Source organism: Diadema setosum, chromosome 18 (assembly GCF_964275005.1).
Source record: "Diadema setosum chromosome 18, eeDiaSeto1, whole genome shotgun sequence".
Classification (NCBI taxonomy): domain Eukaryota; kingdom Metazoa; phylum Echinodermata; class Echinoidea; order Diadematoida; family Diadematidae; genus Diadema; species Diadema setosum.
The window spans coordinates 6,795,027-6,925,329 of NC_092702.1; the positions used below are offsets into that span (position 1 = coordinate 6,795,027).

The 130,303-nt window shown below is 39.1% G+C and overlaps 1 protein-coding gene across 1 annotated transcript; it reads left to right on the plus strand.

Moving 5' to 3' along the window:
• The first annotated feature begins 36,955 nt into the window (after positions 1-36,955).
• On the plus strand, positions 36,956-121,094 carry LOC140241954 (D(2) dopamine receptor B-like). The gene is made up of 3 exons (XM_072321700.1): positions 36,956-37,082; positions 105,611-105,768; positions 120,090-121,094. The coding sequence occupies exons 1-3, from the start codon at positions 36,956-36,958 to the stop codon at positions 121,092-121,094; spliced, it is 1,290 nt and encodes a 429-aa protein (XP_072177801.1).
• The last annotated feature ends 9,209 nt before the right edge of the window (positions 121,095-130,303 follow it).

Below are 130,303 nucleotides of genomic sequence, written 5' to 3' on the forward strand. Positions count from 1 at the left end.
CGTCAAAATTGTCTGTGGAACTCTGAGAGTTCGTAAAAAAGAACGATTTTTCAAGGAATGGAACACTTTGGTTGAGTGGACAAAGCTCTGAACTCACTGGAGGAAATCCCAAAATAGGATCCGGTCCAGTGCGTAATTTCCGTGGTAAGGATTTTGGTACTTACGGTGGTTTTTAAAAATAATTATTTACCTTTCAATCATATGAGTTTATGATTTTCTTTATTTTTTAATCTCAGAACGGAGTTCATGTCCTCCGGTTATATGATACAAGGGATCAAGTTTCCAACCATTAAAGTCAGTGTTGCTATTTTGAGCAAGCTCGTTATGAAGGCATGCATAATATTCATCGTGTTAGTGCATCGACCTGTCGAGACTTCATTATCTCCAAAGTTGGTTTTATCCTCTGTAGTTATCGAGCAGTCAGATGGACTGATGAAGTAACACGTTCAAAATTTAGGCCAATATTTCAAACAAAAGCTGTTCCTGACAACCAGAGACCCTACCTGTGGACAACTGTAATGCTTTAAAAAGCGTTTTTTACTTTATGTGTTGTATAGTATAACGATATACGTAGGAGCAGCAGAAGAAGAAGAAGATGCAGTTGTAGAAGTAGAAGTAGTAATAGTAATGGTATAGTAGTAGTAGTAGTAGTAGTAGTAGTAGTAGTAGTAGTAGTAGTAGTAGTAGTAGTAGTATAATAAATAGTAGCAGGTGAACTGATATACATACCAACCTACATACGTACATGTTTGTGATATTGATATCTGTACGTAGGTATATATTGGCTGCTATACTTCCCGTGTATCACTGCATTCAGCCTACGGCGTATTTTAATGATGTATAGATAGCAAATAATGTTACTTCTATAATGATACCTTTAATGGTATATTGTGAAAGAAATTATTCAGTCCTTGATATACACTAGTTGTTGAAACGTTGTGCAAGCTCAGAGAGGCTTTTAACTTTCAGTAAACACTTTTGTAATCAAGATTTGCGTATAGACCTGTTCGGTTTGGGATAGTTTTTTTTTTTTTTTTTTTGTTAACATTATATTTCAGCCATATATGGAAGCTTCAGTATGCCTACAATAGTTTATTTATGCAATGACATACCAATGCACTTGAATCATTGCATAACTCGTTGAATCATTTTTTACTTCTAATTTTTGGAAACCTTCCAGTGCATAAGTTACAGTGTTTTAAAACCGAAAAGGCCTATGTTATAATCTGACTTTCTAAATAAAACGATTTATTGATCTGCAGCTGAGCACTGGATATCTGCTAGTACAACATAAATCGATTGTCAGTTGTTGTTACGTCAGGTAAGCCTTTATAGAAGCAATATAACTCTTCGATGAAATGCACTTGAACATCTTTGATCCGAGCTAGAGAAGTATAAATGAAAACAAATACTTGATACGAAGTAGAGAAGCATTAATGAAAAAGAACACTTAATATATTGGTGGAGGTAATCATTAAGTATCTGAGTATAGATCCATCCCCCCCCCCCCCCTCTCTTTCTCTCTCACTCTCGCAACATCTGCTTTTATCATCATGCTCAAACGAATTTTGATCCGCCGTCCTGTGTGTATGCTCGCGGTTTCATTACTTGGGTTTTGAGACCATGTATATACTACGTATGTATGCCTATCACAAGTTAGTATAACTGTCGTTTCGTCCAATCATATAGCTGTAAGCCCACTTCACGCTACGACAAAACCAGCTGCCACACACAAACTCGACGCACACGCTACACTGTAATGAAAAAAAAAATGCACTTTCGGCATGGGCATGTTAATTCATGTTATGCGGCGTATGAACTTAAATTATGTGCGAAAGTAAGAATAGCAAATTTGTCAGCCCCCACCTGCACACACACGCACACATCTTACAGTATAATTTGCGTCTCCCTTCTCTCATTTTTCCCTGTTTTCATCTAGAAAAACCGTCTGTATAATTATGATTTTCTTTTTAAGCCATGCGAGATGAACGTATCTTAATTTTGTCCCTGAACTAGAGTGGATGTGGAGAATATTTTGATGAACGTGCTAGAAATAACTGTTGTGCAACAAATTAAGAAGTCGTCAATTCAGTTTGTTTTGACCGCAATGTTCACTGGAAAATCCGACAATTTACGGGTGGCGTTCAACCAACAAATCATTGTCATGCTCATATCGAGATGAATGGAAGTTTCCTCCACATATACCCCTTAACAAGCTTGCTTTTAAGTAGGTTTCATCGAATTTCTCTAATCTTTTTACGTAGACTCAAACTGTGATAGATGTCTTAGTTAGTAATATTTTATTGTACATCCAAAGTAGATATCATGAATTATCTTCTTTTGTTACATTTCGTGCATTTTTCATTGAGGAATACAAAAATATACTGAAATTGAAATTGGATTTGAATTGAATTGTATTGAATTGAATTGTATTGAATCGAATTGAATAGAATTGAATGGAATCAGAATGAATTGAATTAAATCAAATTGAATTGAACTGATTTGAATTATGTTGAATTAAATTGAATTGAATTGAATTGAATTGAATTGAATTGAACTAACTTGAAATGAATTGAACTGAGCTGAACTGAACTTAATTGAACTGAGATGACCTTATCGACTTGCCTCTTTGTTTCTGGTTAATATATCTTTTGTCCCTTTGGCTTTATTAATATTTCTACAAATGAACTTTGTATGCACTTTGTGTTGCTGTAAGGGTTAGCATTTCGTATTGGAAAAGCATTGGAGCTGTTTGTTGCTCTTGGAAGGAAGCATCCGTTTAAGTTTTACGGGTCCTGGAATAATTATGTTTTATTGAGTGTGTGCAATTTCCTTTGACCGTGGGAGGAATGTGGCTAGATAAATCACCGTCGCCATTCATCATCTTCATCCGTGAATGATTTAACGAGTGGAGGGAGCAGAATGATTTAAGAGCAAGAAACCAACTCCTTGTACACATTCCGATATGTGAAATTTTGTAGGAAAATCAAAGTGACTTCGAATATTTAACGGTCATTCTAAAGGCATTGTTTTCCGAGTAAACACCAACTGATCAACGCTCTGTGCAATGAATGACAAATTAGCATCCCGATATTCCAATAGTCTGCAGTTACACAGCTAGTCTACAGTCTATGCAGAATTACAGCATCTGACTCGTCTTTGCTTAGTGGCATATACTTAATAATGCATTAATCATTTTTTAATGTAATGCCGGGGGAAGATTCAATAGATGATCACTCACATAGCCAGACTTCGTGTCTCCTCAGAATTCATCTAGGATACATTCCATCTGCAAAAAAGAAAAAAAAAAGAAAAATAGAAACACTCAGGGAAAGGAGAAAGTGTGAATAAAGAAAGCAAAATTGATTCAGATAAACCAGTACGCATTTTTCAGTTTAATACTGGAAGACTCAGTTGATAGTCATGCACCATTCTGTTATCTTCAATTGATTCCATTGTTCCTGTTTTTATTTAGGAAACTTTTATTTGTTTGGCTGCTTTGATTTCTTTCTTTTTTTGTGTGTGTGAGTGTGCGCGCAAAAAAAAAAATGCTACTTTGTTGCGGTCATATCTTACTGAATCGAAACTTAAACTCAACGTAGAACTTTCCAAATAGACCTCGCGCAGTGGAGCGAATGGTGTGCTCGCTTAAGGACACTTTAGACTTTCGACGTTTCATGTTTTTATGTAGGCCTGTGTACGATGCATGACAAGTGGTTGGATCAGGATGATGATATAAGTTTCTGTACTGAGAGTAAACTGTAAGAGTATGGGAGAAAAAAAATCTCCCCCCCCCCCTCCCCCATACTACTCCATCCCCTCTCCCGTCTCCTTAACATGGCTCACATCTTACGATCATCTCCAGATGTTCAAATAAAGCCGAGACGACTTCTGCCTTAAAGTCACAATATGCTTGGGTGCCAAGAAAGTAGAAACACAAGACAAAATAAAACGACAATTGAAAGCAGCTAGATTTTTGTTATAGAATGTGGAAACAACCATGAAAGACACTCGTGACCAAATGGCCGAGTGAAGAGTCACAAATATAAACACACTTCCCAAAAAACGCTTACGCTAGTAAGTAAGAGCGCGTTGCGATGTTACCAGTATTATTCGGCAACGTTTCAATAATCCTCAATGTGACTACATGTTGTATTGGGTTCCAAAAACGCCTTTTCTTTCTTTTTTTTTTGTACACTTCACTCATAACGATTGGAGAGTATATATATATATATATATATATATGAAGAGTTTGTTCGCAAAAACCGATAAGTCCATTTTTGAAGGTTTTGAAGTACGGTCTTTGTCATAAAGTACAAAATAATACCTTTTAAATGATATATTGGTCACTACGTATAAAGATACATTTTTGAAGTTATGGTCGAAAGAAGCAAAAACTTTCTTATTATTCTCATTATTTTTCTTGACCTTTAATCGCAAATATATCCATTTGGCACATATGGACTTATCGGTTTTTGCAAACAAACTCTTCATATATATATATATATATATATATATATGATTATTACTATAATATGAATGTATCTACTGTATATGATACATTATGTATGAAATATGAATTTTAAACATGTTAAATTGTGATTATGTGTCATTCTCGTCATTTTGCATAAACTATATGCGTTGATGAAGGGGGCGGAGGGGCGGGTGAGATACTCTTCTACCTCCATGCTCGAACCTTAAGCTGCATACAACAACACGCATTCATCTTCCTGTGCCCCATCCCTGTATCCGCAATCAAAACTTGATGTCGACCCGTGGCAACGCTTTACACGATGTCATCTTTGCTTCGCATAGGCGGTAACTACCCATCTCGTTAACATAACCATGTCCCCAGGCCTGGAGGGAGGGAGGGAAGGGAACGACCGAGTCGTGTCTCCGACACCGCTTGCCACTGAGTGTGACCTTTAACCGTGAAAAGGTGTTCAGCGGTAATCGATGGGAAGTTAAATATACATTGCTTAAAAGTGTCAAGAGAGTCGTTCGAAAGAGAGTAAATTTGCGCTCGAATGCGCGGGGGCGCCCTTCGGGAGGGCGGAAAGTGGTGCGCGCAAATATGATTTACACCTTCTAAATAACCCAGAATGGTCCCCCGTGTTGATGTAACTTTTTCCTTTCTTTTCATTGAAAGGGCAGCAGGGGGGCCTCATGTAGAGGAAGACGATGAAAGTAAACTTAGCTCGCTGGATAGACCGAACAAGGAATTCTTTGCTCGTCATCCTCAATCAAATCATTTGTCGCTTAAAGGTCATGCAGTTCCGAAGAAAATCGCCCCTCTTCCCTGCCTTCCCACCTGAAGCTGAAGCAGGTTCGATCTTGGTACTATTTGTCATACATTGTATGAAAGAAGACAATCTTTCATGCCTGAGATTGCTAACATACGTTTAAGATTATTGTTGCTTTGGTACCTGAACTACCGGATATACAAAGAAATCAAAAATACCGCAATAACAACAAGATCTACACAAATAAAACAAATAGCAATGTATTTAGAACTTAGTTAATCGTGTTCAAGATACCTTTCATTGCTTACTAGTAGTGTACATGATTTTGATAAGATTACATTTTTATCAGGGAACCCGGCTGAAGTATTCCTGTAAAGTGACCTAAATGGACGTGACATCAACTGAACGCTATTTACGTTCAATACTTCTAACTCACATGTTGTCTGTGTTCGTTGAAATATTTTGATGGAATGGGATATACAAATGGCGCCGTTAAATTAATGTCAACATGGAATAATGACCATATGCCAAGAATAGCTCATCACTGTATAATGAATCCCATTTATAAAAGTACTCCTTCAACGAGCGCGTAGCTAGAAGATGGAAACATATCGAGCTAGGAAGACATCAATCAAAACCAGGAGCGCATCTTATGAGGGGGGAAAAAAACAAACAAACTGCCATTCGCAGGCAAAACATTTCATATCCAAGCATGCGAGAGCGTCTGTACAACGCGGCGCACAGTCAAAGCGCGAGCTACCCAGCAAAGAAGCCTTTATCACATTTTTTATTATTAAGATCTATTTTCTCCCTCTATCTCACTGCCTCTCTCCCTATCTCTCCCTCTCTCTCTCTCTTCTCTTCTCTCCCCCTCTCTTTCCATCTTTCGTTAAGTTAGCAAACATTGTGAAGAGATCCTCACATGCCGACTCTGTTTCATCTCGCAAGGACTAACTATAAAGTGTAATTGTGCTGATGAATTGATGAAGCCGCCAATACGGTCAGAAGAAAGCGTCGCCATGGCAACCGCTTTTGCAGTGCCTCCTGATATTAAACGTACACCAATAATTAATGATACCACGTGCATGAATCGCTTGCGATAATAACCCGTCTTCACTTTATGATGCTCTTTATTTCCTGTTGTCTCTATCGAATGCAAAAAGAGGTGCTTGGCATGGGCTTCAATTCTTCATTTGTGAATTTTAGAGATATATCAAATTGCAAAGTAGAGCGTGTATAGTCAGTACAATGTGCAACACATATTCGTAAAACCTGATGCAAGACCTGATAATAAATAGCAATTACAAATCAAGGTTTTTTTTTTCTTTCAAAGACATATCAAATGTGCTTTGAGATTCGAATTCAACAGCTTCACTGATGCAGTGTAGGTTTATTTTCTGCAGAAATCATGTTGTTTCCTTTATTGTATCCGTGATAAAAAAAAGAACACTTTCAACACCATACTTTTTGACGTCACGCTATCGTGGTTACAATACATGCTCTCAACAGAGTCCTGAATTTGATCCAAATCATAACACAGCCCCACCTGCCACCCACGAGGAGGAAAAAAAAACATACATCATGATCTATCTTTATTCGAGGAACCATGTATTACATTCGTGCCTCGTATGTTTACAGAGAGTATTCAAGCAGCGTTCGAGACGAAGACTTGGAAGGAAACGTGGCACACGCTGAGTGTATCCATTAAACATCGGGCGCTTGAAACGGAGCTGTTATCCTCTCTCCACGATTTTTGTTTCTAAATGTTATCTGAAAGCAAGTGGCATGTATGTCATCGGAAAGAGAGGATCTGAAGCCTTCAAATCCACCGCATTTCTCTATATTATATAATATTATCAACTCAGCTTTGATGGTGTGATTATGTTTAAGTTTTTATGTTTGGAGGGAAAGGGAACACAAAGGCATTAAAGTTATATCTTATTTCAGGACTAGTTTTTAACAGCAAATATTGTAAATCCCTCCTACATTCTGCAGTATATTTTACATCTCTATTTCTTCTACCTTCTTATTTCCTTCTTTTGATCGAGTCTATCAGAGTCGAAGTCTATATTGTATTTTCTCCCTATAGTGTGTGTGTATATATTTTCTTTCCATAACATGATATCCTCGTTGCAGTAATTAAGGAACCACATTATACGGGACATGCACCTTTTTCTTTCAGAACAACGTTGTATTGTGTAAACCAATAAAGCAATTTTGCCAAAATTTGATGTGTTTATTGTCTTGACAAAATCCTTAACAACTAATTAATGAAAGAAAATGGTCAGGAGCATTTTCGAACGTAAAAATATTTGTCTAAAAGCCTGGGTGTAATTGACAGCAATGTCGGATGTACACACTTGAAAGATTCGTTAGTAACAGGTTGTATGTGTCAAAACAAATTAATAATTTACAGGGAATCTGGATGGTGTCATCATACGAGCGGTGCATAATGTAACAATAACTGACATCTCTCAGAGAATGGCTTTCCCCTCAAAACCCACTGGGGCCGCGTTGTCCATTGTTAGGCCATTTTGTTGTGTGACGGCGACGGTTTAGCGTACCACAGCTTGACAATGTAGATGTATTTCTGTCGCGGACAGCTAGAACAAGAAAGGAGAAAAACAGGAAAAGCGTTGGTTTGATGTTTGATATTGCAGTCATATATCATGGTCGAAAGGACAGATAATGAAAGTGAAATAGATAGATAGCTAGATAGATAGAAAGATAGATGGATAGATGGATTAGTATATAGACGAACAGAAAAAAGAAGAGAAAGGGAATGATATGAATTTATATGTATATGATTTATAAAGACTCAGAGAGAGAAAAATAAAAGGTCTAAACACATCCCGAAAAGAAGAAGAAAGGAGGCTGCTTTGAGCATTATCGCAATCATAATGATCATCGTCGAATGGACAGATAATAAAAACAAAATATAAAAAGACAGATTGATAGACGGATAGGTATATAGACGGACAGAAAAAAAAAGAAGAGAAAGAGAAAGATATAGATATATAATCATAAAGACTGAGGGAGAAAAAAAGTCTGAACACACCACGAAACATCGATCAGCTCAACAAAAGCACAATATTGTAGCGCTGGTGGTAGCTCCGTTATAATCGTGAACACTCAACGGTAGTCAATAATCGGTAGTCGCAATCAAAGGTTCCATTCGCCTTTACTAGGTCAGGCATTCACCAGCTATGACGCAAGTCTATTAATTTAGCTCTCTCTCTGTCTGTCCCCATCCCCCTCTCTGCTTTCTAACTTGATGGCGGAAGAACAGAAGGAGGAATGAGGATAAGGGAGAAGCAGAAGCGAGGACCTTGATGTAATGGCGCGTGTGCAAATAATTGTAAATGTCTATTTGCCATTACCGGCAATTCAATGTTGACTTTGCATTATGGATCAACACCGGATGAAACTGTTTATTTTGACATCTTTTTTTTATATCTTTCTTTCTTACCTTCAGACGAAGAAAACGAACCTGTGAATACACTTTGCGAATCAAAGAATACGTCAAACTTCGATTTGTGAGAACATTTAGAATTTGCATTAGACTAACTGACAAGATTCAACCTTGGCGCGACACCGCTCTGTCTCTGCAAGAAAGATCGATATTTCTTGAAGATTCAGGTTCCCATATAGTCTCTTTGTATTCTCATCACCCATTCGACTCAATCTGTTCGTACATTAATGATCCAATGTTTGATGTTCTCCATTTATGGAACAAAAAAAAAAAATATTTGGAAATGAATCAGTAAGATCATAGAGGTAAAATGTGGCGTGTGATTTTGATCGATTTTTTCAGTGCACTCGACTGTTTTTATGTAAAAGGTAATAAACATAATATATTCGTGTATTGTGAATAGATATTATATTAGATCATAATATATGCATCTATATAAGGTAATACATTTTATGTATTTTTGTTATATTTTAATATTAGATGAATATAAAGTATGTATCAATTATGTGTATATAAATTCATGCATATCGGTAGGTATTTTATACTATGCTTATGTATATATATATATATATATATGACATAATTTTATGTGTGAACATTATTATCTCGTTTGTACCACTGACAAAAGATGATCCCTAAAAGTTTATTTTTATCTATAATTGCATAGCTTCAGAACAAATTGAATGAGGTGATATATATGTATAATTATTGTTCAGGGCACTTCACCTGTCTCATTTCCGGAAATTAATTTCACAGAATGTATAATTTCAGTTAGTTACAAAAGTAAAGCAACAAAAATCATATCTTTCAATGGAAGTTTGATCATGATTTGGCGCATCGGCCGGCAGGAGCCCACTTTTCATGGTGATGGTCTTGCACGCATCCGCAGTAGATTCTGAAGTATTTTCGGTGCGCGCGCCGTTGAAGCTCTTCACACTGTATTGATAACGATCTGATGACACAGGTATTAATAACGCGAAGCGCGGACCGAAAACTGCTATTATCATCATGTCAATATTGGTCCAAGGGCGAAGCCACGGGGTGGAATTAATGTGCCAAAATCAAATCTCACCAAGGTCAGCCCTTAATCACACAGTGCTCCCTTCCAATCTATCTCTCGATATCTCAAACAATTTTCGGGTTTTTTTTTTCTATCTTCCTACCTTCCGTCTTTCTTCTCTCCCTCCCTCTTTGTGAGTCGGACTTAATTCCCAATCACTGAAACGGCTTTTACTTCCTTAGGAAAAACAGAACCCAAACCTGTCCGTTCGAGTCAATTTCAAATTTGCATCGATGAAGACGGATACAGAAAACAACAACAAGTCATGCCCACCATGCCACGTAAGATATATCACCTAGATTTTCCGCGCTCGATTTTGACTCTGGAATACTATGATCGATCGACTATTTGATGCGACTTTCTCATGACGCGCATCGGTAATGTGGAAAGGTAATCGATTCTGCCAAGGTGGCTTAACAATTTGATATATGTGTCTGTTTGAGTCGGACAGGAAATGATGCATTAGTAATTTGAACCCGAGAGAGAATGAAAGCCAAGGTTGTGCAAAATGATATACATTTTTTTTTTTTTTTGGGGGGGGGGGGAGGGCGGAATATCAATCTAGTGCAAATGAGTGACATACACAAAAAAATGACACAAAAAGAAAAGAAAAAAGGTTTCTCTCTCTCCCTTTATTTTCCCTCTTTTCTCTCGCTTTGTCTTCTTTTGTTGCGAACACACTGATCGTACTACGTGTCGGAAATAGGGTTAGAGACAGTTTTATTAGTACAGAACACAGTTATTTCTTGCAACTGATTGACAAATTGTATTACACTGACGTTGATGATGTAGCACTGAATTGAATAGTGTTCATGGTGTTATTAATTAGCATGACAAAAGTAATCATCGGCATGTACATACTCGCGTAGGATTCGAACCGACGACCTCCTGATCAGCGGACAGGCGTCTTATCCACTATAGACCATCGCGCTTCCAATCCCGTATAGCATATGTACAGCGGGTGCTGCATTTTTCAATTTGATGAAATAAAACAATTTCATCAAATTGAGTAGTTGTTTCTATTATAATAATCATTAAATCACATAAAGGTTAAAGTGATGAAAATGACAAAAATTGTAAAGTAGATGAAGTCCTTTGCATGAAGCTTCAAAGTTATCATGGTTATAGGGGTGTTTACACCGTCCTAATGAAAGCTCATAGACAATGAAATGCATAACGATAGAGATGAAACACTACGTCACAATTCCCTATTCTATGCTCGTGATGGATCTTGTAATAACCGTGCTTGTTTTCTTGCTCGGCTATTTCTTATGGATAGTCATTGCCTAAATCAATTTCGAAACCGCCAGGTGACCGGGCTGTTGACCTCGCGATAACTTTTCAAATGTGATTAACCCCCTGCCGCCATCTCGTTACCGTTCTCCACTCGTGAGTAATCGTATTACTCCATCCGTGTTTTCCGCCGTCCGCGATGTTGGATGTATCACATTCAAAATGTTAACTGCAATTTCTTGACATTCTCGAGGCCACATGACACCAAGGTTGGACTATTAACTGCCCATGAAAGGTGTTGTTTTCACATTGGAGCCGTTCCACACCCACTCCCCCCTTTTCAACTTACGTGGCTAATGCACATCGTTCGATATCTTTGGAACATTTAGTCTGTTCTATGGGAAATTGTATGGTACCGAACACTATTTTACATGCGCAAATCCCATATTCAAGTGGTTTAGCTGATAGAAAGGGTGTTAGATAAGTTAAAAAGGAAGACAATTCTTCGGCACTCTGTGCCCTCTTGGTATAGAAGAAAAAAAAAAATCCCTCGACGCGCTTCCATATTGTCCTGATAACTTTGGGTTTTCTGCCATCTCATCGAAAAGAAAAAAATCCTTTTCACAGTCGTTTATCGTATCGGTACCAGCTTCAATCGGGCGTACGTGACATGGATGAATAAAGTGTAACCAAACCTATAGATCTGTCTCTTCAAGAGATTTGATATCAGGTGTAATCACTTCAACCCATATCTCTCTCTCTTAGATATCTTGTTGGGGAATTTCCCTCTTTTGCCTCCTTCTCACTATTATATCTTTATATATTTTACCCTTTTTCTCTCACTATATTTGTGTGCAGGAATATATATGTTTCAAGTTGCCTTACCAACCCAAACATCCATATTTTAAGATTATCGCGTTGTATTTATCTGATATAAATTGCCATTGTCTACTATACTCCTCTGTTCCTTTTTCCTCCTTCCCTTTTCTTGTTCTTGTTCTTGTTCTTGTTCTTGTTCTTGTTCTTGTTCTTCTTTTACTTATCGTTCTTTCGTATTACTAATGTTATCATCATTGCAACTTATCATTTATCAGTATTTTCGTTCTCAAATAGTGCGCGCCTACAAAATACACACATTTAGGCCCATATTCACTCAATTCGTTTCTTTTTATTTAATTTTGTCATATTTTTACATCTGATCACAACAGTGGTGTTCTTTTTTTTCTGCTCTAGAAAGGATATAGGCATATACAACTTTCTAAGTAATTGGAATAAGCTGTCACCAATATGCAGGCATCGAGATGCACTATGCGTACCTAAGCTTTTTTTTTTTTTTTTCATTTGAAGATTGCGATGAGGCTGTTGTAGTTTGTCAAAAGAGGCGATTCGGTCTGATGACAAAAACTGCCTCTACGTGTCGTTTCTGTAAACGAATCGGGTGATTTGTAAGCTAAATTGGGAAACAGATTGCCAGTTTGTTGTGCGCCGTCCCACTGGAATATAGGCCAATCGCCGTCCCTAAACGGGATATTTTGGCCAATGATGTTTGCGTGTGTTTCCCCCCTCCCCCTACATCACTCTGTTAGTTTACACGGCGTGTTCCCCAACCGACTTCCTCGTCAGCGTGCATCTTCGGCGACTTGAAAGAAGACCATTCGACACGAGGGAATGTTCAAATGTTTGTTTGGTAGTCCCAAATACTTGAGAGGGGAAAAAAGAGAATATTCCTGTATCCAGTCTCTCCTGCCGAATATTAAGAGAAATATCTCTTCTTTTTTTTTTGGGGGGGGGGGGGGTTCCTAAGCAAAATCCACTTAGTCTTCTCGGCGATTGGATTACATACATGTAATTTTAACTCCCGTCATTTAGATGTTCTATTTCTCAAGAGCATGTTGCAAAACCACCGTCCCAACGATCGAATTTGGCCATATATTTTTCTTGTTTCAGTATAAATCCTCTCTTTGTCTGACATATTGGGTGAATCCGAATCGGGGGACAGCACAGTTTGATAACTTGACATCCAAAATCTGTCGAAAACTTCAGTCTGCCATCACGTCAGGCCAAGAATTCTTTCACTTTCTGTGCTGGGTGCAAAGTAATTGAACTTTCGTTTTCACTCTCTTATTTTTTTTTTTTCTCGGTCTTCAGTTCTGAGTGATTGTTTTATTGTTCTGTCCTGCCAACACTTCCTGCTGTAATTTTAGCTTTTGCACGTCGCACGTGACGATACTGAAGACATCAACTAGCTGAGTTCTTCTTCTTTTTTTTTTTTTACCGCGAAAAACATCTCTTAACATTCATGTGGTGTCTTGAATTTTCTATCGAGTGCGGTACGTGGGTGTGAAATGATATTGCCTTACACCGTTTAGCCGCCTCTAAAGTAGCAAGGTATCGATCACCCGAAACAATGGATGTAGTGTGTATGAGTGTGTGTGTTATGTCGGTTTTACGAAAATATGTGTGTACGATCTCATTCTTGATAATTATTGGTTCGTTCTATCTTCATCCGATGAAGCAACGAGATTGCTGTGGGTTTCTCCATCCTCGTAATGGCTTTGCTAAAAAGAAAAGGTCGTTCACTCTCCAGAGTTTACTTCAGCGAAGGAAAAAGTATTGATTACGACAGGTGGTAGAATGACATTCAAGAAAAGAGTGACATTCGGTGTATGCAAGCTACACATCACTTTGTGATCTCGTGTTTCACAAACATCATTGATTTACAACTACCCTGATGCAACTTTTCACTTCGGCAAATTAACAAATCTCCAGTGAAAACGTCATTATTAGCGAAAGCAAAATGTCAGTAGTAATTCAATGATTACAGCTCTGCTGTGCTATTAGGTATACGAGAAGATTTAAGATTCGTGTTGGTGTCAGCCCAGGCTTACCGCCAAAAATATCATCGGTTTCCTATTCTAACGGCAGGATTACGAAGAGGGAGGACACCCCTCCTTCCCCCCCCCCAAAAAAAAAAACAACAAAAAACACGATCAGATATAAAGATGGTGAAAATCTCCTTTTGAAATGGCCGCACGCGGCGTGGAGGAATCTTAAGCCATGCTGCGTGACCAGAGACCGATCAACGCAAAGTCCTACGTCACGCACCTCAGCTAGAGATTGGAGTCGTTTTCTTTCACCTAACCTGAAAAGGAAGAAGAAGAAAAAAAAACAACAACATCATACACACATACACATTTACTAAAGGCATCAGCCTTTTATAGTCATCTTCCTTTCGTTGCAGCCGTCCTTCTTATTTTCAGATGTATAGAGAAGACGATTTGTGTGGGTTTTTTTTTTTTTTTTTTTGAAAGTCATTATATACTAGGAATCTAGTCGGGCAATCTTTTCTCTCCCCCTATATCAGGGAAATCGTTAAAACAATTACACAAAAGATGTTACAAACCAAACTCTTTTTCACTTATAGCCGAGATCAAAGAAATACCACCAGAATTAAAGATTGTAGGTTAAAAATGCATGAACAATCCCTACCTTATTTTCAGCAGATGTGCGTATCATTTCTGGCCGTAGGTCAAAATCTGATATCGACTGACAGCTTAGCGGCTTACGTTAAAAAGTATTTGAAGATCATGCTCAGGTGTCTCACCAGCTTGCAGCAACGTTTTGAAATGATGATAATAATAATGAATATACAAACAGTTGTTCTTATCAAGCGGATTGTCTTGTCATCCACATCGTAGTTTCCAAGCTGTAGAATACTAGTGCATGCAGAAAGTGTCTGTCTATACCCCCTCCCTCGAAAAAGGAAGTTTCTTTTTTCTTCTTTTTTTTTTGTTATCGGAAGTGTACAGGATTCTGTTCTATTAATTCGCATACTTAATAGTCATACACGTCTGAACAAACAACAACAAAACGTATTCACTAGAATATGATTCAATCATTCAAACATGTTGGTACTTTTGCAGTTGAACGGGACCACGATCAACTTATCAAACGGTGTAATAAAATGTTACGAACTGAAAACAAAAAACTTATTTTAACAAGATGAGAATGACTTGCAATAGCAAAAAGAGAAAGAAATAGTACGATTTCTCAAGAGTGTGATCGAATAATGCAAGCGTGAGTTAAACTGCTTTCAGTGTAAATAAACCATGATCACGGGACGTTACAACTGGCCGTTTTCACACCTTTTCTGCAGGTAATACTCGTTAAATTGAGAATCCGCGCATCTGCCCGCTGTTCGCCGGATAACTCTTCTATTTGCGTCACAACGACAGAAATAGCACATTCTGACTTCGCCGAGCAAGAAAACGGAGAATGATGAGGCTGTAAAATTGGGAGTATTTTTAGACGCTGACAATAAACAAGCTAATCAGTCGAACCCCTGTGAGCGACGGAGAACCGCTGTCTTAGTTTCGACAGGCAATGTTGATGCCTGACAAACTTGGGGAATTATATGATTTTTTTTTTTTTTGCGTTGTTGGACTAGCTTTATGTAATACGCTAACAGCGCTTTTAGCAAGGCGAACACAGGGGCTTGCATTCCTAAGCCGCCTGGAGGGAAAAACATAATCCATGTATACCAACGAGCTGATAAAACCAGGTTGTTGTGGTTGTTGTCGGGTTCTTTTTTGTAGCTCTCATATTCTCGTTTAGGTGATGTGCAGTCACAGACAACTGGGACTGATATCGCTGGGGAGTGCAGGATTATTGAGGAAAATATAGAAAATCATTGTTCGGGGGGCTGTTCGGAGCATTTGCAAGCCAACTCGACGTTGTGAGAAATGAGGTCTCGGTTTGATCGTGTTTCATTGGACTCGACGAGGAAGATGGTACAGTCATGACAGTCGCCCGGGGATGAAGAGAGGATGTTGATGAACGTCATTCACACGGCTCGATGACACCCCAGGGCAGCAGCCGTGCTCATCTCTCTCTTGCCACCAACGAGGGCTTTCACCAGGCCCACAAGGATCACCGAAGAAACATTGTCTGTACCTTCAGCGTTTATGATCAAGACAGGACCGTCAGTCCAAGTTAAGGATTGCTTCCTATCCCAAAAATTGTGATGCAGGAGGAATCTGTCTTTCGCTTATGACGAGTTATCAAGTTACCCAGACACTAGGACTTTATCGTCAAACTCGTCCATTTCGTTTACCTTTCTTTCTTTCTTTTTCAAAGTACATCCCAGTTGGAGGACCCGAGTTCGATTCCCGCCTAGTTCTTAAATCCTTGACCCAGGTGCATAAATCGGTACCTGCATGGCAACGTCATGCAGGGTAATGATAATGGCAGGGTCTCTGGTAAAGAGCAGTGACAAGACTGAAGAGGCTATACTCCGGATAAGGAAGACCTTGTTGTTATTATCATTTTCTGATACATTGATATGATATTAAATGGGAAAGGGAAAGAACTATTTAGCACGTACCTTTCTTTCCAGTTTCCAGTTTCCTGCACTCTTTGTAGTTGTAAGCTTTTCATCCTCTTATTTCCCCCTATCCATCAGAGGTACCCACATGATACAAGCCTAGTCTTTTGAGTGGGTACCTCCACTTTTTTTTTTCGCAGAGTATATACAGAGTGTATGTATCTTTTTTTGTACTGATCATGTAGACATGAACATGTTGTTAATCCTGTCTGGTTATGTATATTTTGTTACTCCCATGTCAAACTCATAATATTGTTTCTTGTACATTCTGTTGGAAAGAAAAGTGAAAATAAAGTTTGAATTGAATTGAATTGAATTATGCAAAGTTTGTAAATGCCGTGGGCTGCCCCTCCCCCCCCCCCCCGCCTACCTGTCTGCAGACATTGGTTAGGAATGATGTCATCAGCGGCGACGAAAATAGAAAACGACAATAACAAAAGAAAACCCTATCAGAATATCGTGATCGATCTTGCGTCAAACGAATTTGGCGACTCGCTGAGCCGAAAGATTTGTGATTAAAGGCAGTGACAGCCAGCAGTGGTCTGGGGAGAGAAAAGGTGTGTCTCGGCCGAGAACCCATCTCCCCTCTCGAGAGAAGGGAAGTTGTGAAAACTCACTTTCGTCAGGACGAGAACGGAACTACTAAAGCCATCATTCTCATCCCACATCCATGCCTCATTTAAGTACTATTTCAGTGTCTATTTTTCTTACATCTTCAGCTCGGTCCCCAGTTCATCAATCGTCCGTATTATGCAAAAATTGCGGGTTCGCGAAAGTTCATCTAGCATGAAAACACTGTGGTGCATGGTGTTTCTGTACAGGCAGAAAGTCGTTCTACACTGGGTGTACCGTAGGGTGTTGATCGACTCGGCGGGATTGTGGAACCAAGTGCTAGATACGAGTCGTCACAAATGTTTAGCGAGGCGTAAACTCCACGTCCGATTTGGAACGCCCGAAGTCGATTGCGTAGTGTCAGACGATGATGTGTCTCATTCGATGGTTCCACCAGCCTACCTTTCCTTTTTCCTCTTTCCATCTTTGCTCATTTTCTTTACCATCTTTTCATACCTCACTTCATATCAATTTTTATTTCTTCTGTTTCTTTTTCATAAGTAATTTTCTACAAGGAGAACATATCTATAATCAGAACTTGTCGTAACTGATGTGGGTAACGCAAAAAGAATGGATCACTCAGACAACACGAGCTGCCAATTTCTAGCTTGTATTGAAACCCATAGTTGAAAACAGCTTTGCCGGTAAAGTTGTGTGTGTGTGTGTGTGTGTGTGTGTGTGTGTGTGTGTGTGTGTGTGTGCGTGCGTGTGTTTGTGTGTGTGTCTTTTTTGTCATTAAAGGAATGATACAGTTTTGACCAAGATAAGTCATTAGGTTTTCTTTTTTATGATGATCTTTTTAGATAAAGGGAAACGTCTTATGAAATATGAAAGAATAAATACTTCTAAAAGAAACTCAACGTTTATTTGATGAAAATTGGTTTTAAAATTCCAGAGATATCCAAAACGAATCAGTCCTATCGCTTTGTTTTAGTTTGTTTTTGTATATCTCAGCCATTTCAAAACCAATTTTCGTCAAATAAGCTTTGAATTCCTCTCAGAATTGTATCCTCTTTAACATTATCTTTATGTGGTTTCTAAGTACTTGTACCTCGCAAAAAAAAAGATCGAAGCTGAATCCTCATATCAACCAATACTCTATCATCCCTTTAACCTACTGTTATGATTGGAACAGCCACTTATGTGAAAATTACATGCCATGCGCTCGCTATATAAAAGCGGAAACTCTTATCATGTGATCGCATCGAGTTGGAACAGAAGAAAACAAATCGTATCGTGAACGTCCGATTTGACAACAAGAATTGGATTGCACATCCTGCATTCAAATGTTGTTTTTAACTAAAAACAGAACGTTTATTCTGTCAAATATGTCTGTTTTCAAGAGTGCTGAGTGTGAATGATTTGGAATCCCCCATCCCCCCCCCCCCCCCGTAAAGAAGAAGAAGGAGCGGAAATGCCAGTTTGAACCAGATCGTACTAATATAACCTTCGTGAAAGGGAGAGAGAGAAAAGTAGAGAAGGAGAGAGAGAAGAGAAGAGACGGAAAGGGACTTTAATTTAGCTGCAGAGTGTATGCGCAGTGGTATCCTAACTGATTTCGCGAGGTATGTATAAGGACTGCGAGTTAAAGACTATTCTTAAACAGGGAGGGATCAGGGTTTATCTGTATGGAGGCATAAAACCCGCCCCACGGAGGAGCTACTGCAACCAATAGTGACGCATCGCTGGAAACGGATTCTCCGTATCCGCCGGGCTGGAAGATGCGATCTTCCAGATGGCGAAGTGCCTCCTAAATAAAGCCATCGCTTCCATGCCATCAAAGGCCAATAATCAGGATGTTTTCATTACATCAGAAGCTTTTCTCCGTCTATGCTCGTATCTAGCTCTCTCTTACTTTCATCTATATCCTCCCAGTCATAACCATCTTTCTCTTTCCCTCTCCCTCTTTTTCTCTCTTCTCTCTCTCTCTCTCTCTCTCTTTTAATCTTAACATCTGTCTATCTCTTTTGATCTCTCCTCTGTCACTCCTTTTTCCTGGTAAAAAAAAAAGAAAAAAAAATCTCTCGGAGTTCCTTATCACTGGATATGTAATTTTGCAATGCGCTCTGTCATATTAGTATCGTTAGACAAAACGATATACAAATTCCATCGGAAATGTCACGAAGTCACTATGTTTTAGTATGCCTGTGATAAGAGAATCTAGTATGTACATGTATTTTTAATGTCTAAAAGCGGCCGTGAGACTTTGCCTGAAAACATTTCTAGGGTGCCAACCGGTAGCTGAATATGGAGCGATCATGGCCTCGATGATGTGTTTTATTGTTTGAACAAAATGAAAATAATGAGATCCAAAAATGGTTGCATGAAGTGGTTTAAAACTAGATCAATGAATAATAATATGGTGACGTACATTAGCGCTGCCGTGGTAATAATCTATAATGAATGACAGAGAGTCATTGATACCCATCGCCGCAATTTCGGAAACGAATGAGGTTAATTCGGTGTAAAAATCGCGCCACGTCAAGCTTCTACGGAAAGATCCATGGCTTCGAAGATAGATGGTGAGAGAGAAAGAGGTAGAAGGAGAGAAACAGAGCATTACTACTGCTTCATATATGCATATGTGATGTTATCGCCGGTAAAACGCCAGTCAGTTTAGGTATCCCGCAAGTCCGATGGAGTAGAGAGGTAAAAAGCAGTAATTTACTTCAACAAAAATTCACTGAGTGAGTTGTTGGTCCGTCAAGTTGTCTGTGTCCGGATTCAGAGAGCTAATCCTTTAAGGACAATTCTGGACCAGGTAGAAGTTGAAAGAAAAAGTAAAATTGTACAAGCACAACTGTGAAAATTTGATTAAAAATTGGATAAAAATGAGGGAAGTTATAAAATTGTGAAGTTTCATGAACGATTCTTCAACGGCCAATATGAATATATGTGTGTGCAATTGAGTGAGTTGATGATGTCATCACTTAAGAACTTTGCCAGATAGTTTGTTAATAAAATCTTGAAATTGTGACAGTGTATGTTTTGGTTCAAACACAATTATGCCCCAATCTCAAATCTTAATCTGCCTGATTATTATTTTAGAATTATCTTTCAAGGAATGACATTATATTTTACACTTTTATAACAGAAGAATTCAATTTTCGCCTTTTTTTGATATGTTATACAATCAATGATAGCTTGTGAGGCAGTGCCACCATCAACGCAACCATTTGCATATTCATGTTAACTGCTCAAGAACTGGTTCGTAAAAATTAGCGAAATTTCACAATTTTGTTGTAATTTCCCTAATTTCTCTCCATTTTGATCACATTTTCACTATTGTGCTGTCAAAATGTTACTCTTTCTTTTCTGACCATTAAACTTTGAAACTGGTCAGGAACAAAACACACACACACACACACACACACATTGCCAGCGAGCGGAGCCATGATCTCGACATGTAACGGACTTCATAATGCAAACAGATTGCTGATGATAATGACACAGCTGTCCCTTGAACATACGACTTTCCATTACCATTCCCCCCCCCCCTACACACACACACCAACAAACAACAACAGTCAGAAACAATAAAGATTTAAATGCAAACAACAGCAAAAACAAAAACGAACAATCAAGACTCCTCCCCCACTATTAGCTTGGCGATCACGAATGATGTACAGCGATTCATCTCCCTAGGCGGTCCTACATTGTATGTCAATGACCAATTAAGTCGATACAGGCACAACATGATACCCCGGCCTACCCACTCCTTCTGTTAAAATGTAGAATGGAGACGACTTCTCAAGTAATGGAGGAGATAGCTGCGGTATGGAGAAGTTGGAGAAGACCATTCAATTACTAAACTATTGAAAGAGGGAAGGAGGTTAAAAGAATGAGTTAGTCATTCGGAGGAGAGTTTAAGCCGTCACTTTGTCGGTCCAGTAGTTGTTTGCTTGTGAACATTTACTGTTTCATTCGCAGTCAAGTAAATCAATTCAATTGGAATCAAATCAAATCAAATCAAATCAAGTTAATAACGACTATCCGCACGCTTGACAGAGGAAAGATGGAGAGAGATGGACGATTACACACATAAACGTAGACAGAGTGTGATTTGCTCTCTCATTAATATTCCCGATGACCACTAAGCTGCGTGAGATTTCGATGAGATTTTGACGGAGTGGACCCGAGGGGCCACGTAGCGGCAATGTGTGGCCCTTGACGCGGCGTTGATGCGTGGGCAGCCCGCAGGAAGGGGAGGTGAGAACGGAGCAGGCCGCTAGAAATGGCTTTGTTTGAAAAATGAATGAATTGCGACATTTTCTCGGCATCGATTCATGCTGTGATATTTAAAGGCCCATACATTTTGCAATCGCTAAAGTTCATGAGAGCTCTTTAATGATTCAAAATGCTGCATCATTTATTACGCGTGCCTGCGTTTCAAATTGAATTGAATTATTTACTTCTATTTCTGAAACTAAACACCATACGGCCTTTACAATCTCAAATTCGGCAACAGCTGTAAGAATACAAGCACTGCCTGTAACAAGATATGTATGGATATTAATCTTCTATTGAGTGATTTTGCTGTAACGTAGGATGTTAACTTTTCCATTGTTTTCTTAAATGGAATAACAAACAAGTCTTGTGACATCATCAACTGTTTGCGTATTTTGTCAAATATTTGTAACCTTTGTATGCTCAAATGCAATTTTGACCGCAATCTTATCAGATGTTTTCCTAATTGTACATTTGTAATGCGATGAACATTGTTACCTTACCAATACGTGATTATGTTGATTCATGATTTCTGTTGTATATGTTGAATTAGAAAACCAATCAAGAAATGTATATATTCATAATACTATATATCTCTATATACACTCAGCAAAAAAAAGAAAGTAAACACTTTTTCCAGTTAATATTTTTCATAGAAGATGTTAATAAAAATCTATGTGTCATATACCATATCAAAGATTATGTAATTGGCTATCAACCTGGTAGGTGGTATACTAAGGGAAATTTTACACATGAGTGAACACAGTCGTTTTTGTCCTCCAAGGCAGAAAAGTAAAAATTGCAGAATTGGACATATTGAAATTCATTTGCAAATGACCTCCAAGATAGCAATGATAACAAATGACCAATTTAACGCAATGAGAGACATGAATGAAACAGCAGAAATAAGTTTCCGTTCCCTTGTTTCCCTTTATATTCAAAACAAAAACATAGTATGGAAACTGAAGGTGGAACATCAATTCAAAATTTAAATGACATAGGGAGTAAGCCGTAAAGGTGATAAAATCGACAGAATTTCTTCAATTAACCTTTTAATTAAGGAATTTATGAATGCATGCGACAAATTCAAGAACCAAATATTATTTCATATTTTCTTAATTTGGAATAACGTTTGAAAGTTAACTTTCTTTGTTCAGATAATTTTTTTTCTCCTTTGTCTTTTGACTGCGGATTTGACAGAAGATTCTTCATTTCCCTCCATTATTTTTTGCCTTTCTTTATCTTTGGAGGGTTACAGAGACATTATAGAAATCATAGGATGATTTTTGCAAATTGATTTGCATTTCTATTGTGTTGAATTTGTCTTTTGTTCTCATTATTATATGGAAGAGCAAATACGCTTCAATAACAACTTGTCCATTTTGCAATTTTTACTTTTGTGCTTTTGAAGAGAAAAACGAATGTGTTCACTCATGCATAAAGTTAACCTTTTCATTGACCTACTAGGTTGATAGGTAATTGAATTACCTTTAACATGGTATATAAAACACCATTTCTAGCCAAATAGTCTATGATAAAGATGAACTTGAAAAAGTGTTTACTTTCTTTTTTTGCCGAGTGTATTGTGATATAGAAAAAGAAGCTCCTTTGGAATATCGCTCTCAATAAGAACCTAAGAGGAACGCAATCTCATTTTGTCGAGCTAGTCGAATTTTTTATGTCAACAATTATCCCATCCAGGGCAAAATGTCAATCGATGGTTGAAGATGGGCTCTCGTAAAGATAGTTTGTGATGTGCTCGCTTAAAAGGGTGATTTGCAGCTACCATAAACCCAGATTTGTGTCATCATGTTCCATCTGACTGCCTGCTATTAAGATACAAAGGAGGATAAAGGGGTGTCTTTTTGTCTTCCCCTCCGAAGAACCGCAAAATCAAATACTCACAGTATGTTTATTTTCATAAACCATCTACAAGCACTCTTTCCTCTTTCACTGATTACAGTAACGGTGATTATGATGGCAATGATCACTTTGCCGTTATCTTAAATATTTTTATGGTCCATTTTCTTATCATTGCAATCGTGGCTATGTTTATTGTCACTAGTATCATGGTTGTTGTTTTTTTCATTACTACTCTTGCTATTATCTTTATGTTGATTTTCACCGTTTGATAGAAGTATACATGGTTATCATCATCAATAATTTCAGTAATAATCGTTAGTGTTACATTTTCCTCTGGATTCCTAGATACACATTTGAGTGTTGAGGAGCGGGGTTACAATTTGCATTAAACTATGGCTGCAGGACACAGGTAGCGTTCAGAACAATAAACAAAATACATGTATCTTATTATCATTCTGACAAAACAAACTGTATGGCAAAGACAAAAAACTGTCATTTCTTTTGTACAAATATCGATTTGATAACTTGACTAAAGATGGATGCTCATGTTCTCTGTGACAAGAAATACGTGTCATCATGATTTTGTATTCGAAAAGAAAATGCATCTCAACTTATGTACATTTCTGTTCGTGATTTTACAGTCGCATGACATTGACGTCACAAGCATTACGGTTTCGCTGCCACAAAATCTTGCTCTTGCAAAATCAGCAATTTACTAATTGTTTCCTTAAAATCCGACGATATTTGAGTACTTTAACCAACCTATCGCTTGTCACAATAATGCTACCAGTGAGGGTAGCTTTTCCTATGAGACTGCAACCTTCCTCACTCACGTGCCTTACACATGATTATCAGTGCACTTTCGATCCTTGTACATCAGAACTGGTCTTAAAAATCGGCAAAATCAAGTCAAAGATTACATTTAATGTGATTCAGCCACTACCTTGCCAAAGGGAATTCAGAAGACAGTACCAACAAAGAACGAACAAACGGGTAAAACTCATAGATAGAATTCTAAATCATTTGTCTGTCGTAGATTGATTTCTTAACCAAAAATATTTTTGAATTACGAAATAGTGAAAGCGCGAGCCTGTATGAGGAAAACGTAATAAATGGCAAGGAAATGTCTTGTTTTCCCCCCAAAGTTTTGGTCTTAGGCAAAAAGCTTACCTGTTTTGTAGGGAATCAGAGACAAAGGTGAGCAAGTGAAAGGGAAGTCCAGCGATGTAGGGCAGCTCATGACCACGACATTTAGGGATGGAATTACTTTGTGATAAACACTTAAAGAAGCAGCTGGTTCTTATCTCACCATCGACCTGGAGACACTGTAGAAGAGAAACAGGCAGACAGACCGACAGACAGAGGGTTAGACGGACAAACAGTGGTGAAGAGAAAGAAAACAGGAGAAGAGACACAACGAATGAGAAAGCGACAGACAGACGGACAGACAGATAGAGTTTGATAGAGAGAGGAATTAGGAACATAAGGAGAAAGACGGAAAATGGGGAAAGAAGGAGGAAGTTTGAGGGAGAATTGTGTTAGAGGGAGAGGGGAGAGATGGAGAGAGATCTGATGAAATGAGCATATATATCTTTTTTACATGACAACAGAGCCGTCCGATTTCTCGAAATAGCACCGCTAGATTAGTGTCATGAGGCACATCGCCACCTATCAGAACATAATTGTGACGGCACAAATTTGAAAAGGGAAAAGAACAAGAAGTGTCTTGTTTTGGCAACCTTACCGATTCGGCTCGTCTTTCAAATTTCCGAAGAGCATGATGATTGTCTTCTTGAGAAACGCTCTAAAGAAAGCGGACAAAATACAGCAGCGCCGACAACTGAGGGAATCAAGATCAAAGCTTCAGAGACATTAACTTAAAAAATATATATAATGAAAATGAGGGGAAAATTAAGAGTTTTGCAAGATAAGTGTGTATTTGAAGAGCTTGCTTCCAAAAGGCGCTTAATCTATTGAAAAATGATGGATTTAGAGCCTTTTGGAAGCAAACTCTTCATTTATCATTACATGCGAAGAAGCAAACGTTCAATGAAACTAGATTCACGAAATAAACAACAACAATCCTGTGTTTTAGGCGGAGTTGTTTGTCTTGAGAAGACACAGTTCAATATAGTAACTTGATTCAAGTGTTTATAGTTTAGGCTGCATGCATCCAGGGCACGTGGTTTATCACGAGACAATTAAATGTAGTACTGTACCTTGTGGTCCTTGTCCATCGAGGAAGACTTGATTAACACTGAAGAAATACGGGACAACGTTTTAAAGCATCACTAGATATGATGATATTGCAAATTATCAAACGGGCTGAAAGCATTAGATAAAAGTGACGATGAGGCAAAACGAAAATATTTGTGACAGTGAAATGCAAGAATTCTCAAGGGAAATAGGTCTTCTTCTTGTAAGAAGCTGTACTGAACTTAGTTATCGTTTGCATGTTTCTGTTCCCTCGTCATTGGTGACAGTGACACACTTTCACTACTTTTGTGGGCCAGTCTCTAAAGGTCGCGCAGAATATGATATGTTCAGGCTTGAGGCGTCATAAACAACGAGTCCGTTTGGACGGTTTGTATTCTATACCGGCTTACAAATGGCTCTTTCATAAGTGAAAATAAAACCCCTTTTGGTCTGTCCTTGTTTGTGTATGTTTGCCTGCACGTTTAGGCGCGGTCTCAATTTCCTTTCGTGGTGCAGTCCATTCTGCTGTTGACATTCTCTCCAGCACTCTGTTGGGGAAAACCGATAACACTGTCAGACAAAGATAAGTATTTTACTCACCTACTTCTATGTCATGGAAGTAAATGGATCACATTTACCTGAAAATGCTGGCCAATATGTGTGATTGACGTATTCCCAAATGGATGTGCTTTTGTGTCGTATAAAATGCTTTGATGTTACAAAATACTGGTTGTATTCAGAATGTGTAAAGAAATTTGAAGTAAGCTGCTGTTCACAACCTTAGAAACAGACAATAACCGTAGAATTGGATGTTATTTATTTATTTGTATGTGTATGTGTGTGTGTGTGTGTGCCTGTGTACTTTATTCTCTGTGTTAATGTTTATTTATTTATTTATTTATTCATTTATTTGAACATATTCATACATGATAAAAACGATAAGTTAAAAGCTTTTTTACGTCGTTTTACGTGTGTGGACAATGCTGTTTCCTGCACAGGGGATTACTGTAAAAAAAAAAAAAAAAAAAAAAAAAAAAAAAAAAAAAAAGACAACATCAAAAGACCAGAAAATAAAACACTTTCCAACAGATTTAAAGCAAAAGGACCGCCGGACTGAAATACAAATACATAATTCTTAAAAAAAAAATGTCGAGTAATGTCTTTTAACCTGTCGGAGAGCTAGATGTTTCAAAATTTACAGGAGGTATACATTTGTTGGCAAAAACATAAGAAACAGAATGAATAAAACAGAAAGAACTCTTGAGCTCGCACTGTGTGCGTGTATGTGTGTGATAGTTTGTGGGTGCGTCGGGTCGTTCATGCATTTGTTGAGTTCTCTGAGCTCGGTACAACGTTGGTGATGTGTAAAACCTTTTGAAGGTCTGAGTGTCATACATGTATTTTGCATTCGCTCTTATTATCCATTGGTTAAGAGTACGTGAACATTTACCATGTTTGTTTGTTTTTTCCTGTGTCTCGGATTTAGCATTGCTGTGGCGGCGTACATTTATCAAATAAAAGAAAACAACAAAACCCAAAGAGAAATGTGGATTGAGTGAAAGCAGCAACATTAGTAGAACACGCTGGATGAGGAGACTACTTGATTTATGACATCATGTGTGGACAACTATCATAAAGAAAATATAAAGACAATTAAACATGATTTTACTTTTCTAGCATAATGAAACGGCACTTGACAAAAAGCAGGGTTAATAATCACTTCCCTTAACATATGGCAGTATCAAGTTGATGGAATGTGTAATTTTCATGAAAACTTCGTTTTTGTGGAATTCCTTTTTTATTTTCTTTATATTGTTGTTCACACATGACATCATGAACTCTAGTAGTCTCCTCATCCAGTGGTTCCAAAACAAAACTTTAAAAATTCATAACTCTTGCATCGATTGTACGATTTTCCTCAAACTTACACTGATGTGTTCTACTAATGTTGCGGCTTTCACTCAATCCACATTGCTCTTTGGGTTTTGGTTTCCTTTAATGTGTGTTGTATACATACATATATATATATATATATATATATATATATATATGTGTGTGTGTGTGTGTGTGTGTGTGTGTGTGTGATAAATATGTGTGTACTCGAGCCGACTTCTTTGTCTTTCACACACCGGCATTCAGCCACCGTGCCTTATCCTTAAATTTTATACCACAAAGTGCCTTATATTAGTCTTATGATTCATATACATGATTATATGAATCGTGTACATGTATATACTTTAGAACTACAAATTTTGTGCATTTATTTTGGAGTTATCGTTGTAATTGTCATTGATTCATGACCTTGGCCAATCGCTAATCATTCATCATCAATGACAGTTACTTTCAATGTCCGCGTGAACACTTTACGCATATTGCTGACCTAAAATCATATTTTATGAAAGGCCAAGGCTATGATACTGAATCTGTTTCGCTTTACCCCATACCCCATCTTCCTCTCTCTCTCTCTCTCTCTATCTCTCTCTCTCTCTCTCTCTCTCTCTATATATATATATATATATATATATATATATATATAAAGTCTAGGTCCAAACATGTTGCGAATTCACGTATTGGCTCCAATATAGCGTCGAGAAAATTGTCCGCGTCGAGACTCCTGAAGAAGGTGGAGGCCACCGAAAATTTGAGTTGTTCAATAAACTCATTCTTATTGGCGAAATAATGCATTACTAGTTTATTTCTTGATTCTTCGCTATATATATATATATATATATATATATATATATATATTATATATATATATGTATATATTACGTGTATATTACATGATATATAATATTTGTACTTCGTTTGTAGGAATTTTCAATCAATAAACCGATATCCCTCTGTTTTTGACAATGTATTTCAATAACCCGAGAAGTTTTTTTTTTTTTTTTAATAAACATAGAGCACAATATGAAAATACAATACGTACTCAGGGCCAATTGACTGCTCGTACCTACCGTAAGCATACATTAATTTCTTTGACTTATGTAAAATTTCTATACGTATTGCTTTCATCATCATCAATTTTGCAGTTATTTGCAAACACAAATTGAGGCATCTTTAAACGTAGATAAATTTCCGCAGGGTCAAGTGTCATATTATTTTCTTCTCAACTTGACAAAGAAGGCATTGGAATCCAACCATTAGTAAAACCTTAACACAAAGCAACATAAAACAAAACATTCGCTTGTTTTGTAGTTAAACAAGCTAGAATTTCAAAAGTTATGTTTCCCCTTAATCAGAATGAGGCGAACGCAGGTATCACTTTTAGGCTGCTTTGTTTATCGTGTTTATAAGCGGCACAACCATGCAATGCGAAAAAGATGTTCCTTTCCGTTGTATTGCCGAGTTCATGAAATTCTAAATTATTTTCCAGCCAGTTCACTTATCTATATTGCTACGCTATCTCCGTCGTCGTTGCACAAGCCAAAATGTCACACAGAACATGCAATTGAAAATTAGGTCGAAATCCTTTCTGTCAGCGGCTGTATTCTTTGCCAGCTTCTGCGATGCGGGACCAAATTCTTTTCGCAATGTTTTTGCACCGTTTGTGACGTCAATCATTCAAATATTTATCATCCGTAACCCGTTGTTGTTGTTGTTTTTAGAGATGAAGGTGCCATTGATCAGTGCAAAAGTACAAACTCGTTTCACGACTTTCCTGAATAACAACATTATAATTATTCTATTCGTTATCTTTACCTATAAAAACTGCAGTTTTTGATATCCACCTTGTACATCGATCTGAAGTCAAACTTATAGAGACAACAGAATGTTGTCAACTGGACTTTTCCCGTCATATATGATATGTGCAAGTATGTTACCGAACGCTTATGAGTTCTTGTCCATTACACACTGTAAGAGATTTGATGTGTGTCCATTCCTTATTTTGTCATCGTAAAAAAGTGGTAATATTGTATACAGTGTGCGTACGTTATATTCAAACATTGTTCTTCACATAGCATTTTGTTTTCCTAATGGTACAGAAATAAAACAGATGAGTCATTATCTACATTAAAGTTGTTTATGAATAACATCAATGGGTTGTTGTAAAAAGGGCCCATTGTGTCTAGACAGTTGTGTTGGTTCAATTTGGAAAATGCACGCGTTTAGGGCACTGAAATCTCGATCTTATTTTGTGGTGAACTCTGATGAAAATGGTTCCGGGTACAAATGTCAGCGGTAAATACGTAAAGTGAAGAAAAAAATGTCAAGGAGAAAATGTCAGGGGTGAAATTGACAGAGATAAAATATTAGGGGTAAGATTGGCAGGGGGAAAAATGTCAAGGTGAAAATGTCAGGAGGAAATTTCACGGACAAAAATGTCAAGGTGGAAATACTAAGGGTAAACTGTTAGCGGTAAAAATGTCAGGGGAAAATACCAAGGGTTATTATAATTATTGATTTTGCCTCCGGACACGTTTCCTGCTGATGTTTTTCTTCTGAGATTTTTTTATCCCTGACATTTTCACCTTGACATTTTTACACTTAATGTTTTTACCCTCACAATTTTACCTCAAACATTCTTGTCCCTATTTTTATTTTTTTTAACCTGTGATAAACAATCTTACCCCTGAGATTTTTACAGCTGACATTGTTACCTCTGGCACAGGAAATGCAAGTACAAATCTAATGTTGTATATTTATGTATGAAGATAATTTCACCTGTGTAATCACCACTCTCGGATCTTGTCATAGAATTCTTGTGTATCAAACACACACACACGCACACATGAACGCACACGCACGCAATATCATCCTTTTTTATTCTTCGCCGCCCCCCCCCCCTTATTCCATCTCCAGTAAACAATGAATACAGTATAATTCACTTGTTTCTCTTTGCATATCACAGATGAATTACTTTTTTCTGTTTTATATTTCGTCGGCCTTATGCCAAAATGGTCTTAAAGAACTTCCGCTGTTATGCCAAAAGGGCACTAATAGTGTACAAAGTCTATAGTGTTAAGGGCCATTTGGCATAACAGTGGAATAGGTTTAAGGCCCTTTTGGCATAAGACCGACGATTTGATCTGTTATTATTTGGGGTTTTTGTGGAGTTTAGAGAGGATAACGTATATCAAGAAATTTTATAATATTTACATAATATGTTGTCTACTTTCCAACTAGGGTATAAAACAGGGTAGGTCATGGACGACTTCGGCTTGTAATATTCGCCCCTCCCCGTCGACGACTTTTATGAATAGCTACACCGAATTCTCATAACGTAATACGCCGGTGAACACACTGCTAAAGGACCCATTAGGACCAATTACATCTTTACTGTCTCCTTTCTGGCGTCCCACTTTTAATATTTGCATATATCCTGTGTGTACATGTACTTTGTATCTATCTTCTCATATCAGCTGGTCACAAAATAACGTCCTGCCATGATGAGTCACGTAGAATTCTTTGTGTACACTCCGAAGCAACAGGTTTTTATTTTTGTTCAAAACTCCGCCATGTAACACGGCGCTCCTTAGACTGACCTCAGGACCTCCGCCTCAATATGCCATTTACATTGTTCACTGATTTGTTGATGGTACTGACAGGGTTAATGGATTGTGGAAGTGGGTAGATGCATTTTTTTTTTTACTCTCATATTTTACAGACATCAACATTTCCGCGCGACCGACTGAGAAACTGTTCGGCCTTTACCAAGGAGAATAGGCAAGGAGTACGATACAAATTTCGATTTGGGGGTTCCGTACAAGGTTATTGGCTTTCTATCATGCATGATCAGGAAGAGAATGAACTGATCCTCCCAAAATGATATCCGTAGGGAAATGCCGCTCCCATCGCATCTACCATCAGCTGGAGTTTTAGCAGGCCGGTTTTACTCCACTTTGACTCCTCCCATATTTTAGAGTATACGCTGAAGAGTTGTACGTAATGTAAACAACAGAAAAAAATGAGTCTAAACTACGTCTTGTTTGTATATTGATTCGCAGCATGCGTGCTGTATATTATATCAACAAGTTATGCGACGATAAAAGCATCGCGGAGAGCACCATTACCTCGAGTTGGAGGATTCCAGCGGCGTCTCTGTGTCATTTCTGTTTGGTGGATCAGGCGCGGCCTTTATTTTCTTCCTTTCCCGCTCTTTCTTCTCCCACGCACGGTCAGGTCGATAATATTTGCAAGGGATTACAGCCCCCAATCCGGGAGAGACAAAAGGCAATCTCCCCTTGATCCCATGATAGCCGCGAAATTGGTTAGAAAGCTTTTTCGAGTCTGAATCATGTGATATTATCCAAGGCCGTGCGTGAGATGTGGGGAAAGAAAGCCAGACTTCGTGCTCTTCATGGCCACGCAACTCAAGCTCGTGTTGTGGGATGCTAAAGGCACATGACTGGAAGCGATGTGAGCTCTACCTTTAATCTATCATCCTCTACAATGTGTGTTTCAATATTGTACAAGGGCAAGGTGTGGCAGCGCAGAATATTGATATCAACCGAGAAAAGTTTACTTTAAAAGACAATCCCGGGGCAGACGCTAGTCTGTTTAGAAAGAATACAATTCTACGAGCATGCACAACAGTGAGAATTTGATCAAAACTTGGTTAACACTGAAGAAGTTATCATATTGTGAAGTTTCACTCATTTCCACGAGATAGTTCTTGAGCAGACAATAAGAATGATACGCAGATATGAAAGTGAATGGATAATGACATTGACATTGCCTATGTAATTGAGATACACACACACACACATATTATATAATTTGGAGATAAATTATTGTGTCGTAAATAACGATGAATGGTAATAATGACATTTGATGGAATGTATGATAATGATAATCATCACGATGCGACAATCAATGTTTATTCAACGTAATAGGATTAACATTTTACACTTTCGCAGGTACACGCTAATGCATCAGGGCAGAAAGTACATAATGTAGTTCGTATGCGTTCCATAGAGACGCCAGCAGTCACGACTTGAATCAAATACAGATAAAGTCAAATATAAAGTAAGTAAGATAATCATAACAATTGAAAAAAAAGGTATCCTAAGTCTCGGCCTTGGAAAAATGGCGGATTGTTTTGCTTTCAATGCGGGAGGCGCCGAAAAACTTCATGTCAAATTCTAGATGGCTATATTCCTGTTACCCTGTCGCAAGGCACACACACACACACACACACACACAAACACACACATCTAAAGTCTTGAGCCGAGTAATTTTGCACAACTTCCGGTGACCTTGACAGAGGGCAAATATAAATTACTTGATTGTGATGGCAGAGGTGTAGGGCTCTTCTGTATCGGCGTCGATCGGTGGTATGATAATGAAACATGGGAGGTAATACCATTAAGATAAACACCCTGCCGAAGGCCAAGGGTGACGAGATTAAAGCGGAGCCCCACTTCGGGTTCCACTTCACTTTAAAAGTTGAGAAAATCTGACAAGAAGAATACGCACTAAGATTTAATTCATCTCAGACAAACAAAAAACTCTAAATACTTTTGAATTTCAGGAATTAAAGTGCTTGAACTCACTAATGATATCAGTTACATTCACACATGTACCAATAACACGAGACCTTGATTTTGTCAACTAACCAAAAGTGTATATATATGTATATATATATATATATATATATATATATATATATATACATATATATATATATATATATATGTATATAGACAATATAGATGTATAAAACGTTCAAGCGATTTTATTATAATCAGTTAAATATAATACAATTCTTAGACAGTTGATTGTAATCAGGACAAAGCAACGAGAAACATGTCAGACATTGTCATCTAATATGCATATACTTGAGATTGTGCCCGATATTACCATGATCGTGTAAACATGAGAAACTTTAAAAGTATATATGGCTGTCTCATTTTTGGGTGAATTTTCCACGAAACTGTCACAGTTCCGTCTCTCTGATTTCGTTCTATTTTTTAAAGTCGATTCGAAGACTGAGTAGAGTTTCTCTTTAAGTCCTAAGTGTTTGTAACCTGTTTAGAAATGGCGATGAGACAAGCGCGGAGTGCAATTTGTTCGCGCCATTCCGTAATGGCTGCTCAGTAATGAATATTTGCGACACCATCGTCTGCGATCCGCAGATCACCGCGGCCTTATTAGCGCACTAAGAGGAGATGATAATGATACTAATCAAGATGGCAAAATCATTACGCCTCGAACTATATTTTTTTTTTGTACTTCTTAAAGGTAGCCTGACAGATAAAAGTCTAGTACGTCGGAACGATTCAAGGAACAAAAAATTGGGACACGGTAATTTGGAATGGTGTCAGTCATTTAAGGAGCATGTCGTATCTGCCACTCTCTTTCTCACTTCGGCTCTTCCATTCTGCAATCAGACATTTCGCCATCATCTCAACTCTGCCTCACTTTGTCATCATTTTTTTTTCCTCTTCCCGCTCTTCCGAAGAGCAAGAGGTATGGTGTAAATATCAATCGAATGATACACAGCGTACAAACAAAAGAAGGTAAAAAATAGCAATTTATGCCTGTCTTCCCCGTGTGTGCATAATATAATTGTTATGTTTTACCTTCTTTTGTTTGTACGCTGTGTATCATTCCTTTCACTTTATACTAGTCCTTATTTGTCACCCTGTCTTTTTCTTAGTCTCTCTCTCCCTCTCTCTTTCAATTTTTTTTTCTAACACATACATACATACATACATACATGCACACATACATATATTATATATATAATTATATATATATATATATATAATTATATATATATATAATTATATATACAATATATATATATATATATATATATATATATACATATATATATAAAATTATATATATATATATATATAATATATATATATATATATATATATATATATATATATATATATATATATATATATATATATATATAATGGCATGCACCTGTAGACAAAACATACGCAAACACAGCACTCGCTCTTGCTGTCTTTCTTGTTATGTTCTGTTCTACGCTTCTCTACACCTGTTAGCCCATAGAATGTCATGCTACCAACCTTTTTCAATATAGGAAATTGTGAAATTCCCCAACAGACTCTATATACAGGAACAATTATGGTTCTGGTAAGAATTGGGTTAAAACCTCCCCGGTTACGTTGGTAGGGGATAATATGAATAATAATGAATTATTCATGTACTGGTACTTATATACGTAATTGTAATTAAAATAGGTTTTTAGCGTATTTTAATCCATAGACATTTGTTGTAGTTATCGTATTGACCAATGATATAGCCAAATTTCTATCCGTTAACGCACTTACTTATGAGCTTATCCGAGGAGCAGGAATAAGCACTGTAAATTTGTTTAATAAAGACATTGTTTTACAATGCTTCTGCTTGGAAAATCAAGCTGCACGGTAATACATTCATACAAAAAAAAAACAAGATCTAGATGGAAGATGTCAATATTGCAATGTACATGAAGATGACCTGCATGAATTACTTGTGACTTTAATAAAAGTTTGTGTGTTTTTTTTTTGTATTGTAGACTTACTAATAATATGTGACCTGCATCACAAAATCAACAAAAAGTCGCCCGACATTCATTTTTAGTTAAGGACAGACTCTGAAAGAGCAGACTCTAAGCTTTAAAATGATGTATAACTGAGTTCAAAAGGACTCTCCTAACCTACATAAATATTGGAAAGAAAGCACACACTCTTGAAAAGTGTGAACTGAGAAAAGAGGCTCGGAAGTACAGGGTCTATTCAAGCGCTTAATCTCTGAAATTATCAGATTAAGCTTAAATTGAGTATGCTTTATTAGAACATTCTGGCCATTATCAACGCCAACTTTCAATTCGGTAGTACTATCCTTTCAAAAGTTATTATAGAGTAGAAAGTGAAGGGTGTGCAAAGGATCTTCAAGAAATGAAAAGGAACCTCAAAGATATACCTGATCACACTACCCTACAAATAAGAGTTGTAGAAAAGCTGCTAAAAACACACACTTTCCCATCCATTTTATTACCCCAAACTTCAGAATTAAATGTAGAAGAAGAATAGCTCTTTCAGAAAATAATGAAAAATTCAAGATTGACTTGGTTGACCCGTTTCACCTTTTTAGAGTCCTCTCGTAAAATCAAGGGGTGCGACTTTTTGTTGGGTTTTGTGATGCACGGTCACATATGATGTTCATCTTATGATAACAGGAATGCATTTGCTTAAAGTTCAGGAAGAAATTGAATTAGATCTGTTTTTGACAATTGCTTTTTTATATATTTACAGCTCTACGTTTTTAAGAAATAAAACAGGAAAAGATTGTCGTGAAATTAATGTGCAACACTATGAAGAAGATTTGAAGAGCAAGAAAAGATTTCATAGTCTACCAAAGCAAATGTTGCTTATTTCTAAAATTGTTTGTTAACTCTTACACATGTCAGGAAATGTCATAAAGATTTTTTTTTTCACTTGTTTTTAAATATGAAAAAAATTGAGATATGGGGACAATGAATACCCATTTGGGGTAAAAGAAAAATCATTTGAAAATCACTTTGCACCCTCAGTCAGCAAAGTGCAACATCATGAAGCAGAATCTTTAACTAACTTTCATATTTTGATGGACGCACAAGATTTAAAGAAAAAAAAAGATGAGAGAAAATGAAAGATGGTTTAAACCTTTCAATACCAAAGTTTTTCATGTCCATCGCTAGCACACTTGATAGTCTTGGTTCTAGCTGTGAAAGGGTTGAACAATTTAACCGAAGGTATATCGTCGAACCATTGACATTTTCTGGTATCTATTGGGAGCTGGATACGATGCCAAGTAAATACGCGAACGAAGACAGGCCCGAACAAACAGGATAATTGTATGACGATCTCAGTATTTTTAGCAAATGGCATACAAGGAGAAGTCGACGCACTTTTAGAAGACTAACTTCAAATAGGAAGGACCCCAATATGCTGCCCACGTGGTCATCTTGAAAGCATATCTATGGCGCGGGATGAACATTTACATTGATTTGCATCTTTGCTCGCGTCGTTATGTTCAATCGAAATATTTATTCGTCAATATATGACATTAAGATTCAGGCATCGCCGAGATTGGAAAGGAGTCCATCTCTTCTTCTTCTTCTTCTTCTTCTTCTTCTTCTTTTTCTCCTCCTCTTCCTCCTTACTTTTTTTTGTTTTTGTTTTTTGCTTTTTCTGAAACTGTAGCATATGATTTTTTATTTTTTTGATGGAGGGGGTACGCTTTGCATTAAGTCACTGATGATGGCATCAAATTCTTCATCTTCCATTTCCATTTTGTTATCTGTGCGTATAGAGAAATGTTTAGACATGGTATATGAATAATCTTTATATATTATATATACATATATATATATATATATATATATATATATATATATATATGTGTGTGTGTGTGTGTGTGTGTGTGTGTGTGTGTGTGTGTGTGTGTGTGTGAAAATGGAGAGAGAGAATAAAAAAAAGAGGGAGTGTTGGCCAATTATATGGTATTTTTATCACGTAATTATATAATATATGTGTGTGTGTGTTCTGAGTGTAAATATATTTGTATCTATCCGTATAATGTGAAGAGAGAGAAAGATAAAAAGACAGACAGAGGGACAGACAGACAAACAACCAGACAGACAAATCACAGGTATCGTAATACTGTTTTCCAATACGTGGTGAAACTCTTCACAACACTTTCCAGGCCCATAAATGGCGCCACGTGATAGGGTGATGTATGCCCAGTTCTCGCGCACTTTCGACCCATCATGGCGGGCGTGCTATCAAAACCTGCCGCACATCCGTTCCAGCAAGGAGGAGACAGGTGGAGAACGGAGAGGTACACTTTTTATAAAAGCACAGGCCAGAGGAGGGGGTGGGGGGAGGTAGGGTGGCGGAATGGAAAGGAAAGGGGAGCATCAAAGGACGTGAGAAAAAACACACTTCCATTCGTCAGGCGTGTTGTTCACCCTGGAGAAAAAGGGTTGCCAATAACCTTTTTCAGAAGCCCCCGGGAGACCGGAATATTCAAGTGTACTTTTTTCCCCAGCCCTCCCCCCCCCCCCCCCATTCCCGTGCTTTCCTTTCTCCCTCGCATAAGAAACACCCTTCGATATTCCTCAATATGTTTAGGAGTGGCCCGAAAGGACGCACTACAGTATTATCCGCCTGACCAAGGAAGGCGTTAATGGTCACCGGTAGATCAGTGCCCTTTCAATATATTGGAGAATGACTATAAGCCACCCTCCCTCTTATTTCGTTCTGCTGCCCCCCCCCCCCCTCTCTTTTTTTTCACTCTCTCTCCATCTGTTAATCTAACGCTATATATCTACCATTCCTTATTCTTCTCTTGACGTATTTTTGTCTAGCTTTCTATTTTTCTTTCACTCTCTTCTTTGACACAATCCAGTACTTTTAGACAAGGCTTGGTTTATGGAAGTGGTTCAGCTCCATACATTCGAACGCATTTCGCATCCATAAACTGTGTTGCAAAGCTATAAATTCTCAATCAACGATATATGTATATACATATACATATGAATCATGTGTATATACTATCAGTTTGAAGTGTTCACACAAGGCTCAATATAATTTAATAAACATGTGATAAATGGTGTAATCATTATATTAAGGGAACGCTCGTCACAAGCTTTTGTGCTTTTAGAAATGTGACTTCAGCATTTTCAAATTAGGTGCATGTTACTTGTGCTTATATATATTCATATTTGTCGTAAATAAATGTCATTGAACTTGACCTGGAATCATGAATAGGTCGATTTATCTTTAGTTATTCCTACGCAATAGGCACACGTACTCAGAGAAGGAGAGACGAATTGAGGGCTATAGCAGCTTCAGAGTAATTAACCTTGTCGGTCATCGGTTTTGTCACCTGAGACAAGACTATCGGAAAAATAAAATCTACTAAATAACACCTAAGTGAAGATAAGGCCTCGAGATGGAGAACGGCGGTACGAAATGGGACTACTGTGAGATGTTGTAAGCCAATTTTCACCAGTCCGCAAATTCGTTACTGCGCGCATGCTGGCTTTGGCGAATTATTCCACGGCACGGAATCCCCCTCTCCAGCGTGGGACACTTGAACTTGCCCATCGTGCGTTGACCCTCCCCGAGACAGACGGGACTCTTAGAGGGCCAGTGTAGCGTAACGCTTAAAAAACCAAATGGAGACTGGCTTTAAAGGAGTAGATCTTCATTTACCAAACATCACTTTTCTCTGTCTTAATCTTTCGTGTAGTATATGAGAGTCCATCAGTAATACATTTGCAAGCTTACGTACACACACACACACACACACACATACACACACACATACACATATATTTTTTACACACATATACATATTTTTGGTCCAATTTTTGTTTGAAATATCATGTTATGTGACCCGAGTTTACGTAAAATTTCAATATGAGGTTAATGAAGTAAGAAATAGAAGAAATGTCTCATTAAGTCACCCAAGCAAGACAAGAAAAATCATTCATCGAAATTACAATCAGTCGCTTTCTTTTTAAACCCACGTGCACTACCCAGATGATATAATACCGTAAAATCCCAAACAGTAGGTCGTTACAAAATTGAGTATGTACTTCCATACATTTTCCTTGTTGTAACAGAGAATAGAAACAACGACAATTACTGACGGCAAACAAAAGAACTATTATTGTCCCTCTTAAAATATGGCTGTAAATGCTAATATGTCAGGTCGACATCTCAAAATAGTCGTTTGGAAAGATTGTGTTATCTTTCATTACACCCCTTTCATGGGCCTTTGGCAGCAAAATTCTCCTTCATTGAGTACGGACGCCGAGGTATAGGCATAGGTGGTGACACTGCGCGCATTTGATGTGTAGGAATTGAGATAGAAAAAGAACTAACTGTAACCGACCTATTCATCATTCTTTTGATGAAGTCTACTTCATCGCTTGTTTGTTTGTCTTGCCCTTGACGACCTTCTTTTCGCGTCCTTCCAATCATTCTGCTTATTTGACTCCCAAATGAAGCATGAAAGTCATTGGAATAAAGTGATGACAAGAATTGAGGATGTCTGTGCCACGATAAGGTCATAGAGATACGTGATGAAGCGCTGAACAGTCACTGTAGTAGTTACTGTCATGACTGTGTTGAAAGCAATATCCCCTCCCCTCCCCCTCCCTCTCAAATTTGCGAGGTATTTTCTAGGTAAAGGAGAAACCTCTCGTTGAAGAAGAACGCGATTAATTTTGCTCGAAGTATTGTAGTGCAGTTGATGCAGATGATACGATGGCATCGTTTGGTACACTCTTCTTGTTTTCTTTTTCTTGTAAAAATAACATTATGACTTTGTTTGATTGGAATAAGTCAAACTGTCCAGTTAGAAACACACACTTATATTCATGTGTAATATATCAAAGATTAATAGTATGGATATATTTTGAATATACTCTGCATTATGTGTGCATGCATCACGTACGTTATAATTCTTATGATGAATGTGTATCATGTTCAATTCAGTTCAGTGTGATATACAAATTATATGATTATTAGTGCAAAATAATGTCTTTAATGAATCAATGCAACAGTTTCATTGCCTTTTCAAAAACTATAAAGATCAGACTTTATATATGTTTAAAGGCAATGGCCTAACAATTATAGTTGATATGGAACCATATATTTTGAAAACACTGAAGATTAAACAAGTTTTGAGAAGAAATTATTAGACCTGCTAATGTATTCCGGAAACCAGCGGTAGGCCAACAGACGCATACGAATTTAGGTCCTACCTGGGACCGACTCGACTGCAAAGTTGAAGGTTTCCTCTAATTGCTTTTCTCCAGAACCTTGATACACACCCATGTGACATGATTATTTTCGCTTAATAGTTAGCTTGATAAAGAAGTTTGCCAGTATATGTGTCTATCGACGTATAGTGTGCGGGGTTTCCGACGAGCCTCAAACTGATGCTTACCGCAAATCGATTCGTTCTCGAATTAATTATTCTAGAATTAATGAAGATAAAGTCTCCCTATCCTTCATCCCACCTTTCCCCATACAAATAGGTACAAACTCGGACAATTAACATTTCTGTCATTTTTTTTTTTTTTTTTTGGCGAGGATGCCTGCCTGTTCCCCCCACCCCCGTCTCCCCCTGTCTGCCTCAGTTTCCTTTATCTTTTTTTCTTCATCTTGTCTGATCTGTCTCTCTGTCTCTCTCTCTCTCCATCTCTCAATTTCTTTCTTCTTTTTTCTCCTCTCCTAATCGCTCTTCATGTTCCCCTTTGTCTCTTCTTCTTTCTGCTCTTTTCTCCTCGACGTGCTCTCTTTTTTTCCCCTTACATCAAGCGTGTCTCTCAAGACATTCGCTGGAAACGATTCAATTCCAAGGCCGCCTCTGTCCCCATTGCCCTATACCTTTCCCCACCCCCTTGTTCACCTTTTAACATTCATGAAGACCATGATTGCGCATAAGCACTGACAGTGTAGTATCTCACAAACAAGACTCTATAGTCATTCATCGATCACTCTGGGCCACCCTTACGTCAAACTGCAGACTACTCGAAAGTATCGCGTGATTGCGGCGCGGGAAAGCGCCGTCCGAGATCTCTGACTTGTCATTCACCCCTCCGCCCTGTCCAACCCTCGCGGTCTGTCCCACTCTTTTTCTCTTTCTCTCCTTCCTTTATTCGTCTTCTTCATTTCCTTTCCCCCTTTTCTTTTAAACATTCACTCCCACGTATACAAACACACCTCCCTCTCCTGACTTCCGAGAAACTCCAAAATGATTTTGGAAGTAGCATTCACGGATTCTACTTCCCGCAGACCAATTTGCACGTGTTAAATGCACGTTTAGTAAAAATGAAAGAATGATGAAAAATGCTCTTCGTGTCCGTGCTGATGATGCTCCAGCGAGGAATTTAGATGTTTGGTGTTCTTCGCTGAAGGCTGGAATATTGCGGTCACATCCGAAGGCGTTTCGGGGAAGATTGAAAAGACGAAATAGTCGGAAATTCCAATTGACTTTTTTTTTAATGAAGTACCCGGATTTCACGTGACTCGTTGAATTCCCCAAAATGTAATCTGTAGCTTTCAATCAAAATTGGACGTGCAGATATTTTTTTTTAATATATTTTACTGCCTTTCGAGGACTCTAAAGTTACAAATAAATATAATGATTTGTGTATCTCCATTCATAATCGTTACATACAAAATACTTTGAATCTGTTATAACAAAAAATGTTCCCATCTCACCTAAAAGTGAATAATGAATGGTTTGCTTTCTTGATGAATTATTTTGTCTTGTGATGCTTTTTATGCGTCAAAAATAAAGACGGCCTTCCAAGAAATTCTATAATGCGTTTGTTCCCATCACCTCCCTGCGCCGAAGGAAAAAAAAAACACACACACTGTGATCACTTCCTTTCCCGAAATGTAATGCATCTCACGCAGTGACCAAATCATCCATCAACACATACTGTATAAATTTTGTTCTGTTCGAGGAGAATCATAAACCTTGAGCTTGCACCTTCTTATATGTTCTTGCATCCTTTTTTTCTTCTCTCTAAATCTGTATTTATATTGTACACCTACTCGTGGTTTTGTTATAAAACAGTGATCCTTGCTTTGACCTCGATTTGTTTCATTCCGTTTTACTTAAAGGTCAGTTGATGTAGTTTCCCCTGACTATACTGCGCAATATTGGGCAAGCGCAATTATACGGGCTGTGAGAGTGACGTAGCACATGGGTTACACGTCCACATGTAACCCGCAATAGGCGGGATTCAGTCTCAATTACCGCGGTATTTCGTCACCCTAGACACGTACATTTTGATTGAAGGTCAAGCGATGTAATGCACGGCACAGACATTCAGGTAACAATTTTATATGAGAGGTGGGGAAATCGTTAACAATTTAGTCATTCATCTGTAGAGACAGGACCAGATTTCAGTGATCTAAAATAGGTTTGTTGTATGCCGATCTAATTTCAAACTTGAAAGTACACATGATACTATCGGTGTGCGTTTGCATCTAATAAATTATTTAAAAAAGGTTTTGTCTGTATTTTTTAAATATATATATGAAGAGCTTACTTCAAAAAGGCGCTAAATCCATTGAAAAGTGATGGATTTAGCGCCTTTTGGAAGCAAGCTCTTTGTTATTATATATACTAGTACTCTGTCATGGATCATATAAACCGACAAATAACGAAAAAAAAAGTTTAAGATTCTACTGAAGACCATGTTAATAAAATAAAATGACATATGACTTCTCACTCGGAAACGTTCGAAAATGTTGAGTTTTTTTCTCCAAAACAAAGCTGCTCAAACATCATGATCGCCTTCCTTAACATGAGAGTTAAACAAAAGCAAAAATTGGCAAGGTAGGTTCCTACATCCATATACATCTTATTCTCATGTGTGTGCAAATAGTATATGCATGCATATTGCGTGTAGGCATATGTATTTCTGCGATAATCAGAAAACTCTATACAGACATGAGGATGCCTTAGGTACGAAAGCTAAAACCGTTTTCTCTCGTCATCTCACTTCTCTCTTTCCTCTTCTCGTTATCCCCTTTTCTCTCTCTCTCTCTTCCCTGCCTCTCTCATCACTGTCCGTCCAAAATGTCCGGCCTCTATCTTCGCGCCAACGTCCCTTTCGCAATGACACTCCAAGGTATCAGTGTTCTTGTTTCGCCGTCATCTTAGAAGGTCACTTATCGTATAAAATGTGAGATGAAACGGCTGTAATTGCCTGGTCGGTGCTAGTAATGACTCCAAGCACCCTAGGCCCTGTCTCTGCATTGTCACCATCGATTACGTCTACTCAGTATCATCAATCACTTTCACTGAGAGGTCCATCGTCTGTTTTTTTTTTTTTTTTTTTTTTTTTTTTGACAGCCCGCGCGCGAACAGCGACAAGACGTGTCCGTCAGTTTCAGCTTGACACGCACAGCATGCTACACAACGATATGCCGTGTCCAAAAGCTCTTGTTGCTGCGTGCGTTGGACGTGAGATCAGTCTGAAGGTTTCCTTCAAGGTCACAGCGCGGTCAAGGTTATAGGCGTGCCGGGGACACTATGACATTGAAAAATCTATGCTGCCTTCGCTCATCAAGTCTCACATAAAAGTGGTTAAGCTTGCCAAGTGCAGAGAAGATAACTCCTACAGCAACTCACACCCGTGACTTGATGGGTTGGTGCACTCACACAACGTGTCACCGCAACCACTCGAGGAGTAACCCAGAAGTCGTTTCGTCACCCACACAAACATAAATATACATTACCCTACACAGACATACACACTTTCACTCACACACACTATCCTTCACACACACATACACAGACACACACAAGCAACACACACACACACACACACACACACACACACACACACGCCCTCCCTCCCTTCCTCCCATTTGCTTTTTTTTTTCTCCCAGTCCCCTCTGTCGCTCTTTGGGTACAGCTGTATCAGTTTCCATTGTGTTTATTTCTCTCGTATCCATTCCCTCCCTACTCCCCCGTAAATCCCAAATTACCTCTTCTGAAATACCTCATAGCACGCTCCTCCTAGCTAACATATCAAATGGTATACGTACTTACGTGCTTTGCTATCGCATGTCTACGATATCTTATGAGGATAATGGTTTGTCTCAGACGAGGCAACTGACAAATATAATGTGATCATAGATCTGTGTGTTAATTTTTTCATCGACAACAACTGTGTGAACAGGGCGCTAGGCAAGGAAAATTGCAGATGAATATAGGATACAATACATAATAAAATCATTGGTTCTATAAGACATACAATTACTCCAAAACGACTGGCAAAACGGGACTTGAAATACGTACCCTTGTTACGTGGCACTCAAAGAGTAACGACCTTTTCTCGCACGTGACGATGTATTTTAGTTTTACATGAAATCGCATTATGATTAAACCCTACCCGCGTTATACGCAAAAATACCAATGTCACAAAAAGCGTGGAAAATTGTCATAAGTAGCTACTACCTTTTTGTTGCTACCTGTTCGACATATTGCGTTTTTGTATAACCAGCTGCAGAAAATAGGAATTCTGTCGACCACAAACATTGCTGGTGTCCAATGTGTTAAGGTGGAAACACTCGTTTGACTCTGAAGTGGACCGGGGGGGGGGGGGGGGGGGGGGGCAGGGGGTTATTGACCAAAAGAGGTTTGAAGAAATTAAAGCCATCCAAAGTATTAAGTAGCACTGTAAACTTATCAGAGTGGTACATTGACTGTCATCATTTCATATCTACTGAAGACAGCAAATACTTCCTTCTCCAACGACACCTGAAACACAATTTTACATTTTCCTTTTAGAAACTATACTAACTATTATAAAAACGGCTGATCATTGCAATGTATAGCTATGTTGATTTCCTGTATAACTACAGCTCCAGGAGATATGTGCAAGCCCTACATTCAGTGGGCTTTTAGAATCCGATTTTGTCTTTATTGCGTTTGAAAAAAAAAACACAAATTTGTGTGTAAATTTCGTTTTTCATAATTCGTCAGTCAAGGAGACAGGCCTTTAAAAGAGAAAATAACCGAACTGGAGCATTTTCCTTATTTTACTGCACCTAAATACGCAGTGAAAGTGAGACGGCTCGGGACACCTGTTGTCTGTATGGGGTTGCAGGTGTCTCCTAGCGACAGACCAAGTTCAGTCCAAGCATACCCCTTTGTTGCTGTCGCTGATATTTACCGATATTTACCGTGTCGACTTGAACAACGGGCGCGGTAGTTTGCTCGAATCCGCAACGCACTACTCCTACAATGACCTTGATCTATGAGTGCAAAGAAGATCCATGCGCGTAATCACACCTCGCTACTGCCTAATGTCACGTGACTGTTATGTGACATGAACTGAGTCAATATATAGCCACAGCTCTTGTCATCTCGTATTTCTTTAACTGGCAAACCCCTCTGTGTAAGCAGAGATCGCTCCTGTCAACGCATATAATAGTCAAGCCCATGTTTCCTCAGCTTTCAAAGTCCACCATTAGTGGTTCGGTACTGTAAGGTAGTCCTTAAAGGTGTGATATGGCCTTCACTGATGTTGGATGTCAAAAAAAAAGTAGTGTGGCGTTTGAAATAGGAACAACTATTACCTTCTGATTTCACGTCCGGGGTAGAAACTTATGAACTTCGGAAATTAGGACGTATTGTTTGAAAGAAAAAGAAAAAGGAAGAAAGACATTGGTTAGCATTAAAAGCATCATGGCATATAGGCTAGCTGATGTTGACTAAAGACTTGACATCCGCTGTCCAATACCAAATATACAATTTTGCCATCAATGGTAGGCTGTACTTTAAGGTAAGTTTTGACGTTCTACTACACTCAGTGAATGTTGGATCCCTTTCAATTTAAGCGTGATATCGGAGCATTCCGTTCATTTGCTGGTCTGTACGAACGGTTTCACCACACTCGAAGAGGCCGTTCTACTACACCGAGTAATGCCAATGATATCCATACATGAGAACTGAAAATCAGATTCCATAGCAATCACTTTGCCACTTCATTATTTTTGATACAATACGACAATAATATACAAAATAGACAGAGTGATATGTGTGATACAAACTTTAAGTGGAGTATAACAAAATTGTCATCTAGACAAGATATGCTAAAGATTGTTATAGACCTTTTTGTGATTATGTTTCATCTCTGTGACCAACTGGAAAGCGTTCCGAGTGGAAGAAATAGCAAGTTTGGCGGATTCTTACCCCCCCCCCCCTACTCCAGGAGTGATGTACAGGTGGAGATGCAATGGGAATGAGATGGTCGCAGCAGTCCCGCGGGGGAGGGGAATGACAGAGACGAGCCATTTCCTTGATGTACTGGTATGCGAGTGAGGTTCTCTGCAGAGATCGGGAAGACAAGTTTGAGAAGTTTGGAAAAGTACTCGTCGACAAGCCGGAAGACACTGAAGTGCACTTCGTCATTCATCGTTGAATCAGTTCTTCGTAAAACTCCGGAAACAAGAGCTACGTCAACAGCAGTAATGCCATCTCCGCGCTGTCTGAATGATTCATGCCGGAAGGGAACGACAGAGGTCGCGCACCCACCTTTGTTCAAAATAAATATTTGCTTTGTTAGTATGTACCTCACATTCCCTCTACCTTGACCCATTTAGTTTCCATCAAAGAGCGCCGTTGTTGCCGACATTCGATATATACCTGCGTTACATTTCAAATCACAGCAAATTCGAAACGGTCCCTGATATTCTTTTGGCAACCGATGCAATTCGACCTTCTAAAACGGGAATTGATTGATGCTTCATTTGGCTTAATGGTTGTTGGCATTAGGTACCAGTTTCATCCCCTTTATTTTGTCTGCGGCGTTTCTCCCATTACCACTGTAAGCAGATTAAACATATCAGTTATTTGACAATGAATTTGTTCTCATTCATTGCGCTTATTGCGGCAAGAGACTAACGGCCCAACAATGCGTCTATCCCCAAGCATTAAAACGTTTAAAGTTTGTTTTAGATCCCTAGATGCTCTCGCTGCGAGTAAATTTTTCGGTAATATGATCATAAAATTTCTCAGAAAGAATTTAGACCCACATATCCACACGCTCTCACACCACACACACATTTTGTTGTGCACTCTAAAAAATTGATATATGATAAATCAACATTTTTAATTTAATCACTCCGCCAACCTTTTTGTAAAAGTTAAATTCAACACTCAAAATGCTGGATGTACCCTTTCTGAAAGGGTAGTTCAACATTTTGCCTGTATATTTAACATTTAACAAAAGGTTGGAGGAGCGAAAACATTTAAAATGTTGATTCACCCTTTCATTTTTAAGAGTGTGCGTAATAGGCATTGATTTACTTTGCAATAAGATATAGGTATTGTTTTACTTTACAGTAGAAAATTAATATACTTAAGATTATAATGCTCTGTCTTTCATAGGAAGATTAAGCTGATTAAAACATGCAGATAAAAGAGCTGATAGCTACTTGTAAAACTTAACTATGACGAACAAAGAGTATACAAAAATATCTATAGCGCTATTTGGAACCTCGAAACCTTGCGTAGGCCTTTATTATCAGGAAAAGGGAGCACCATGATTATATATATGTTTATATATATATATTGCGCAAAAAAAAGTTAAACCCTTCTACGCGCTACTTGAAATAGTGATGTTTGTGTTTATTTCAGTAAGTATGGCTGACAGGTAACTAAACATAAGTTTAGAATCATTTCTAGTATTAGAAAATGATGAAACTTAGTCATCAAAAAAGTGTATATGACAAATCTTTTCCCTGTTGGAAATGACAAGAGCAATATCGTGATCGTCAAATCCGTTTCATCGAAATACATTATTCAACTATAGGTTTTCAGTGTAACTTCTGATGACATAATATTCCTTTCAGCTCATTTCATCATCTGTATACAAGTTTCGAAAATGTGTGACGTGCGATGGTGATAGCATCACCCCCTGTGACTCATTGTCATACTTTATATTTTGGTCAGATCGGTGTGATATAATGGATGTCAGTGCTCCTGTTTCTGTGTATAAAGTGAATGAAGTGCGCAGACAGAGAGTAATCAGGGAGCATGAGATATATAGAGATTGCGGTATCACAGTGAGAGAGAATGACAGAGAGATTTGACGATTAGAATTCTCAAAATACTCCGTCCTACTATACATGAAGAGTTTTATTGCAAAAGCCCCATTTTTCAACATTTCAAAGTATATAAGTCCATAAGCAGATAGAGCAAAATTAAACCTTCCAGTAATATATACCTCACTTGTGACAAAACAAAGAATATTCTTCAAGTTATGATTAAAAATATCCTGTATTTTCTTATTATTTTGTTTTTAGCAGCTTTAATCACAAATGTCTTAAGTTAAATTAACAAGAATGGAGTTAGTTCGTTTTGCAATAAAGCTCTTCATATCTATATATATATATATATATATATATATATATATATATATGAAGATGTGTGTGTGTATGTGTGTGCGTGTGTGAGTGCGTGTGTTTTTGACTGCAACAGAGAGTGGAACAGCTTGTAAACTTCATTCTGTCATTCCGTGTGTACTGTTTGCAAGCTCTCTAATATGTAACTGAAAACTGAGAGAAAAACAATAAAACCAATAGGTCTGTGACAAGTTATGATCCAGAGACTGAACCTCTTTGTTATGATCTCATAACAGTTGTGTATAGTGCATGTTCTCTACTCATAGATAATAGAACAATGAGAGAGTCTATACATTAATGCATCATGTACGTATCTCCCGATTTTGAAACAGGTTGGATGTGGGAAAAAACAAAAAACTTGGGCAATCCAAATCCTTACAAACATTAAGGATATTTGATTGGAATGATGCGTAGATGATGAGGATAATGATAATGGTAATGATGATAACGATAAACAATAATAATGATAATAATGTTTATGATTCTGATTATTATGATAATTAAGATTGCACTATTATTCATATTAATGATAATAACAATGACAATAACAATAACAATAGTGATATGGTTTATGCATGCATACTATTCGTATTACGAATACACAATCACCAAACCACTGCTTTAAAAGAACTCAACGACATCTGTCTCGTATGCAGGGGGGAGGTGGGATGCCGATGGTATCGATAGTGACGGAAACAGGCAGGCAACATATATACAGGCGTTTGTGTCTCTTTACACTGTTTGTTTTGGGTGACTTACTTCGTGTGTGTGTGTGTGTGTGTGTGTGTGTGTGTGTGTGTGTGTGTGTGTGTGTGTCAGTCACCCTGGGAGTCAGTCCTTGAAGCTGTTAGTAACGATGTGGCTCTTGAACGATTGCTTGCCCCCATTGTTAAGTGCAAGCAATTCTCTGCTATAAGATGTCATCGTTTCTCTCACCCTCTCACAAACCTCGTGTAAATTACTACCACCTTTACGCTCGCCACGTTCATCTATTACCCCCTTCGCGCCGTGTGATGACGTGTTAAACACGTGCAAATTCTCCCGCGGTTGATGAATTCCACATCACGTCCTTTCTCTACCCTCCCCCCCCCCCCGTCACTCCCCGTTGTAGGAGAACGAATATTTTCAAATGACTGCTCTCAATTCCGCTTATAATTACTACCCTACTCTCTCCTCTCTTCTCTCCCTCTCCCTCTCCATCTCCCTCTCTTTGTCTTTCGATCTCTCACGCGCTTAAATTTCCAAGCACTCTAAAATCTCATCTGTAATCAGACTATAAGCGCGTTGCGGTGAAAGAGCAATTGCCTTTGCGTGGCTTGGTAAAACATGTAATTGAACGCAATACCATGTGACAGGGTTTACGTTACGTTAATTATGATGGCACATAATTCGACAGGATGGAAAAAAAATATGTCCGCTATGTAGCGTTATATAGGCTTATCCCTATCTTTTACCATACCGATATGGTCCAAAAAGAGCAACTTGCATCAAAAACTGAATTGCACTGCTATGCAGATTCAGATGTTACGCTTTTGTTTCGTAGTAAATACCAAAATACTGGTAAAAGTTAAGTTCGTTTTCTGTGAAGCTTTCTTCCGTACCAAACGCCTTTTTTTTTTTTACACCACGTACCCTCTGCTGCTATGTTTGTTATGTTTGTCGACTATTCTGGCGCCAACGCGCACACACCATGTACGTTGATAAATTTGGGATACTGTCTGCGCAAACAAAACAAATAAAAAAGCTCCTTACTCCATCATTGCGCTGCCTCGAAAAGCAACAAGTTCTTCTGTGATTTTACCATCACACTGTCTTCCGGTTGAGAGTAAACCTCCTCCCATGTGGATTCTTGTTCTCATGCACACCACTTCAACACATCCATCAACCGCGATCACCGTGCTTATTGGTCGTCCTCACGAATTGGTGATCAATCACATAAAAGACTTTCTTCCGATAGAAAAAAAAACAATAAAAAGCATTAAGGAAATATGACTACCCGTGATATTTGCGAAAAAAAAAATCAGAAGTGGCATATGATGTGTGTCATCGGGATTGTCGGCGGATAATATGGAGTATGTTCACTGCAGCATTTAAGCAGATATGGATTCCTCAAACAGGAGAGTGGATTGGATAGCATTAGATATCATAGCTGGATATTCATGCATACGGCTCACTTGTTTGACAATCAAATGATCAGGTTACATCTCACGTGCCTGTGAAAAAGAGAACAAGTGGTATCGAGGCATCAGGTGTCGGGACCGTTCTGTGGTCAGCGTCAAAATAAAAAAGCGCCGTCCGTATAATCAAATCGAGCTGCGCTCAGCAACCGGTCAACCTGATGGGCAGCCGAGAAAACGTGCGCACAACCAAGCTGCAAAAATACAATACATGACAGTACCAAACACTGGCAAACAGACGCCCACTGTTTCTCTCACACACAAACACACAAACACCCACATACCCAATCCCTTTATCTCTTTATTCTTCTCTCAAACAAACCAAAAAAAAAAGATACACAAGGTGAGCTAATAGACTTCCATTAAAAAAAAGCGAGTGATGATGAATGTAAGAACACCGTTCACACGATTTTTTACAAAAAGAAAATTATGTGTGTGTGTGCGTGTGTGTACGTGTGTGTGTGTGTGTGTGTGTGTATGTGCGTGCGTGATGATTAAATGTGATCAGGAATAGGGGGATGAGATTGGCGCGTCTTCATTTCATGCCGTAAAGATTTTTTTTTTTTTTGGTTATATGAGAACATCGTCAGTTTATCCACGAACTGCATTACCATCAGGGCGATCATGTTATGCCATCAGATAGAAAACAGGCAAAACAGGCCACTCACCAGTGGTGATCCTTACAATAGGATTAAAAGCTCCATATATCTATGCCCTTGCAATCAACATTCAATTTCATGAAATATCTGGTGAATTTGCAAAGCAGAATCTGCGTCATACCTTCAATCGATAGGTCACTTATAATACCGACATTACGTATACATACATTGTAAATCATTTTCCACACATATCTCAATAAATTCATTCGTTTTAATGATTTGTTGTCTTTTTCTGTAAGGCTATTACCTAACTTTTTTTCACACATGGTTACCGACCCACATAGGCTACCTGTGCAAGGTGAACTTTAAATCACTCGGTGGTTGCTTTTGATCAGGAATTAAATCATATTTATACCCCTTATGCCATTGTGGTCATCCATAAATTCGACAAATATACCTGTACCTATCTGTACCTATCTATACAGCCACTGTTGTCCTTGTTTCGATTTTGTGTGCCTTAATTCGACATTGGTATTTCTCCCATGAATGGGTATTTCACCAAAAAAGAAAAAATGTTTATTGAACTATAGACACTTTACGAACAAAAAATTTAATGTTGTCGAGGTTTAGGACGTTCTTTCTCGTCACACCTATGCCTTATTGACTTGAAGGTATTGTGTGTATCGTACGTGCCGTTTCCACTACTCGTTCATATACTTATACAGTGAGCCATGAGCTATGCGAGGAACATCTTTTATTTCTGCGCTCCCTTGGGTTGGTTGTACCGACGTACATTTTTATCTCGTCCATCTCGGGAGAGAGGGGCTCCCCATCCCCCGAGCAACGTATCAACGAGCGTGAACATCGCCTTTAATTGGGTCGAGCAAGGGGAGAAACTACCAGAGCACCGAGGCTGCCACGCAAACGATAACTGGATTATCAAAAGGATATTAGACTGCCTCTTAACGATTCAATGTACCTTGGCTCGCCGCAAGCAAGATAACCGTGAAACGTATTGCAAATACATATAGGCCTCAAATCGAATGTATGTGTGCATATATACATGTATATATATATATATATATATATATATATCAGATGCTTTCCATGAGAGTGGTCAAATGAATTGGACACATCTTATGAAGGAAAAAAAATACTAGACTTCGAGAGTACAATACCTTTTTTTTTCCTTTTTTTTTTTTTTAGTTCATTGTAACTTGCTGTCTTGCTGTTGCTCGCTCTCCCTTGGTGTTACTTTGTGCAGCGCTAAATGTAATCCCATTGTCATTCCCTCGCCCATTTCTGATCTATTTGTGATGTAAATGTCATCTCTTTTTTCAACTTAAACGTTCATGGCGCCTTTCCCTGGAAAACTATTGTTACATTTGAATAACTCCTTACTGTTTGTATCCAAACAATATTACTAAAATGCTTACTCTTTTGAAAAAAAGAAATAATGCGCAGGGGTTCTATATTTGTCTTCAGTTGCATAACGTAGTTAAACAATTAAGACATTCTGCGTCATGAATCCGTACAATAGAGAAGAGGTTTATTTATTATGATAATAATGATGATAGTGTGCACTTCTACGGCGCAACAATCCATCAAAAAGATGCTCACGTCGCTTTTAGGCTTGAAGGCCAAGAAAAGAATGATATCAAAAACATAATCACGTTCTCAAACGTTCATTTCCAAATCAACTCATAATGAAAACAATAGTTTTCAACTATAGTTGATAGTTATAATAAAATCATCAGTGTTACGAATATGAAAACCACACCATTAACAATGCTTGAGAAAATTACATGAAAAGGTTAGTGCACAAACACGCACACTTTTAAAAAAATCTACACATTGGAGTGAAGTTTTGACTGATTATTATAGTATCATACTTATATTGCCTTTTTAGCGGGGTAATATAACATTTGATGTCCCCACTGGAGTTATATTTTCCCGAAGAGCGCGGCGTTGAGGGATGATATCTGATTTTAACTCCCAATGGACTGTCGTCATACAATGACATAATGATACATTACACAACGATAAACAAGGCAATAGTGGTTATATCTATGGTCTACATGAAAATTGTATTTCATTCTAGCCCCGTCGGGAGCCAATTAAATTCTTGAATTATATTACCTGACGTGACGTCACTCCTCGCAATATAACAATTTCGATCCATTGTGAATATTAGTAACGTAATCACCAACCAGTATTAATGTAGACATACCGTTTAATATTTTAAGTTTCTCCCTACCCCTCAAGAAATGGTATGTAAGGGCGCATAGTCTACATACACATACAAACGTTTATACGCAAACATGGCAAACGCAGGCTACACCTACACACATAAAAGAACTCAACACACAGCACAAACCACAACTGTGCATACATTCATGCACAGCTGTATGAGTATCTAAGTTTGAAGCCCAGAAGCCTTTCGTCGCATAGAGCTATCATCGGAAGTCGGAGAAATCGCATCAGTCTAATTGGCGTGAGATGTGTTCTTCAGTCAATAGTAAGACGATTGCATCTTGCTAGCTTAGCGGACAATGGGCTTATGAAGCCATCGGCAGGCCTGATCAAGACGTAATCTCGCTGAAGAATGTGGAAAAAAAATAGTGAGAGAGTGCAGTGAGAGCGGGAGAAGAGGGGAAAACGATGGAACGTATAAATGCGGTACGTCTGTGCTTATTCCCTAGGCGAGGCTTTTCAAACCCTGTGATCCTCTTTACAGCATTACTGAGACTTATTTGAAATAAACGCTCTTGCCAAAGAAGAATTTTGGTGCAGTCGACAGCAGACAGTTTCGAGTTACGCCGTTGTGCGGCCCGCGCTACAACGCCGTTGTGCGGCCCGCGCTACAACACAGTTGTCTTGAGCCCGCTCGGCGCAATGGCTTTGGTGGAAAATGCATACGAAATCTATGACGGAGAATTCTTCTTGATCCACATTCACTTCGTTGGAAGGCTAGAGTCACCATGCAATTGCCCGAGTTTCATTTTTTTTTTTCGTTTCATTTCGTTTCGAATTGCGGTGTAACGTGTATTCACATCGCTCAAGTGTTTGATGCACCAAACAATGTCGACTGAGAGAGAGAGAGAGAGAGAGGGAGGGGGGGAGAGAAATGGTTGGAAATAGAAATGATACGGAAAAGAAGAGAGAACCGTGTTCCCGCGCTCAGAGGAGCGAGGTACTGCACTGTAATATCGTCTGTTGTCATGGCTGTAATACGACTGTAATCATTGTTGTAGTAATATCTGCAATAACACGAGGCATTCAAGCCCTTAACATTCGGATATCTGCACGTATATTTGGTGAATGGACTGCTCGCTGATTGTATCCCCTTCACAAGGGATGTGACTTGCACAATGTGAAAACGTATTTCAGATGTCGGTAGTAATCCGATTCTGCGTTTTCTTTATGTTCATGTCTCATGTTTGTGGTGTTATAATAAGATAAATCGAGTAAGTTTTTGTAGGTGATTCCCTTTTCATCATAATCACGTCTGCATAGAGCAGGATGACAGAACGAAGTTACCTCCTTAAAGTGAAACAAGTTAGTGTGGAAATGTTACTAATGTTTTTGACATTGTGACTAATCTGTATATGACTAGAATCCCGCCCCAATAATTGCTGCTATCTTTCATTTTGACGCATCTTCATCATTTCATTTTGGCATGTCACCAGTTTGTGTTTTTTCCCCAGATAATTTGTGACCGTGCACCTCAAAACGAACATAAAGTCGCACACACTGATTTTGCGTGAGGACTGAAAATAAGTGAAATGGGTCAACCTAGCCGAACTTGACTTTTTCATATTTTCTGAAAGAGCGGGTCTTCTTTTACATTATGCTAAAATTTGGTATCATAAAACGGGCAGGAAAGTGTGTTTTTTTAGCAGTTTATCTCGAATATTTTTGGTAGAATAGTGTGATTAGGTGTGTCTTTAGAATCCCTTTTTCATTTCTGAAAAACCTTGTCCACACTCTTCATTTTCAACTCTAATAACTTTTGAAAAGATAGTGCTACTGCTTTGAAAGTTGGCATTAATTATGGACAGAATGTGTTAATGAGGCATGCTTAATTTCAGTTTAATCTGATAATTTCTTCATTGTTGTTACTCTGGTGGTTTACTTCTTGTTTTTTGTCCCATTCATCGCACAGCCAGCACGGTTTGGTAAAGATTAAGCGCTTGAATAGACACTGTACTTCAGCTGAGCCTCTTTCCTCAGTTCACACTTTTCCTGAGTTTGTGCTTTCTTTCCAATATTTAGATAGGTTAGGAGAGTCCATTTGATTTGAGTTATACATCATTTTAAAGCTTAAAGTCTGCTCTTTCAGAAAATGGTCTTAACTAAAAATGTTTGTTTTGAGGAGCAGGGTCACATTTGTTCGATTTTCAGCCTGTTCGGTTTTCAGCCTGTGTGTATGTGTGTGTGTGTGTGTGTGTCTTTGTGTCTGTGTGTCTGTTTGTATATACTTATGTTTTCCGTCCCATTTTAACAGTGTCTCCCTTCTTTCTAATAACAGATAAGTGCTGGAAGCTATTTACAGCTAATCTGATGAACGCGAATCCCTCTCCGGATGCTACTTGAGCTCTTTGGGAGTTTCCCGAGATCCGGGCATCGCGGGGATTTGGGAACAGTTTCAGCTTCGAAATAACATCCCCCACTCCCTTGTGATTTTTATCAAAATTGTAGCGCTTTCGCTAGATCCTCAATCTATCGGGAAATGTAAATCTCGGTTTTTAATATAAGCAGTCCTTTTCTCTCTTTCTTTTTTATGTCTCTCTCTTATTTTTCATCATCTTCTGTATACTTGCTATAACACGAGTCTCTTAGTTATTTTCTGAAGGTTTTATTATCGCTTTAGATTTTTGCTTTTTTTCACATCTTTCTTTTCATCCGGACATTGCTTGAGTTGCTGAGTAATTGGTTAGCATTGGACTGTCGGACAAAAAATTCTCCCTAAAGTTAGATAGTATTTATCATACAAAATAAAGGAGCTAAAACCAATGTGGTATCTCTCCCTTCCAGGATCATACCCCATACCCCTCACCCTACTCCCCACCTCACGCCCCCTCCCCCTCCTCCTTAACCACCTTAAGGCCGATTCCGATTTTTCTCTTCCACATCTCTAATTGATACGCTATCCACTGGGTGGCAACGGTTCGAGGCCCCGCGGAGTCTACAAGAAGAGGGGGATGGAATGACAGGTGATGCCTTGATTGCATCTCAACTTTTACTCCACGACAAATCAATACAAGTTCCACCTCCCCTGCCCCCCCCCCCCCTCCCCCGTCTATTTTCCTCTATTTTACTTTTCAGGACTTCTGCTACTCTTTCATACATTCCCCCACCTTTTTTTATTTTTGCGCACACATCGATTTTTTAAGATTATTTGGCGGCAGACGAAGGCTAGAGAATGAGATTCCTCCTCTCGTCTGATATTTTGCCCGTCAGACATTTTGTGCTGTTTTTTTTTTTTTTTTTTTTTTTGTCAATTTCAAATTACGACCTTGTCTGCCGTTGATGAGTAAGGTGAGGCTCGGTACATTATATTCTTATTCCAGACGCATGATCATGTTTTAGGCCAAAGTCGATGTTTCAATATATGAAGAGTTTCATCGCAAAATGGGATAAGCGCCACTTTAAAACATGTCAATCATCTTTTAAACATGTCAATCCACTTTTAAGTATGTCAATCATCGGATAAAGCGAAATAAAACCTTTAGGGTGACACCTCACTTGTAACATGACAAGGAGTGTTCTGTGATTAAAAACATTCCAGATTTTCTGATAATTTTCTCTTTTTTTAGCAGCTCCGATCGCAAATATCTAAATTTTACAAGAGTGGAGTCAGGTCGTTTTTGCGATAAAGCTTCATATGTATATCCATATTATATGAATATATTTGAGCGTGGTCTTTCACCGTAAGCGTTTTTGTTTGTGATATGGAGGTGCGAGCTTTCTCTCTGTTTCACACGTCAGGTGCCGATGAGAGGGTCAGGTTGTTAGAAGAGTTTTCGTGCAGACTTTCCACCGCGAGAATTCACTCTCCCCTAAGAGTTTGGCCGAGTAGGGGTACTTGAATAATCTGAGTCCCCGAAAAGCGGGCTCTCTCAGGGCGGGAGTTCAAAATGCTTTTGATGCGCGCAAAACGCGTTGGCTCGATGCCAGACGTTTGCACAACCAGCGTTACGTTACCGCATTTGCGATTCCGATTTTTGGTGGCAGCACGGGCTTCGCGTCAGATCCACTCAGCGCAGGGTTGACGGAAGGTCAAGACTACAAGACGGAAATAGAAAGTTCAACATCACGACGGTGGCTTATTGCATCTGAAAATTCCAGTCTGTCTGCACGAACGCAGATACGGTAGCCATTTCGTATTGCTTTCTTCTTTTAAAGGACAAGTCCACCTTACATACATGTGGATTGAGTGAATGCAGCAATATTAGTAGAACACATTAGTGAAAGTTGGGGGGAAATCGGACATTCCATTCAAAAGTTATGAATTTTTAAAGTATCTGCACAGTCACTGCTGGATGAGAAGACTACTACAGTGTATGATGTCACATGCGTACAACAATATAAGGAAAATATAAAGAGAATTTCACGAAATTTTACTTTTTGAAAAAAAGTGCACATTTCCATGACTCGTCCCTGACTTATGTTAAGGGTAGTATTATTCCCCCTTGCCTTCTGAAAGAGGGAAGTCAAGTGTTCTTTTATTATGCAAGAAAAGTAAAAATATCTTGAATTTTCTTTATATTTTCTTTATATCGTTGTACACATAATGACATCACAAGCTGTAGTAGTCTTCTCATCCAGCAGTGACTAAGCAGAAACTTAAAAAATTCATGACTTTTAAATGGATGGTCCGATTTTCCTCAAACTGTTGCTGATGTGTTCTATTAATATTGCTGCATTCACTCAATCCACATGTCTATGAAGGTGAACTTGTCCTTTAACAATCTCGTCTTTTGCCCATTGGCCGTGAGGTTATAATGATACATGTATTATAATAATCGTATATTGTGCTAAATCCTGTCCGTATAAAGTACTCAAAGCCCATTAGGCCTAATGTAAATTGAATTGGGACAAAATGAAAAGTTTTTGTTTTGTTTTGTTTTAAGGAGTCGCATGCATGTCATAAACACTTTGATGTCATCAAGAAGGCTACTCCAGATTTTGGGGCATGCATGAGTAAATGATTCCATGATTAAATGACTTTAGGGACAGCAAGGGAACCAGAAACGGGTGATCGTTATATTCTTTTGGGTGTAACTTTGAATTAGAAAGGCATTGTAACGGGGGCAGAACCATGAACACAAGTCTTTAGATAAACGTCTAAGATTAATCAAGCCTACTCACGAGCAACTATATGATTGGAATGATGTTCTTCAAATACCTCACTACCTCAAATCACCCCACTACTCTCCGAATAGACAAGATCGTATACATTCTATGGTTTATATGATCTTTGTCCCTGCTCGGGAGTGACGGAATGCGTAAAATCCCCAGCTCTGCGAGTTATCATGCATGGTGTCATACTGTTGCAACTGATTAACAACTAATATTTCATGAATTCGTCATATTGTTGCTAACCAACACTTTCTGATATGTTGAAGTGCCTATACCGATAAGTGTTGAATAAATCTCATCGCTTTACAATACCAGAATGCGGATACATTCAGGGTTGAAGGCCTAGACGAGAGGGGACAGAAGACACAAGATAACATTGCTGTTAATCAAACAGTACGATCCATCTTAGCAGGTGAATGATGAACCTAAATCGACAGAAGAGCTAAAATCATGCTTCTGATCATTGGTTTGTGTACGTGCGTGTTCGATTGTGGTTACGTGTTACGCGATTTTTTCTTCGGGTATCATTGTGTGTACAGACACCGTACTTGGACGTTCTTCGTTGGCAGGCAACATTAAATGGATTTCCCGTGTCGTCTGTTCTATTTGAGGATGATTCTATTCTTCTCGGTACCCCCCCCCCCCCCTCCGGAAAAAAAAAATATCGTAATATCAAAGATCTATTTTTGGTTTTCACCTGCTCTCGCAGCAGAATATACGCAGTGGATAATGCAGCATGAGCTTAAGAACTGAGACGCTGACACGTTGGTCTGCGAATCTTCTGATTCTGAATTTTTCACTTCCAGATGAAAGTGGATCAGAAATGTATGGTCATGAATGTATTGACTGCGATACAGATGGTATGAGAAACATGCATGGCCACGGCAGCGCAGATTATAATGACTGTCAAGAACTCTCAATGTTTGTTTATTCATTGTTGTTTGACAGTTTCCATGAAACAAACCTATGAATGTTCTGTAATGCAAATGATAAAGCAAACAACTTATGTAGAGTCTTCATCACACATGGATTTATTCTCGCTCTAACAACGAATGAAAATGAATACACTAAAACTGTCAATATATCTATAAACGCATCTGCCTTCAAAGCACTCATTTCAGCATCTGTATATCCAGGTTATCTTTGTGAGTCTCTCCGTATCCGTAAGTCCTGAGAAACTGTCTACCTAGCATACCTATGATACGATTTCAACTTCGGTTCCCTTTATCAGTTCATTCTCCCTCCATAAATCTTTCTAGCTACATTGTATATGGATTCTTTGTACAGACATCATCTTGTACGCCTGTTTTTATATTTCGGTACCTGGAAGCAATCCTTGAGGCATACCCGGAATTTGCTTTTCTGAATTTCATTCTTGTAAACTTTGAATTGCTTAAGGAATCCCATATTGCAGGTGACTTTAATTCTGTCAGTTATAGTGCAGTGCACGTTTTGATTGGCATATACAACAAACCAGATGCTCGAATGGATTCATAACTCACTATAGTAAGAGTAAGCAAAGCAAATAGAGAACATTAAAAAGATATTTTGAATACGCAAAGTTTAACTTTTTCTCTATTTGTACACAATGTACTTTCGTAGTGATGTATTGATGAACGAGGAAAAAAAAAGAACAGAAAAAAAAAAGAAGATAGTCAGTATATCATCGGGACAACACTTTATTCAAGTTTAACGAGTCGCTACTTTCATAACTTTGGTTTCGTCTTTCCCAAGTACGGCAAATACATCAATCCCATATTTTGACATTACGGTGATTTAGGATTCGCGTCAAGAGTTGATAATAAAGTGGTTGATTCGGGAATTACAACTTTCAAACATGAGTGTTCAGCAAACTCTTCGCGTCTTTCGTACCTAATGAATGTGAAACTGAAGGACTTTTTCAGACGGCTCATGAATCTTCATATCAGGAAGAAATTGCTTTTCGAAACCTGGAAGCTGTTTGCAGCCCGTAAGCACAAAGCGGTGACAGGAAATGATAGAGATGGAAGATTACGGGTTGTTTGAAATGATTCTTATTTTCTTTAAAAATAAGCAGTCGTGAATGCGCCAACGATTAATTGATAATCAAAGCTGTCCCATGATTTATTGATTTCGAGGAGCATGTTCATGTTTGAGTATCCTACTCTCTCAATCATGTTTGGGGTTTTTTCTTTGCTGCCGTAACTTTTATGATTCGAGGGGGACTTGCCAGGTACTTATGAGTGGAGAGGAACTGAGCAAACGATAAACATTTTTCAATTATTGTAAACGAACACTTTTTTTTTAGAAGTGCGGAAGACTTTGCTTCAATCATTATCTCGACATCATCATCATCATTTATATTGGCACTTCAAGACTTCGACAAAACTTGCCAACACTAAAGCTAAAACTTGTCAGCTTTGCTTGCTTAACTGTTTCTTTGCGATATTATCACCTTCGCGAGAAAGATTTGATATATAGTCCAGGTTAGTTAGAGTACCTCAGGAACTACACTTCGATTATTTCTTGTTTATCCTGCTATACTCTCAATCAAAGGTCGTCCTCTTGTCCGCCAGAACTTCTTTCCCAGCAAAGGGGATTAGAAATGATGGCTCACAAGTGCAGGCGGTACACAGAACTATGATCATCTCTTTTGTTTGTGTTTTTAAATCAAAGTTGAACATAATCGTGTTAAATACTGTGTTAAACCATGAAGTTTCTAGGTATATCTCCATGGTTCGACAAGTCAACGTATGTGAAGGTGAGTTTTCTTTTGCATCTACACAATCTTCACCATCCAGTGTCACGATGCATTCTTTGAGTATGTCTTAGTTTTTCTGTTATGGATGTGGTGAGGGAAAAATTCAGTTGGATCTGCTGACTTTTTCCAACAGGACATTACAGGTATGAGCAAAGTGATGTTTTGAAAACTGTCATTAAAGTCACGAACGAGAAAAACCACCCGTAGTAAAAGAGCGCAGTGAACTATCGTAGTTATATCATAGCAGTAAAATGTTAAACATCGATTACTTCGAAAAAGACACGCACACAATGCTGATTTATAGGTAAGGAATATAAAAAAAAAAGTCATTTAACATAGTTCATTTATGTATTCATTGTATTGATAACCGGAACTATTACTATAGTAAGCCTACATCCATTAATTTTATGAAACATTTTTTTCGGCTCCATTTTGCAATCAAATTCAGTAACAACAAAGTGACATCATCATCATGTGTGTTTTGCATGATCCCCTCCCTGACATGCCTGACCCCAACATACCAATACAAATAGAATCATTCACATCAATCGGATGCACACACACACACGCACACACACACAAACACACACACACACACACACACACAAACACACACACACACACACACACACACACGCACACATACACACACACACACACATGCATGCATGTTAAGATGAAGAAGAAATTAACTAATTGCATGCCATTCACATATAACCTTCGACTCCATTCACTGCCATTAGCGACGCGCCCACTCTGTTATTTGTATTGAATTCTGTGCACCACCTTACCCACCACCTGTTTCACTACCTCGCTCATTCTTGCAACCTGGCACTCCTTGTATTGACATTTCTGTATATTTCCGTCGCCTTTTGTGTCGTTCATTCATTATTACTGCGCGAGGCTTTATTGCCGCTGGATTTCACGCTCTCGAAATATTGAAGGGAAAATGAACTCTTTCAAATCTTTGCTCGAGGTCAGGTAATCGTTTACAGTTTCAAAAAAAACCAACAACAGCACCAGTATATTGGAGAGGGAGAAGTTATTCAGTTGCAGGAAGTGTTGTTCATTGAATAGTTGATAAAGGCACATTCATTTGCTAATATAAGACTGGTGACTTGATTGTGTTGGTTGAATGTATTTACGTATACTATGTGTAATGTAAATACAAGCCCTTGACTTGAAAAAAAAAATATGAAAAACAATCGATTACAACCTAAGTTTATAAGATATTCCAAGGACTAAGATGCTGAGACAGAGTCATGGCAAGGACGAAATATGATTGCATACACTCAAAAGGACATACATTTTCCCGCCAAAGAGAGAACCATAATATATTGAAGAATTGCTTAAAAACAACTCATGGACGACCTATTCATCTTCCCCTAGGAACAGTAACGCCTCAGCAGGGGTCGGACAATTCATTATTTAGCCAGGCAAAATGGCTACAAAACATACAAACAAGCAAACAAACAAACAAACTCGGAATAATCAAAGCAAACCCACTGGGATTTCATAAGGGGATAAAGGAACAGGCCAAAGTAACTGGTAAGGCCTTTTCAACCTTCTCCAAACTTCCTGGACAAAGAAGAACGGGTACACTAATGCCAACTGACTGTCAAAAGCCACCGACAGGCATGTTTTGGAAAACTTGTACAATTGTTTAGAAGCTTTAGCATCGTTTCCAGCCTCCAATGTACCGCTTTGTAAATGTCATTTTATTCCCAAATGGCTGCTCACCGTTTTGTCTTCACCGTCTCTTCTCTCCTGTCTACCCCCGTTCCTGTTTGTCTCCGTTCCTATGTTTCGTCTCTCCGATGAGATAAATTCTAAATTCCTGCGTGATTTGGCTTCTCAGATATACCTTTCTGTCTTTATCTCCCTCTCTTTCTTATTCTTAATCTATCTATCCTCGTCTCTTCCTACTGTATAGATTTATCTCTGCCACTGTACCTCACTCCCTCACCTTCAATGCATGTCACCTAGTTTAAGTTTCTCTCTTTCTATCTATCAATCGGTGCATCGCACAAATCTCTCTTTCTTCTATCTTTCTATCTCTTTTTCTTCCATTCCTGTGTTCCCCTAATCGTCCAGGTATCACTCAGTTTCTCTCTTTCTCTCTTTCTATCTATTAATCGGTGCATCGCACAAATCTCTCTTTCTTCTATCTTTCTATCTCTTTTTCTTCCATTCTTGTGTTCCCCTAATCGTCCAGGTGTCACTCAGTTTCTCTCTTTCTCTCTTTCTATCTATCAATCGGTGCATTGCACAAATCTCTCTTTCTTTTATCTTTCTATCTCTTTTTTTTTTTTCCATTCCTGTGTTACCCTATAGTCGTTCATATGTCACTCAGTTTTTCTCTTTCTCTCTTTCTCCATCTCTCTGTTCGATATTTCTCCACCTTTTTTGTCTCCCTTCTTCTCAACTGCACTTCTATTCTTTCGACCCCCTGGGGCAAGTTGCTGTTAAGTTGATTATGGACGGTGTATCAGCATCGATCGCCCGGTCGATCCGCACAGAAAAACTCAAGTTTGTATTACCTGTCCCAGTGCCTGGCGAAGAATGGAGCCGGGGAAAAAAACAAAATCGAGATTTAAGCCGTGGGCAAAAACAGTGTACGAAGCACTGTTAGAGTCAAATAAAACAACACCTTGAGCAAAGACATGGATATTGCGGGGAAATTTCCGCCTTTTATACACACGCAAAGCTGGCCTCTCGGAATGACAATGCAAATTATACAGGGGAAAAAAAGGATGAAAATTGCATTACGTATGAAGCCGGAAGGATGAAATATGATAACGTTTGGAATCTGAAAATTGACAGATTAGTCGATATTTGGTGGAATTAGTCAAGTCACTTGGCGTTTCCTTCAATTAAATGGTCTAAGAACCATTCTGTCATCAATATTAAGTTCACCAAATCTTGCTCTCTCTCGGTTTTTCGACCCTCCGCCCCCACCCCATCATCATCACCTTTTCTCTGACGGGCAGTTGCATGCATAGACACTTCCAAAACACGATCACATTCTAGCTTCCTCCAAGTTTCTCTAGATTTTGAGCAGAGGCAGATGTCGCCCAAGGTTAATTCCATATGATATCATTTCAATAGAATTTTGTCTACTGTATGATTGCATCTCTTCAGTTTCTTGTTATTTTTTTCCTACATGAATATAGCATGTGGGTGTTCTTTTTATTACGAGGGGGGGGGGGAGGGGAGGGGGGGCTGGTAGGGAAGATGAATGAGGATTAGGTCCAATGTTTGTGCACGCTTTTTGTGTTATTACTGTTATTATTTCATGTTGTTACTGCCTACCAGTGTTTCTTGAGTGCACTAAAACAGCTGATGGCGTTGGGATGAATATTAGTTTATGACAAGTAAATTTGCTCTTCAGTGGTACAATGCCACTCAGAAAGAACTGAGCTCTGTGACCTAGTTTGAATCGGGTATCCGGGTGTACGGTTAATCAGAACTCGGCACCGACCGTAATTGTGGCAGCCCGCGTTGGTGGCAGCCCGTAATCTAGATGCACGTTCACTGATTCCACCTGTCATGCCTGTAACAAGGTACTAACTACGCAGAAAAAAACAAAACACAAACATGTAAGGCGTTCACTCAAGCTACAATTCATTAAGGGGTACTATTTTGTGCTTTCTTCATCATCCTCTTGTTTAAGGTTTGACTTGAAAATTGTGTTTTAATCTTGAATTTGATTTACCTTGCCTTGGCTAATGTCACGACAATTACGATCATTACAATGTTGAATTTAATGTTAATCATTGTTCGCAGCGTATGTTCAGATTAGGACGAGAGAAAAAGTATCATAGGATTGCTCGTATTTGATGAGGATGTCTTTCTTTGTACATGTTTTAAGAAAGATCATACAGTGCGTCTTGAAAAGCGTAGTGCTTTGTTAATATCCAACCTTTTAGCGAAGCACGGTTCATCAAATCCCCAATCACAAAATGACATTTTTTGACCATCCCACGAGGAAATGTATGGGCGGATTCTGCGTTCCTGGATTGACATTTTTGTCTGGTGCGCGTAACCATGGTGATCTGACATCCACAGATTTCGATTTCAGTTATCACATTGCATCATTTTCATGCAACACTGGCCTGTAATCTATCTTTAGACATTTTAGACATATTTTGTATTCCTCCTACCTTCTTAAATGAAAAGGTCAGAGGTGGCGTTTTCAGCGGTACCCCTAAGGTAGGGAAATGCTTGGATTTGAATAAGAACCGACTTCGTTGACAAGTGAGCTTTCAAGTTATATATATATATAAATATATATATATATATATATATATATATATATATATATATATATATATATATATATATATATATATATATCTATATCAGAAATTGGACTGAGGCGGGACGTTGCTCTCGATCTTAGTCTCCCTTTTATTTGTCAAGCTTTCGGCCCGTCATTAGGCCTTCGTCAGGATCTGCGTGGGACTCGTATCGTTATCGTTGCATCCCAGCACCGTGTGTTCATCTTCTGAAATTTAATTTATTAGGGTGTTTTACCTGTATGTTGGGCTGTATTTTATACTGTCTGGTCATGGCCGAGTTTTCTGCTACGGGTGTTTTACTGTGGGTCTGAACTTCAGAACCTCAGGGAACTATCTCTCACACTATATATATATATATATATATATATATATATATATATATATATATATACATATATAAAACTTGAAAGCTCACTTTCAAACAGCAATGCTGAATTATGCTTGTTTCAACTGCATAGAACTTCATTTGATTCGATCAAAAAGCTGCGTTATTTCGGTAACAATTATGAAAACCTAGATGTGAAAATTAATTTTTTGTTTGGTGGCGGAGGAATATTGCCAACGCCAAGATCACATCAAGACTATCAAGACTAAAGGCCTCAGCTAAGTTTACATTTGACACAAATCTCGAACTAACTAGGCAAAACAAAAGACCCCCCCAAAAAGATTCCTGTGCACGATTATTCTTTGCGAATGACGTGTACGTAAGACCACTTGAGCATTCAAAAATGGCGTGCCTTATCATTAATGGGGGTCAGAAAATATGAAAGCAAAATGCAGAAAGGAGGGGTGTGATAATTCAAGCGGATGCCAGCATATCTTTTTTTCTGAACCTTCCCTCTTTTCCTCTTCCTCTCCCTTCTCTCCATCTGTATCTCTTTCTTTCTCTCCCTTCTTCATCCTCTCTATCTCTTTTCTATTTCTGCCCTTTCCCCCCTCATCCTTCTACTAAACATCGTTTTCCTTCACCCATAATCAATATTGAATGGCCATCACGCACCTTGCAGTGTTCTAAACAAGACTCTCGACGATACAAATTTTGTCAAAATGTGTCAAGGCGTCTTCTTTGGACGGTGTTTGAGTCTCACTGCACGTTTGTTCCTCAGGTTCTCAAGCCGCTATTACTGAAACAACAAACATGTGAAGTGCGGGTCCCAGCCCGCCCATGCCTCGTCCGTAGAGGAAGGTCGAGGCGGGACGGGTCAGATTGAGCAGGGTAGAAACCGGGAGGAATAATTATGGGTCTCAGGCGTCCGTCGATCGGCTGTGTGATGATATAACGAGGAACTGTTATTAAACAGAGAGTCGGTTTTTTCACCCTTCACCTTTTCCGGAGACAACTTTGTAGGCCCAATGTGTCGTTTTACCTGCGTGAGAATTTGGCATTTTACTTTGCTTCATCCCTGGAAAGTACAGCTGAAACATCCTGGCCGTTAAAGGAAAAAAAAAAGAAACGAGAAAGAAAAAGTGCGTCTCTTTCAAAAGACAGCTTATTATCGTTACGAAGCAATGAGACGGAAGACGGAATATCCCTTCTATCAATTCGTTGGTTGATGAACTGGCGATTGGCGACGATCAAACGCGGCGAAAAGTGGAGCCTTTGAAGGAAAGTGTGCCCGAAAGAAGGCGGGCTCTTGCCTTCCTCTTCATGTCATTCTGTCGAGCATCAGCGCTTTCAAATAAAAATCTCATTTCGCCCCTCAAGGATACGTTTCAAGAGGTTGCTGCGAGTTGCATCGCGGTGTTCGCGCGTTACATCACTGTGACGTCATCAGTGACGTGTTGCGATGCACTTATTCAAGTGTCATAAATCGGGATGCGTCTTAATAGGATAGAAGTGGGAGACAAGCAATACTCAACGTTGAATTGCACTCTAATTTTATCGCTTTCTGTTTTTAATATGATGCCAGAAAGAGGCGTGTTAAGTGGCTGGCTATACGGCAAGCAGGTCTATTGATGCAACTGAGAAGAGAAAGGGGGAAAACCTCCAATTTTCTATCCCATCGTTATATTGCATTTGGCATCAGCGTAGTTTGAGCCGAATTTCCTTTGAAAATGCACAAGCGAGTATTATGGCTAACCTCACCCAACGGTGGGAGCTCAAGGTATCACACTGAGATGTAAAATGCCCCGTTACTTGCTTTCTCAATACTGACAGTATAGCTTATATTTCCTAATGTATCGTTCCATTGACGCCATAATTTGAATATATCATACGTCATCACGGCAAGAAGCAAATTCGATATTTGAGATATTAAACACGGTTAAACAAAAAAGAAAACCTCTCTTTAGGCCTTTCGTCACTGGCAAAATTGTTTCTTAGCCCACTTTCTCTCTGTCTGTCTGTCTGTCTGTCTCTCTCTCTCTCTCTCTCTCTCTGTCTGTCTGTCTCTCTCTCTCTCTCTCTCTCTCTCTCTCTCTCTCTCACTAGCCCTGCCGATGCACTGTGGCGCATGGCAACATTTTTAGTTATACTCAGTATTGTTGTTGTCTCTTTTTTTCTAGGAGCCGGAGTGGGCTAGCCCTGTGCCGGCGGTATTTTGTTGGGGTGTATGGTCTTTGCGAGCAGAAATAGATATTTTATAAGTGGATATTATACAATTACTTCGAGATATGTGGCTGAAAACAGCTTTACAATACTTTTATATCATTCATAAATGACTTTAAATATGTGAGTATGACATGCATCGATATGCATGTTGGTCTTGTTTGTGTGCGTTTGATACCAACTCATTACAAGCCAAGCTAGTACAGAGGTAAGATGTGCTTCGAGAACGGAACATCACTATCTTATATACCAATTGATATATATGCGATTGTTTTTGTTATTTTTGTTTTCCATGTATTTACATTGTATTGTATTTATAATTTCGATGTGCTGGCCCCCATGGAAATCCAGCGGTGTCACGTTGGTATCGCTGAATATGGGCCATCCAGCCGTTGTCTTTTATAATAATAATAATAATAATAATAATAATAATAATAATAATAATAATAATAATAATAATAATAATAATAATAATAATAATAATAATAACAATAATAATAATAATAATAATAATAATAATAATAATAATAATAATAATGATAATAATAAGGTCTTATTTATTCAGGGTAGCCTCTTCAGTGTTGCCACTACTCTACCAGAGGGCCCTGCCATTATTATTACCCCAGCGTTGCCAGGTACCCATTAATACACCTGGGTCGAGAGGGACATTGTGGGTAAACACATCTTGTCCAAGGACGTAAGCACTGGGCGGGATTCGAACTCGGGTCCTCCGGTTGGGAGTCGAGAGTCTCATCCACTATGCCACAGCGCCCCCACTGTGGCATAGTGGGGCCCCAGCTAACGGAGCCCCACGGAAAATAAAATCAATCAATCTTTGAAACTGTGATTTTGTTTTTGTTTTTATTTCGGTCTCTTCGACCATTTCAAAAGCTCTATTATGTATATACTATTATTATTATGTTTATATAAGTAATCAAGCATGTCAGACATTAGCTCTTTCCTGAATTTTCCCCAGATCAATCTCGCATTAGTATTGTCTAAAAGCATTGTTCTTTTCTCCGTTGTTTACTGCAGGTATTTCACATTGTTTTATGCTCTTTCAAACTTCACGCTTTTTTTTTTCCTAATCCTTCATTTCATTTCACTTCATTTCATTTCATTTGTGATGGTTCACCAATTCCTATAAGCTGTCAACACGAAACATAATAAAATACATGTTAATTTCAAGCATGTATGCACACAGTTGTGTAGTTGTCTTGATGGGTATGATTACGTAAACACAGAAATGTGTAAATTAGTTAATGAATTATATCAAAGTCAGGCGAAATGTGAAAGAGAAAAAAAAAAGAAGAATCTCCTTCTTTAAAACCGATGACATCTAAATATTTGTTTTGAGAGTGGCTCCACACACTCCAGTTGTTGAGATCTGACCATCACTACTGCAACAGATGCCTTCCCCACGCTTGGAGGATGGCCATCTCCATGCCCCGTGGTTTACCTCCCCGCATATCACTCTCCCCTCTACCTGTCAGCATCGCTCCGTTAGCTGGGGCCCCCGCAATAAACATCGCTTCACTCGTCGTAAACCGCGCAATTACAGTCAATCTAATTTCGGGGGAGGGCCGAAGTGATTGTAGTTTCCTTTCCATATCGTGCTTCCCTCTTTGTTGGTGTAGCGACGCGCACATGTGACGGTAATGAAAATCACCTTGGTCTTCAGCGGTGATTGATCAAGAGAGAAATAAAAGAGAGATGGGGGGGGGGGGAGAAAGAGAGACTGACTGACATCAACCGGCTATTAATGCTTATTTTTCTAATTGGCCCTTATGTATTGTAACCAAGCTTTGGAACTTCAGCGATTCAAGTGCATAGAGGTTACGAAGCGGAGATGAATGAAGGAAAGTACAATATCCCCCTACGTTGTTGACATAATTATGCTTGGTTATGAGTCGTGTTTGAATAGAATGTGTGTGTGTGTGTGTGTGTGTGTGTGTGTGTGTGTGTGTGTCTGTGTGTGTGTGTGTGTTAGTGTGTGTGTGTGTGCGTGTTGTTTTTTTTTTTGTTTTTTCTTTGTTTTGTTTCATTTTTTGTCTGTTAAGAATCCTGTTTTCGAAGTATGCACATACATTTTATTTCTATCAATCAAAGGAATTTTACCATTTTCACGACTGCTACAAGACCTTTATGTAGGACACACATATCTGGAGTTGTAGGTTAAGGTGTTAAGGGCTTACAGAACAGTTTGAAATATCTTTTGCATATTTCGCCTCCGAGCTGAGGTAGAAGAAAAAAAGAAAGCATAGCAGAAAAACAAACAGATGAAATCTCCGGACAAATTGGCAAGACGCATACACAATTCATTTTAATACGCACACGCACGCACCTGGATAGCGCTGCAAGCCGGCGCGACGCGTCTCTGGTTACCCCCCGAGTGAGTGCGAGCAGCTCAACTCGCGCACTTGCGGAGCGTAATTGTCACAATTTACACCTCGGTCCTATTCCCAGGGAACTCCTCGATGCATCGTTTATCCAATTCAAACGTCCGTTTCGCGGAAGATGATTTATCGCTTGATTACGCTTTCAGGGTATGTTCAGACGACAGTGTGTATATCCGCAAACAGCCATCAGCAGCACCTCAAAGGGGTTCCGCACCAAAAATCGGTGCTCAATAACCAAACCATGAAAGCTAAACCTTGCTTAAATTGATATAATAAAATGGTACTCACTTTGCCTATATCTACGCTGAAGGCGTGAACTTCAGTTTGTGTTTCAGCCTTATTAAAGCGCCCTCACCTAATGAACCGCGATAATCAGTACAGCAGGTTTCATTCCCCTAATCTGTCATTTACACTTTTCTCGTCAGGCAAGCTATAGATAACTCTAACCCTGAACAAAGGCTACATTACATGCAATGAAGAAAAAATGTGTATGGCGAACCACTATAACTATATCGAATGCTTCAAGGACTCATATGTTGTCATTTACGCTGACTTTTCTCTTTATTTTTCATTCAATATTATTTAATTTTTTTTTTCATTCATTTAATTTATTTTTATTTTTATTTTTTTATTTTTTATTCAGTATTAACTCAAATCAATTTTTGCAAATTTTATACTGCCAAACAGAGATTGTAAAACGCAAGAGTTTAATCTTCACGTTCGAACTGAAAGAACTCCAAGAGATACTTATGTTGCTACCCCTCTCCATTTATATCTATCTCTCACTCTAGCTCTATCTATCTCTCACTCTATCTCTATCTTTCTGTCTATCTATATACCCGTCTCTATCTATCTTTATCTCTCACTCACTATGTATATCTACCTATCTATCTATCTATCTACCTCTCTCTATCTATCTTTATCTCTCACTCTCCATCTCTATCTTTCTGTCTATCTATTTTTCTATCTATCTATCTATCTATCCATCCATCTTTCTACTTCTCTCTATCTTTATCTCTCACTCTCCATGTCAATCTATCTGTCTACCTGCCTCTATCTATTCTTATCTCTTATTCTCTATCTCTATATCTTTCTATCTATCTATCTACCTCTTTTCATCTATCCATCTATTTACCTCTCTCTTTCTATCTACCTGTCTCTAACTATATTTATCTCTCATCTCTATCTCTTTCCATCATATCTTCCTACCTACCCGTCTCTATTTTATCTTTCACTCTCTATTTCTCTCTATGTATCTGTGTATGTATGTATGTATGTATCTATTTATCTAGCTACCTGTCGTATCTCTACCCATCCATCAGATTTTCCAAGACACATTATTGTTCACAGAGAAAAACTGACACATTTGCATCATTTGGTGTTGTCAATATAACGGCAAATGTTATGCCTGCACCGTATTATCGTAGGCTGATAATGATGTGTTCACATCTTACGCTGATAGCACGTTGTCATTACGCACACAGTAATATTGAAAACATCTCTATCACGTAAATGGAAGAGAATTCCTGTAGGGTTCAATTGGAACCAAATATCTGGGCCATCCATAATTATCTCCCTTAGCCTTTAATTCCCATGTACATTTCAAGTCAATTCAACTCTCTTTCTCTCCCTCTCTCTCTCTCTCTACCTCTCTCACCATGATATATAAGTGCATTCGCGTATATACAACAACCTACAACATACAAAAATCTGTATATAATCTTACGGTTTGTACATGGCATGTGTTTATATAGCTATGTGTGTATGTGTGTGTGTGTGTGTGTGTGTGTGTGTGTGTGTGTGTGTGTAGTCAAACCTACTGTAGCGACTGCTTGTCTATTAATGACCACCTGCTCATAGCGCCCACATTGGAATCCCCGCTAAACCCCTATGTATAGCGACCACCTGGCTGACACGACTAAGTAGGCCTACCACATTGATTTTGGTGTCCGTCGGACGACGGCCGTTGAATCAAGGAAATGGCGTTACACGCACAAACACACACACACGAACACGCACACACACACGCACACACACACATTTATATACAGTATAGGCCTATACATTTGTACATAATTTAAGAGAGAAAAGGGTTACTTCCTTGTTTCTGGAAAAGTAGAAAGTAGAAACTTTTGTTTGGTACAACTGTTGAAGAATTTTCTTTACACAACTGATTTCATCTATCTCCATCAATATCAAGTATGATTCTTCAATTCTCAGTGAAAGAGATTCTTGCTCTCTACTGCTTTATTGTAACATGCTTCAGCTTCTTACTCTCCTGACCACAATAAATGTATTTTGCTGTAAGATTTTTGGAATGGAACCAACATGTGTACAGTAAGTTTGGTTATACCACTCCTGTATATCCAGCTCATTGTAGATGACATCCAAGTGACTACTAGTATATACCGTCGACATCCTATATGCGGATCGTGGGATTCGGTCTCAGGATTACACTTGTCTCACGCTCGACAAGAGATTTCGACACCGACGGCCTGTGACTAATACCTCGTCATACTCGACTGATCGGAGCTTGCCCATTCGCCCTCCTACGGTCAAGACTAGTTAATCTCCCCAGTGGCGCGAGCGGTTGGCGTAAATTGGTGACTATACTGTCCGAGCCCGCAAACGGTCAATTCATTCCAATAACAGAGCAAATTCGGCGGCAAATCATCTGGTCCGTGAAGCAATTTCGCCGCCGGCTTTTTTCTCGCTTTTTTTTTAGCTCGTTATTCAATAGGTGGATTTCAAGTGAACTCATTATATTGATATATAATATGCGATTTGCATGCGATAAGACGTCCCGAGGCTTGCCTAGTAACAGAATTAACAAGGTCAAAGACTGCCAGAGCTCTGTTACAGCCTCTCTGCCCTTGTGTTCTTCTCTGCATTAATCAAAACCTTTGCGCAGCGGTAATTCCCTCCTTTATGAGGGGGATGGTGACTAACATGTAGGATAACCGGTTTTACGAGGGGAATTTACACTTTTGACAGCAAACGTTTATTGCTCTGGTCCATGTGCTGTCACCTCTCTTGTCAGAGGGCATCCAGTAGTCTAGATTGAATCATTCGGAGGCAAATGTGTTCATTTTGAATCGGTTAAAAGATTGGTAATGCTTTTTCTTATGAGGTTATATAAGTCAGCCGAGATATTCCTGGTACAATGGTAAGAATGTCTGTCTATCAGCACAATTCTCCCTCGTCCTTGTTATACAAACACGATAGATTCCAAACATACGCCGACTAATTCAATTCCGTCCCATTGCACAAACACGATTTCCCGCGCGATTCTCAAAATAAATTTCTCCTTTTACGCCCCCATTGCTTTCACATGCCATCCACTGGCAGGGACATTTTCAGGAAGATCTGCGAGCAGGGAGGCCTTCTTTTGCCGTGAACGTAAGGCAATGCATGCCACCATGAAATGTACTGGCCTTTAAGCAAGCAGCTAAGCAAGTTACAGTTCCTTTTATGCCACCCTGAATACGTAGGCTACTGGCCTTTGGTACGCAAGCAGCTAAGCAAGTTACAGTTCCTTTTATTACCCCCTACTGCATTACTCCTAGCCTGCCCATTGTGCCCCTCGATTCAAAATTCACTACGTTGATGGCTGATTTAGTCGTTTTTCTCGATGGTATGGAATCTCGGCAAAGGGTCTGGAATGGGTAATAAGCTGAACGCTGCAGGGAAGACGGGGTACTGTCCAAGAAAGGGGGTGGAGCAGATGTGAAGAAAAAAATGGAGGAAGAATGATGACAAAATATCCAATGAGTGGCAATGTTGCAGGTATGGATGAATGGGTCTAGGGCAATTACCCCCCGGGAAATTACCCCTGACCCTTCCCCTAGCCCTATTCCTAGTACTAATCCTAATCCTGAACCTAATCCTAACCCTAACCCAAACTCCTTACCCTAAACCTAACCCTAACCCTAATCTTTACTCTAACCTTACCACTAACCAGTATTTAGCCGGGGGTAATTGCCCTGATACGGGATGAATAAAAACAAACGATTTGTTCTCATCCCTATTTTCATTCCAAGTTTCTGTAACGAGATAGCAATTTTTGTTGTTGGCATCAAATGAAAAAGGAAATTAAAATACCAAAAGGTTGTTTAATATCGTCGGATTCTGAAGAAAAACAGTTTTCATAATGAAAGGGATGAATTCAATTTGTGTTATATAGGCCAAGAACGTTTATGATTATCAAATCAAACAGATATTCATTAGGACAGTTATGATATTGCTGACGCAGGGTGAGTAACCCGCTGATATGGTTTAGGTGGTCCCGCTTCACATCCAAATGGACCCCATGGAAGGCCAGCTAGTGCAACTGAACATTGGGTATCCGGCCATCTTCTCAGATGGAAAATGAAACCAACAACATTATTGACCCAAATAAATTGCATTGTTTTGGAAACTTTGTATTAAACCAAAAATGATTTCATTAGGCACACTCGTCAATGGAACGATAATATTGATCAAAATAGAATGCTCTGATTTAGAAATTGTGAACGATTTCTACAAGCACTAAAGAAATAATGCTACCTGAAGCACTTCGCTGCTTGTCAGTCAGGTCAATAATAATTGAATATCTGGATCCATGAACAAAGGGATGACGTGATAACGGCTTTATAAACACGTTAAGGAATGAAAGAAGCATATATTGCCGCTAATATTGTGGTTTCAGAACTGTACCGGTACTCTTAATAGTTACGTTCAGACGACAAGCCTTAACCTCGAGGTTAGGAAACCTCGAGGTTAGAGCTTGTAGTTAGGGACCGTGTATTATAGACGCACTCGTAGTTAGCTCGATGTTAAGAGCCACGAGATATCTCAGGGTTAGCGCTCTAACCACGAGCCGCGGGGGCGGGGGGGTCCCCACTCGTAGTTAAGCACCGTGTGGACACAAAAATCAACGAACTCAAAGGGGCAGGAGCTTAACCTCGAAGTTAAGCTTCGTCGTGTGGACGCACGTCGAAGTTAGGGACAAGAGCTTAACCTCGAGGTTAGGGCTTGTCGTCTGAACGTAACTAATGAGAAGGTCCAGCGTGCGAGTCCTTTCATGCCCTCCCCCAACACACGCACACTCTTCGAGTCCTTCCCAGCAACTGAGTAACTCCTTTCCTCACATCTCCACACACTCCAAGTACCTGGCTTAAAGCGCTCCTCTATAGGTATGGCGAGTGAATGCACTGTGCGGGGTTCAAGTGACCAGGCAAATAAAGTGGTGTACTTCAACGTAGTTAAAATGTCGTAAAGGGGGTAAGTGAGAGGAGTGTCTGTGGACAAGGTGAAGTCATTACGGAGAAAAGTGGTAGACACGCAGACTTGGTAGACTTGACGATACTGTGCACGCGAAGGAGATAACAGGGGGTTCAATATACTCAGAAGCCATATAAAATCATTTGCCGTTAACGGCAGGTTGACATGAGGTGTTTGGTTGCCGTTAAATCATGGTAAGCACCATTCAAGCCACCATTAGAAGTAGGGTATAATATCACGCCTGTATTACTAAAGACAAAATATGTATTAGTTTGTTTGTTTGGTTTTTTCCTCGTTCATATTCTACCAATATCCACGTGGAAAATGCCGTGGTGGTCCTTCCATAATTATATTTTTGAACTGAAAGGGAGTTCGCTTTTACTGCAGTGTATACCCTAAACTCAACAAGCGTGCATTATAAAGAGTACCGGCCGCCTATAGGTAGGTCACTACGGGTAAGCGTGCACAGGGGCTGCACAAGTGCCTAACATTCTACGCCTTTGTACACTTTATCAACATTTGTACATTTATTTAACCTGCTATAAAGCTTCCTTCTATATTCTTCTTTTCCCTCTTCACTACTCTTTCATTCAAGCATGCCATTGTTGTGCAGTGTTTGCTTAAAGCCAAAGAAGACAGTGCAAGCACGATATTTCGTATTCCATTCTTTAAGCAAAGGACCTTGATATTCTCATCTCTAGTTGGCTAGAAATAAATGGACAACACGTTACAGTTCCGGGAAGTGCACTTAGCAGAAATCGTCTCCTTTGTTCGCTCCATCTTTTTGTCAGACGCTGCCCTTCGTAAAACGGAAATATACCCCAAGGAAAAACTTAAAAGCATGAACTCTGTGGAGAAAACGTACAAACACGCAATGCAATTGCGAGCGAAACGGACAAAATATCACGAAAATAGATGACCCCAGCATTTATATACAGTTGTTTTGATCCAGCACTTTTCTCATATTCCATGCGCGAAAGGTCAAAATTTCAATTAATTTCTACATATATTTTCAATTTAATGCGAACTTTACCGATCCGTACAGCACAACACAAAAGTGCGAAGAGCATACGAGTCGTACTACATCAAATAAAGCAATCATTGCTTGGCCACCACTTCATTAAGTAAAAAGCGCAAACTTCTGTCATGTGGTCATCCTACAGGTACGGCCATTGATTCCTGTACAATATATTCTACTTTAATGTTTGTACATAATTTCTTGTAAATTCACATTTTGATGGGAGATATGGGAGGGGGGAGTCTGTTACCTAATTGGAGGTACCATGATGCTATGAAACACTTAAGTTCTTTTTTCATTCCATTTATACCTCTATTAGATAAATAAGTTATTAAGTAATTAAATAAGTAAGTATAAGTAATTAAGTAAGACGTGATGACTCAGATTTTATATGAAAATTCAATCTTAGCTTTTGAGAAGCTGGAAAAAATAAGGTGAATTTCAGCAAGCATGTGGCATTGTAACGTCAAGAACGTTCGTGGTTGCTGATGTGTTTGATACCTCCCATTAATTTCTGTCACCTTTTATTAGTAATCGATGGATAACATTATCCCGGGATTAAGGTGAAGAGTGAGAGATAAGGAAACTTCAATGTCTGAAAAGGAAGGCGGAGTGTCATGTGGAAGCGATCAGTGTGAGCAAGACGATTTCATACATAAAAAGATCGATGTTCGCAGAATCCCAGCCCCAACCGACAAAACTACGCAACAAAACAACAAACAATCTATGAGATTGTGGTTAGGGGCATATCCAAAATCAGACTTGAAAGTTGGATTGACTTCTTAATCTATCAGATTGGGATTTAATTTAATTTTGGATTTGTCCCTCATCTAAATCTAAGGAATTTAGAGAATTGTTTCTGATACCCAGACATCATTTCCTCGTAATCTCTAATGGTGTATTACCACGTAATCCTTGGGAGATTTGAGGATTTTCTCCTTGTTTTGTAATTTCATGCCTGTGCTAAACCCTCTCCAATCTGTTAAAAATGTATTCGCAGTTTTGTATATTGGTGTGACTGCGTCGCATTAAGGTTGCCAGATTCAGTCTGTTGTTGTTGTTTTTTCTCGAGAAAATTAAGAGTCAAACTCGTCCCATTATTTACCACCACACTGTATCTGTCAATGATCTTTTACATATTACCTAACAGTACCCCCCCCCCCCTTCCCCCTCTCTCTCTCCTTCCCAAAAGCATCAATGATAGATATGACCAATTTCTTCACTGAATGACCGTGGGTCCGTGTGGTGCCTCGAGGCAAAAAAAAAAAAAAAAGCGTACCACTGACAGCTTTGTGCACATGCGCACACACAGCTGTGAATCCAGAGATGTTTCATTGTGTATTCAATTCTTGATGCGAGTATCCCTTACACTTTATCTTAAAAAAAAGGACTTGAAGACAAAAAAAAAGAGTGAAGAGGAGATAGTAGGCTTGAATTGATTAGGCGGCTGATGGAGGAGACCATTTCCCATTACACTCTTCCAGCGAGAAAGGGTTCTGTAAGAATTCCCCGCTGACAGTCCAGAGTGGGGAAGGCAAATTATGGGGATGGTGAAAATAACCACGTTGAATGGATCTTCTCACAGTACTGTCGGATTGTATCAGCCCATAAAGGATCATGATATTTTTACTTTGTGTGTTATGCTCTCTTGTTTAGCTTTGTAAGAAAAATATTTTGTATTCATGAGATGAGACGATTTGAATTTGTTTGTTTGTTTATTTGTTTATTTGTTTGTTTGTTTGTTTGTTTGTTTGTTTGTTTGTTTGTTTGTTTGTTTGTTTGTAAGGGTTTTATGCAGTGGTCATATCTTTAGCTGAAACTAAATTTCAACACAACGCAAATGTCCTTCCGACTTTTACTCTTTTAAATCTTTTACAGGTTACAGGAATTGCTCTGATGAATATGATAACAACATAATAATAACAACAACAACAACAAAACTTGGCAGTCTTGTCTGTTGATATATGGTGAGGGTGGTTTGAACGCTGTGAGCAATAACCTGTTCGAAAGCAAATGCTTTGTAGACGCGATTAAAAAATAAAAAGAATATCAAATATGATTTACTTCGTGCGTTATAACCATGGAAATCTTGTACCCAGATGAAAGAAAGGTGTCTCAGCACTTTGTAATCAATCGTCAGTTTGTCGTTGGCCTCTTCAGAGCTGGATGGTTCCCATACCCTGTTTATCTCACCAGGTTATTGCCGTGGTGTGACCGTTTTCACGGTCCATCAAATCTCGCCCACTGTCAAATACGTGATATCTAGAGCAAGAATAACCCGGCGCCGTCCCCCGTTTTGACCCAAGTCTCACTGCGCGCGACTCATGTGGCGGAGTGTCCGCATCTATATTTCGCCACGTTTAATATGAGCTGACAGGCCACACAGCGGGTACCTTTACTGGCGATTTACGCCGTGGGTACACACATACGCAAACGGCATAATAAATAGCTGATGTCCAATTTGTCGACATTGACTAACTCGTTAAGTGTCGTTAACGAGCCAATAGTTTGAGGACAAGCGCACACTCATTTTCGTAGCGCGCATCCTGTTTTCGATCGCATGTATGGCGCTGCTGCGGAGCTCGCAGTGGTCATTTTTAAAACTGATTGAGAATGCATATGTCTCATTAATAGTTCATTAAGGTGCGAGCTCGATATAATAATCATTGCAAATTTGGTACGTGTAATTCCATCAAGGGAATTTGGAGCCTTTTATATCCTCCGTCACTTTATTCCCAAGGTTCTCTTTCTCTAACATGCTGTTGACTCCGCTGAAGCCCATTGTGCTTATACCTATGTCTTTTTTTTTATCTCCTTTCAAACGGTATGTGAATGTATTTCTTTTTCTAATTCAGTGAAAACGCTGAATATTTTTTCCGCTTTTCCAGGACTTGCTGTAACAACGTCAGAGGCTCTGTAGGCTTTGAACTTCAACTTTGTTCCCCCCTCCCCTTCTCTAATGTGTTACTGACTGACCGGAACATCGTATGCGCATTATGTACTTTTCAATGGACCATTTTTTTTTTTTCATTTCATCTAACCAATTATTGAGTTTCGGTTCCATTACCGGCTTACTAGGAATAATTTGGTCACAACAGTATCGTTATCGCAGAAATCACTGTGTGTAAGCCGGGTAAGCTTCGGAGAACAGTAATTCCTGTTACTATGCACACACACACTCACACACACACCCACACACACACACACACACGCACACACACACACACACACACACACACACACACACACACACACTCACATATGCTTCCACTCCCCTCCCTCCCGCCTTATTGGTATTGGCGCCTCATGTTCTGCATCCTATATACCACTAAAGCTATCTATGCCCCTGCATGATGTGCACAACTGAAAAAAAAAAATCGAACAACAGCAGCGAACAAATCAACAAAATTGTTCCTTGGTCCGGAGAATTGTACACATGGTTTTAAGTTACACCTTGCCTTCGAAACGCTATTAACTTTGCGATCTTACGGAGAGGAGTATTTGTCATCCGGGGTTGGGATTTTTTTTCTGTGCCAGTGAGCAAATCAATATTACCTCAGCTGGGGAACGCATCTAGAGGACATTTGTGATGATTGTGTCACGCAACTGTTGTTTGTTTGTTTGTTTGTTTGTTTGTTTGTTTGTTTGTTTGGCTGTTTGGTCGTTGGTTGGTTGGTTGGCTGGCTGGCTGGATGTATCAACAGATGGACAAATCGGTTAATCAGTAAACAAGCACAGGAAGCACTAAAAAAAAAAAAAAAAAAATCATAATCAGTAAAAATCCATTTTACCAGACAGGATATTGCATTGACAGAGAAGGCAAAGAATTTGGGTTATTGTATAATGATCTTATAACATGCGTGTACATAATAGCTACATACATACATACGTACATACATACATGCATACATACATACATACACACATACATACGTACATACAAGGTACACACATACATCCATATTGGACAAAAATCCCGCCGTTGTAAAAAGTTGCCAATGTCAGTGCGACTCCATTGCTCTACAAAATATGAACTATCTTGTGGAATAAAAAAAGAAAAAAAAACTGTATGTACGAAAAATTGATAACTTTCATTTCCTATTGGAGATACGAAATGCAATACGACAGTAAGAATACATCTTGGAGGTATACAGAAATCCGCGAATAATTTCGTTATCCCAGAAGCCATGTCGTACCTTTTTCCCCCTCTAGTACTTGATCAAATGGATTTATTTTATCCTTTCATTGTATCGTGTTTCCTCTCGGGTTACGGTTCTTCTGTTACTGTGTGTATCAGTTCTTGTCTTATTTCCTCAATTCTCTTATCTCCAGTTTTTAGTACTTTCTCCTTCAAGCAACCACCCCCTCCTCGTCTCTGTCTTCCATTTCTTCTTGTTCTTCTTTTTCTTGTTCTTCTTCTTATTATTATTATTCTTCTTATTCTTCTCCTCCTCCTCCTTCTGCTTCTTCTTCTTCCTCGTCCTCGTTGAGAGTAATTAGAAATGGGAGAAAAATATCTTTCCATTTCTAAGTGTAATGTCGACATCGGCGTGTAATATATCTATGTTCATCGGATCTCTTTTATTCTAGGTGATATCCACTGGTTGATTTCCTTCACTTTATTCTCTTTTCTATCCTCTCCCCTTCACTCCCACCCCTCCCACTTTCTGCTTCTTCTTCTTCATCATCATCTTCTTGTTCTTGTTTTTCTTTATTCTTTCCTTCACTTTATTCTCTTTTCTCGTCCTTCCCATTCACCCCACCATCCCATTTTCTTCTTCTTCTTCTTCTTCTTCTTCTTCTTCTTCTTCTTCTACTACTACTTCTTCTTCTTTTTCTTCCTCTCATCTGTATCTTGATTTTCTCTCTTCTCTTTTTCGTCTTCTCCTGGAATTCTCCTGTCCGTCTTTGCGATGGAAGAGAGGTCCCAACTTTGGATAAATCCACCCTCGTGTATCCGTGTAAATCGCTCCGGCTTAGCCATGACATGTCCATTGTTGGGAGTAGAGAGGCGAGAAGAGGAGGATTTGGGGGCTGTGATTTCCGTTTTGTTTGGATTGATTTTCGCCTGCAGGACTGACAGCGTCATACACAGTTTCCCTGCAATGACTTTTCCCGGCGCTTTCCACTATATCATAATAATTGTATATAGTGTCATGAACCCCGGGGGTCGGGGATGGAGGGAGAGATTGAGAAAAAAAAAAAAAGAGGCAAAAAAGTAACAACAGGGAGATAAAAATAAAGAAGGAAAAAAGAAAGAAAGGAAGGAAGGAAGGAAGGAAGAAAAAAGAAGAAAGGGAAAGTGGTTGTGTTAGAGATACAGATGAAGACAAAGATTGAGCGGAAAAGGGAGAGAAGGAAAAGTCGTGGAGGAGGGAAAAAGGAGGGGGCGAAGGCAGGGTAGAGAGGGGGAGCGGAGAGAATGAAAGACAGTTTAAGGGGAGAAATAAACGGCGAGGGAAACGAGAGAAAGGGGGAAGGGGAGGCAGCGAGAGAGAGAGGGAAAGAAGTTTACGGAGAAAGGGAGAGTGGGGGAGCGGAAGAGCTCTCTGTGCAAACACATCTGGGAAATGAACAGCACTCCACGTGCTGCATGAGGGAAAGGAAGTCCAAATTCCGGCGCATATATAGTGGCGGCATCTTTGAATGCCTCCCTGTTGGGGGAAAAATACACGAAAAGAAGTACCTGAGTATAACATCCTGATGCATTTCACAGTTTCAAAGTTATATCACCAAACGGAAACTTATAAGGATGGCGTGATATTATTTCAATTGAGGATTTCATTCATGATTTTTATCTGCATTTCAAACATTCTAATGTGTTGTGTCGTTCTGGTTGTTGAGATTTGTTTCATTCATCACTCGTATTAAGAGGAATCTAGTTGCTCAAAAATGTTGTCGCATTTCCCCAGAAGGTACTGTGAGTGAACCTGAAAAGCAATGTTTGAAATGCACAACAAAGTAATCAATCTTTGTGAACAGCATAATTTGATATTATGAAATAATACATCTCTCGCTGGTTTTACCCAGTCTTGCCGAGTCAACCGGAAGCGGCAACACGAAACCTCTTCGAGGTATACTGTGCTATCTGAACAACGTCACTGAACGTCTTCGTACAAATTATGTGCTTCAAAGACATTTAAATCACAATCTACTTCAGAAAGAATTCTGTGAAATCTGGTCTGGTATGTTATGATTACTATAGTGAAAAACTGAAGCTGCTATCTTCGTATTATTATTCCCTGTTGCCCTTTTTTGTTTGCTTCAGTGGCATAAGTGATATTATTGGACGCTGATAGCTGTGTCATTTGATTGATTTATTTGTAGGATGATGCTTGTTGTTAAGATATCGCTTTTGATTCCACGTTATACATATACATACACCAATACACACTGGAATAAATAAAGACTGGTAATTGATCTAGCCGGCTGAAGTGCCCTGTGGAACATGTTAGAAACACTCATACAGGGGAGGGGGTGTTCCTCTTTTCATTTCCATCTTATGCCATCTTCAAACTCCCTCTTTGACACACACGTACACGTACATGCACACACACACGCACACACACACACACACACACACACACACACACTCCCCCACACGTACGAAACGCACACTCTTACAGCACACACATACACACTCGCATACTACTCTGATTGTTTGCGGACGCACTCCATCCGTACCATCAGGTTTACAGACGAGTGACATAGAAAACAAAAGCCGCTGCACTTCTAGGTTCTCAGCTAGCCTTCGTACGGAGTCGTCGCGTGTAGAGAGGTATAGTTCTGCACCGATAGCATCGCACGATCAGTAAGTGCTAGGGGAAATGGGGTATCATCGAGCCCCCCTCTCATTCTCATTTCTACTCTGTCTGTCAGTTTCTCTATCTCTTCATTTATCTATATCTACACATCTTTCTATCTCATGCCATTCATACCTCTTTTTTTTCCATTCCTTCCCATCCTTGTTCGTACAGTACGAGAGCGTTGGTCCCCAAAATCCTCTAACACTTCCGAGCCGTTAGTCCTCTCAAGTGCCGTCCCGCACGCACTCGTTGCTAAGGAGGGGCCACGTGACTTGAATCATACTGATGGCCGACGGAGTGGCAGATTCTTCTCTCTCTTTTTTTTTTTTCCTCCCGTTGTCGTTAGAGTAACACGTCAGTCGCATCAGTTTTCTTCTCGAATTAGTACACTAATTGAAGAGACACAGGCTTTACAAGTGATTCTCTCTTGATGCTTTTGCCAAAAACAAATGAAGAATATTTTTGCTTCTGCTGTTTTTGTTGTTGTTGCTGATAATGAAAAATGAAGGAAATGCGTTTTTCATTCTTTTTTTTCCACATCCATCGTTTTTTCCTCTTCTTCCTTTCTATTCTTCTTCTTCCTTTTTGTTCTTTCATACCTTCAACCTAATTCAATTTGTTTCAACCCAATGCTATTTTCCAGCTGAACATGAAATTAAGGATGTTAACATGACAGTTCTCGAAGACATATTAGCATTTCGATTTGATTATCACAATGTAAAGGATGCAAATCAAATTAACTACAAATCCTCATCTCATTGAAACAAATTTGATTTCTCCTGAGGGGGAAAAATGGATGAGCCCACTGTGATATGGTGTCGCTTGCAGAATGGAGCGCCCTCAACGAAAACGCAGTGAGTACGAAAACAAAACAATGCAGAGAATGCTTCAAGATAAGACATTGCTTATTATCACAGACTACATTCGACATGGTTGGTAATAAATGAGCAACACTGTATCTATACAATCATGGCACCTTTCCGATAAATATTTCCAGTGTATACCGCTTCCTATACGACTGGATTAGACCCACTCGCCGGCGTCCGTTGGAACAGTATTAACACCAACATGGCCATAGCCGATTTACCGTAGTATTGATGTATTCACAACAACCTAAAGGGAAAAAAATGGAGAAAGAAATGTTTGATTCAGTGTTGATACCGCCAGGGTGCCTTATGATTTCTACCTTAGATCCATGCGATCACATCATGGGATGTGCGCATTGAAGACTCCTCGCACTGTACGTTCTGTCACCGTGGGGAGGCCTTGGTGCTTCATCGGGTACTAGTATACTGTAAAATCAGTTGCCCCTATCTACTTGAAAAGTTCCGTGCGTACAGTCATCTTTCTCATTTTGTCTGTCTGCAAGATTGTCTGTCTGTCTGTCTGTCTCTCTTTGCCTTTCTGTGTCAATGCCGGGGAGAAGGCTACAAGGCGCGGGGGGAGGGGGTGCGACACGATGTATGTGGCAGTGAACTACATTCGCCATCTTGAGCTCACCCCGCAAGTACCCGTAGCCTTGTGTCCCATTTTGGCTGAGCAGACACTCGTATCGACGACGACGTGATCGCTATCATCCATGACTATCGCGTCTTCGATCACACGGTGCTCGACTTCCTGAATGACAGAATGGGTACATGTAGCGAATAGCAGGCAAGTTCGACCCCCACCCCACCTCCTTCCCTTGGCATCATCCACACCCATATCCACACCCCCACCCACCCCAACCTTTTCCCTCCTGTGTGTCCGTCCCAACCACTATTCCAATCAACTTGTCGCATCGCCAGATTTCAAGATAGCAAAGACCCTTGACTCTTCTGCTTATATAGCCCTGAGAGTACATGCCCCGCGGGAATTTTAATATTCAACACGGGACATAAGTCTGACTTCAAGCGCAAAAGACAGAAAAGACTTCGCATCCGTGCAGGTGCTCTGTAAATAATTTAACCTGCCACGTTTTTGTGTTGACATCCTCCTTTTGTATACGTTATAAAGATCATGGGTGAAGTGAGATAAGGTGCGCATGCGTGGGCAGTGTTTATAAACGGAAACGAATACTCTAGAATTTTGAAAATTTCTCCCAACGGGTCTTTTTGGGAGCACATCCTTCTGAAAGAGACTGGAATACATTGATGAGCACAGGCTCAGAGAATAGCCGTATATGGCTTGTATTTTGTGTATAACTCAAAGTGACCTTTATGATTTGTTTAATTGTTAATATTGTTTGATGTCTCTTGTCTGCAAATCTTGTATTCAGTCGTGCAGGTGTAATGGATTTCAGTGTGTATACCTCAGTGAGATGATACTTAATTCAGCCCGTTTTCTGTCATGAACTTTTATTTGTCACGTTCTTTGATATTTGCATTTTTTATCTCAATATTATTAGAGTAGAGCAATAGAGATCATAAACATATAAAATAAGAAATATTGGAAGTGTCTTAAAATCTATTTTTAGTCTGAGAAAGATATGATTATTGAAGCACCCTCGGAATTTCTGCCGAGTGCAGATATATATCTACCTGTGCTCCCTCGGCTTGGAATAAACACCGGTTGTTTTCAGTACTGGGTAAGAGCCAATATTACTATCTGACGTGCAGGAGATAGATGCGAGAGTATATATAATGTGTCTCCAGACAAGCATTTTCCCTTCCCCTGTCACTCAGAGCGGTCCGGGACCCGCTTTAAGACGGCGAGCTACCCCTAGACTCGGTGGTTGTGTAATGGACTGAGACAAGCTCTTGATTAATGGCTCCATAAGCTGAAATGACGGCATCTTGGAGTATGGTTCATGTACATCCGATGCAAACCTTTCCTCCTTTGGCAGTGTCGTCTAGTGAAAGGTCATGCAGCATTTTACGTTAGCTTTTTTCTTTTATGTATTCCCCTTCTTTTTTATCTATCTCCAAATGTCTTGGCCACACTCTCCAGCCATTCTTCACGTAAACTATGAGGCGGAGAAAGAGATAAATAGAGAGGGGTTCGGGGGGGGGGGGAGAAGATGGAAAGGGGGAATGATGAGTTATCTATCGTTTATCTTTATAGACCGCCATCTTGTCAGTGAAAGCGACATATGGAATGCCAAGCGGGAAGGACATAATTTGCCCTAACTCTCCACGTTGATCCAGACTGAGCAGAGATTGACTGATTGATCGATGTAATGAGAGGTCCATTCCGATTGCTACCAATCACTCCCGAATAGTTTCGATACCATCCTTAGCAAGATCTATTTGTATCTATTTTTGTCTATCACTGTCCATCAAGTCTTGCGGATACTCTCCCCGTATAATCGCATACAAACAAATCAGTATACTTGCGGCGATAAGTCCCTCATGAATGAATGTTCACGCGCAATTATTAACCCTGTATTCCCTGTTACTCAGTACAAATCGATTTAAATCTACAACATTTCTTATTGATCCGAAACAACTTGTTTTACCGACATATCGATCAACACGAGCATAGTCTCCTAGCTTTCTCCAGACTTGGGGAGGTCGGCTACAATCGTCGTATAATACATTTTAGCGGGAGTCAGCTTCCATACAAACATGTCAATTTAAAGAATTGAATTGTGCATGGCCTGGATACCGAGCAATGATCCCTCGCCTCTTGTCAGTGTTCTGCAGACGATCGCTCACTTTGTTGTCCCACTTAAGCGATCGAAGAGAGAACGAGCACGAATGGACGACTGTTTTTTCACTCCCTAATGAAATATTCACATTTGGCAACCAGCGACATCAATTGTAATGTAAAGGAGGAAGGAAAGAGAAAAGAAAATGGTACACGGAACGATGCGATGTCATTATTGATTGTAACAAAAAGGAGTATCTTTTATTTTGTTTGTGTCATTGTCATCGCGCGTGTATGTTTTCCAATGCCTTCGTGATTTTGCTGTATACCTATATGCAGGTGTATTTACAAGTGTTCGTGTGTGTATGTGTGTATATTTGTATGTGTGAATGTGGGTGTGCGTGTGTGTATGTGTATGTGTTGTGGATATATCTCTGTGATTTTATGTGTGTGCTTTTATGTGCAAAACATTAACGATTTTTTTTTTTATGTATGCGGTAAGCGCGCGTGAAAATGTGTTTCTGCGTGGTTTTTCTCGTATGGGTATGCCTTTATCCGTTTGTTTTTTATATTTACTCGTTCTATGCGTACTTAGTAAAAGTCAAGTAGATGTAATTTCGTAAATATTATCCAGGAATCGACATTAACTTTTTTTCTATAGTGGCCCGTTCGAGCAAATAAAATCATTACATTTGAGATGTTGCCGCCCTCCCCCCCCCCCCAAAAAAAAAGAGAATTGTAGTGGCGTTAGATAAAAGGAAACAGCAATCTATGTTGAATCTTAGTTGCTCGAACGGGCCACCGAAGGATATGATTTTCGGAAGATTGGTGACCAGGCATCAATTTTCGGTGGCCCCGGGCCACCGAGCCACCGCCAATGTCGAGCCGGTTGTTATCCATATTTTAAAGAATAAGGAGTCTCCATGGCATGGATACTACTTCTTCTATTCCTAACAACACAGTTTTACTCTCATCAAACCGTAGTTTTCTTCTAGTGTGGAAATAGCAGAAAGAAGGAAGAATTATAAGTCCGAGCAGATATTTTTCCTAACCTATAGAGGACATGGAATCTTAACAGACCCCTGTAGCCTGCATTCAACCTATTAAAGTCTCCATTTCGAGAAGACAATACTGTTTAACCACATTTTTTTTCTGATATGAATGATCAAATGAAACGAGTGCTTCTTCATGATTGAATATCGATAGTCTTTCCTAGCAGTTTATTTTCGAGATATCTGCTTTGAAATCTCGATGTTGTTTGAAGATGAAGACCCGTTTTGGAGCAGTCTCACTAAAGCTTTGGTAGTGAGGTCTTATCAAGGAAGGATCATAAAAGGTATTTTTTCGAAATAAATGGAACGTTTAAGTTCTTCTAATTCTGTTGACAAAAGGGCGTGTCTTTGCTGATTGGCAGATGCTAGTTGGGTCTATTCACGTAACTTGGAGACATTTGTGTTCTGTCTTCAATTCCCTGTAATTGAAAAGGGGATTATTTAGCTACTCAAACATTTTATCTCATAGATGCAAAAGAAAAGTATCTGAGAATCACAAATATATTGATCCACAATGTGTTTTGACAATAATTACGAAATGATATTTCGCACTGAGAAGACCTTAAGATGTTGGTGGATCGATATCAATGTACGACTACAACAATAATTATGTTTGGGTTGGTTGTTTGTTGGTTTGTTTGAACGGTTATCATCTCGTGTATTGCTGTGTTTATGTCTATTTTCTTTGCTCGAAGAAACATTCATTAGTGTTCATATGGATATGCGATGTTAATTTTTCTGTACTCCGAAACGCTCTCAGCACGGAACAGGTCATGCTGTGTGTCACGTGTTATCCATGTATCAAGTTCGCTCTTTTTTCATTTTCTTCATTAATGTGCAATACTTCCTTTGTCGCGTATTGAATTTACTATGAAAACACACAAAGAGGCGAGACGTCGACAAGTAATTGAGTGCTATCACACGGTGATCGAATTCCTAATGATGACTTCGGGGCAGGCTGCAGTCAATAATCATGATGATAATAATATTGCTGGTGGTATAGAGGTCTCTCTCATCTTTAAAAGTTCTTTGTTGAAAAAAAAAGAAGAAAAAAAATGCTTCAATTTGTATGCTCATACGTAAGAGAGCGCTTGTACGATTAGGGGAATATTTTGTTTCTCATCCCTACCCCCACCCTTATATAAAAAAAGGAGAAAAACAGAAAAGCGCCGCTAAACCGAAGGCATACTGTGCGCATGCGTGCCTGGTGTTTTAATCCTCAGAGACCGCTGCGATATTTAATCTAGGCCATTAAAGTCAACAATGGGGGGGGGGGGGTGTTGTCCAGAGCTGTAATCGGTCCAGCTCAAGACATGATGCCATTTACCCTCGGAAATTTGGCGAATGTTGGGGTTTGCTTTCTATTTCGTCTCCTCAATCATTCATATGCAAGCAGAGACATCGATTTTACCTCTGATATTATCCCGTTCTCAATGTCTCGTTGTCATGGTCGCGCAGACGGTCGGTATCGAAATATTTGTACATGTCAAATGTACTCATTTGACTGCAAAGTTGGGATTTCTCTTTCTTGATGTAGGACGAAGATCATTATATTTTCTTCGGCAAAGGTGAATATGAATCCATATAATTCTGTAACTATATTCATGATCTTAGCAAGACAATACAAAAGAAATTAGCCGATGTCATTTTTTGCCTGCTAGCGGCTGGAAAACAGTGATAGATTAGATAAGGTAGTGGATTTTTGATCGAAATCCAACCCTCATCCTTCGACAAGATTTTGTACCCATAATGCCCTTCTTTTCCCGAGTGTGTACAGTGTAAGAGGATTACTGGGAACTTTTGGGGTAAGGATAGTGTCAGGGCCCACTAGTAATACAGTCTTAATCATGGTAATACTAACACAACCGTCTTGAACAAAGACGACCACATCATGACATTTGTTTAAACCCTTATTATTACCTTGTCATTACCATTATTATGACTACTTCATATCATTGATATCATTACCTTTGAAAAGCCAACTATACAATTCACTTCCAAACTGTTGAAAATCAGATTTTAATAACATGTATATGTATACGTACATATAATTTCTTAAGTGATATTTTGAATATTTATAGTACTATGTTTTTAGTTTCATGTTATCCCTTTTATGTTACAAATTTTACATTACAAAGCAACGATTTTCATTTCCACAAGCAGATGATAAGCACTATAGGTAATGCAGTGAAGTAATTACAAAGATGTGCATAGAATAAGCGTTGAATAACTGATGATATACCCTACATGTACACACACATGATTTAAAGATTTTTTGATGTTCATGATATCAAGGCGATTTGAAGTTACCCATAGAATAAAAAGGAAACACTTTTCCTTCTTTAATTTTTTTTTTGCCTTTATGATGTCCTTTGTATGCTGTCATGTACAATGTAATTGCCTCTTTTATCAGATTTGTGGAAATAAATTGAATTGAATTGAATTGAATTGAATTGAATTGAATTGAATTGAATTGAATTGAATTGAATTGAATTGAATTGAATTGAATTGAATTAAATTAAATTTGTTGGAAAAATGAAGTAAAAATGATATGCACTCTACATACTGTATAGGGAAAATCTGTAACACATTATTTACCATCGCTATCGAAGAAGTAATGTCACATTGTCAGATTGCACAATTCAAAGTGAGGGGAAAAGATAATCACAGAAGAAATTGAAGTCCTTTTCAATTTTGACCTTATCAAAGTAGTGCTATACGATCCGTACAATATCGAGCCAATTTGGTGACTGAATAAGACTCCAATATGTCAAAAGCATGGGACCACCCTTGTCTATAAGTTTGCTTGTTAGGTGGTTTTTTTTTTAAAGGAAACGTGTTGCAAGATTATGGGTGATGCCCCATTTGAAATAATAACAAACAGTGTATCATGGTATATTCTCACATAGTCAAGCAAAAAAAAAAAAAAAAAAAGTTCGAAAACAGACGACAAATTGATTCATCCATCCACCCCCCCCCCCCCAAAGAAAAAAGAAAATCCAAATGTCACATTGCTTGAGCTCAACATTCATGTACAATAACGCTCCTGAATAACTGCGGATGGCAAGAAACCTAAGCAAGAATAAAAAAAAAAGACGAACAAGAAACAAATACAAATTTATGCCGCCGTCTATATCTATTTTGTTAAAGTGTGGTTATGTGGGCGTTAGGTAGAATTGTTAAAGATTTAAAGAGAATTAATTTCCGCACTTTTTCCTTTCTCTTCCCCAGCTCCTTCTCTTTCCCCCTCTTTCTCCTTCTCTCTTTCTATCTTGTATGTTTGATTTTCTCTAAGTCTGTTTAATTTCTGGTCCACGTCTTTTTTGAGCTGGAATGTCATTATTTCTCCCTCAAAAAAAAAAAAAAAAAAGAGCCGGAAACTTCATTGGTTGAGCCTCTCTCAACTGATTAGGATGAGTGACGTATTGCCCCATGGATTTCTCGAGACGGAGTGGAGAGTGTGCTCGCAGAGGGGTGGGGGTGGGATGGAGTAGAGTCAAGTCATTAATCCGCCACCTCATGCATTCCGGCCGGATCTCTTGGGAAGAAACATTTCATTATCATCCGAAACATCTGACTACTCGCATCATTTCAAATCCACTCACCATTTCCTACTTTCCCTAGTCTCCCCCAACTCTTTTTTTCTTCTCTTATTCTATTATGTCTTCTTTATTTTCCTTATATGTTTAAGGATGTGATAATATAAGGAGAATAAAGGAAGAAATATGTAATTATATTTGTATGTGATACATTAAAATTTCTTTTATTTTGTCCGTAGCTTTCAATTCTATTTGCTTTCCATTATCTTTCTGATGCTTTAAACCAGTTCCTTTCTCTCTGTTCGTGGGTTTTTCTCTGTCATCTACAGTGGCGGATCCAGGCGGGGCGCATCGGACGCGCGCCCCCTCTTTAGTTTTTTTTTGTTAAACAAAAGAAATAAAAGTAAAAATGGACGGGGGAACGTGCGCCCCCCCCCCCCTTTCATTGCCTTTAATTTTGTAGAGGCGCCTCCACTTTACGGAATTCCTGGATCCGCTCCTGATCTATCTCCCTCCCCCTCTTCCTCTGTCTCTGTCTCTCTCTCTCTCTCTCTCTCTCTCTCTCTCTCTCTCTCTCTCACACACACACACATACACACACACATGCACACACAAACATAAACACAGTCCTTTCTTTGTACCTTTCTCTGTCTTCATTTGTAATTTATTTCCTTTCCTTTCTATCGCTTTCATTTCTGATCGTCGAATTTTATTGCCTTTATTAATCGATATACCTCATTACTCACTCTCTTTTTCCCTGTCTTTCATCGCCGTTTTTCTTTTCGCTTCTGTTGTTCTCTCTGCTTGGTGTTATTATCTTTTTAATATCCCTGATTTTCCACCTTGTGTTGGAAGGTGTCTTGGTGAATTCATCTAGCCATTTATTTATCTCTCTATCTGTCTACCTACCAATTAACTTTGCTCCTCTCCGTCTATCAACAAAGGCATCAATTTCTAATTCTCTACGTCTTTGGTTTTCTCTGCCTGTTTTCGTCCTCATTAGCACGCTGAGCTGCTGGGTTACGGCAGCTGAAGTCACGTGATCGTCAATCGAGTCCACCCCCCCCCCATCCCCCATCACCTTCATGCGCACCGTCACTAGTCTTGTTTGCGTCAATGTGGTTAACTGTACCGTGAGTGAACAAAGCTGACGCCCTAATTAATTGTCCGACATTTACTTGTCTTCACAATTTGATGAAACTAGATCAGTCTAACCTGTTGGAATTGCGGTTTCCTCTCGTCTCGGAGGACCCTGCCGAAATGAAGGCGAGAGTGGATTGGGCTCTAATGTTGACACTTGTCCAAACACAGGCGTCCTCCGTTTGTAGAATTACGAGTGTCTTCACTTATACTATTTCGAATCCATCTCGTTTAAGTCAATAAAAAGCGTCTCATCTCCAACAGACAGTGCGGAATCAACCTTAAAACTTCTTTCTAACGTACGTGGCAAACATTTTGACTTTCTCGAGCACATTTTCCTCAGTTCTATTATGAAACCATCATGTACAAAGATTGAAACCTTGTTCTGTCTCTGCTGATCTCTCTTTGTGGCAGCTTTTAGTGAATATCCTCATCTTTATCTCTGCAGTTGAAGAAGCCATTTATTCAAGAACCTTGCAATGAAAGGATTTCTCCCAAACTCAGTTATTATGCGATATCCATACTTCCATGATTATTTTACTGCGTCATTTTGAAGTTCCCTCTTGGAGAGGTCAAAATGTTAACAGTCAAAGGCCTTATATAACTTTATCCTGTTCAAGTCTTGCGGCACACACACACACACACACACATACACACGCTTGTACAGTTGAAAATGTTTTGTTGTAATTTGGGGGGTTTGGCTTTTTTTTTTTTTTTTTTTGCACACCAATGCTTTTCACCTACATTGCTAAGGTCACCCTTTGATACCTTTTTAGCAACAAGAGCATTTAACTTTTGCGCCAATACATTGATGAAGGAGGGAGTTTGGAACAAGTTACAAAATTACACCCTCATCTCCCCCCCCCCCCCCCAAAAAAAAAAGAGACAAAATATGCTTCATATTAGTTGCACACGTAGCTGCGTGTATGGAAGATTTAATCACATTATTCCTCAAATTCTCGATATTTTGTTCAGGGATGAATAGAATAAAGTTGTCAACATCGACGATGCTCAGCCTTTGGGTCACTGAACCACAAAATAGTGCCTTCGCGGAGATTGCTCATAAATAAGATCGTGTATGAGAGAGGGAGTATGGAGCTTCTTTTTCTCTGTAGCAAAGAAAATAACGTCATACCTGTATGCTTTTTACTTTGTCCGTTCTCTGTTTCTAAGTAAGCTGCTGCCACCACCAGTGTCAAATGCCGGCCTATAAGTACGTGCTAAGGTAGCTTATGGGAGTCGCTGAGCGCCGAAATCATACTTTCAATCGCGTAAACTAATACTCCGCACTCGGCTTTGCGCAACACTTCTTGAATTTCAGAGCAGTCGATTCCGTGGTACACAAACTCCCCGGTTGAGCTCAATTATCCCAACAAATAGGACTACTTGCCTTTCATTCCCTCCCTTTTTTTCTATCTCTTCGGGTTTCCTGCTCTCCCTTTCTTCCTTTTTCTGCTGCTCTTAATTTTCTTTGTTCAGCTCTCCTCTCTCTCCTCTCTTTTATCTTTTCGTTCTCCTTTCTTACTCCTTTCTTCTCCATTTCAACCTTTTTTCTTCCTCTCTTTTTTGATCTTCTCATTTCGCTGCGATTCGCTGAGATGAAGACAAGTTGTGCAAAGTCAATAACCGACTACACTCTCATCCTTCCCGTTATGCCCCCTGGGACGAAGTGGATTCAATTTATCAATTTTTAAGTCAGGTTTCCCCGGTAATGAACATACTTAAAGCGATTAATTTTCCTCTCAGAATTGAATTTTGGTGCAGAATTCTAATCATCTCTTCTTCCTCTTGTACACTCCATCGTTCTAACGAAAATCTGTCAAGTCTTACTATCTTAAGTAGATGTGAGATATTGCCTAAAAAGAAATCAATCTTTCGCGGCTCTTAAGCATACAATTTTCAGTCAACACCTCCGGTTGATCTTTGCTTGAAAAAAAAAAAGCACACGCATGTAAAATGATAGATGTCTTTGATTGTCCTGTCACATGCTGTTGTAGATGCCAAACTACAGCCTTTAGCTGTGCAAATTCATTCTCCACATTGGCAAACCTGTGAAAAAAAAAAAAAAAAATCTGCCCTTATCGGGAGCTGGGAAACCGGGGTTGGGGCTCTAGGCTCTTGCAGAGAAAAATGTAAAAAATATCAGAGAAAATGGTGAAAAACATGACTTGCTGACGGTCCCACAAAACAGTTTTTTTCATCAAAGCTGGGGTTGGGGGAGGGGAGGTACCATAGACCCTTGACCTTACCATGACCACTACCCTTGCTCCCCCCCCCCCCCTCCATATTCCCTTCTCCCAAATAAAGAAAAAAAAAAGCAGATTATAAGCAAAAGTAAAAGTGAACGTTACAACGCATAATAATTGGCCAAAGTCACAAACAATACGAGTGGTGAGTTCAACAGTTTTTACTGTAACTACGATTTTCGAAGCGGTGCATATATCACTGCAGCACTAAAAATATGAATTTCTAATTATTCTGTTCTTTATCTTCAGTATTCATAATTCCCTTGAGAGATACGGAATATATCCGTCTTTTCTGTGGCACTGCCTCATAATATTTTTTTCCCTGAAAATGCATCAAGACTATAGTATAAGATACAAATCATCTACTAATCCTTTCCTGTTTGTCATACTGCTAGTAATCTTGTAATTAAAGATGAATGGGAGGTGGCGGAGTTTTCTCTGATAGTTTGTCATGATAATGATTCGTTGAAATACTTTGTACATTGTTAAGGGAACTTAGACAAATAAAAAAATTGTTACATAATAAAACTTTTGTTACATAATGATTTCAGAACAAATGATTTTTTGCACAAGGTTTTGCTGTTGTCATTCTATATTCTGCTTATTAACTTATTCAAATTACATTGGGATTTTTTTTTTTTCATAATGCATGAAGATGAAAAATGGCATGCGCGATATGGCAACTGTATAGAATGCGTTTTCGACTGAGTCTAAACTGACGAACGTACAACAGTTATGAATGATATGGCGTATGACATACATCGTGGAAAGAGTTTTGAGTTGACATTTTCATTGGGCGGATGTGCTCTGCTTTCGTCGGGCTTCTAATTTGTTTTAGAAGATGGTTGCGCTCCATAATATTGGGAGGCGAGTTCGTGTTAGCCTCGCAGTTATTGAGTTAAGAAATCAAGCCGCAGTCGTAATGGAAACCGATCGTCTGCCGGTTTGTTATTTTGCCTCCACTTTACCGCTTCAGTCGTATTGCTGTTGTTGTTGTTGTTTTTTTTTTTTTTTTGTTGTTGTTGTTGTTTTTGTCTTTCTTGGGAAAAATGGGAGGGAGAACAGCCCGAGGCGAAGAGTCTTGCCGACAGCTGAGGGCGTGTGGCGTCTTTCAAGAAATATATATTATTATATATCACGTGCACACATGCACTTACACATACACGCATACATCCACCCACACACAAACACATTATATATATATATATATATATATATATATATATACATACATACATACATCCATGCAATGTATTTTCATAGGAAGATAATATGTACAAATGCCTTCATGTAATTACGTGGGTTTATATATGTATGCGTCAGCATAATGTAAATGTAATTTTACACTAAACTAAACTTATACACCCTTTAATCCTAATATTGGCCTATACATTGATGTGTTTTAACCGTTATTGAGAAAGTCTACATTGGAACGCTATCAAATTTTGTTTGATCAATTCAAATTCAAATCAAAGTTTCTTCAGACTGCATCAGGGGACACATTCAATCCTATTAGTACTCTATGAAAGAATTTTACAGACCTTAATCTTTTTCTCCAAGGTATTGCTGCGTTATTTATATGTTTGGTCTGTACTAGTGAATTGCTGAAACATCACCTTCACACTGTTCTGTGTAAAGTATTTGGTGATGTTATTGGGTTATTATTGTCGTTTGGTTATCATTATTATTATTATATGTCGTCACGCCTTCGCCAAATGTGGCGTTCTAGACCCTTTGCGGGTTTTCAGTGCCAATTCGTGCGCGCGCGCGCGCACACACACACACACACACACACAAACCTTTAGCATCGTATACTGTCCAAAGACCCTGACACAGACAGGGTTATAACCAGCTCTTTCAGATTATTCGTATGAAAATCACGCAGTTGTAATATTCTCTCCTCCCCATTAATGTCCGTAACTTATTCGTCATAGCGAGCACTGTTTCTACGTAATTGTCGTCATCATACACTCGAACGATTATCACTGTCAATATTCAGTACAACCACCGTTATTATCATTGTCATCATTTTTGTCACCGCTATCCCACTATTCCTAGTTCTCGCACTTTGGCTCTTCTTGGTAATTTTATTGCACTGCTCATCAAAAGTTGATTATCTATTAGTTTTTTTTTTTTTCTGTCCTGTTCAAGATTACAAAGTTATGTATTTTTTTAATCTTAAGTCATCAAGATGTATTGTTCTGATTGTTGTTGCAACGTAACAGAACTTTATATTTTACAACTTGACCCCTCTGTAAAATAGAGATGTCATATCATGTCATAGTAAACTTTGGTGAGTAGGACTCTCCATCGCATATTTTAAGGCCCCTGTATATTATAGTCATCACTGATTTGAACCGCTTTTATCTTCTTTGATTCTTTATTCGACATTAAAATGTCACACCATATCAAGCCGTTTTCTACGAAATCCTGGACTTCAAGTAGAATGTATGACGGTTCAAACAGGTTTACTGTCGGAAATGAGTGAGATGAAAATGATTGCAGGTAACATGAATGTCATGTATATCGTACGCTTTAATTCCCTGAAATAACCAGTTGTAATTAGTTACTCCTCTCTACATGCTCTGAAGGCTAAGATTAATATATTTGCACGTGTCGTCCGTTTACTTTGATAGCTATATACAATGAGAGATGGTTGCTTAATTGCAGTTATGATACTATATGCGATCATCTCATCGCTCTTTTTAGTATTCTTCGTTCCTAAAAGAAGTAACATCTTATGAGCCTACCAGAAGTTTCTAACTTCGATGTGTTTTGTTTATTTTATTTATTCATTCCGTTTTATTTTTGCAGGGTACCCCTTTCAGTTAAAAAAAAAATAAAAATATATATATATATATATATATATATATATATATATATATATATATACAAAGGGACCCTGCATAAAAAAAACAGTACAAAATAAGTATAAATTTACAATAAAAAGTACAGCAAATCCAGCAAATTCTTTAAAAGGAAATCACATTTTATGACAGATCATGCGTTTAAAAAAACCCGTGAAAAAAAAAAAACAACAACAGCAACAATTAGGAGCATTCGATGTAAGTCTGCACTTCAGGCTCGTTCTGTAATGTTTATTGAGGCAAAAATGAACAGAACAACAACAACAACAACAACAGCGATAAAAGCAATAACACAATAAGTGGCATTGCCGAACAGCAACCGTCATTACCGTCATTATCTACGTAAGTCGGATGCGGACGTGTTTTTCTCGTGAACGTCCAAACTCTTGATAACCATTGCGGGGAAAAAAAAAAAAACCCGTCTCAACACGTTTGCACTTAGATTCTCTCTCAACCCATGCCAAACATTATGAAAAAGCTGAAATATTTGGCGGAATTCCGTTACGACAAAGCAGCTGTTAATGGGTGTCCGTAAGATATACTGCTTGTGGCTATGGGGAAAATGAATTTTCACAAAGCGTTATAACTGATGGGCTATTTTGTTGTTGTTGTTGTTGCACATGTTAATTTTCCTCTACAGCAGATTGATATGCTTCTCTCGCCTTGCTTGGTGTAATGAGCAGAAAGACTTTGCTGAATTATTCATTCAAGATGCTTTCACAACCATTAACACAGCGTGCGGTGTCCCACAAATTCTTTCGCTGACCAAGCGGTCATCTTTTGATTATCTTCTGCCGACGGCTGAAATGTTTCCCAAATGCTAAATGCTATACCTCAACTAATATGAAAATTTCTAATGGACGTTTGCAGTGCGATCGCTGTTTGTATGAATCTAAATGACAAACATTGAAACGTTGGAATATTTTGACTTCCTCGGGCAGAATTGAGAAAAATGCATGTTTGTTTCATTTCTAAAAAGCGACGCTCAACGAAAAGGCTTTCGCTCGCTCTTTGTAAGATTTTACCTCTGTCACAAAGTAAGTAGGCCTTCAAACATGTGCAGACAGTTACAACAACATGCCATGTTCAAAACTGTAACCAAAAATATTGATGTCGGGCCATCACATTAAAAGAGGGGTTACCTTTTGGTCTAGCCTGGTTGTGCAACTACCGACTATACAGTTTAGATTCGAAATGGATTGTGTTACGTGTTATTCAAGATTTTAGCATGTTTAGTGGTCCAAACGGGCCACCAGAGGAAAAAAGAAATAGTGTCGAGCCCTATAGATGTACAGATAGATATATGCATTCTACATAATTATGTATACGTATACATATATTCATGTCAATTCACGCGATGGTTTATTCAATCATCTTCGCATCTGAATAGCTGAATTGCGCTATGTGTGCACTGGGCAATGACATATGATGTAGTGCTTTATTAACAGTGGATTTAAACACGAAAATTAATATAAGGTGCAAGTTGTACTATCTAAATGCTAGTTTTTATGTAAATATACATAGCATAATAATAGTATGAAATCAGACTGTAAAATATCCTTAAGGTTTTGAGTAATATGAGTAGATCACAAACTAAGAAATTAGCTGAATATCAAATGTATAATTAAGGGCTCCTTTCTGTACTCGTTATGTGACATGTGTATATTTATCATCCAGAACCTCAACATTATAAAGAGAAGATAACAATGGCGACGGTAGAAGAAAAGGTTCAGCATATTCTACAAACTATTTGTTTTTATACTGCTTATTTAAGACAATTTTCGTCAAACCTCATCGACTCTCTCGGCTTAAAGGGAGAGACCGCTCACAGAGGAAAAAGTAATTGTAACGGCGTCAAACACAGACGCTTTTCGCGCCTATTTACTCATCGTGCTTGGGGCCGAGTGGTGTGCTGTTTTGACAGGGAAATGGGGAAAATGTTGCCTCTTCTCTAGCACGCATGGGGAAACGGTGCCGCAAACACGGGACTTTGCCTGCATCATTCTCTCACGCTCTCAACGAGATTACGGGGATCAATGCTAGACGCGGGAAGACATCGGCGGGAATGAGTTCAGCTGGGCAGACGACAAACAGGCCGTGCCAACTGCGAGCGGATTTGGCGCGCCGTCGGCCAGTGTCGAACCGTCCTTCCTTCGTTCACACCTTCTGTATGGCTATATACACTACCCTTTACTACATTAACCAGACACTTTGTTCACAAGCGTGTCTTCCTGTATTTAAGGTAAAGGACGTATCAGGGAAAGTGATAATTATCTTTATCAAAATCAGTAGTAATTACTTTGCAAGTATCACTATACTATACCACAGACCCTTTATCACCATAACAATGGCATGCACAAAATCCTACGAAACTCTGCATTACGTCCAATTTACTAATTAATAAATATTGCTACTGTAGCGACTATCATGCTCCCGAAACAGTTCCCTACTATACTATTACAGCTGGTGTTGTCGGTGCCATACTACTGCTCGTAGAAGTACCTTGGAGTTATCTCCCATGCATGGTACTTTATACTTGTGACACGACATTTGCTCCTGCAACAATTGCTTCGGTGTTATTTTCTTCAAGGACTTAGAATTATATAGGGCTATGGTTGTGATAGCGTTTTAGGTTGAATATTATGTGAGGAATAGGATCAGGGTTAGGGTTATGTTTGTGGTAGAATTCATGTTTGGCTTAACGTGCAGATATTTCATGGGAGCAAATGTCATGGAACTAGCAACATGTAATATTTGCTGACACTACTACTGACAAAATTATGAAGAGCTTGCTCCTAAAAGGCGCTAAATCCATTGAAAATGATGGATTTAGCGTCTTTTGGAAGCAAGCTTTTCATATCTAGCTAAGAAAAACAAACAAACAAACAAACAACATCCCATCCATACTCCGAATCTAAAACTCCTAGCGTTGTAACAACACACACACACACACACACACACACACACACACACACACACACACACACACAAATACCAACACCACCAAACAGCAGTGATTTAGATGCTGAAAGGTACTCTATTAACCGTAGGATATCATGACAAGACAAATCTCTGGTAGTACTCCCTAATACTAGTAAGTAATCCCTGTAGACTGCAATGCCAGTTATTGCACACTTATAGTTTCTAGATACAGAACTCTCGTTTTAGCCAATGAAACCATAAATGAAAACCTGGAAAAATCACATCAAATAAAGGACAGAGTAATACTAACATAATTATACCATTGTAGTCAGAATGATTGATGCCGGTGTATGAAAGATAAATGAGTACAAGTCACGAACGGTCTGATGCAGTGTGAAATGAAAAAAAAAAAAGATACATACATATTTACATGTGGAAAACTGTAAATGACACCAAAATGGATACATTGCCATGTCGGTTATTTGCGTCTTTAAATAGTGCATTGTAGAGAGTCAGATATTCTTACACCAGTATTACAGAGATAACTGAATCATTAAATAATTGCTTGGCGATAGAGGATATGAATGCAGTCAAAAAAAATTACCACAGAAACTATTCTGATAGTTGAAGTACGCAAAAGGTTGAACTTTCTGAATGCTATAGGTAATTTGTTCCTGGCAATAGAAACTTGATGATGTCGAAAACTTCTTTCCAAATGTCATACTGATTAAAAATGTTGGCTGGACTAATTGTGTCTGTGCGATGGTTCTTATTCATATTTGAGGGAACCTTGGAACCTGTCGCTCAGTCTCTGACCAGGTTTAAACAGTCCGAAACGATAAGAACTAACCAAATAGCATGGCTATGAAATGGAATTGCGCTATTGCTATATTCCCTGAGGGAAAATTCGCTTTCGAATAAAGAAAAAAAAGGCATTATCTGATCATCAAAATGGCAGTATGGGTGATATGCGCCGGGCTCAATGGAAAATAAGTAGAGCAAGCATAAAGGAAATAGGGGATAAACAAATTTTGCCATTATTTTTCACTTGGGAGCTCTCTTTCTTTTTATCATTTTTCCTTCGGTCTCTTTTTTCTCTCGTTCTGCCATCTTATTTTTTGTTCGCATTCAATAAGCGATAAAATGGCATTACTCGCCTGATCAAAAGATGAGTTTCGAATTCGAATGATAGAGTGAGCGAGCTAGAGGAATGGAAAATATCGAGCTCTGTGGCGGTCTTAGAAAACGTTGATGTTAATTTCTGTTGTCATCTAGTATTAGAGGAACGAGGCACAATATTCTTTTTCTTTTTTTCTTTCTCAATATTATGCATGATTCATCCATGAATATTGTTTTCATGACGTATGTCTTTGGATGAGTATTGGTTAGTCTATGGGTTTGTGTGCGTGTGTGTGTGTTTGTGTGTGTGCGAGCGGCGTTTGTGTGATATATGGAATAAACGAAAGAAACTAAGGAATACTTGATTCGCAAGCAATATACTCACGAACCCAATAATATCATCAGCATAATATATGTTTGGGGATGTGTAAGCCTATGCTCATGCATGTGGACATGCGGATCAGACCACACATAATCATAATTGATATCAACTTGCGTAATAATGCTGACTAATGAGCAAAATGTGAAAATAACGAGCAATTTCATCTAAACTGCAGTGTATATCTCGTGGGTAATTCTCATGGGAGATCAAATGAATATCCACAGAATGTGACTAAAGATAATATTATTTCATGTTAAAATCTTTTCATAACTCTACATGCTTACAATATGTCATTTAATCTGAGCCAAAAGAAGCGAAATTCACCAGATGACAGAAGGAGTTCATATCTGTTAAAGCGGTTAGCCATTATTTTCCATTTGCAGATGAAAAAAAAACCCCACAGATTTAGTGCTTTAAAATAGTTCTAAAATGTGAGTTACGGATAGAAATAACGAATGTAAAAATGTTTATCAGTATAATCAATGCTGAATATTGTTAAATATACAAAATGTGAACAATAGCATAGTTGTATCTTGAAGAAATCGTCTATACAGTATTATGGTCTATTAAGAAAGTTTGTGATATCTCCTTATATTTGTAGCTTCGTTGCGATATCTTTATAGTAGGATGTTTTGTGATACAACTAAACTAAGCATATGCATCGAATGTGATAACTCGAACATTTTTTTAATCAGTGCTCCCAATGGTAAACAGTGACTTTACGCTTCGCATAAATAAAATCAACCTGAAAAATTCATCTAAAGATCGCAAGTTGTCAGTTTACAACCTCCCCCACCCCGTCCCCCCCCCCCAAAAAAAAAAGAAAATTGATCAAAGATGGAAGGTTGTCAAATACCTCGAGACGTATTTTGTTCAACAACGCTGTCATTCGTGAATTATAGAGACTTAATTGCCAGTAAAGGACAATGAACTCACTGGGTATCAGGCGCCATAGGGTCTGGCAGAAAGACTACCACTGTCTATTTTCATCACTACCCGTATCTTGACAATCGATCCTGCCTTGCTTACGTATCCACTCGGTGGTCTGATATCGAATCAGCATTAATCCAATTTAATTGGCGAGGGAGAGTCTCTGGGGTCATTTTTCTCTTATATCCGTGTATTTTCGGCCAGTCTTCCCTCTCCCTCTCTCTAACTCGAGTTTTATTGCTTCGTTTCTGCCCTTGACATTAGACGGATACAAAAACATCGTTGTTTTGCTCTATCAAAGCAACACCGACCGAGCTTACGAATATTACTTACGCTTACATTAATTAACGGTCAACTTGCTACGTCAACACAGCGCTAGGTGCCTAACCAACCGCTTCTATACTTTCGTATTAGCTTTAACCGCTTTCAACTTACGGGTCGTGCTCATCCTATAACGTGTATCGCCCTCTGCAACAAACTAGAAGTATATTTTTGTTCAGACATTAAGGTTTAAAAAAATCAGATAATTTACGAGTAACCTAAAAACGTGTGTCCGAGCAAAGAACTGAGGAAATTAAAGGATCACCTCACTCCTTAATTCCCTTCTTTTTTAACAGAATTGTATCATAATCTCTTGGAAGTGTTAGTAATGATGTAACTATTTTCCTTTGTCACACCTTGAGTAAACAATTTGGTGTACTGTTCCCAGGCCTGGAGGAAGCCTCAGCTATTATTGTGACGTAAGAATAGTAGCCTTCGTTCCCATGCACTCGTAGCCGAGCATGACTTGAAGCTGAAACTCTCTGTGTAGTCTATAGAGTGTAGTCAACTGCCCAGGTTTGCCAAATTGACACTTATCTGACTAAGGCCAGCGCAAGACACCACGGTAAACTATTGAATTCTACTGAATGTAAATCATAAGTAGCCATTTCGAAATTATTTTCAATTAAAAAACATAACAAAACAAATCTACAACTTTGTAATTACAACTTTATAATGTCCTGTCTTTGCTACATTATAAATCACAGTGGAACCGAGATGATTCCAATATTTCCAAGATATTCAAGTAAAAAAAAAAGTCTTTGCTCTCCGTAATAACGATTTTAACGTTTCAGCAGTCTTTGTCATAATATCGTTTATGAAGTATATATACCCAGATCGAAATTCTTGCCAAATGCAACCCAACACACACACACACACACACACACACACACACACACACATATATATATATATATATATATATATATATATATATTCAAAATCTATCGTTTAGGATTTTGCAAGGTGTCTATTATCAAGGTATTATTTCAAGTAGGTATAGAATTCAACTTGTCTCTAAGAGATGATTTTTGTCTTGTAGGATTCGACGTTAATTTTCTTTATTCTAGTGTTGCTCCAGAACATCATCCAGTTAAGAAAAACATAGTAACTGGAGCAAAACACTCAAACTATGAAATAATAGCTCAATGATAGATATTCAAACTTGTTTTAAGTACGTAGGAATTCGTGTGATTTGATGTTTAATGGAGTCAGTCAACGGAGGCGTAGAATAGGTCGTCGCTACTTAGTCATCTACCTTAGATGTGGAATCACTAGAAAACCTGCCTATGTATACGCGGGTAATTCTCTGGTGCCAAATCCACCCGTAGTCGCGCACCCGTGGCGAGGTCTGCGTGTAGCTGTGATATATTTAGCTTCCGCTGACACGCACACAGCACGGGGGCTTGCAAACGCCCTCTTTTTTGCGAACTCGAGTGATGTATTTGGTTTATGGCGTGTCGGAAGAACACAGCGCTATTAAAAAGTTTGTTTCCAAAGCTTCCCGTCCCATCCATATTAACAAAATTGATAACCTTTATAGCCTCTCTTCAGCTGGCGTAGTCCATGAAATCTGCATTTATCAACGATACCAATGATAAAGCCACTGACAATGATTACGTAATAGTACCAATCATAGATTGGGGAGAGATTATGTGATAATCATAGAATTATTAGGACAACCATCATGAATTCCATGAAATATCCCAATACTGATAATAAGAGCTAAATGATTCCAAAATGTTACATTCTTGAGGGATTCCTAGCTTTGTCGTCAAATAAAACATAAAAGATTATCATAAGATATGAAACCATTTCGAGCACAGATAGAAAACATACTTTAAAGCTTTCGTGATTATAATGGCCGATATAGCCCACTTCACTCCATAAAAGGAGGATAGTGTATCTCATTATCCGAGCGAGATCTCTCTATAGAGGAAGAAATCTTTTCTGTAAGGGTACTGGAGGTTGGACTGAATGGCGCAAGCACTCTCGAAACTCGATTCTTTTTATCGGCCCTGAATGTTTTATTTCTTCTCGTTTGTTATTTTCTCTTTTTCTTTTTCTTGTAAATGTGTATGTTCTGTGACATATCTGGTGAAATGGCTCTGTAGGAACAGCTAGATTGACATTGGTCCAGGACACCGTGCATGTCGGGAAGTCCTTCATTGTCAACTCTCAGTTGCTCTCGGATCTCAGCGCCATTACAGGACGAGCTCTTGAGCTCAGTCATTCCACCCGCGACATTGACATTTTAGTGGAGAAGGGATACGTTCGACACGAAATAAGAGACGGCCCCTGCAATTTAGACCACCATTTATTTTTTCCCCTCGCCTCACTCTCTATTGTCGTTGGTTTGATATTTGAGTCATTGTTGTAATGACACAGCCTCGGCAATAGTCAACTCTGGTCACATCAATTCTATATTGCGGGAGGGGAAAGGAGCAATTGGACGTTATGCAGGGATATGAATACGAATCGGTTGCCGATGACGACTCATGTTCGCGATGGAAATCGAAGATTGAGGAGGAGGGACGAGCTTTATCTATCTAAAACGTCATCCGCGCTGTGGCTCCATTTCGCCCTATAGTTTCTGGCTCCGTGTGTACTATTCACGGAGTGAACCCATCACTGTCGGGACATGATAAGTGGATTTATTCCAAACGAGATTTACATTTTTAGACGGAAGATATCTCCGAGGACATCTGACTCGAAACAAACATGTCTGGAATACTCATGCACCCCATCTACTTCAATCATTTCTTCATCTGAAAACGCTGTCCGCTGCTGTTTCATGGGCTCAATTCCACCATCCATAACTCTTTAATAAGGAATATAGGAAGATACTTAACGTTTAGTTGTATATCTGCCACTCTGAGTCCCGTGAAATAAATGATACTTTCAATCAAAAAGGGTTAGAAGAATGAGACAGGTATTTCATCACACATGATTCGACCCCAAGACAGGTTTCTACAGATTTTCATGAAACAGTCTCAGAAAACAGTTGTTTTCTATCTTTTTTTTATTCCTGGCACTCTAAATTCATTCGGTCCGGCAGCCTTTTGCCTTTGCTCTGATAGGCTGAACGTCCATGCATACTCCTCGCTTTCTTTTAGTTTTTCCTAGGAGCTATGCCTTCCTTGCGTTATCTATGTTAGTTTGTTTGGTTAAAGTTCAAAAACAATGGACGAATATTCATTATTGAAGGTGTGTACAAATGTATTTCACAATTCTCCAACGCCATTAAAATTGTAACATAATGATAACAGTTGGCATTAAAAAAAAATGCAGATTTGGACGTCTCTTCCAGAAAGCTGCTAACTCCCTTGATTCCGTAAAATACATAGGCTTATAACAGTGACGAGGCCATAATGATTGTAGCTATGAATGATAAAAATGGGTTACTTTAGACTTCAAACCGTCATTCCACTTATGATTATGAGCACAGAGCATTGAAAAGACCTTGATTCGAAATGAAGTGGAAAATTAGTAGAATGAATATACTCCCATTGTCACCTCTGAAATCGGCTAGACATATCTGTTTCTTTCAATTATTTTTGGTTTTGATGGCTGGTGGTCTTTGTTCCCAGCCCATAAACCGAGCATTGAATGATTTTATGATGCGACTTGTGTGATACGACAACTCGGATTTACTTCCGCCAAACCAATGTATTGGGCCACATGTTTTTGTTTTTGTTTTTGTCTTTACCTTAGATGATGTTCTCCTAGTATCATGTGCACTTTCACGCCATGCAAAGCCAATGTAGGGATCTCTTCGGCCTTCATGCGGCATTTAACGTCACCTGCAATATCAAAACTCATTACATTGAGAAGATTCGATGAAACATATATTCAAGGGCACTTCGTCGGCTGTTCTCGTGCTTCCCCGCTCCCTTTTCTTTTGTAGACTCTAGAAAAGGGTGAAGGGAGGGAGAATAATGTGGGATCAATTCTTGATATATAACGCTGCTGTATTTCATGCATTGAAAGGTTATTTGGTCTTTGCCTAATCATTCAAAAGCACTGTTATTCTCTTTATTGAATGTTCCACAAATTTAGCCATTTCATGCCTTCAGATGCTATACAGATATTCTTATATACATATAATACAAATAATCGTTTCTTATGTAATTGCCAACTACACTGTTGTAAACATCAGATGTAGATTTTTTTTTAAGGTGTGTTTTAAGTCATTCCGGGAAATCTTGCGGTGCATACATTTGACAGGTCGAAATGTAACGGTGATATTCGATTTAAATTCCGTGTTCCCCATCATCCCTTCTCCGCCCCCATCCCTCTCCTTTCTTCGATAAACATGTAGTTGTTTGTGTGCATATCATGCGCGTTTAAAACGGAACATTTTTTTTTTCATCGCCTGGGGAGAAGGCGCTAGCGCTGTCGGGCGGGCACATCACAAGCAGACGGTCGTCTCATCCGGGCGGACGCCCGCTTCGATCCCGTCTCCGAATTAATCGAGAACTCTATCCACAGACAGCCTTCACAGGTGCCTGCCCGATTGTCGGCACACGGCGCTCACAAATTGTCTCTTCAATATTGTGCGCAATAGCGCTGTTGATGAGTGGGAAAAAAAACATAGAAAGCATCGTTGCACCAGAGACAGTGTGTGTGTGTGTGTGTGTGTGTGTGTGTGTGTGTGTGTGTGTGTGTGTGTCTGTGTGTGTGTCTGTGTGTGTGTCTGTGTGTGCGAGAGAGAGAGACAGTAAGAGGGAGAGTGAGTGGGAAGGAGGTATAGAAGGAATGGGTGACGAGGAGATGGGTGAAGGAGACAACCAAACATGGCAGGCACACAAACATAATAGGCAGATTACAGGTATAGATAGGGGAATGCACAGGTGACAGGTGGAAAGGTGGTTATGTCATTCAACTTGGCAAATTGGTACACGAATACAAATTGCATACACAGACAGAGTTACCTGCTGCAGTAAAGCTGGATCGGGAAAACATAGAAACTAAAGCAAGAGTCGATCAAAAACAGGGAGCGGCATATAAAGTGATCATTTCTACATGTGTAACATTCACCGTAAATTAACAAACATCAAGCTTCGATAGATCTTTGAACAGAACTGGGTTTTCATAGTTATCATTTTTTAATTTCCTTTGTTTTAGTTGCGCAGTACTGCTCAGCATGACTGTAGTTGCTTAATACACAGAATGTCATTTCCATTTACTAGGAAAAATCATGTTCTTGGGGTCTTATGAAACACGCGTTTTTCTACCTCATCAAAAATCAGACAGATCGTGGTAGAAATCAGGGAGGTGAGACAGGTAGAAATGAAGTCCATTATCTTGATCTGTAAGTAGCATTTCTGACCAACTACTGTGACCATGTCATCTAAAAGAGAGATATCCCATTAAAATGCAGGCCTACGTTTTTATCATTCTTTACAAGAAATATTCACTTTTCTATGGCGTCTGTAATTATATCTGATATTGTTTATTCATATTTGGGAATTTCCTAGTTTGTAAATAAGCGGCTTGTCAAAACTTCAACATGCCCGAACGCACGCGTCCTATGGCGGTACGTGCCAAAAATAAAAGTGGTAAAAAGAGCGTAACTTCAATCATTCCACTAGGAATGATATATGAGGAGAAGAAAAGGAAAAAAAAGAGAAGAGGCACAAAACGGTAGGGCGTATCACCTTCAGAGAGTCAATTTGCAGCGTTATAGGCGGACAGGTTTCGGTTGGAGAGCGAAGGAAACCCGAGCCATTTGGAGTCTCTCGAGTTGCGCACGCACCTGTTCCGTTAGACAGCCGGAATATCGACAAATCGGGAAGTCAGGGCGGTTTGGGTTTCGCGCGCTCCTCCGTGTCGTCTGAGGGGACGGATCCGCTGAGTGGCGTACGGGAAACTAAAGCGCCTCTTAAGCCATTCCGTACCCCCCAACGAGTGTTTCCCCGATCTTGGGTCTGCGTAGACAAAATGGAAAAATGCAGCTGTGTGAGCGTTGCTTCTCTTTTCTACGCTCAAATATTCACACTTATTGATTTCTCTGCAGGCTGACGATTCTTTTGATGTCTTCATTATAGTGTTACCAGCACTTTCAGGGCAGATAAATTTTTCGTCCACTCATAGGAGCCAAAATAAGAATTCACATAGAATGATGGTTTAATAGACAATGATATGAATGAAATTTCAGTAATTTCTATATAGTTCCAACAGAAAGATTATGTGTATGTAAGGGTGTATGCGTGCATGTATGTGTTATGTATGTAGGTATGTATGTTCACGGCTCGACACTAACATTTTTTTATTTTCGGGTTGCCCGTTCGGGCCACTAAAATCTTTGAATTCGAAATTTTGGAGGCCCGAAAAAGAAACGCAGCGGCCCCGTAATAATTGGAAATATAAAAGGAAATACTGAGACAGAGAGGACAGAGAAAGAAAGAGATAAAGTTAGAAAGGGGATTGCATACACAACTGTACTAGACTGAGAGGTATGGGGAATACATCCCAGGCAACACAATAGGTAATGTGAAGTTCGAAGGGTCTCCTTAACTCACAGTTGTTCAAAATTGGTTCGCCAAATGAAAACGGTTCTAGATCTCGTATAAAAATAGACGGCAACGTTTCCAATGGAAGCGAAATTGATGTTACTAAAATTGACAACTGACACCTGACGACCTGAAGTCTTCAATGATGAGGAAGATTGATGCGTCAATTTTATGTAATAATATGATATAAAATGAACCCGTCGCATTCTAAATATGAGAACTTTGTCAAAAATCACAGCACGTATTGCAAGGGACTTGGTAGTTATCTCCGTGACCCTACTTGAACTTTAGATTGACTCTATTCAACGTAGGACGAGTAAAAGTTATTCTTCATCAGAAGAGTTCGGGCGGAGCGGAAATGCCAAGAGGAAACACGAACCAAAAGGACACGGCCCGTGGCGTCAAAACCAGCAACAAAACACACAAAGGGAGAACTCTATCATGGGAAGAAATAACGCCGACTGTTCTATTACCGGAAACGGAGAAAATCTCAACGGACAGATAGTCCCCAGTGCTTAGATATCATACTTCCTAGAGAATGTAATTATCACAAAGTGACCTATGAATTTGTATTGGAGTTCCTGGTTTTGGGGGTGTTTTTTTTTCACTCAAACTTACATGCCCGAGGCATTCACTGAAATTATTGCCGTTGAGACAGGCTGTTTCGAGTGATATAACTAAAATCACAACCCACAGCAAGTGAACTTTGACGTTACAAATATTGGTTATTTTAGAAAGCAGTGGGCATATTTTCATTTTCTTAAAACTGTTATGAATTTGGCTGCTCTTTTGCTTTTGTGTTGTTGCCTTTTGCGTAACATAATCTCGTGTAATGAATAAAGTTATGTTTGTTGTTTCAGTCGAAAAAAAAAAAACTCGGCGCCGTGGCGTTTAAATCCAGCTGTGTAATGTAACATGTGAGAGTGTACTTTGGAGTTGTGTTTTCTCTTTCTAATGTGTTTGCCTCTGGCTTTGAAGTATCTCCTCTCATGTTGTCTCTAGAGATCAACATCGGATGTAGAGAAGCACTTAAGATATTCCGCAGAAAACAACGTATGTTTGTCAAAATAATGAATAAAGACATTACAAGGACTCAATTTTTCACTTGCTTTGCATGCAAACATTTCCAGTCGTCTTACAATCAAGATGACGACATAAGCACAACGGATGAGTTTAAATGTACATTTTTAGGTACATACATGTTATTAGTCCTCAGAAGTCTTCATTCCAAACAAAATCAGGCATGTCTGTGTTATGCGGTGCGTCGTGTACGACGACCACTATTAATGTAAATAACAGTATAAGTGATCGCAGCAGTAACCAAGTATAAACACAAGGCACCAATCGTGGGCATTACATTAGTTACTAATGCAATGAAAATCGAAATACGTGCAAACTGTGTAACACACGTAAGGTGACGGTGCTTTGAAAAATAAAAGACTAAATGCTGCCCAGAATATAAATGGCTTCAGATAATCACTTAGAAAACAAAAATGGCAAAATGATTGCTCTTCTACCACCTGATTTTCTCCTGTCTATGCGTAGACGAGTTGAGGATACCCTAGAGCTTTTTATTTTTTTTATTTTTTTTTATGACATAATGGATTTATTATATCCTTTTCACGTTTGGTCGAGAACTCTACAGTGAGTGGTCTGGGCAGGGGATATTAGTTACCACAATTCAGGAAGAAAATAAAACGATCCGAGAGAGATCAATATTCAATTGGCCTTCGACCCCCCTCCCCCCACACCCCCTCCCCCTTTACCCATCTTCTCCTATCAATGAATCTAATTCAATTCTGGCAGACGCCGTGGGCTCCACACGAGTCCCCGCCCTTTGGAGCGGATTACCCCTTTCTTCCCTAGCACAGAGCCCTTTTCGACGCACTGCTTGCCCGGCATGCCCGGAGAAGGATTGAGTATTATCTCGAAATTTATCATGCGGTGGTGTCTTCTTCTGGCAGTTATCTCGGTCAGGCTATTGTACATCCATACTATTGTCCAAGTCAAGTACATTACTTAGTATACCTATTACGTTCCACACTGTCGCTACATTTATCGAGCTATATATGTGTCCTCCATTCATAGCATGGTGATCGTATTGATGAATTGGCACACAGAATACGCCAATGTCTGCACTTCCCAGGACCCTATATAAAGAGCTGTCCTCGATCATAAGTTTTGTTCGAATTGAATGCGATTGATATAAGCACGAAACCAACTGCAACTGCACACTAAAGATGACCCGAATATATTTTTGACCTCCCTGTCTTTTACGTATGTCATGACGGTTAAAGTACAGGCATCGGTTCTCCGATATTTGCCGGTTTATTTACTCGAGTCTTAAAGGGACGCTTATTCATGAAACCATGGTAGAAAAATCAGAGAATGTATCTTGCGAGACCGCTGTTCCGTATATTTTCCTCTGCAGACAACAGACACAGAATAACTGATTGACAGCAATAAATATGTCCAATATGCGTATTACCTTTTGATTCACACTTTCTTTGATTTTCATGTCTATTCATTCCTGTTTGTATCAATTTATTATTTCATAAGTAATCTGTTTTTCTATAACAACAATTAATCTTTTGCTGTTTTACTATATCACGTTGTACGTTTGGGCAAGGGAAATAATAGGAAAGTACGAAGCTTTGTCGTATCTTAAAGATTTGTACTTATTACGTTTAATATGCTATCCTAGAAACACGTTGGTTTGAAAAGATTTTTACCTCAGTTGACATTGAATAAAGTTGTTAACGATGCTTAAAGGGGATGGCTAGTAACTGATCAGTGAGAATGCTGGGGGATGATTGTTCCAATCCTTGTGGGATTCATTTATGAGTACATTATATATCTATTGTTGTGTGAAAATTATTTGCTTCAAAATGGTCTTATATTCAAGTAATGTGCAGTTAAATGTTTCCAGGTTAGCATGCCTGTACAGTGACGGGGCATTAAACTGCACATTGCTTGAATATGAGACCGTTCTGACGCAAATAATTTTCACAGAACAATAGATATATAATGTACTCTTAAATGAACCCCACAAGAATTGGAACAATCATCCCCCAGCATTCCTACTGATTCCCACTTATCAGTTACTAGCCATCCACTTTAAAGATCAACTGGGCAAACTAGTGACATACATAATAATGAAGGTAATGAACCAAAGCACAGGATTTCAGTAGGTAAGTTGGTCTATTCAGGTGTTTCACACAGATTTCATGCGACAGTCTTAAGAGTTAATGAAAGATAATCTAACCCAAGCTGCTTATTCCATTTTCAAAGAACTCGATAGCGTAGTTATCCCTGCGCTATTAAAAGACTTTTTACGTGTACATCCTTCAGAAGTTGGAAGTAATAAGAGAAAGTCAAAAGACTAAAAGGTTAAAGGTTATCGATATCCCTATTTCCTTTTACGAAAGCAACGAGATTTTGCATAGTTGTCACTTGAGAATACTCTCTCCTTTGTATCGAGAATAACGACTTGAATGTTGTTGTTTTTTCGGGGTCCGATATATTCACTGGGAATCTATAGTTGTTTCCTCCTCTTTCCTAAAGAAGTTTCCAGGTTTATTGTTCTGAGGAAAAGTCTGAATTACCTACAACATACCAGCTTATGAAACGAATCTAATGTTCAGGGTTGCGACAGCGCTATCCTCCCTTTAACCCTGTCCCCTGAATTTCACTTAGCGTAACATATGACCAGAACAAATCGGACTTGATGTGAGAATGGTCTTTAGACTTTGATGGATGGTAGAGGCGGTGCGGAGCGGTGTTGTATCACCACTCTTGTCTTTGCTCCCTGCAGGTAAAATGGAGCCTCCCACCCCCATCTACCCTCGGTATATTTGCTGATGGAAGTGTGCCATTTTCTTTTATCTGTGCTCTCCCCACCCCCTTCTCCGTGTCAACGCTCAATAAATTTCACGATTTTGATAGGTCTCGCGACATGAGAGAAATGAAGCAAAATCAGAGACAACAGGTAATATACAATCATTCCGAAGATGGACCGCGTTTGTGTTTTCATTATGCATCGCTCCCGTTTCTGGATTCGCCATCGCTTTGATCGCACATGACATGCCTTTCGCACCTGCAACCTTGCTCTATGAGATGATGCGAAATATGCCTGGCAACGCATCTGTGCATTGAAGAATGTTAAATGTCGGCATTATTATCCAAGTTCATGAGGCTCATTGACTGTGCACTTTCTCCGGGTCTGTTTTCGTTGATTTTGCTGTGTCTCCCTCATACATGTCTTGTAATTCCATCTGTTTATTCTCGTAGGGAAATCGCGACCGAATGTTTCATCAACAAACAAACTAATCAACTACACCAATCAATCTCTTTCTCTCCCTCCTTCCCTCTTTCTTTCTTCATTTTTCCTTCGTTTCTGAGTATTGATTTTTTTTTTCTCTTTCTATCTCTGTTCTCCCTCTCTTTCAAGTTCGTTCCCTCCATCCTCTCCACTCTTTCTTCTTCTCTTACTCTTCTTATCTATCTCTCTCCATCTTTCCCTCCATCTCTCCCTCCATCTATCTACACCCCTCTTTCTTCTCCCTTTTCTCTTTGCCCTTGTATCACTGCGCCTTCTGGCAGAATGTCCCTGCACCCTGCTGAGGTAACCGACACCCCTATGCCCCGGCTTTCGAATCTTCCCCCCAGTTTTGGTGATGTATGACTGCTGTTCATGGCTTTAAAACCTGTAGGTTGCAAAACAGCAGCCCGGCAAAATGGTCCCCGTTATCAATCACCTGTAGCAGTGCTATCTCTCGTATCTGTAAGGCGATAGGGAAGGTGGTTGAGGAACAAGTGTCACGTGATCACCTCTTCCCATCCCATTTGACCTCTTCACACGCCTCTTATTCCATCTGCAGTTACTTAATAGTCGTGTAGTTCACATGTCTATTGACCTCTTCTAGAAGTCATCTTCCCGTTGTCGCCTGCCCGTAGAGTATCACTCAAATCCTTGGAGTGAATACTAGAAAGACGTCACACGAAGTTACAACCAATCAAAATACTCCAACGAGATACTTTTTTTTTCGTCCTCTGAAATTTCCAAGATCACCAAGATTATCTCAGTATATCAGATTACAAGATGTGCAAGAGTCAATTTCCGATCTCTGCGATGTCTATTACCACGGAGTTTTCTATTGAACTACAAGGTGTATAGCTCGTGTATACAAAAATGTCTGCGTATGGTATTTTAGAACACATTCATAATAAGGCGCAAGAACGCCAAATCTACTATCAAAGGAAGCTGAACTAGGGCATTAACCTCTGGGTCAAGTCCTATCATCATATACGGACCCCCTTTCCCTTAATGTGTGAGTTTATTTCTCGAGTTGTGTAGAATTTGGGAGCAATTTCATATCTTATGGACTTACACCTTCTCCAAGTGGCGTGAGATAATGTTTGTTTGTGTGTGTGTGTGTGGGGGGGGGGGTTGCTCCAGAATGATAGAGAGGCCCCTAACTCAGCTAACCCCGTGTCGCTTTCCTCGCTCATGTATTTAAAGCTTTTAATCACTTAAATTGTTGATTTGTTGTAATATAAAATAACTCACTATCAGGCACCTTGCAGTGATCTCGGCTTTTTGCGTCTTCACGTCTTACAATAACATTGACTCTTTCCAAGTTTCTCATGATATTAATCACTCGATAAGTTATCGTAGGTCTGCGAAGTCTTCTTCTTTCGGCAATACAATGAGTGGTGAAGATGGGGCGGCGCACTACACAATACGAGAAAGGGATCTTCCTCTCTGCCTTTGATTTCTGAGTTGAAATTTGGTTTGATTAATGTTCTCGAACAGAAATAACACATTGCCACCCACCCTTAGCATGATCAAACTTTTGTTACCGCCCTATTCGAAATACTTATCACATTGTACTGGGATGGATACATAGGGGCACGTTTAAGACGTGTCTTTTTTCCAGTCCTTCCGTACCGCGGTAGTAACTCAGCACTAAGCTTGGGTAGTGGGAACAAGCATAGATATTTGAATTTACCTTGAATTTACCTTGAAATACCATACACCCCATCTTCACGTATATAGATAGATTGCAAGTGTGGCAGGGTTTAGGGAGCTTTTAATTTCTTTTTGAAAGGCGAGGAGTGTCTGTGATTTGTAACCACTACAGTTATGAATGCCGCGATATTAAATCTTGTTAGCTTATACATCAACACCTTCAATCCAGATTTACTCTTCCAACAGAATTCATGATAGATGATGTTGTTCAGTCAGTGTAGGCACATTTTTTTAAACTTTCTTCAATATTAACATGAATTTGCCTTTTTTGGGGGTGCAACATATCTTTTTATATGCATTATTCTTTCCAACTTAGTCACATTATCTGCAAGATAACAAAATTTTGCTGCTGGATGCCAATCTTGATAGATGGGCCAGAATTTAGTTCAGATTAAGAAAACTAGAACAGGATAACCGATGCTACAGGGGATACCAGAAGATTTCGGATATGCAAATGCAAATTCATGCAGTTAGATGAATGTGAACGCTTGGCGTAGTTGATGCTTTGATGAATTAGGTTTAGAGTCTTTCGCGAGGGTGTGTGTGTGTATGTAAATTAATGTGCGTGTTAAATGAGACATGGTTCACTCAGGTTCAGTATATGAGATCTGGCTTTCTCTTTCTCCTTCTCAGTCTTCTTTCCCAGTTTTGATCGAGGTGTGAGTTATTGTGTTTTTTCATGCTGGTAAGAGCTATAATCCTGGCCATGTGTCACTGTATTTCCCATGTTAATCTATAGGGTATTTGCACAATTTGTCCTCCATTTTAGGGCAATAGTGCGTTTGAAACATTCCCGATTACCTCAACTCTGTTCGCGAAAAGTGATGCAAGTTGCTCTGGCAGATTATGGCCTTCTGCTACGTTCCCGCTTTCTTGCGATACCCACGATTGGCAAATCGTAGCTGATTGTGGAAGTTTTGCTCACTTCTTTGAAATGTCACGTTTGGATACGAGGTGATGCGAGTCGATACGTGCTGATACGATTAGATGCGTTTGGATGCAATTTGTTCACAATGAGTCAATTATAAGTGACACAATCTGTCACGGTGTGGTATCCCGTTCATAAACAAGCAGGAACCCAGCATAATATTGCTTCCAAGGGGTCGCCGCCGCCATTTTCATAGAACATGATTATCTTGTAAATGCATTGACATTCATCGCAAGGAGCAGGGTGCATAGAACCCGTTGAAGTGGTCAGCCTCAAATACACACAATTATAGATCCCATGGCTATCCAGCCATCTTGTACAGAGGGAAAACAACAACAACAACGTCAACAACAGCAACACACTACGAAGACTTTCCCAAACTTTATTAACTTTACTCTATGTACCTATTTTCATTCGTGTTCTTAAAAGATTAAAAAATGAATTTTGATATGTATGACACTGAATCTTACTTTCTCATTCATAAGACTATTGCCTTTCTTGATCATTCATCCTGTCCATTACGTCCCCACACCAAGATCTACACATTGGTGAGTGCATGTGAATTAAAGCGACTGTTAGACATAAAGACATAATGTCTTTACCACTTGGGACCATTACGCTTTATACTGACAATGGAGGATTGTCCCTTAGCCTTGTGGAGTAGCGCATCGCTTATACTGTGTAATAAGATGCCTGCATGCAGATAAAAAAGTACATGATGAGTTCTGATTACTTTAAAAATGCTTCTGTAATGATTGACACGGGAAATGTCTCAGGTCAACACCTGAAATTAATGTATATAGTGACATTCTTTCATCTCTGTCCCTTCCCTATCCGATACGATGTCAATGTGTATTTGTGATTATCTAAGTCGTCAAAATAATGAAGTGGATGTGACGTGCACAGGCCACGCTTCTCTATGCTGTGATGCTGTGTTATATTAAACGGTTGTCCAAACGTAATATCATTATGTACTATGTGTTTGCCGCTTTATGACCATTTCGGCTACCGGTCGCAGTGCCGCAGCATGTTTGGCCATGAATATAAATCAAATAAAGACAAATTGGCCCTACTATTTTGTTCCTCCATCTTTGCTAGGACACGGTAATGCGAGCTCTCCACGTTTCCCGGCAGCGGTGATACCTATCGTTTATCTACGACTGTTCACGACGACTTCAACGCCTTATTGATATAAATTTTTCAATCCTGTCGTAAATCGATGCCCATCCCTCAAGCGCGACTGCCTGGGCAGATTTAACTTTCACCTTTGTCCGTGGTGCACCAAAATGGAAAAAAAAAACTCTTGGTGCTTTGTCACGAATGCCAGAAAACATGGCTCATTGATACAAACATATAATATGTTCCATTAGAGAGGCATTTGGTGTGAAGGGGAAAAAATGTGTTTTTCAAAACAACTGTGTATTACATGTGAGACGTGCCAAACGGAGGAAAATTGTGAAGAAGTTGTGTTTAGAAAGCGGAAAGCAGCAGTCGATGGCGCCAAGATCTTTATTGCAATCATCACTACCCCACATTAGCCTAAACTTCGCTTATCATGCTAGTTGTGGGCATCAATTAAGAAGCGGAATGGACAACACAGTCATATCTAGCTCGTGCCTGTCAAAGCAATTCTGAAGGTCCACGGAGGATTGCTTTGTTGATGTTTTAGCCCATGTTCATACAGGAAGAGCCTAAAACGACTAATTCTCATGAGTTCTATGGAAATGTCAAATCATCAAGGGGATTTCGTTGGTCTGTCAAAGGGGGGGGGCGGAGTCATCCTGGCCATTACTAAATCTTCAATGAAATCATCCATAAACACATCCTACGCGTGGATGAAAATGCACATACTTTTTTTATATATTTTTGTTAATCCGAGTGTTCTTAGCCTGTTGGTTTGACAGACGAGCCACAATAATCTGTCTCCCCATCTCTTTCTTTTTATTTCTGTCATATTTCTTTTCTTAGCTGTTTTCGTAAGGACACTTTATTAACGTGCAACAAACCTGATTATTTAAAAGGAAGGAAACTATGTAGAATGCAGAATTAAAATGATGTGGGATCCGGAGATGTTTCCATGGTTTCATCTCTAGCTACGGGCTGTGAAATTTTCCAAGGAAATAAGAATATTTAAACATTCCCCGCCTTATCATTTGTTCATCAATCAAATTATGAAGCGAGCTTTGACGGGTATAAACGTTTTCAAAGTTATGACATAAAATAAGGCTTAGCTGCTGTGGCTATAGTAAGTGGATAAGGCTTATTTGATTATTATTGTTATCATTATTATTATAATTATTATTATTATTATTATTATTATTATTATTATTATTATTATTATTATTATTATTATTATTATCATTATTATTATTATCATTATTATTATAATTATTATTATTATTATTATTATTATTATTATTATTATTATTATTATTATTATTATCATTATTATTATTATCATTACCATCATCATCATTATCATTATTATTATTATTATTATTATTATTATTATTATTATTATCATCATCATCATCATCATACCCGGTAGCTGCAGCTGTGCCCCTACGCCCTACATGTAAGGTACTTTATCCTAATAACCTATTCTTTGGAGCGGATTTGAAGCACAGTATCCAGTGGTAGCTCGCGCATTTAGCATGTAAATGCTAAATATTAGCCCAAACACACTGAGTGAACCTCAGGTTGCACCGTGGCAGAACTCTGAAGTGACAAGTTGTTATCGTCAGAGTTGGTTCTGCTTTCCTGTTGATTTTGTCACAGACTGTTTTGTAATACTCAGAGGCCCTATACCTACTAGACATAGTGTATCGTCAATGTAAATCCAGTGCTCAATAGTAATATCAACGCCTGAGAATATTGTTGTAACTTATCATCAAAATCCTTTGAAAGTTCTATTGTGTGTGTATGTGTGTGTACGTTTTGTTACAATCTTCTATAAAAAAAAAAGTATACAATATTAGTCTGCGGACCCATTGTTACGTATTTGTTTTTTTGTTTTTTGTTGTTTTTGTTTTTTCATGCGCACTAAAAACAAAATTGACAAGCACTGAATTGATCCAGGGCATTAACAGTTTTGTTTTGTGTCACATTGTATTTTTCAGGTTCGAGGCGGCTGGGGATTCGGCTTGTGGCTGTGCGTAACACACTTGTCTTTAGACGTCCTCCTTTGTACTGCTTCCATTCTCCACCTCTGCGCCATCGCAGTCAACCGCTACCTTGCAGTCACCTTCCCACTCATGTATTCCCGCGAGAGGGTCAATTCCCAGAAGCGCATCCTCGGTACCATCATTCCCGTCTGGTTGGTCTCCATCGCCATCTGCGCACCGCTGTTCATCCAGGGTTTCATCAACCCCGAGAAGACGCTCAGCGAGGACGGCCAGGCGTGTGGATTCTTCGACAAGACTTTCATCATCTACTCCTCCATGGGATCATTCTATGTGCCTTTGGCGGTGATGATCGTTGTGGACGTACGCGCCGTGCGCAAGCTTCGCGGACGCAAAGCGTCCATGGCTACGGAACACAGGTGTATAGGTCAGACGCTTCCACAGCCCTCACCCACCCGGGAATGTGTGTCGCGGTCCCGCTCTTCCACTCCACCGCCCCCGCCTTCCCCTTCACCGGACAAGAGTTTCCTCACGGTTCAGGGCAACGGGGCGCCCCCTTCCCCGGGGAGCGACTACAGGCGACGCCCTCTGCGCATAAGCTTCCACGTGAATCGCAAGCCGGGCCAGAAGCTGGGTTACGGCAGCACCGTGGTCGAAGCGGTGCCCGACACGCGGCAGAAGATGCTTTCGAACAAGCGCGAGAAGAGGGCCGCCAAAACCCTGGTGGTCGTCTTCGCTTGCTTCATCATTCTCTGGCTGCCTTTCTTCGTCATGCACCTCGCCAACGGGTTCTGCACCACATGCAAGATCCCAGACGAACTCTTCATCGCCTTCACGTGGCTGGGCTATGTGTCGTCTGCAGTGAATCCGTGTATATACACGTGCTTTAACAAGGAGTACCGCAGGGCGTTCATCAGGATCATTTGTTGCGGCAGGAAAAGGCGGTACTCCTTTCGTACGAACGAGACGTCTACCTTTCGATCAAGTCTGAGACACTCATAGCCCACAATGCATCAAACCCCCTCCCGAGCACAACGATGTAATGCGAACTGTAAGATAATGTTATCTGTTAACCAAACTTTTGCCATCCAGTCAACAGCTATTTACGATGTCAATGCAAACTCTTATGCTCTCTCTCTATCTGTGTATGTCTGTCTGTCTGTCTCTCTCTCTTTCTCTCTCTCTCTCTCGCAATCTTTCTTTCTTTCTATCTATCTATCTAATTATCTATCTATTTCTTACAATAAATTCTCAATATCATAGGCTGGCGATATTAAGATTACTGATGTTATTCATGATTCAAAGTGTACGCACTGTTGATCAGTTTCATACACCGTCTGTTCATGTGTGGTCATGTTCTAGAAGAGTAGAATATATTATACGAATATGGACTGTACTGAAATTACTATTTTTCTGTCTTTGAATGTCGTTCAAATAATCATATATGAAGGCAGTGCCTGTCAGTTTAATTTTTACGGCACGGTATTTTTTCAGCTTGTTTTGTTCCATAAAACAATAATATGTTATACATTGGGATGATATCGATGTACCACAAACAAACCAGCGTGGCATAGGCTATATACAATTAGCTGGTGTCTGAAAAGGAAGGAGTTGAATTGTCTGTGAATAATGACAATGATCAGTCCATTACGCACAATTCATGTAATTCACGTTCAGATAAAAGTTCACGCTATGTTCAAATCCATGCACGGCAGGGTATATCATGGCCCAATGCGGTATTTCCAAAAGAAAAAAAAAAGAAAACATTCTCGACGCGGTGACACGGCATTGCTCCTGCGACAATCGTTCCGGTCTTATTTTCTCCAAGGACTTAGGGTTTGGATTACGGTTGTGATAGGGTTTTAGATTTAGTTTGATGTGAGGATTAGAATAAGGGTTGAGGTTATGCGTGTGGGTATAGAATTTACGTTTGGCTTAGCATGCAGATGTTTCATGGGAGTAATATTATTGGAGGAGCAAACCCGACAGACTTGTCCCGATTACTACAAGAAATCTGGATGGTGTACAAGGTGTTTATCGGTCTACATGGTCTAGAGAATTCCATATCTCACGGAGACATATGACATAATATGTGACCCTACATCACAAAACCTTCAAAAAGTCGCCACATATGGATTTTTGTTACATGAAGGGCGATACACACTCTTGAAAAGTGTGTACTGAGAAAAGAGGCTTGGAAGTTTCGGGTGTAGTCAAGTGTGTAATTTTACCCAGCTGTGCTCTCTGCAATATGGACAAGGAATAGGGCGTAAATCCCCATGGCAACTACTATTGACATGATGGAGGTATTATCAAATGAAACTGAAAGTTTGCTCATCATTAATAGTACATTTCTATTCATGGCCGATACTAATTTCCAACGCAAGAGTATCATCCGTTCAAAAGTTATTAGAGTTGTGAAAAGTGAAAAGTGCCTGAAGGTTTTCTAGTGCTCCGAACCCGCAAATATCAGAAAATGTACGTCAGAACGAAATAAAGTGTTGTAGGGAAAAAAATCAAAAAAGATAGTTTTCCATTTGTTTTCTGATACCAAATTTTAGAAATATATCAAAGAAGAATTGCTCTTTCAGAAAACATACAAAATTAATAACTGACTGGGTTTCCCCTTTTCCCCCTATTCTGAGCTCTCGCGGAAAATCAGGTCGTGCGCCTTTTTGTTGGTCTTGTGATACACGGTCACATTGTTCTATTTTACTCGATCAAATTTTGAAATGAAATATCCTCTATGTTCTCATTTTTTAGCATAAATATTTAAGTGTACAATGAAAATGAATGGGGATGGATAGATCTTTTTTTTCAATGCTCAATTTATTTTCCAATGATGTAATCTGTTTCGAAAGCGCTCTTTGGTCGCAGTCAGAGAATCAAGGCATCCACATGTATCTGCAGGAGAAACCTAAATACGGTTGTTCACTACGTGTAATCCTAATTCTTCTCGATTTTAAAAGGAAATACAGTAACGTATCTTGCATGATGTTATAATACGAAAGATTATCATGTACTGGTACATTGGTACGTTAATCCAGCAAAGTTGCATTAGGCGTAAATTTAAGATTTGTACAAAAAAAAATAACATCGATCTAAATTTACTCAAGTAACTAGTGCTCGCAAGATCTCTCTGATCAACTACTTCATTCGTCTTTTAATAGTCATCTGAGAAAGCCTTCAAATTGCCACCTTTGTTTCATTCTCTATTTGTTTGTAGTACTCTCTAGTAACTCATGGGAATCGCTTACTGTGCACGTCCATGTTATCAAGTGATCGCATCAATAGCAGCTCTTTCTCAACATGGTTAATAATTGCAGGTAGAGCACTCTCAGACCATTGATCATTCCTTTGTCACTGATTGATTCTTTTTCTTTCTCAGGTTAGTCCGCTGGTATACACATTTGTCAGATGAAATATTTGCCTCCGTTTTGACAACAAACCAACTATTAAGGGAGATCCGGATATCGAAGGGTCTATAAAGAGTGATGTTGATAATATTATATACTTTGTTTCTTACCCTTTTATTTTATTGGAATATCTTGATTGGAATATCTTGATTGAAATCACCGTAGGTCAAGGGTGCTAACAGTACGAACATATAACTTTATGCCATGCCCTTGCAACCTCGTAAACGGCATTAATTAAACAATGTCCCCCATGCTCTCCCCTTAACACATTACAGTCAGGGTGCTGGCATATACATCTATGCCAATCGACCATAGACACGAGTAGCCTCTGAGGGGAAGCAAAAGGCGCAAAGTAAAAATAAAAGAACATTCGCTCTCTTAGACACGATCACCCTTCGATGGTGCCAGGGGCTAGACGATCATTTTGAATATAGATGACAACATTAAATGCTGAGGACTCCTCCAGAAGACCGTGGGAGTTCCTCTGGAGAAACTCCTCCGTCACATCGTAACTAGAGTACTGGTTGTCGTGCGATGGGGCCACTGTTGCGGATGTCGTAGGGGGCTACTTCCATCGACGACCAAGCGAAGTATAGTTTGTATGTAATGCCCAATATGTGTGTATAGGTTAAAGCATACCAGTCTTCTACGTTTTTCAATACCTCTCTATGTCATACAGTCATGAGACTCGGAGTCACAAGAATTTTTTGTTTTTCATTATATAACTTCTATTGATTTTTAGTATTTCAGCATTTTGTGGTACTACTTCTCTCAGACGAACAATTATTTTTTTTCTATGTATATCACTTCTTTTATCAGTATCAGAGTGCATGAAGACTATACGCACGTTGTAAAAATACAAACTATTATGGAAGTCTTCCGTCCATAGAAAGGCATGCTCTCGATAGACAAAAACTGATAAAACGGCGTGTGTCTGTCATAGCTGTACAAAGTACTAATAGTGTAGTGATTGAATGATTGCTTGTAGCGGTAAATGAATGTCCGTTGTTTTTTCTTCAATCTTGTGTTTGTGTCGTAATTGAAAAGGGAATGATCCATGTTTTAATCTTGATCGTCTGTTCATTTCATTTAATTTTTTTTCCTTCTACGTTCGTTGTCAATGTTGTTCATCATTTTTCACGCACTTTATTATTCACTCCAGATCAGTCAATCCCATTCGTTTTTGGCACTAGATTCGTCTTGTCATCTATACTAAGTGAATATGTTTGCCCATAAAAGCTTATCTCATTTCTCTTTCTTTTTTTATGTCACGCCTTGCGAATGGAAAATGAGCCACATCCCTTCTAGCTAACTTCTCAAATGTCACAATAAGTCATACCATCAACAAATTATACATTTTCGAACCGGTGACAGATATTTCATCATTTCTGAGCACTTCATTGAGACCATTCAAATTGTAAGTGAAAAGGGGACCAAAGTGGTATATTCTTCACAAACCATTCTAACGACCAAAATGAAGAAGCTATTATAAAAGAAGAAGAAAAAGAAAAGAGAGAAAAAAAAGAAGAAAAAGAAAAGAGAGAGAAAAAGAAGGAGGAGAAGAAGAAGAAGTTGTCATAGATATGCAGTGGTAGCATCCCACACCGTTTCTAAGTGACTTTCCTTATCACGACCTTCTCTCATTGGACCCTATGAACTCTTGTTGGACATCAGAAACGAAGTGTTTTCTAACCATAAAAAGACCGACATGACTGACCAACATAAAGACACACCCTACTAAGCTGTACAAAGATTACAAGTAGTATATTTATATCTCAATCGCCTCATATGAAGAGACCTGAATGCCCTGAACTCCCTTCGCTGACAATCATACGGGTTAGTCATTTTCCTTTGGGAACCTGGTGTTATTTCAGAATACAGTATGCATGGAACGGGTTAACACTTTGCTAAACTTCTTAGGAGCGCCATGTGCCAAATTTAATGAGAGGGGTAACCGCCTGGTCCCAAAGCAGCTTCCCACGATCGTGGGTGACCCTGGCCAAAGCCATAAACTCTACATCTGTCGGTAGGTGTCGGACTAGGGTGCCCTGTCCTTTGCTAGAGTAATGGCTCAATAATTACCTGAGAAACGCGATTCTTGCGTACCTTCTATACAAACGGGAGGCCCTGGTATATTACACGATTAAAATCGTACTTTCGATTCTTCTTAACCAGTGCCTGAGAGGGTTTGTTGGTAATCTGAGAAGAAACGTTGATTCACTCAAGCGCTTTCAAAAATAGTCATCAAAATGTTATCCATTACCTATTCAGACAAGAGGTTCTATGCGTTGATTCCACAGAAATCAGAGACGTTGCCACTCCATGCAGTAGGACAGATATAAGAGGACCGACAGAAAAGGCAACCGATGGTTGTTTTGACGAGGACTCAGTATTCATGCTGGAATGAGCTATTACAAACAATGAGACATTAGAATTTTGATTTGACTCAAGGACGCACCCTTTACAAAAATGGAGCGAAGTTTCTAATCTTCTGTACTTGAAAAAGCAAAGTTCCTTCACATCCGTGGAACTTGACAGGAGCTGTGATTGGAAAGTTTACCTTGGACCTTTCACGGACATGAATTCAGTAAACTAACTTTACGGATGAGTGCCGCCCCCACGCGGCCATCAGGCAGCAGTCAACTAATCAAGCCTGTTCAACCATGTTATTCCCTTAACAAGGCGACGATGTGATGATTTGATTTCCTGAAGCGTGATGTGGCATCAAGGACAAACCATAGTTAATGTTCTAATAATGACTTTTATATTAGACCTCTTAAACGCGGGAGTAAACAGATTGTTTTGGTTTGCCCATTGTTAGTTCCATGATCACAAGGCTGCGATTTAGGACAAAAAAAAAGATTGTAGGCCTACTTTTTGGCAGCAAACTGGTCGTTCTTTGTAATGCGTCTTATTTCTAAAACACATATATACCCCATGCTTCATTGTTATGACCATTACTTTGTTCTAATTCTAGTCTAGGCAGACGAGGAACGAGTAATCAGTGGAATGACATTTCATGCGAAGAACAACTTTGATCCCATCTTTGATTTCATATAACTCGCTCACATATACGAAGAATTTAACTTCAGAACACCGGGATATTATATAGATACATGTATTTCAAACTAGAACCATGTTGGACCATATGTATACTTGTTTGTTTTCTACTTGCTTTGTTCGAGTTTGTTTTCACTTCCATAACTTAAATTGCGCCTCCCTCTCTTGTGATAAACTACGTCATTGCTGTCCGTGGACAGGCGTCCATAAACATTTCATAGTTAGATAGGATTAAAATGAATGTAAAGTGAAACTCACGGCCCGTCTACATGTTTCTTCAGTATTTCAGTTCTGGTGAAATCGGATGGGTTTGCCAAGAAATATGCACATATTGGGGTTGACAGAGTGTACCCTTGGTAATTGACTTTTATTTGATGCACGAAATCATCTCAAATGTCTGAAACTAAATCCTGGTGCCAAGCGTAATGGGCTTAGATAACTAAGATTAAGCCTTGTATGTAAATCTGAACAGTAGAAGGCTTGTACTGAAATTTGTTTTTTTTTTTAAAGATGGACATTGATCTCAACATTAATTCAACAGATACAAAAGCAAGTGACATGTAGCACATAAACAGAAAGTAAACATCCATCAATAAGTCCCCACAGGGAGCACATACAAGAAAGAGATACGAATACAAGACATGCTCGAATCAATACTACTACACATTACACACATAATTATGATGATAAGAACAACTGAGTCTCCATACGCCGTACCAGCCAAATATCGCTTATGGGATTGCGAGTATGTGACTATTTTCATCCTGCTCTGATTATGAACGGCCGCATAATGGCATTTCTTGGAAATGAATCACCACAAATTGCCCCATGACAAATAAATAATTCGCCTCGCATCTACAAATAGTTCGCCACACACCTTGAGAATAATCTAAACAGGATGAAATATTGTGCGCGCCAGTCGGACTTGATAATTCGGACGGAATGCAGAAATGACCAATTATATTCTACGCGACATCAATTGCTAGCTCTTGTGACAGCGACATGGCATGATGCTTGTTGTAAACTTTCGACTTCATATCAGTATTACATGGGAAGACGACACGCTCACTAGAAATAAATCATTTCATCTACGATTTGATGACGTCACATTGTGACTCGACAACGCCGACTGACAGTACGTCTAATCACGAGGCTTTTCCGAAAGCTACCTTCTATATTCCTGTCATGTCTACTCAAGTCTACTTGACTGACTCAATTACTACTTACCAACAATGTCATTACTACACTATTCACGTCGATACGTTCCTGACATTTTACGATATGAATAATGTAAACATATCCCCCCTCCTTTTTTTTTCTTTTGGGGGGGGGGGGGGGTGGTGTAGAGATTAGGTTATGTTGTACCAGGGGAGCTTTCAATTAAATCTCCAACTGCGCGTGGCTGATCAGTCCGGATGTTCGACAGTGAGATATCATTAATCATGCTCGACCTTGATGTACGATAGCTTGATACATCGCCGCCGACACATTCCAATTACTGTTGTTGCTCTATACAACTAGCTTGCCCCGCCTATGACAGCCCAAAAGGAAATGGGTATTGAGGATGTGTAATTCGGCACTAATGATACCATTTGCTAGTGATGTACGGATAATTGGTTTAAGGGAATGTCACAAACCCGCAACATGCATTATCTGTGCAGTGATTGTGCCGCATCGTGATAGTCCATGTTTATATAAAAAGTCCAGTTTATTCTCTCACATCGATATATATTCCTAAATGTAAACCTTGCAAGTTTTTAAAAGATATGACATGAAAATCACTAACTTGTGATATTGACCAACATTATATTGACGACCGAATCCCACCTATCAATATACTGTAAAATCTCTCACCATTCTAAATGATTGACTGTTGCAATGTAGGTATTGGGCGTGAGTGTACTAACAAGACAGATGACGAACTGGAATAATACTGACATGCCTTGTGCAATATTGTACAGTTAAACATTTTTAATCAACTTTCTGAGTTACCCCAACGACGACTCAAAATAACACACCGGTTCACTTGGCTATCAAAATCAAGCTTACAAACTCAGTCGACCGATTTCAATTAAATTTCTTGAATCTGACATACAGGACTATACTAGACTCACGTCATTTAGCACTACCATTCGACTCACTTCAACTCATTTGACTCGGATCGACGTACTCACCAAGTCGACTCAATGTCTACCCCCACCCCCCCCCCCCCTTGTTGAGACCATGAAACTCTCTCACCTGACTCATGACAACTCACTAATGCGACTCACTTGATTGTCCTGAATTTCATCGATGTACTTTACACCTTTTTATCAACTTGACTCGTGACAGCTCACTTTTCTCCTCTTAAATTGAAATATCGACTCACATACTTGTCACATCACTAAGATCTCTAATTTCATGATACGATACTGTGACTCAACAACTCGTCTCATCAAAATATGCGATTTGCCTCAACTCGTCTACAAAACAGCAATAGACTGCCCTACTCGTCTCCTTAAACTCATTATCTACTCGGAAGATTTACGTCACTTGACTCATGTTCACTCATTTCACCAACTTCAATTTCAACTTACTTCAACCGGATTTTTGTTTTCATACTCGACTGATGTGAATGCACATTACTTTATCAGCCCCTCTACTTCGCTCCTGACTTGACTCACAAATACTCACTTATCTAGCTTTGATATTCGACTCTCTTTTCATTTACTTACCTTCTCCCAAACTGAGTACTCTAAGTCACAAAGGACAACACTTCGCGACATTAAACCGTCGCTTATTATAATGACTCGACGACTGAATGATCCCACTGGTAAGAGTGACTGTAAGGGACTAAAGACACAATCATTACGAAGTAATACTGGCCCAAAGTAATGAAATTACTCAGACTCGGTTATACAACGCGTTCTGCAATGTGAACGTGGACTTTAGGAGGAAATACCATCTGATGTAAATGTCCACGTGATTGACCAAAAAAAAAAAAAAAAACAACGACAAGCAAACAATGCAAGGTAACAGAAAGATTTTACGGACTCCATACAATGAATGGTCAAATTTCGGAACATCTTTAAAATGTGAAAGTGATATCCAACGAAAAACAGTTATATTACAAACCACCTGTATGAATCATATACGATAATATCAATAGAATGTTTGTTTGTTTATTTGTTTGTTTGTTTCATATCGACCAATAGCTGTGGTAATGGACCTGGACATTTTTTTTTTTTCAATTGCGCTTGCACTGGACTCACTATGTACACAATTACTAACTAAATGACTAGGTAGAAATACATAAAAAATACAAATGGGCCACACCCAAAACTCGTCCAACAATTTGAAAGAGGACCATCCTTCCTCATTGTATCTGGCATCAACCGAAGTGAAGTCTCCATGTCACCATGGCACAGTGGAGTCTATATTCTATAGACACTCGTTTACATCACTTATTGGACTACTCCTTTTAATCAGACCTGTGTTGACAATGACATCAGAAAACAGAAAAATCATGCCAATTCTCAATAGCAGAAAGGACACACGGACATGAAAGTCATCGAGACCGCGCTAAACAGTTTTATTGCAAGCTCGACTTTTTTTCAGGGACAAATATAATAATGACCCAAGCATATGACGACTAGATCAGTACGCAGAACGTTACTTCACCATTGGATTTCAAGAGTTATTTTGATACGGTTACTTTGGTTGTTGTTTTTTTTTGGGGGGGGGGATGAGGTTTCA

Excerpts from the sequence above, each read along its gene's own strand:
- LOC140241954 (XM_072321700.1), top strand. The coding sequence starts at position 36,956 with ATGGCGCCACGTGATAGGGTGATGTATGCCCAGTTCTCGCGCACTTTC. Across the intron at positions 37,083-105,610 it reads GACAGGTGGAGAACGGAGAG|GAACAGCTAGATTGACATTG; the intron begins GTACACTTTTTA and ends ATGGCTCTGTAG. Across the intron at positions 105,769-120,089 it reads TTTTAGTGGAGAAGGGATAC|GTTCGAGGCGGCTGGGGATT; the intron begins GTTCGACACGAA and ends TGTATTTTTCAG.